General features: G+C 37.9%; 4 protein-coding genes, 1 long non-coding RNA gene and 1 pseudogene across 6 annotated transcripts; 1 reads left to right on the top strand and 5 right to left on the bottom strand.

Annotated features, from left to right (window-relative positions):
- Positions 1–12,462: 12,462 nt before the first annotated feature.
- Positions 12,463–13,429, bottom strand: LOC132178001 (mitochondrial uncoupling protein 5 pseudogene; annotated as a pseudogene).
- A 4,152-nt stretch (positions 13,430–17,581) lies between these two features.
- LOC132180002 (peptidyl-prolyl cis-trans isomerase FKBP12-like) lies at positions 17,582–29,311 on the bottom strand. The gene is made up of 5 exons (XM_059592838.2): positions 29,224–29,311; positions 28,124–28,157; positions 19,188–19,249; positions 18,304–18,356; positions 17,582–17,702 (listed from the first exon to the last, which is right to left on the bottom strand). Exons 1-5 carry the CDS (start codon positions 29,309–29,311, stop codon positions 17,601–17,603), a joined length of 339 nt encoding a protein of 112 aa, XP_059448821.2. The 3' UTR covers positions 17,582–17,600.
- An 11,676-nt stretch (positions 29,312–40,987) lies between these two features.
- LOC132177785 (uncharacterized) lies at positions 40,988–43,082 on the top strand. Its single transcript, XM_059590239.2, has one exon. It carries the CDS (start codon positions 41,592–41,594, stop codon positions 42,750–42,752), a length of 1,161 nt encoding a protein of 386 aa, XP_059446222.1. The 5' UTR covers positions 40,988–41,591; the 3' UTR covers positions 42,753–43,082.
- A 4,184-nt stretch (positions 43,083–47,266) lies between these two features.
- Positions 47,267–52,544, bottom strand: LOC148586245 (uncharacterized). Its single transcript, XR_015911972.1, has 3 exons — positions 51,208–52,544; positions 50,853–51,077; positions 47,267–47,607 (listed from the first exon to the last, which is right to left on the bottom strand). It is a non-coding gene; the product is annotated as an uncharacterized LOC148586245 (long non-coding RNA).
- Positions 52,545–52,980: 436 nt separating this feature from the next.
- On the bottom strand, positions 52,981–57,273 carry OXP1 (oxoprolinase 1). Its single transcript, XM_059590259.2, has one exon. It carries the CDS (start codon positions 57,115–57,117, stop codon positions 53,314–53,316), a length of 3,804 nt encoding a protein of 1,267 aa, XP_059446242.2. The 5' UTR covers positions 57,118–57,273; the 3' UTR covers positions 52,981–53,313.
- Positions 57,274–57,977: 704 nt separating this feature from the next.
- On the bottom strand, positions 57,978–121,287 carry HAF01 (HAC13 protein (HAC13)). Of its 2 annotated transcripts, none has more exons than XM_059589369.2 (22): positions 120,995–121,287; positions 120,353–120,414; positions 117,158–117,264; positions 111,997–112,059; positions 111,773–111,818; positions 102,145–102,393; positions 92,060–92,175; positions 91,653–91,824; positions 90,276–91,389; positions 83,082–83,284; positions 82,661–82,898; positions 80,017–80,353; positions 79,017–79,226; positions 78,746–78,838; positions 73,402–73,605; positions 71,747–71,953; positions 69,376–69,856; positions 68,443–68,627; positions 68,192–68,311; positions 66,963–67,019; positions 65,812–66,879; positions 57,978–58,570 (listed from the first exon to the last, which is right to left on the bottom strand). In XM_059589369.2, the coding sequence occupies exons 2-22, from the start codon at positions 120,396–120,398 to the stop codon at positions 58,220–58,222; spliced, it is 5,667 nt and encodes a 1,888-aa protein (XP_059445352.2). In that variant the 5' UTR covers positions 120,399–120,414; positions 120,995–121,287; the 3' UTR covers positions 57,978–58,219. The 2 variants fall into 2 exon arrangements, with proteins under 2 accessions (XP_059445352.2, XP_059445353.2); XM_059589370.2 differs by having other exon boundaries at positions 91,653–91,821.
- Positions 121,288–137,545: the final 16,258 nt, after the last annotated feature.

The raw sequence follows: 137,545 nt of genomic DNA, 5'->3' as shown, positions 1-137,545 counted from the left end.
TCTATTATGGGTTGGATCGTACAATCAAATTCTTGTCACATTTGGATTTTACTTTTACCCGTTTGTTTTATCATAAAATACATATATTTTTTACAGTTGTTGTGTATAAAAAATTAATAAATATTTTTTATATTTTTACATAATTTGAGAAGTTGCGAGAAAAAGGAGATTTAGAAAAAAAGTTGATGTGAGAATGAAAAGTTTTCGGTTGTGGAATTAAGATCCTATTACTTGTAATTTGGACAGATAATTATGAGAGGTTTCTTATAGAGTCCACATGTTCAGTCAAGTGTTTTAGCAGTATGAGATTTACTTATAAATAGCTTTTCACAAGAGAAATATTACATTTCTCTATTTTTTTTTAAAAAAAAAAAAAAATTGATTCTCAAATAATATGTCACAATTTCATGTGATGGTAACACATCATTTAAAAATCAACCTTGTTTTCCTTAGATTTTATGCATGCTAGAAGCGTAAACGTATCAGGAAAGTTATTTTCTTGTTAACTAAAAACGTTTTCAAGTTGATCAATAGTTTATACCAAAAAATCTAATATATATTATTCCGAAACAAATAGAGCTTAGACAATGGTAAAAAAATTACAAACCATAATCTAGTGGGGTTCTATTAGTAGGTATAAAAGTTATCATCGTCTTCAAAATGTATCTGAATTTTTCAGACATTTGATAAGATATGAGTAGACGTAACAATATGATAAGATCATTATGGTTCCCCAACTCCTTTTCGTACAAATATATTAGAAGCAAGGTTGGGAGATGCATTGTCAAGCATATAGGTCCTTTTCTTTTCTTTTTTCTTACCAAGTATTACATATTATTCCTTTTAAAGGATTTTTTTTTATTTTTTAAATCTCATAGTTTATTTTCTTTAAGGAAAAATTACACTTTATCCTCTAAAGTTTGGGGTGATTTGCAATTCGACTTCCAAAGTTTCAATTTTGACAATTCGACCAATATTATCACAAAATTCCTATATTGCCCATAATTTTTATTTTATATATATATATATATATATATATATATATAGAACAAATTTGGGGGTGCAAAAATGGCCATATGACCAAAGCCACCTTGAATTTTTTTTAAATTTTTTTTATAAAAAATTAAAAGATTAAAAATTAAGTGCAATATGGAAAGTTTTGGATACAATTGGTCAAATTGCAAAAAATTGAAACTTTAAGGGGTGGAATGCCAAAATTAAAACTTTAGAAGTTGAATTACAAATCGCCCCAAACTTTGAGGGAGTAAAATATAATTTTCCCTTTCTTTAAATTTCAAAGCTTTTTATTGGTCATGACTAGCATGGACGGATTTATGGGGGGACTAATAGTGGTCTTAGTCCCCCAAATTACAAGGAAAAAAAAATTAAGGCAAAAATAATAATAATAATAATAATTAAGGTATTTTTTGCCAATTAGACCTTCTCTAAAAAAATTTTGGCCCTTAATCCACCCAAAACTCAAAGCGACTCCGTCCCTAGTGACCGGTGAGTTCATATAGTTTTTTTTTATTTTTTGGTGTGTGTCCTAAGCTACTTGGAATACTACTTTTTTGTGTTTTGTTTCAAGGATAAGGTACTACATGGGAGAAAGCTATCCTGTCGACTGATGGAACTACATGGGAGACTAGGAGGGTCATGTCCCCTTTCCCCCTCCATCTCTTCCATCTTTTAATATACATATTATATAGTTAATATGTTTATAATTAAATATTTATATATAGTTTAAAAAAATTGCTTAAAAAATTTATTTATAGTTATTTTATATATATATATATATATATATATATTTGATATCTATTAAATAATGCTTTGATCCTACCAAATTCTGATTCTGTCCCTCTTATAATCAATCATACAAATGAGGTGTGAGGTGGGTAAAGGCCATCATAGGCACCCAACACATCCCACTTGGCCCAACCTAATTTCTATGAGATCTACCTTTCTCTTTCTCTCTCATTTTTTTTTTTTTTAACTAACAAATAGAATTTAAATCGATGGTTCTACATCGGCCTCCCATCCTTTACCCTCCATTTTAAAAAGTAGTAGAAGAATTTATTATTATTATTTTTTTTCTTACACTTGAGAATGTAACAATTTATAAGAAGTTTGATGAGCTTAAGGTTTGTAGCTACAAGAAATGCTATTTTTCTTTTTTTAATATTTTATTTATTTCTCATTCATCTTTATTTATATTTTTTAAAAATTTACAGTTGGATCTAGATGTAGGTCCTACAGATTTAATGACAAATTTGAAAAAGAAATAAATGAGAGATGGAGAAATAGCATGTCGCTTGTAGCTATTATTATTTCGCTCAAAGTGATCACTTTCGAACCATTCACCAATTGTTTGATTCATTGAACCCATGAGACGTATTGGTCTAGTCAATTGCTTCAATGCCACAAAATTAACAAGCTATTTCTTTTTCTTTCTTTTTTAGAAATACTACATACTACACTCATATCCCACCTTAATTTCTTTAGGTTGACGTTGTAATGCCCATTAGTCTTTGATTTTTGTTTTTATTTTTTAAATAAAAACAGATCCAAGAATTGATGATGGGTACTATCACATCAACTCAATAAAACATGATTGGGTGGGATAGTGGCGACATTTGAACCTCTATTAAAGATGTCAACTTATAAGAGTATAAGTAGGCTAACTTGTCACTTACCTATTGCTTATCTCTTGATGCCTAGGTATATGGAAAGTCCATAATTTCCATTTACACACTATTTTCTTTTTATAGTGGTGTCTCATACATAGCAGTCCAACAACTTGTGCCTTCCTTGATTATTCTTCCACAATTATCTTCTCTCAACTCTTTTCATCTCCATTGAAGCCATCATCTTCACTTTTCATCTTCTTCCATAATCCTTTCTCCTCCCCACCCCACCCACAAACCCCTATCTTAATCACCTCATAATCCATTGACTTCCATAAATGATAAGTCATTGGCTTTCGGCCACCTGCAAATTTTTGAAATTATCGGTGCATATTTTTGTAAATTTTTTACACTTGTAAGCGCCGATAAATCCATCTTTGCAACTAAAGTAAGCCGCCGCTAGATAATTACAAAATCGACGTTAAAACAGTGGTGTTTTTAACATTGTATATTGTCAATATAAGCTACCTAACATTGTGAAACTACTATTAAACAGAGAAATAAAACATAATATAAATTTGTGGACAGAGTTTTCATCCAAACTGGATTGGAGAAATTTTTCTCCAACCTATTCTATTAAAATGACATGTGTCCTCTACATGTGAGAATCACATGCTTGTCTCAATATTCAAATATTTGTTCAATACATTATGTCCAAAAATAGCTAAATAACAATCATCACTCAAAGAGCTCTTACACATCCTCGTCCTCAGAATCACCCGCATTCTCATTGTCGTCACGGTTGTTACCTGCCCAATCATATATAACATATTCAATAATAGAAAGAAAAAAAATAAAAAAATAAAATAAAATAAAAAATATATACAGATATGTTAATATATAAGGTACTTTAATCACCCGAGCAAATTTGAACTCTAGCCATTAGTTTCTGATTAACGGAGTCTCTTTATGTACACCTGTTAAAGTCTTATGTTTTACTTATTTTCTTATTTTCTTTCTTTTATTGTTCCATTCTCTTATTAGGAGTGATACTATGCCGGACTCAATTTACAAATATTGATTTTTTTTTTTTCATAAGTAATTGGAGAATAAAAGATTCGACTAAGTGATCTCTACTTTATTAAATGTACTCTTTAGCCAATTAAAATATTCCTTAAAAACTACGTATTGATGATGTTACACGCGTGTGGAATAGGGGCATAGGGGCATACTAGTATTCCTTACGGGCTACATACAACCATGATTGGTCCATATGTGTATATATATATATATTAAAAATTTATAAATGACTTCATCGTCCATGACTCCATCTTATAGTGGGTTTCCCTCTTTTTCTTCAGATCCATGCATGTAGCTCTCTCAATCTTGTTCCAATTACTTTATATATATATAAAACGGCAAGACACGCATCTCATTCTTGTGTATATCTAGGAAACAAGTGGCATGGCCTAAAACTTTGCTAAAACAAAGACCAAACAAACTGGCTATAAATATTTTCCAAGTAATTCTAACAATTTGTTGGGGGTGATTGTGGACTTTAACACATGCATGGTAGCTCTTCTGACTATTATCTTTTTAATAATTTATTGAGCCTACATTAAGGCTTATCATTTTCCGCCAAGAAATAGTAAGCAACACATTAGATTGAAGGATGATACCTACAACATTTTGGGATTAGTTTGTTAGGAGAATATCTTTAACACCTACGGCAATGAAGGTTCTCAGACAGAGAGAGAGAGAGAGAGAGAGAGAGAGAGAGTAATGAAGATAGCAATGGAAAAATACTATGTATATCATCTCTTTGTTTTGGTCGCAGGAAAAATTTGTGCCAGTAAAAGCCCTAGTTTTTAGTAGTGCTAGCCCTTTAAACCCACAAGTCTTGTAAAACCCTTGGCTAAGAGGCTAAAAATGGTTCTCCGCGAAATTCTCTTTCCCATAAGGAATTAATGCCGTCTCTCGTTGCTTCAGGGTTAGCAAGTATGCTGATGGTCTCTTACATCTTCATCCATCAATGAACTTGTAAAGAAAGAGCAATGTAAGCATTGGTGCCTACCGATGGATGCCGGCAGAGAATAATTCTGATACTTAAGCTAGAATCGTGTATGAGATTTAAGATGGTAGACAATAAGTGAGAGTTTTGAGTTAGGGGCCAAAAGTCCCTTTTACCCAGTTGGAGCTTTGCCTTTATAGTATGTCTCGTATAACCGTTTGAGCTTATTGATCAAATCGTATCATGGCATTACCCTTTCAATGTCCTAGCTAGGTATTAGGATTCTCATTCCTCTACATCTAGAACGGATTCAGAACCCTAGAATTTCTAGAATTAGGAATTTCAGTTTCTGAAATTTCAGATTCAAGCCATTCATTTTCATTTAAGAGCCAATACTCTGCACATGTCCCACTACTAATAAATAATAAAATAATGATGATTATTAATATCATTAATATCATTAAAAATTTATTATTATTTTATTAGTAGTGGAACACATGGCAAGATAATGACCCTTGGATAAAAATGAATGGCCTGAATCTAAAATTTCAAAAATTAGAATTCCCTTAGGAATTCTAGGGGATCCAGATCCATCTAGAACATAAATGATATTGTGGGATTTGAATTTTATTCCGTTGCCTTTATGGGTTCAATGGGCTGCACACCCTTATTGGCCAAATTCCCAACATACATATATGGATGTTAAGCAAATTACTATCAGACTCCTAAATCTGGAATTTCTCCTTGTTTTGGGGGTATAAAGGTAAAATGAAAAATAAAGCCTTGATAGTAAGGGTAGACTGCTTCCATGAGCTCTAGAAGCTTGAACAATTCTTGGCCAGTATTTTAAGAGAATTTTTTACCCAGATCCAATGAGATGGCAGCTCAGACATGACAACATTCCTAATTCTTGGCCATTATTTTCAGATAATTTTTACCCAAAACCAATGAGAGGGCAAAACTCAGCTCAGACATGACAACATTCCTAACTAAAAAAACAGTTGACAACTTCCTAAAGCGTGCAGCATTAATGTATTTTATGGACTTAGATGATGTTAATTAATTAATGATAATGACAATAATAGCATTAGAATATTAATTCCATGGACACATACATGTGATATTCACTAATTAATAATCTAATCCACTCATGAGTTATCTCTACTTTGGTCATTGGCCATTACCAAGGTTTATGGGCCTTGTTGGCATCACCAATGAATGCACATGTATGATTAAGGGGCCATGCATGAATTATGCAAGAGAACCACCCAAAAATAAAGAGAAATTATGCAAGAGACCCATCAAGTGCATGCTCCATATATTTTGTCCACTAACAACAATCATGGGTCTAATATATTGCCCCCGTGTATTAAAAGCCAAAAAGAAAAAGAAAAAATAAAAAATAAAACCCTAGAGAACATATTTAACAACCTCAATTATTTATCTATAAACCTATTGAATTACCAATATTTAAACACATTGTAAATACCATGTTGATTTGAGTGGAGGGAACAAGTATCAAATACCCAATTTAGTTTATTCTTCATATTATTATGAGGTCTGTCCTTTCGGAGGCACTAAGCTTCAAGCTTTTTTATAATTAAGGTGGCATGCAAGAATTTATACGGGATTCCTTTTTATAGTCCGTTTGAGTTTGTGATTTTAAAATGTACGATTTGAAAACGTGTTTTTTAAAAACTCAGTTAAGCGTTTGGTAAAGTCGCAGTTTGGCCTTTAAAATCGCAATTTAATATTTAAAATTATACATTTTCAAAACTTTTTAAAAAACACAATCCCATATGCTATTTTTTGCAATTTGGTTTAAAATCCCACTTGTTATTTATGAAATCGCAATGCCAAATGCAAGCATTTCATTGCTCTAACTATTCTTCTATCTTTAAGTGCATAGTATTGAAATAATATTGGCATATATATATATATATATATATATATATATATATACTTTTGGAAGTGATTTGAAATTATTAGTGGTAAGTGGGTCAACTTAATTACTAGGGTTTTACTTTATGTGCTAAAATAAAAGAGAAAACATGTTTTTGTTGACCACTCTTATGGTGTAATGCTATTTCCTACTTTCTATATCCAATAGAAATGAAAGATTGAAAGCCAACATAATAGTGTGGTTAAGAGCAATAACGGTTGTGGCATCGATAGTCATGAGTGGGAGCCACGGGTGTGAATAAAGTAAATTGGTCCATTATAGTTCTAAACCGGTTTTAAAATAAAATAAAATAATTATGTTTGAAATGAATCTTATTATTTTTATGCAGTACTTTTAGAATATAATTTAATTTTTAAACTGACTCTTTTTATTAGCTTAAACGTTTGAGATCAATAGTGGTTTAATATGGTATTAAAGCAAGTGTTTTGACTTCAAACTTTAACTTAGTTATTCACTCACATTTCAGTTAAATATTTCACGTGTTAGGCCTTTGTAAGACTCTGCTCTAAGTGCTGTGATATTGTTTGTTTAGGTCTCAGCCTGCACAGTTTTGTTATTGAGTTTATCTCCAAAATGCCTCATACCATTTAGAGTAAGCATATTTCATATAAATGTATCATCTTTTTCACATTTAGGCAATGTAGGATGTCACAATCACCCCTTCTTGGGATACAGTGTCCTTGCTGGCGACCCTCGTGAGCTTGTGCTTGCTCCCCCATCTCAAGTTAGGCTATGGGTCTGATACCATATGTAACACTCCACCCTAAATGATATGATATTGTCCGCTTTGGGTCTCAGCTCACAGTTTTTTTATTGGGTTTACCCCCAAAAGGTCTCATACCATTTAGAGTGCACATATTCTATGTAAATACATTATCTTTTTCACACCGTGCGAGCTTAGTATCTAGGGGTGAATAAAACTGCTATAACCGCTAACCGCTTTATATATATATATATATATTTCATATAATATATTTATTTGTATGTTGTGTACAAGACTACAAGTGAAGTGATGATTTACAAGAATTGTTGTAATTTTATTTGTATTATATGTTGTGTAGATTTGTAGAAGGTGACTAACAAGGATCTTGATATATAGCAATTTTTAATGCTAAAATGGCCATGAAAAGGAAAAAAGAAATTGTTTAAAGTGAGCAAAACACGTTTAAAGTGAGCCCAAAACCGGCAAAAAAAAAGCGGTTAGTAAAAAAATGGTTATTCGGATGCGGTTAACTGCTAACCAGGAGGCAGTTAACCACCTAGCGTTTAGTGGAGGCGGTTAGTAAAATTTACTAACCACCTAAGCAGTTGCGATTAGCAGTTTTAGCCACTAACCGCTAACCGCAACCGCATTTTCACCCATATTAGTATCCTCACTTATTAAGATGATATTGTTTGAGCTCACACGTGAGGGTGAGGGTTAGAATATAAATTAAAGGATTCAATTAATCATTTCTTATTAGTTTAATTTTTTTAAAAAAAAATAATGATTTAACATGCTATCAAACCAGGTTCTGAGTTTAAATCTTGACTCTATCATTCACCCCGATTTCAATTAAATATTTCACGTGTTTGACCTCACTTATTAAGAATGTGTTTAAGCTCACATATAAGAGGAAGTGTTAAAATATAATTTAAATGATTAAATTGACAATTTCATATTAGTTTAAGTTTTTGAAATAAATAGTTACTTAACATGAAGTTTATTTAAATTTGTATTTTAGTATATATATATATATATATATATGATTTGCCAAACACTTTATAAATTACCATCAAGTTAAAACACACCCGTGGCTAGTAAAGAGGTGGTTAATTAGTAAAAAAACAAAATGTCATGAAAAATATTTTAAAAATTTGAGAAAAAAAAAAAAGCTAATCATTAAGGAGACTAATGAGCATAATTATGATTATCATAGTGCTTTAAATCCATCTCTGTGTGCTTTTAATTTTCATTGTAACTTAAGCGTTAAGTGTGTAGTAGGCAATTAGAATTTGAGCATCTGGTGGTGGAAGCCTTTTTCCTTGCACGGGCCACTCGAGCTTAGGTAGAACCATTATTACCAAGAAAGCAGTGAAATAGGAGTGTGAACGGGTGGACTTTTCATGTTAAAATTAAAAGCTATAAAGTAATTAAAGGTGGAAATGACACTACCATATTAAATTGAAACCCAACGTTCCTTGGATGATCATCAAAAGTGATTGGAATTTTTTTTTTTTTTTTTTTTGGATGTACAAGAACATATGATGTTGGAACAATTTTTAGTACGGTTCAACCTGCGATATGCTACTTGCAAAATAAAGAAAGTTATCCGCAGATCTGTCGATCCCTTCTTTGAGGACCGGCCAGAAATAAGGGACGGTTTTTTGAGAGACTAAGCGTCATTCCTTTACTTAGTGCAATTTCATAATGTTTATAACTACTTTTACCTGTAGTACTTCAGGTTTCATGTGGTGGGAGAGAGAAAATCAAAGCTAGAATATCAAAATAGAGAGATCTTGAAAGTTTCTCTCTCTTTATAGGAGATTTTGGTTGGTGTAATATTTATTTATCAAAGTCATTGATGATATAAGTAGAACAAATGATGGATTTTACCCCCCAACATATGACAAATGCTTTTTGTGAAGCATGCGTCATAAAAAGTAAACGTTTGGATTCATGCAATCCATTTTCCCTCTACATTTCATGTTCAATGGCTCAACTGATCAAACAAGTCTTAATTGTTGGAACTCTAGAGGAAACTAATGGAAGTATGTGGAAAGATTATTCTCGTTAGGTTGGAAATTTAAGAGGAAAACAAAGAGAAAAAGTTAGAGATTAATTGTTATTTTTGTCCTCCAAACCCTACCAATATATAAACAACCATGCAATTCTTCATGAAAATTATTACTTTCTATGAAGATAATTAAGTGTGTGGATGCCCACACTTGTTATAGTGTGATCATCCCCTTAAAACACGTCATCATCTCCCACTTAATCACATTATAACATTAGGTGATAAATTTAGTTGAGCATGATTATCTTGGTATACCATCAACTCTTATATGCTAACTCTCATATGTGAGACTCCACTTATCGGCATTAGATCGTGACCGACTATGTCCAAACTTTGTCATTCTCTTATATAACTGCACCATTTACAATATGCTATTCCACCGATAGCATAATAAAAGTAACTTTGTTTCTTAATGGTTGGAAACATAGTCTACGCGCATACCACAATTGACGACTTCAACAGTAAATAAGTTCATGTGTACGCCGACTTGTGCCAAATATCAAATACTTCCTCTAAAGCCATTATTTTCTAGATTTTTTTTTTTTAATACAGCTTCTCAACGTCTTTTACACTCCCGGAGAATAGATATTACTTAATTTCAACATAATGTCATTTAGTGGACTTTACATTCATATGAGTTGTAATACCCATACTCGTCAATGTCATATGCCTTTAACCGACCAATTATGTCCCCATTAGGCAAAAGTGCATAGTATTGTTCATCCAGGCGTCTCCGAATCCTTCCAACTATGCACTAACCCATTTAGCTATTACCCTGTTTACATCTTTGAAACCTTTTTAAGTTATTTATTGTTATTTCTAAAAAAATATTTCTTTTCTTTGGAGCAAGTAGAGTTATCTAAAATTTCTTATTATCTATTTATTTATCTTGATATCACATGCTCAATAATCAACAAAAAGTCTCTAAGAATTCTAGGAGTGTACAAGCGGGACGGTTATTAACCGCTAAGACAGTGGCCTATGATATACCCTTACAATACTAAGAATGTTTGAAGCAGTGCCAAACAGGGTATTGATCATTATGATGGTGCTGCCTACAATGGGCAACATTCTTACTAGGATCTTCACTTCCTTCCACTTTTGTGTCATCGTGCAAATAGTACTCCATGCCGCAGGCCAGCTTTGAGGCTTCATAAAGAATAGCCGCCATGGTTCAATAAGTTGAGGATTGGTCAAATACAAACATTATCATGTCTTTATATGATTATGTAGCCTGCAATTTTCTTTATCATGACCAAGTTAAAATGGGCCTTAGGTTCCAGCATGCAATTCATTAAACTAAGTTAATTAAAAAAATAAGTAAAATAGTGCAATAATTTATGGCTAAAAAATGTATTTTTAATTTTTATGAAAAATGATTACCGGTTAATAATCGGTCTTCAATAACCGTGATACAAATATTGAATAGAATTCACCCTTGAAAACTGACTTATAGGAGATTGGTGCCCAATAGCTTATATACACTTGACATACCATCATGCTCGATAGTCGACATCCACGATGGTCCACTGACCTAATGGTAGCCATTTCTCTTTTTGGTGGCTCCACTCATCTATTAGTATTTAATGACTTAATATTATACATATATATAGTACCAAGACATTTTAATCCGGCCTATAGGTCGCCTCCTTTGTGACTCGACTATAAAACCGCAACTCATTCGATTTCATACTCAACGTAGTGGCTAGCTCTTATACTAAATGATATAAACTTTGGGTAGAACTCACTCTTAAAAACCGACTTACAAGAGAATTGTATCCAATAACTTATATATACATGACAAACCGCATAACCACCAGTTAGCAGTTAACTGCTAACCGACCTAACTGTTACGGCTGCCGTTATTTGATTGAACACCATATCTAAGACCCACCATGCATTTTTTTTAAAAAAAAACACCAGAAGGACAGGACATGGAGTGGCAGTAGGCCTAACCATCCCAAACCCCATAAGGCTGGAAACAAACTTCTCCATCTCAATTTTTTAATAATGGGAATATAGGGCCTTACATTAAAAGGCCGAGGCCTCATGACAATAAATGGATCAATTTTATGGCTATGTGGGCCAAGCCCTGTGTTCTCCAAAATAATCAAAGAATAACCTTCTAAAATGCAATATTAATTGTTTATCTTTGTTCCTGTAATTTGATTATAAATTTATAATCTCACTATAATTAATTGAGGATAACTTTTATAAGGAAGTGGTGTAAACCACATCCTTTGTGCCCACCAATGAGTATTTGACAACTAGGAAAATCACACACTTTCAAATGAGATGAGAAGCACTAGATTAAAATCCATTCTCCCATAATAAAAAAATAATAAAATAAAAATCTCAAACCCATCATTTTCTCTCTCTCTCTCTCCTCACTTCTCCGTACTCTCTCTTTCTCTCCCTCTCTGTCTCTCTCTCTCCGGCGGCAGCAGTGACCACTGCCAAGCCCAGCCCAGAGCTGCCGTTGAAGGTGCCGGAGTGCAGCCCAGAGCTGCCGGAGAAGACGCTGGAGCCCAGCCCAGAGTTGCCGGAGACCAGACCTCTCCGGTGCTCTCTCTTTCTCTCTCTCTCTCCGGTGCTCCATTTCTCTGATGCTCCATCTCTCTCTCCTCACCGACAAAGAAAACAAATCTAGTTTGGTTGAGGCAAAATTTTTGTTTTTGTAAAAGGAAATAAAAAAATAATAAAAAAAAAGAACCACAACAATCAGTATTAAGATCATGCAGGAAATTATAAGTTTCAGTGCATAAATTCATTCTTTTTGCATCTGGTTTTAGTGTCAAATAATTTGGGCTCTGGCGTCTGGTCTCCGGCTTCGGGCTGGGCTTCGGCGTATTGGACTCTGGCGTCTTCAACGGCAAGACCTCTGCTGCCGTCGGAGAGAGAGATATGGATGAGAGGGGGAGATCAGAGAGAGAAAGGGAGTGAGAGAGCTCGCCGCTGGAGAGAGAGAGAGAGAGAAAGAAAGAGAGGGAGGGAGAGAGAAAAATAAGGGTTTTTGTGATTTTGGGAGAAATAGTTTTTAATCAGGTGTTGTGCATCTTATTTTAGTTGGTGTAATAATCCTAGTTGTCAAATGCTCATTAATTTCATCACAACTTGTTCTAGTGTGACAAAGAGCACCACAGTGAACGGACCCTACCTTGAGATCGTAGGGATGAAACCCTTATACAAAGCCATCAATCCCTCCGCCTTCACCGTCTTCACCGTGCAATCCAATGCACAGGAGTAAGGCGGCGGCGGCGCCCCCGCCTCCATCTTCATGCTCATCACCCTTGTCTTTATCACATCGATCGGGTTCGACGCCACCGCCGCCACAAACCCGGCTGCAAAGCTTGCCGCCACGTGGGTTCCAATCCCGTCGCCCAACACGCCCTTCTCGAAGATCATCTCCTTCGCTTGATCGTACGACGCCAGCTGCGACGCCGTCACAATCATCGCCCGGTTTACCGTAAGCGCCGAGCCGCGCCACAGGCCGCCAATTCCCTCCTGCTTTGACATTCGAGCTATTGCGTCAATCACGCTCTTGTAGTTCCGGTGCTAGTCCTTGGGGAGGCGTCCGTCGGCCTGCATGCGGACCATTGCCACGTCAGCAGAGTTGCCTACGCGGCACCTACACCGCCGGCAATAAGGCCAGCGGAGATCTTGCGGGTGAGGGACAAATTATTACCCGAGTCCGAACCCGAATTATGACTCCATTTTCGCTTGAGAATGTCGTAGAGCCCCATGCGGGTGGTGGAGTATAGCGTTTGGCGGAGGACGGTGGCGGAGACTCCGGAAAAGAGAGCGGCCATGCCTTCGGCCTGGACGATTCTTGCGCCTATGGAGATAGGTCCAACGCGGGGTGGTGGTGGTGGAGCAACGTGTATAGACATGTTATATCCGGTGGAGCTTCCGGCGAGCGCAGTGTGATAGGCGGGATTTGGGAGGTGGGTTCGCCGTGAAGCTGCATGCGAACCTTGATAAGGTCGAGAGGGTGAGTGGAAGCGCCTGCGACTATGGAAGCAATGCCGCCTTCGACGAAGCCTTTCAAACCCATGTCTTCGAAGAAGAAGAAATGGAAATGGGGTTTGGAGGAGTGTGGTGAGAAATGAGAATGGCGAGCATATTTAAAGGAAGAAATTGAAGAGGAACGTATATATATATATATAGCAATACTTTTCTACATTCATTCACGTTAGGGGTGGAATTAGCATTTAAAGTTTAAAAATATAAAATTAAAAAATTTAGAAGTAATATTTTAATTTTTAAAATTTTTTTGGAGATTTCATATGGCCCAAGGGGCATGTCAACTATGTGAACATTACTCTTATTTAATATCACATGCTTCTTAGTTACCCTTTTTTTTTTAAAAAAAGAAGAAGTTATTTTCTCGTATGTTAAGAGTTAAGAGACAAATATATAGGTTCTAGAGACTGAATGGAAAAATAAATCACGAGTTGAATAATGCTGCAGTTGAAATGAGAGCTCAAATTCAATGATGGAGTACTTTGTGGTCCCTACTTACATTGGGAAGACTGGGTCCAATTGACAAGTCTAGCTGGGCTCTTTTTAACAAGCTCAACCTCAACTCTCTTCCTCTTATCTTAAGTCCTCCCGCCAGAATCTTGGGCCCTAATATCCGGCCAACATTTCAAAATTTTAAAAATTAAACATTAAGAAAAAAAATAAAAGTCCACCCAAAATAATGATTAGGCTAAGAGGAAGTGTAATGAAAAGAGTAATGCTACAAGTGCTTCTTGTATCATTTTTGTATTCCTCTAAAAATGATATGATTAGGGGTGTTCAAGCGGGTCGCTTATAACCGACTCGCCAACCCATAACCGTCTATAACTGATAACCGCTAACCGATTTTGTAGTCGGTTATTAAAAATCGCTAACTGACTAAGGTGGTTGCGGTTAGCAGTAGGAAAAGGCAGTTATAACCGATAACCGTCTTTATATATATATATAAACAATTAAAAAAAACATCCAAAACCACACCGTGCTTATTGTTTTGCTTCCATTTGGTTTGTATTTTGTAATATGTATCTAGATTTGGAATTTGTCTTTTTAATTTTTTTCATTTGTATTTGGATTAATGAATTTAGGGTGTGATTTTTAAGCCATGTTTTTGCCTTTTTGGGCTAGAATTTATTTGACCATTTTTTTTTTTTTTTTTGGGAAAAATGTAAAATTAGTCATTGTGGTTTACCTGATTTACAATTAACTCCATGAGGTATCAAAATGAACTCAAAGGTCCATGAGATATGCCAAAAATATAACTTAGTCTCTACAATCAAATTCCGTCCACTAATTTAACAAATTATCTTAGTATGACACTAACTTAAATAAGACAAGTATCACAATTATATTGGCTCTAATGTTTTACACTATTAGAATTTGTTAAGTCAGTTAATGAAATTTGACTGTAAGGATTAAATTATTTTTTTGGCATACTTTAGGGACCTTTAAGTTCATTTTGATACCACAATGAGTTAATTGCAAATCAGGTAAACCATAAGGACTGAGTTTACATTTTTCCCTTTTTTTTTTTCATCTTTTTTAGAACATCTTGACCTTAAACCCTTAAAATAAGACCAAAAATAACAAATTAAAAGTACAAAACACTTAAAAAGCCCAAAAGCTCATTTCAAAAAAAAAAAAAAAAAAAAAGTGGTTTATTAGATTGAATAACCGCTAACCGCTGGTTATAAAATAATCGATAACCTCCCAAGGCGGTTGCGGTTGTCGGTTATAGCCAATAACCGACGGTTATAACCGTTTGAACACCCTTACATATGTCTCTTAAAATTATCATTTGGCTTGTAATTGATCATATTATTGTATTTTGATCAAATAGTAATTTTAAGAGCCATATCATTCTTGGAAGGACACAAGAATGACTTCTATAATTACTTGTAATCAAAATCTAATATAAAGTCACATATGGCCACAAATGTTTGGACCCATATCTTTAAAATAGAGAAGGGTCGCTCCCTTCTTTTACAAGGGTAAAATAATTATTTTACATTTTTTTTTTAACCATTCTACTTTTGAAAAATAGAGATTCGGCTCTTCTCAATTTCCTTTTCCCAAATGTTTCTGGTTTTCCATGTTCAAAAACTTAATTATAGCCACTAACATCCAATTAGAATATCCAACATGCCCGCCCAATATAAGATACTTAGTGGTATTAACTGATTAAATAATAAATTTATCTAAAATAAATAAACAATATTAAAGACTTAATCGATAAAATTTGAAATTCAGGAATTAAAAAAGAAAAGTACACACCTTTTTCAAATTACTATTCTAAAACATTGTTAATATTCCTCCGACTATCAATTATGTTAACGTCTTCCTTAAACTATTCAAAAATGTTAATTTAACAAAATACCCTTTATTAATTTTTAAAAAAGAAAATCCTAAAATAAATAAATAACTTAAAAAGAGTTTTTTTTTAATAAAATTTTTTGGTTTTTTCTGTTTAGTTTTATTTTTTTTTTCCCAAATTTATAAAAATATTTTTACCTTATTGAAAATTTGTTAGGGTCATTTTTTTTTTTTGCTAGCCTTGGAGACATTGACAATTTTTTTAGGAAAAATTACACTTTACCCCCCCAAAGTTTGGATTCATTTTGAATTCGACTTCCAATATTTCAATTTTTGCAATCCACCCCCCTAAACTTGTCAAACTTTTGCAAATCGGCCATTCTGTCAGTCAAAGTCGCTTTGACTGACGGAACAGTGTTTACATGCAACACACGTGATCACTTATGGCTTTTTTATCCTTAAAATGCCCCCATCCCTTCCAAACACGCACGGTTGGACATTTCAAGTTAAATGTCCACACCATGACCACACCATGGCACCCCAGATGACCACACGATGGCAGCCCTAGATGAGCAAACAATGCCAACCCCAGATGAGCACATGAAGGCAACCCAAGATGAGCAGACGAAGGCAACCCCAAGTGAGCAAATGATGGCACCCAAAGATGAGCAAATGATGGTACCCCAAAATGAGCACACAATGGAAATCGCAAATGACCATGCATTGGTAATCTCAAATGACGACATGATGGCAATCTTCATTGACCACATGATGGCAATCTTAGAAGAGCACCCAATGGCAATCTCAAATGAGCACCCGATGGCAACGTCATATGAGCATACAATTGCAACCCCATATGAAAACAAGATGATGACAACAACTCCAGAAGTGAACAATGAGCTGCCAAATTCAGAGACAGCCTAACAAGCAAAGGAAGAAGTCCATTGTATGGGAGCACTTCACCATAGAAACTATTAGTTCTGGATGTAGACAGGCATGCTGTAAGCAATGCAAGCAAAAGTTTTACATATAGTACTGGTTCTAAAGTTGCTGGTACCAACTACTTTAAACGACACATTGCCAAGGGGACATGCCCAGCACTTCTACGAAACCAGGGGCAGAATACCCCGTACACCCCGCGGTCAAGGATGGCGAGAACTGGCACTGCCAGTGATCCACCAAAACGATGGTGGTGGTTTGGAAGGGATGGGGGCATTTTAGGGATAAAAAGGCCATAAGTGATCATGTGTGTTGCACGTGATCACTGTTCTGTCAGTCAAAGCGGCTTTGATTGACGGAATAGTCGAATTGCAAAAGTTTGGCAAGTTTAGGGGGGTGAATTGCAAAAATTAAAACATTTGAGGTCAAATTGAAAATGGTCCCAAACTTTGAGGGGGTAAAGGGTAATTTTCTCATTTTTTAAAGTAGATTATGAGAGATTGGTCGTCTCATTCACTCCACCACAGCGCTGACTTCGTTGCACCAAACATACCCAAATGAACCACTTCCATTAATCTCACCCTTTTTTTTTCTTCACAATCCATTCATATATCTCCACCTTTCCTCCCACATCACAATATCATATCGACACTTGATTTTCAAAATCAACGGTGAACATAATATATTATGATCGTTAAAAAACGCTTTGAGAAAATAGATTCATTGGAACATATATGAAGAACCCTAAGAGGAAATAAATATGTTCACAATAAGGACTTCAGTATTAACTCAAAATAAGCATCTAGAGCTCGAGAAATAACATTTATATCACACTCCACAAATCAAAATATAACATATATATGTCATAACATTCATACGTGCTAGTCTTTCAAAGCAAGTTATTCAGAATAAACCACATGGTTTTACTAATATTTACCCAATGGCCTTAAGACTCGTCACTCCGTGCTTAGGACTTCAATCTCGAAAACAAGGACGGAGTTAGGTTGAATACCCCAAGCAGGAAACCCACCAGAACCATAAGCATAATCCGGAGAGCACTGAAAAAATATTAAACAGGAACACAAGATGTTAGATACGTAATGTTTTAAGTTAACTCAAAATGCATGCCAAATGAATGGCAACAAGACATGGAAGGGACCTGGATTTCAAAAAATTAAAGCAATAATCTTGTGAGGCAGATCAGCGGCTTTTGAGGTAGTGTGATTCGCGAAGAGTTTAAGATATGGAGATTAGTTGGGGATGAGAGATTCAAAATTTGGGCATTAGTTAAGAAAAATTCAAGAACAGACGAATATTCCGACAAAGACACAAATCATACTGAGTTTTAAAGATATAAAACGAAAAGAAGGTTTGATTTAGGACTTCCCAGTTTGCAACAAATGAGTGTGGTGGTAACAATATGCTTCCAATCTATATGGATTTTATAACCTCAAAAACATCAAATAAATTGACAGTGACAAACAAGTGAAATATGCCAAAAGAGTCGGACTTCATAATGAAAGCTTTCCAAAAAATTTCCCCATATCTCTCAACCAAAGATGACATTATTGAACTTTGAAAAACTTCAGATCCTATTTGAAGTGCACAGAAATATTGAAGTCTGAAACAGAAAGTGTAGCGCAGAAGTTGAGGAATTACCCGCAAACGAGCAACTTCTCCCACTTGCATTCCCAGCACACCTTCATCCCATCCTGCAGATTGGTTCAAAAGGGTAAATTAATGACTTCAGAATCTGCATCTTATCAACAGATACAAAACAGTAGTCCCTAAAAGACAAACTCCTTAAGTTGAGATATTAAGGTAAAATAAAAATCAGGTTGTAGGTTCACAAGTTTCGCCAATGGCCTTTGGGACAAATGGCACTTCTACCCCCCATTATAGGGGCTTGGAGGTTTTTCCTATTCTTATTCCTCAGTGCAGTGAATTCTCTTTAAACAATCTATAAAGTAAAACCAGAACATGTTCTATATAGAAGCTTTATCTAAAAGATATATCCATTGAGACAGAAACTTTTCCATCCCCTGAAAGAGTAATGGATGAATGTTAAGTGGAAGCTTAAATAGAAATAAAGCATTTCATATCAACCATCTCAAGGAATATGTTGCCAACAAAAATAAAATATGTAACTTCAAACAATGTTTAAACATTAGTTTCTCATATAAACAGATTAACGTGGTTGCTCCTAAGGTTTAAGCCTTCAACCTAACCGGCACTAAAAAAATTATGAGATCTGCAATTATTATCAGAGAGCAATTAAAGAAGAGGAAAGGGATGATAAAGGTTGTTGGGACAGAACAAGGCAAAGCTTTTATCCACATTTGGGATTATCATGTTCATCTTTCCAACAAGCAACCAAGTACCTATAGGACTTTTAGGCTATAGAAAAGAAGAAAAGCATACAAGACAGCAATGGCAGCTGAATGGTCATACATTTAAACTTTGTCACTACTTTTGTTTTATTTAAGGAATATGTGAACATTAATCTCAACATAGTAGAACATAAAATATAATGGGGCAGCTACCTTTAATAACTGAACCTTGGCCGATTTTGAAGGTGAATGGCTTCTGTCCAGGATCCTTTCTGCTAAATGAGACAAATATGAACATATATACTGTTGTTCACAATTACCTACCTAAATTAATAGGCAAATAATTTGATGTTTTTCCCGCAAATGCATAAGGTCAACATAGTAGCATAGTGTGCAAATATGGGGTCATTCCCACGAGGATTGCTAAATTTTGCTTAAAATCAATTCCAAAAGTAAAATAAACAAAGATTGGTTTTGAGTTGCTAATGATAAAAATGTAGGGCTTTGATATACACCACTAATTATATTTAGCTAATTTATCAATATGCCAATGTTTTGATCATGTTATGAATATCAAATGTTTGTTAACTTAAGAGCATTGGTGTCTACTCCTTAAGCTATTGATTTCTCTAAGCAACGAATAAGGTATGGGTGTCTACTCTAATTCTTTTCTTTCTTAAAGGATTTAGCATGGATGTCTACTAAGTTGTTCTTTAATAAAGCATAAATTTGTGAAAATCGACAAACACATGAGGCCTAGGGCATGGGTGTCTACTCCCAGTTCCAAATGTTGATTAACCCAAGAATCCGATGTAGATATCTTTTGTTACTTATGTTAAACCCAGGACTCGGTCATCCAAATTGATTTAACTAACTAATCCATACCATGTGCATATGTTGATCAGTCAAACACATATGAGGAATTCACGAATGCAGGCATTAATCAATTTAGATATCACAACAAGATCATCACAAGGGTGCCAATATTGAATATCAACTAAACATAACTAGGGCTTTAATCTAACCCTATTAAATAAATTAGTTACACATAAAGTTGATGTTGAACATCTTCATAAAATAAAATAAAAGAAAGGAAAAGAATAAATCCAAAACTTGAATTTGAAGAGCTCCAATTCTTCTCATTGGAAAGTATATCTATTCTAGAGGCTTAAGGATCTATTTATATGCTTTTAGGAATACTCTAGAACCCCTAAAAATCGAAGGGTTTGACCCTAGAAACTGCCATTTCCTTATTAAGGTTGGCAGTTGTCTTAGCCATCACGCACGGGTGTGCTCGATCGCAGCCCCTGTCCAATCGATCGCAGGTCTGCGATCGATCCTCCTTGTGCTTGCGCTCGATCGTGGTTGCCTTGTAATATGCCATCCTCGCCTGTAGTGCGCTCGATCTCAGATCCCTTACGATCGATTGCTCTACTAGAGCCGTCCAAAATCCAAAATTACTCTTTTTAAGTCCAAAACTTCTAAAATTGCTTTTTTTTCTTTCAATGACCTACAAAATCAAAGAAAACTCATAAAAGAACTAAAATGACCTAATTAACTAAAACTAAAGAATTAAAACATGTAAGTTAAGGGCTAAAAATATGAATATTTTAGCACTTAACACACCCCCAAACTTACATATTGCTAGTCCCTTAGCAATGCAAAACTAAAAATGAAAATGAAAAACAGAGAACAAAAAGATAAATCCATCTTTCGTGGGATGTATGATTGCATTTAGCATATGCAACAAGCCTTTGAAAGCCCTAGAAATTCCCTAGAGGACGAGTGAAGTCTCGTGAGGGTTTTTCAGAAATGTTACCCATAAACATTATGCACAGTTCATGTTATCCCAAAAATTAAAGCATCACTTCAAGATCATTATTTTTATTTATTAGCAAGCTTAAAGAGATGAACTCCATCTTTACAATGAATTGGAATCTCAAAATTCAATTACTTACAAAGGACATGCTAAAACATCACAAGTTTGAAACAGTGTGAAGTGAACTAACACAAAATTATGAGTCTTCCAAATCTTTCCAACATGTAATGTCTCCATATCTCAAAATTCACTAGAATTTTTATTAGAATGAACAACAATGGCATATTTCCTTTTCTTTTTTTCTTCTCTCCTTTTTTTTTTTTTTTTTTTTTTTTTTTGTTTTGTTTTGTTTTGTCAGGTTGTACAATGTTTGGTTCCCTTAAGCTTTCTAATTTACCCATATAGCAAGTGTTAAGTTAATGACTCACAAACCAAATGGTTTTAGGGCATTAAGTGTAGAGACACCCTTAAGGACCTACTAACTCGAGTCAAAAAGGCTAAAAAACTAAACTAACCATGTCATTGATCAAATTCAAATTTTTCACCTTTTGACGTAAACACTTAATGCTCTGAGACAATAGGTCCAATTACTCAGTGAAAAGCCTATCGATGATCAAATTTTTTTTTTTTTTTTTTAAATGAACATATATATGCCAAAGTGTCCATCTAGTAAATCATCCAATTTCATCCAAGATACCGAAACATACATATCAGACCTCATGTCATACCTCACAAATTATGTGCTAATGTTCTTGTGTGATCAGATCAAACATGTGATTTTTCAACTGTCATAAACAATTAACCAAACTAACAAATTCACTCATCAGATCATGTGTTCAAAATTTCAAACTTACTAATGAATTCAAGCCACAATTCTTTTAAATTAACTAAAATTTTAGGGTAAACATGAACATATATATATATATATATATATATATATCACAAAAAAAGAAGAAAAAAAAAACACAAACACACAAAACAAATAACATGAAATTGGGACAAAGTGTGTGTGAACAACATGTGTGCCCATACCCCCAAACTTAAATGACACATTGTCTCCAATGTGTCTAAATTAAGGAAAGAGTGTACCCGGGAGTTGGACGACATAGTCTTGGAAAGCATCGCTCATAGCACACCTCCAAACTTAAATTGAATCACACTTGTCCCTGCAAAATAAGAAAACACAAAAGCAAGTAAAAAGAACAAAACTAAAGATAAATAAAAAGATTAACTGAAAATTCACTAAACAACACAAAAGAAAAAGATAAACTATGAGGTGCCTCTCATGAGCGCTAAGTTTAACATCTTCAACCAGACGGTGGTCCCTGCTCAATGCTTTCCAGAAGTAGATGCTCCAGATGGTGGTGTATATTGGACGGGCTGAAGTGTCAAATCTTGTGATGCCAAATCTTGATCTCTTGGTGCAAAGTTCGTTTCAATGTTGGGCTTCACTCTGTGTCCATTTACTTTGAATGACTGATTGGTCTGTGAGTTGTGGACTTCCAAAGCTCCATGAGGGAATACTTGTGTAACAAGGCAAGGTCCTGACCATCTTGACTTAGCTTCCCAAGGAAAAGTTTCAATCTTGAATTATAGATCAATACCTTCTGGCCTACTTGAAACTCCTTCCTGACCAGCTGCTTGTCATGGTATGCCTTTGTTCTATCCTTGTAGAGCTTGGCATTCTCATATGCATCACGCCTCAATTCCTCCAGTTCATTTAGTTGGAACTTCATTTTGTCACCAGCTTGTTTCATGTCAAAGTTAAACTTCTCGATGGCTCAGTACGCTTTGTGTTCCAATTCCACTGGTAGATAACATGCCTTTCCAAAAACCAAACGATATGGAGACATACCGATAGGTGTCTTGTAAGCAGTCCTATAAGCCCATAGTGCATCATTCAGGTGTAGTGACCAATCCTTCCTACTGGGGTTCACTGTCCTTTCAAGGACACCTTTGATCTCTCTGTTGCTAATCTCCACTTGACCACTGGTTTGGGGGTGGTATGGAGTGCCAACCTTATGAGTGATGCCATACTTCTTTATCACGGAGGTAAAGGCATAGTTGTTGAAGTGGCTCCCCCCATCACTAATGATTGCCCTTGGTGTCCCAAATCTAGCAAAGCTATTTTCCTACAAAAACTTCACAACCACTTTATGATCATTAGTTCTTGAGGGGACAGCCTTGACCCATTTAGACACATAATCCACACCCACAAGAATATATAAATAACCGAATGAATTAGGAAATGGTCCCATGAAGTCAATACCCCAAACATTGAAGAGCTCTACCACTTGAATATTTTGCAGTGGCATTTGATTTCTGGATGAGATGTTACCTGTCCTTTGGCATCTATCACACGAACTACAAAACAAGAAAGCATCTTTAAACACATTAGGCCAATAAAAACTAGATTGTAATACCTTAAGCGCTGTTCTTTTGGCCCCAAAGTGTCCACCACAAGCAAACTGATGACAGTGCTGCAAAATACTCAATGCTTTTCTTCTGGGACACACCTTTTAATGATTTGATCAGAGCAGAATTTGAACAAATAGGGGTCATCCTAATGGTATTGTCTAGATATAGATATTAACCTCTTCCTTTCTTGACTAGACATACCTGGAGGAAACACCAGGGCAGTTATATAATTCACTATATAAGCATACCATGGAAGTTGGATATCAGCTGCAAACAACTGCTCATCTGGAAAATTCTCATTCAATGGGAGCTCATCTCCTTCCTCCTCATGGAGTAATCTGGATAAGTGATCTGCCACCACATTCTCACTGCCCTTCTTGTCTCTAATCTCAAGGTCAAAATCTTGTAGTAGTAGTACCCATCTGATCAGTCTAGGTTTTGTATCTTTCTTAGCAAACAAATATCTCAAAGCAGCATGATTAGTAAATACAATAACCTTAGAACCAATTAGATATAACCTGAACTTCTCCAAAGCAAATATAACAGTAATAATTCTTTCTCTGTAGTAGAATAATTTAGCTGGGCATCATTCAATGTTCTAGAAACATAATAAATGGCATGAGGTACCTTATTAATTCTTTGACCAAGGTAGCTCCCAAGGAAAAGTCACTGGCATCACACATGAGCTCAAAGGGTAGACTCCAATCAGCTGCCCGCATTATTGGTGAAGATGTGAGCAGCTTTTTCAGTGTGTTGAAGGCAGTCATGCATTCTTCAGTCCATTCAAACTTGGCCTCCATCCCTAGCAATGCACAGAGGGGTCTAGAGATCTTGAAAAAATCTTTGATGAACCTTCTATAGAATCTGGCATGTCTAAGAAAACTCCTCACCCCCTTCATTGTTAGAGGTGGGGAAAGTTTGGAGATGATATCTATCTTAGCTTTATCCACCTCAATGTCCTTGCTTGAGATAGCATGACCCAATACAATGCCTTGTTGAACCATGAAATGACATTTTTTCCAATTGAGCTCTAGGTTGCATTCTTCACATCTCTTGAGAACATTCTTCAAATGGTTGACGCATTCATCGAAACTCAACCTAAAAACACTAAAGTCATCCATAAATACCTCAATGGTTTTCTCCACCATATCTGAAAAAATGCTCATCATGCATCTTTGGAATGTGGCTGGAGCATTGCATAATCCAAATGGCATCCTTCTATAGGCGAATATGCCAAAAGGACATGTGAAGGTGGTCTTCTCCTGATCCTCTAGTGCTACTGCAATCTGATTATAGCTACTAAACCCATCCAAGAAACAATAGTGGCTATAGCCAGCTAACCTCTCTAGCATTTGATCAATGAAGGGTAATGAAAAATGGTCTTTTCTTGTGACCTTGTTCAATTTTCTGTAATCAATGCATACTCTCCACCCAGTGGTTACTCTTGTAGGTATCAGCTCATCATCTTCATTCTTCACCACTGTGATCCCACTCTTTTTTGGCACTACTTGGATTGGACTAACCCATTTACTGTCTAAGATGGGATAGATGATGCCCACATCTAGCAGTTTTAATACCTCTGCCTTAACTACCTCCTTCATGTGAGGATTGAGTCTTCTCTGTGCATCCCTGGTTGTCTTTGCTTTGTCTTCAAGGAAGATCTGATGCATGCACTTGGCTAGACTTATTCCTTTGATGTCAGCAATGGTCCATCCTAAAGCAGTTTTATGTTCTCTAATAACTCTCAACGGCTTTTCTTCTTCCCCACAACTTAGATTTGCAGCAATAATGACCGGTAGTGTCTTGTTCTCTCCTAAGTAGGCATATGTTAGGTGTTCTGGCAATTGCTTCAATTTTAACTTTGGTGCCTGGACAATAGAAGGGACAAGAGTAGTATTAGTAGGCTCAAGAATTTCAAAGGGAGGAGTATACTTGAATATTTTGGAGAGGCTCAAGGTGATGCACTGTTTCAATGATGTCATTAGTAACATCTTCAGGTTCTGGCTCAATGTCCTTTCTTGTGAGACAATGGGTGAGGGTGGTCTCCAATGGATCTTTCGGTGGATCTTGAAAAACTGGCTCACTAACACCTTGGATCATGCAAACATCAAAGCATTCTTTAAAAAAAATGGTCTTTTCTTATGACCTTTATGAGAATTGCTGATACCACAATAGGTGTGAAAAATGGTACAGTAAGTATGAAGGAGTTCAAAATATTTGATGCAATGAAATTACCTGGATTGGTGTGTCCTGTTGCAGAGGTGAGATTTTCTGAGCAGTCATAGCCTTGACAATCATGCCTAACTTCTTTTCCACAGCAACCATCTGATTTGGAGATCCCCCATTGAAGTTTACTTCATACATGCCTTTGCTCTTTAATCCTTGCCTTCCTCTCGAGCAGGATTGTTAGGAATGCTCACTTAATGTTTCAAAAAGCTCCATTGCTTCCTCACTACTCTTTTCCATGAGTGCTTCTCCACAAGCTGAATCAACTATCCGTTTGTTAGTATCATTTAAACCTTCATAAAAAATTTGTACCTGATCATCTTGAGGGATGTTGTGATGTGGGCACTTTAGAAGCAATGAATTGAAGTGATCCCATGCCTCAAAGAAAAGATCTCCATCTCTTTGTTGGAACATTTGAAGTTCCCTTTTAAGTTCTCTTGTCTTTTGGGCTAGAAAAAACTTCTTCAGAAATTTGGTGGCTAATTCTTCCCAAGTATGGATAGAATCTGCAGGCAAAGAATTATACCACAGTTTAGCATTATCTTTCAAAGAGAAAGGAAAGAGACTAACCTAAGTCTCTTTGGAGTTAGGCCTTGGACGTGTTGCAACTTGCATAGATCAAAGAACTCTTTAAGATGCAAGTTTGGATCCTCAGTAACAGTGCCCCTGAAGTGAGTCAATGCATTGAAGATTTGAGAAGAAATATAATAGCTGCCTTCCACCTCCGGTTGATATGCTATGCTTGAGGGTTGATGGAGGTTTGCTGGAACGAATGCCTGCTTCATCGGTCTCCGCACCGATGGTGGATTTGCCTCTAGTGGTCTTGGCACTATTGGTGGATTTTCTTGCAAATCTTCCATTGTATTTTCAATTTCTTCCTCTTCTTCTGTGTCTCTAGGTCTTTGTCGAATTGTCCGCTCAATTTCAGGATCGAGTGGAATGAAGGTTGAATCTTGAGATCAACGACCTTGCATCAATTGAGTTGCTTCTTCAGTCAAAGCAGCTTCAGTGCTTTTGGTTCGGATGCTCCCTAGAATTGCGCTCGATCGCAATGTGCTCAATCGCACTCGGCTGACGTTCGATCGCAATAACAAAATGCTAGTCCACAAACCTGAAACAGAAAATAGAAAAAGTCAACAAAATATTTTTGATAAAAACAAAATTAAAAATTAAAATAACACAACTAAAGGAAAATAATTTTAAACAAAATTTGCCACAATCCCCGGCAACAGCGCCAAAAACTTGTTGTTCACAATTTCCTACCTAAATTAATAGGCAAATAATTTGATGTTTTACCCGCAAGTGCACGAGGTCAACATAGTAGCATAGTGTGCAAATACGGGGTCATTCCCATGAGGATTGGTAAATTTTGCTTAAAATAAATTTCAAAAGTAAAATAAACAAATATTGGTTTTGAGTTGATGATCAAAAGGTAGGGCTTTGATATCCACCACTAATTATATTTAGCTAATATGTCAATATGCCTATGTTTTGATCATGTTATGAATATCTAATGTTTGTCAACCTAAGGGCATTGATGTCTACTCATTAAGCTATTGATTTTACTAAGCAACGAATTAAGTATGAGTGTCTACTCTAATTCTTTTCTTTCTTAAAGCATTTAGCATGGGTGTCTACTAAGTTGTTTTTTAAGAAAGTATAAATATGTGAAAATCGACAAACACATAAGGCCTAGGGCATGGGTATCTACTCCCGGTTCCATATTTTGATTAACCCAAGAATCCAGTGTGGATATCCTTTGTTACTTATGTTAAACCCAGGACTCGGTCATCCAAATTGATTAAACTAACTAATCCATACCACATGCATATGTTGATCAAGCATACATATATGAGGAATTCATGAATGCAGGCATTAATCAATTTAGTTATCACAACAAGATCATCACAAGGGCGTCAATATTTCAACTAAACATAACTAGGGCTTCAATCTATCCTTACTCAATAAATTAGTTACATATAGAGTTGATGTTGAACATCTTCATAAAATAAAAGAAAGGAAAGGAAAAGAATAAACCCGAAACTTGAACTTGAAGAGTTCCAATTCTTTTCCTTGGAAAGTATATCTATTCTAGAGGCTTAAGGGTCTATTTATAGGCTTTTAGGAATACTCTAGAACTCCTAAAAATTGAAGGGTTTGAGTCCTAGTTCGCACTAAGCTGCAAAACCCTAGAAACTGCTCTTTCCTTATTAAGGCTGGCGACTGTCTCGGCCATCACGCACAGGTGCGCTCAATCACAGCTCGTGTGCGATTGATCGAAGGTCTGCGATCGATCCTCCTTGTATTTGCGCTCGATCGTGGTTGCCTTGTAATGTGCTATCCTTACCTGTAGGGCGCTCGATCGCAGCTCCCCTGCGATCGATCTCTCTACCAGAGCCTTCCAAAATCCGAAAGTGCTATTTTTAAGTCCAAAACTTCTGAAATTGCTTCTTTTTCTTTCAATGACCTACAAAATCAAAGAAAACTTATAAAAGAACTAAAATGGCCTAATTAACTAAAACTAAAGGATTAAAACATGTAAGTTAGGGGCTAAAAATATGAATATTTTTGCACTTAACATATACTCCCCATTAAAAATAGAAATAAATGCATAGAAAAAGCACAATATAATACCTAGTTGATAATAATAAAAATAGGCTACCAAAAATAAAAGCACAATCCTTACCTCCCAAACTTTTGAGAGAGATTGTTATTTTTCCCTGCAACAAAGAGAACATTAAAGGGCAGGAGAAACAGCAAAACTACAAATAGACCTCTCATCATCCTATTCTACAAATTAGTTGGTGTTTTTCTTACAGAAAAGAGAACCCTAATTCACATACCAAAATAAACAACAATAATAATTAAACACAAAATGTCTCGGAATGGCATCAAGTAGCTTAATTTCTTTTGAAACAAACATATGGCAGAACCAACAATGACGAAATAGGGGAACCCAAAGGAGGTGATGGAGGATGTGCTTCTATTCGAATGAAAAAGTAAAAAATTACCAAATGAATTGAGAAAAACAAATTATGGTAGAGAGACTTAACTCATACAACTTAGTTGAAGAATCCCACCTACATAATAAAAATAAAGGCTGAAATACATATTTAGTCCTTGAGATCAGGCCCAACATCCATTTTCGTCCTCGAAATTTAAAAAGTTCCAATTTGTCAATGTTGTCCTTTTGTCCATCAATCATGAATGTCACAGTCGATTATAATCTTACCACGTTATCCTCCCACTAACTACATGAGTAATTCAATTAATTTGTTGATGGATTAAAAAAAAAAAATGATCCTTCATAATTTTATGAAAAAAAAAAAAGGAACAAAAATTTAGCCTATTGAAAAAGAACAAATGATGATACCTCTCGGATTTGAAAAATCCCACAAAATATTCTCACACCGCTAACTTCCAAAACACATACTCCAACTTAGTAATTAATTACAAATCTTACACCACGAAAACCCACCAGAAAAATCCAATCCAAGAAATCAATCCCATAGTCAATACAAACCCAAATTTGAGCTCGGTTGCCAACAAAAATGACTAAAATTAGTCAAACTAAATTAAATTAAATATAAAGCTGAATCAAAAACGGAAACCTCCAAGGACTTTGGTCTTTACAAAAGATCTTATCAAATGGAACCTAAAATGTTGGCTCTTCTCTTTCCCTACATTTTCTCAGCAACCAAACAGAAAGAGGATTTCCCAAAAAAAAAAACAATTATGTAAACATTACGTGATTAGGGCTTTTGACGCAGAGAGAGGGATACTAACCGAAACCAGTGCAGTGAATTGTGATGTTCCGACCAGCTACAGGTTTGGGACCGGTTCTAAGCCTCAAAACTTCCTTCTCCACTCCCATCTTTTTGACTGGTGCCGCTGCTGTTCTTTACTTAACAAGGTCTTCTTCAGTATTTAATCCAAGTTGCCAAGCCCCTGAGACTATTTGAAGCAATTACATGCCCTTCGGCCACGTGGTTGGGCAGCCTAAATTTTTTTTTTTTAGTGCCCCTACTATGCAATCCATCTGCAAACAATGCCATTTGCAGCATCCAATAGTTGACTGACAAATCACCTTATTACACAAGTACACAATAAAACTAAAACACCTAATAAATTCCTCTTCTCTTTAATAAATCAAATGGGTTCCGATTTCTCTTCTTCTTCTTTTCTCTGAAGTCTGAAACACTCTTCTCTTCTCTTCTTTTTCCATGTTAGTCGATTTTTTCATGTACAGAATGGGTTGCGGCACGATGGGTCTGGCGAACGCCCAACAGCGATCTGGGCAGCATTGTGTGCAACCGGCAGCGTTCTGAGGGGGATGCTGGCCAATTTGGGCGGGCATTCTGGGCGGTAGCATTCCAGAACCACGCCGGGATGCTGGCTGGCAGCGTTCTGGGCGTTCTGGGTTGGGCAGCAAACCCAAAGGAATTTTCTTAAAATTTTGTTGCTCCTTAACTTCATACATTCTTCAGATTTCAACAAACCCAAAGGAATTTCCTTAAAATTTTGAATAACAACACTGAGTGAGCAAAGATCCTTTCATTGAATCCAAAAATGACTATTGTTGAGATAGTTATCAACCCTGGTAGCAACTTGATTCAAGAGCCTGCTAAGAAAGAAAAAGGATCAGCAGTGACAGAACGCGAGGTGGGTGGTGTGGCGATCGTGCCCCCTTCGATGCTTGAGTGAGAATTTGCTTATAATAAGAGTAACAAATAATTAACAATAATTGAGAATAGTAAAATAAGAGTAGAGAGTACGTATCTCCATAGGTGGCTCCTCCTTTTATAGAGGCTGTAGGTAGGCGGATTACATTGAAACTCCCTTGATTTGTAGGAGTGTTCATAACTGTGGATTTATCCCATGAGATAGCATCAGTGATTCAGATGGATAGGCTCTTAGGTATCTAGACTCCTTTTGGGATACATTCGGGTGGTTACTCTGTGATTTGGGTTGTAACTCCCAGATTGAGTTTGTTTGATGAGTGATCATATCCTTGATTACAGGGACACGTGATACTAATGCTTTTGTTGACATAATTGTGCACTTACTTGTATATTAATATAATCGAGTGACTATACTTTGGACCTTCTGAGCTTTGGGTCCTAGAGCCCAATTACTTGGCGAGCCTTAGGTCTTTCCTTTAGAGTGGGCTTTTTAGTTTTGGCTTTAGGGATATATTTGGTATCAACAACTATCACTACAAAGGTAAAAAATGACCCATTAAATTTAATCTCTCAATATCAAATAGAGGCAAGTCCAAGCAATAATCATTCAACAAAATTGAAAAAACAGAGCTTGGGCAGTGGAACAAAAAATTGAAAAAAAATAAAATAAAATAATTGCAACAACTCACCTTGTTGGAAGGAACAAACCAACAAAAAAATCTGCCGAATACGATTGAGCGTTGGGTAGGGGCGGCCGCGATTGGGCGAGGCTTTGAGCAGGGTGGCAGTGATTGGGCGAGGCTTTGAGCAGGGGTGGCAAAGGCTTGTGCATTGGCTTGGGCAAGGGCACATCTTTAGTTTGTTAGGGATGAATAAGATAAACAATGGGTATATTAAGTGTTTTTATTCTAGTGTTGGAGGTCCTATTCTATTAATTGTATCTAGCTTAGGTGTACATCTTCTATTGGTTGCTACAATACTTAGCTTTTGGTATCACTTACCCACTGAGAACCGCACAGTAAAGGCCTAGACGGTGGAAACCGTAGGCGCTAGCATAACCCAGCCCCATCAAGACACCAATGATAATCCAAGGTGACTAACACAAATGAGGCATATGTGGGGGTTCTCCATTGCGGAGATTCGAACACACATCTTAATACATGCCCAGACCACTTGAGAACTTCGTTTGGTCATTGAACCACCACCCTTGATGATTGCCTAAATTTATTTGTTAGGGAAATTTCATATGGGCTGCCCAAATTGGGCAATTAACAATTTTTTTTTTTTTTTTTCAAATAATTCATGATCACTTATATTAATAGAAAAAATATAAAAAAGCCTTCCAAACTAACAATTGTTTGCAATAGAGCCTCACAATGTTCAAAAAGTATTAAAGTAGCCAATCAAACTACTAAAATGTATCAAAAATGCCACTTATTTTTTTATATTCCTATAATACCCCTATTCTTTTAACAAATAAAATAATAAAATAATTGTAAAAAAAATAAATAAAAAAATCAATGGCAAATAAAAACAATTTTTTAACGGAATTTGACTCCAGGGACTAAATTGTTTTTTTTTTTTTTTTTTTTTTTGAATATCTCAAGAACCTTTAATTTTACTTTCATACGACATGAAACAATTTGTAATTTATGCCAACTCCAGTGACCAAGTATTTATTTATTCCAAAAAACTTTTCTTTTATTCGTCTTTTTTTGTATTTTTTAAAAAAATTATTTGATTTTTTTACAATTATTTTATTATTTTATTTGTTAAAATAATATGGGTACCTTTTTGATATATTTTGAAAGTTTGATGAGCTACTTTAATATATTTTAAACATTATGAAGCTCTATCATAAACGGTTATTAGTTTGGGAGCTTTTTTATATATTTTTTTTCAATATTAATCAATCAAGAAGAAATGGCAGATTGCTCTGCCAAAATAATCTCCCTAATACAACCATGGATGACTCCCATCCATGACCTATCCGGTCCCTGTCTAGCATCCACCTCACCTGGGCTAGGCCATGCGTCGCACTATTTGCCTCATGTCCTACATGAACAACTTTCCATAGAGAGAAGGTTTCTAGCAAAATGCGCATATCCTCTGGTAACAGTTCACGAAAGCATATTTTTGCTCTAAATAAATAAACGTGAAATAAGTCCTTGTGGTTGCTGTAAATTATAAACTCTTCCTTGTAATATCAAAGTGAACTAGTGGTTCATTTGATATGCTAAAAAAAAAAAAAAAAAATAGCCTTAAAATCAAATTCTGTTAAAACATTTGACAGATTCCGTTAGGTGCCACGCTAGTAGCAGTAAAATGACGACACATGTCACTCTTAATAAAAATATATAAATATATAAAAAAAATTTTGATTTTTTTAATAGTCAAATTGCAACAATTTGAAAGTTTTTTTTTTTTTTGGGGGGGGGGTCAAGTATCACTTTTTAAACATTGGAAATCAAAGTCTAGATGGGTGGATAGTTCTTTTACCTTATGTTTTACCAAAATTTGACTCAAATGACTAAATTATTTTTTTTGCATCTTTCAGAAACTTCTAAGTTATCTTTAATACAACATGGAGAGATTTGTAATTTAGGTCAATCACAAGACTAGTTTTACATTTATCTCAAAAGTAAAAAATGAATTTGCCAAAGTTTCAATGCTGTGAAAATTGAAAGTCTACCTCTTACATTTATGGGTTCAATAGAGAATGATTCTCTCATTTAAAGTGCAAATGTGAGAATTCATTTAGGGGAAAAATAAACTTTATTCTCCGAACTATCCATCAATTTATACTTTTAATTCCAATGTTTAAAGAGTAACACTTTACAACCCAAACTTTCAAATTATTGCAATTCGACCATTCTGACTTTTTTTTTTCTTTCCCTAAAATGCCCCCATCCCAGGTTTAAAAAACAAAAAAAATTAAAATTAAAATTAAGAGGTGGCCAAAGCCAAACTAATGCCCAACTGGGGTGGTTGGTCACCCCTTAATTTTTTATTTTTTATTTTTTATTTTTTAATTTATTTTTTAATTTATTTATTTTTTTTTAACTTGAGATTGGGGCATTTTAGGAAGAAAAAAAAAAAAAGAAGTTAGAATGATCGAATTGCAACAATTTGGAGGTAAGGAGGAAAGTGTCACTTTTTAAACATTAGAGTTAAAAGTGCAAATGAATGGATGTTGGGAGTAAAATATATTTTCCCCATTCATTTAAAAACATATGGCTCTTGTGATGTGATCAATGGCTATGGATAATTAAGGTAAATATAAATTTACACTTTATGTAATTTTGTTATTTCAATTTACTGTCTTTCACATTTTTCATTTGTCCTTCATTTTGCCACCTCATTTAAACAAATTAAATAATATTTCACCATATGTATTATGCATTTTGGGTTTTAAGCATTTTTCAGATTTTGATCGACATTATTTGTTTTAGGCTAAGAATGTATATGATTTTTTTTTGAGGTGTCAATGCGGGCAGTTAACTGCTATAACCGCTAACCACTTAACTGTATTAACCGCTAACCGTCTAACCGTATTAACCGCTAATCGCTAGGTAGTTATAGCGGTTAGCGGTTAAAGGTTATTGGGTTTACTAGCCGTAACCACTAACCGCCTTTTATATAATATATTTTTATAATTATAATTATAATAATATTTATACATATAACATAAAATCATTAATTACAATTTTTTTTTTAGATAGTTAAATCACAATTTGAGACTTTGTTCCAATGTATGTTATAAACTGATAAGTCAATAAATGTTATAAATTATAGTTATACATATATGCATATGAATAATATAAATATATAAGATCAATACTTAATCATATAATTCAATGACAATTCAAATATTTTATTCAAGTTAATCATATTATTAATGTACAATAATAATGCGATTCGTATAATATCATATTAAGTAATTGGCATTAGATTCAATAATGTGTTGCTTATTGAAATATTAATGTATTATTATACGATTATCATTCTAATTTATATGATTATATAATAACAAATTATACATATATAATATGACATAAGTCATAAGTATATCAATTCATACTAATACAACAATTAAGTACCTAGAGACTTGTTTCAATGTATGTTATAAACTTATAAGTCTATATATGTTATAAATTATAATTATATATATATGCATATGAATAATATAAATGTATAAGATCAATACTTAATCATATAATTCAATGACAATTCAAATATTTTATTCAAGTTAATCATATTATTAATGTACAATAATAATGCGATTCGTATAATATCATATTAAGTAATTGACATTAGATTCAATAATGTGTTGCTTATTGAAATATTAATGTATTATTATACGATTATCATTCTAATTTATATGATTATATAATAACAAATTATACATATATAATATGACATAAGTCATAAGTATATCAATTCATACTAATACAACAATTAAGTACCTAGAGACTTGTTTCAATGTATGTTATAAACTTATAAGTCTATATATGTTATAAATTATAATTATACATATATGCATATGAATAATATAAATGTATAAGATCAATACTTAATCATATAATTCAATGACAATTCAAATATTTTATTCAAGTTAATCATATTATTAATGTACAATGATAATGTGATTCGTATAATATCATATTAAGTAATTGGCATTAGATTCAATAATGTGTTGCTTATTGAAATATTAATGTATTATTATATGATTATCACTCTAATTTATATGATTATATAATAACAAATTATACATATATAATATGACATAAGTCATAAGTATATCAATTCATACTAATACAACAATTAAGTACCTAGAGACTTGTTTCAATGTATGTTATAAACTTCTAAGTCTATATATGTTATAAATTATAATTATACATATATGCATATGAATAACACAAATGTATAATATCAATACTTAATCATATGATTCAATGACAATTCAAATATTTTATTCAAGTGAATCATATTATTAATGTACAATGATAATGTGATTCGTATAATATCAAATTAAGTAATTGACATTGGATTAAACAATGTGTTACTTATAAACACAATTGAAGTATTAATGTATTATCATTCTAATTTTAGTAATATTATCACTATAATTGATATGATTATATCACATAATGAATTGATCATTAAATCATATGATTATATAATAACAAATAATCATATATAATATGCCATATAATCATATATATCATATGTTTTATTTGAACTTCTTTAATATATTGTGTTGAACTTTTTTTATATTTTTTTTATATGTTATGACAGTTGTGTTGAACATTTTTTATACGTTGTGTTGAATTTTTTTTTTTAAAAAAAAAAGTTAACCGGTTATGATTTAATGTTAAAGGAATTTTTTTTTTTTTTTAAAAAAAAAGTACAAGTAAATGTAAATTTGGGGTCAAATATTTTTGATTTTTCAATATGAGCTCTTTTTGTAGCAATTGGGCTTAAGAAGACACTAAAAATACAAAAAACAAATGAGGTTAAAAAATAATACAGTAATAAAAAAGCCTAAAAACGCTCAAAAAAAGTCAAAAGACCCAAAAAAAAGCTCAATTTTGAAAAAGCGGTTAGTGGGCAGTTACTTATTTCATTAACCGCTAACCAGCAGTTAGTAGCTAACTGCTAACTATAACCGTATTGACACCTCTAATTCTTTTTCCACGAACTGGATAATAAAATTATTGATCTTCCTTTTGAGGAAAAACATCAAACTTTCATGCTATAAAACCGCGAGTTAGTTTTAGACTTTCGTTAAGGCTCGATTTGTTTTGGCATAAATTTTATTTTTTTGTCGAGAAAAAGTAATTTCAACAAAAGTATTTATATTTTTCGGTGCTTTAGCTTGTACGAAAAATGAAGAGTAATTCTAGATGGCCTACTTGTGTTCTACTTATGTCATACTAAGAATGATGTGGCTATTAAAATTACTATTGAACTTGTGATTGATCATTATTGAATTTTGATCGAATGATGATTTTAATAGCCACATCATTCTTAGTAGGACATAAGTAGGCCTTCTAGAATTACTAAAAAATGAGTAACAACAGACAATGGATGGTAACTTCTGACAACCTTCGAATGTGGTTTGTTGGAGGTCTAGCTGTGGTCGACGAAGGTTCGGCGAACTCTAGCCATTTGAGAATGAAAAGTTCAAACTTAAAAAATTGTCTACGGTCGTTTTTTTTTTTTTTTTTTTTTTCTAAAAAAAAAAAAAAAAAAAAAAAAAAAAGAGAAACCATTTCATAGTAATAAAAAAGACAGTTTTCTTGATCAACCAAATATGTTTTCAGTTTGACCACAATTTTTCAATTGCACAAACTACGGGGTTACAACATCATAGATATATACATAACAATCTTACATTCAAGACCAATCTATGACATCAATATCTGCTAACCTATGACTAATCTTTAGTTATAAAAAAAGGTCTGCTCTAGACAGACAAACCGATACATAGGTAGCAACATCCATCATCATTGACTCGCAAGCTAGAAAATTATTCACATCCTCAACCCAAAAGGCCAGAACCACAAAATACATCGAAAAAATATGAAAAATAAAGCAAAGGCACAAAAGCCCACAAAACACTGCTAGAGGATTCTGGCCAAAACACAAAAAAACCACGTGCAGACGCGTGCTTGTCACAATCTGTCGCAAGTTGCTGGAATTAGAAGCGATAGGAGTCGTTGGAAGCAAGCGGGCCGGAGCACGCAATGTAGGGGCGCGTGTTGAGGTGGGTCTGACGGAGGGACGTAGATCGGGTTTTGAACAGTCCAATCCAAAGAGCCCCATCAACCTCAGAAAAAGATACGGCGGAAATGGTGGACGGCACACCCTACGCAGTGAAGCTTGAGCATGTAAAACAAAAGAAAAGTAAACAAAAAGAAATGGGGGAAAAGAGGCCGGGGGGGGGAGAGGGGATGGGGGAGAACTTTTCTGCCCCTTCCCCAGCTGTGCTGTCTTTCTTTATATTGTATTGTATGCTAAGAGAACAATATATTGTAGCAGTGGCGAATCAAAATTTTGACTTATTAAATAATATAATCAACGAAATTAATTAGACAAATATTTCAACAAAATTTAACTATTATATAAATTTTAATTTATTTTTGCATGCCTAGAGTTAATTTATTCAACCATTCTCAACAAGTTTTCATATTTTGAAATTATTGCATAATTTTTTCATTGTTGATAATCTTAAATATATCATTCTCAATATGTGTTACCAAACAATCATTTATCCACTAATCTCCTAATTGGTTTCTATATAATTTTCTTAGGTTTTATTTTCTTCGTACTGTCATTGTCTTGATTTTGAGAGAATGAAGTAGGAGAGGTAAACTTGGAGGAGAGTGCAATGAGAAAAAAATTTGAGAAGATGTGGGCAGCTATGGGCAGTGGTGAGCGGTGTAAGGTGAAAGACATGGCGGAGATTCAAGAATAGAAAAAGAGAAAGGGGAGAGCATTGGGTTTGTTTGTTTGTTTGTTTTTTTTTTTTTTTTTTTTGGGTGAACTTCCATTTGATCCCTAAATTACCACCCCTTTTGACATGCCTCCCAAACTAACTTTAAAACATTTCACTTTGGACCCCTGAACTTTCAATTTCTAATATTTCGAACCAATCTGTTAGATTTTAAACGTTCAAAGTTAGACAATAACGTTTTTACCGCTAACTTTTCTTTATAAAATTTCAAATTTATCCTTAATTTTTTTTTTTTTTAAAAAAAAAACAAATTTATTATAAAAATAAATAAAATCACAAGGTGACCCACGGTTGGGCCACTTTGTGACCCTTTTTAAATTTTTTTTTTTTTTTTTAATTTTTCATTTTTAATAAAAAGAAAATTGAAGGTTAATTTTGTATTTTAAAGGATTTTAAAGGCAAAAATTGACGGAGACACGAAACGGTTCAAATTGACTGCAATTAAAAATTCAGAGGATCCAAATTGAAAAGTTTTGAAGTTTGGGGAGGGCTTGTCAAAATAAGTGGCAATTTTAGGGTCCAAAGTGAAGTTTTCTCTTTCTTTCTTCTTCTTCTTCTTCTTCTTCTTTTTTTTTTTTTTTTTTTTTTTTTTAATTTATTTATTTTTTTAATTTTTACATTTTGAAAAAAGTCGATAATATGCATTAGAGAATAACTTCTATAGGGTCGTGGCACAAACTAAGGCCTTTGTGCCCTTCAATAAGAAGACGACACATCAGCGTGGAACACTGTAACAAAAATATGGTGTTCCACCTAATCTTTTTTCTAGAATACCTAAAACAAAACACCTTTTAGAATAACCTTTTCATATTTTTGTCCAAAACCGCTCCAGCCACCAACCTGCCACCGGAGACGCCGCTGGAGACGACGCCGGCCGGTACAGAAAAAGTCGGAGATGACGGATATAACCCCTACAGAAAACGCCGGGTAAAAACCAAGCTCCTCCTCCCTCTCTCCGGTGCCCCTCTCTTTCACCGGTGGCAGTAGAGAAAAAAAATTTTCTCTGCTGCTGGGCAACAAAATTTTTTTTTTTTTTTATCTGTTGCCCGGCAGCAGAGAACAGAGAAAAAAAAAATTTTCCCACGAGAAAATATTTTTTCTTTGCTGCCGGGGAACAGAGAAAAATATTTTTCTCTGTTCTCTGTTGCCCGACAGCGGAGAAAAAATATTTTCTCTGTTGCCCGGCGGCAGAGAACAAAATTTTTCTCTGCTGCCAGGAAACAGAGAAAATTTTTTTTCTCTGTTCTCTGCTGTCGGGCAACAGAGAATAGAGAAAAAAAAAAAAATTTCTGTTGCCCGACAGCAGTGAAAAAAGGCAGCAGAGAAAAAAAATTTTCTCTACTGCCGCCGGTGAGAGAGAGGGGCACCGGAGAGAGGGAGGAGGAGCTTGGTTCTTACCCGGTGTTTTCTGTAAGGGTTATTTTCATCATCTCCGGCTTTTTTTGTACCGGCCGGCGTTGTCTCCGGCGGCGTCTCCAGTGGCAGGTTGGTGGCTGGAGCGATTTTAAAGAAAAATATGAAAAGGTTATTCTAGAAGGTGTTTTGTTTTAAGTATTATAAAAAAAAGATTAGGTAGAACACCATATTTTTGTTACAGTGTTCCATGCTGATGTGTCGCCTTCTTATTAGAGGGCACAAAGGCCTTGGTTTGTGCCATGATCCTATAGAAATTATTCTCTATGCGCTATTGTGGTCATTCATTTTAATTAAACCCTAAGATACATCAAACGTGGCAACATATGCCAACTTCCACATTATATTTAGTTGAGGCAATAGATTTCTGAAATTTCATTATATTTTTTAAATGTAACAAAAACTCCTAAAAATCTATTAGAATTTTTGGTGTTCCCTAAACCAAGGAAAAGTCAAGGGAAGGTAAAGTGTTTAGTTTCCATTATCTTTACTTTATTAAAAAAAAAAAAAAAAAAAAAATCTTCTCTTATCTTTCTCTTTATTGATTTGAAAGAATATTTAAATAATATTTAAATGGTATAAAAAAAAATGATAAATAAAACTATTGTGAAGTTTATTTCAAAAAGTAGCTTAAATCCCTAATTTTTTTTTAAAAAATTCAAGAAAATATGCTGTTAATTCTTCTTTTGACCATTTCTCAAAATAATATTATTTATACATTTTCATATAAGTAATGTTAGGAACCATATTTTATTCTTTTTTTATCTTCTTAAAGTTAATGTAACTTTCAAAATTATTATTTGATCAAAATTTAAGTATGTTTTATCGAAAATTTAATGGTGATTTTAAAAGACACATCAACTTTAGGTGAATAAAAAGAGGATAGAAAGATGGTCCCTATCATTATTCTTTTCTTATAGCACATTTTCATCTCTACTGTGAACTATATTTAAAAGGAACAATATTATGGATGATAAATGAGTAAATAAAAATAAAACAAAAAAAGGCAAAAGTCATCATACTTCTTCAAAATTATCATCAAATTAACAATATCTTTCTAAACAATGTCGACCAAAACTATTAAAAAATTGACAACCACCTAAACTATTAAAAATTTGATAAGGTTCCTTCAACGCCAGCAAAAAGATAAAAATAATCATTTTTTGTTTTTCAATAAAACAAAAGTACTCTAATAATTTTTTTTTAAAAAAAAGTACAATTTTTCTCTTTTTTAAGAAAAAAGAAAGAAAAAAATTCAAATTTCCATGCACTAGCTTTTTATTTTTTTATTTTTAATTTAATATTTTAAAGGTATTTTTGTCATTGGAAAACCTTGATAACTTTTAGGATAAACTTCACTTAACCCCCTTGAATTATCACCAATTTTACAATATCCCATAAAGTTTAATTTTTTTCAATTTAGTGTATTCATATTTCAATTGTTTTTAATGTCACTCATCCGTTAAGATTTTTCATTAACTACCAACATAGGAGTGTTAAAATTTTCAAAACACCCTCATTTGTTTTAGGAGCAAAATTATAAAGTTTAAGGCGTTGGTTTGAATTTAACGGTATTTGCAAAAATATTTATACCTCAATCTTTGCAAACAATTTTTTTTATATATATATATATATTTTTAAAAAAGGTATTTTGAGAATTTTGTCAGAATTTAATAGAAAATCTTAACAAAAATGACACATTGAAAAAAAATAAAAATTTAAATACACTATATTGAGATTTTGAATTTTAAAAAATACATTGCAAAGAGTGATAATAGTTGGAAATAAATTATCTTTTATCTTTTAATAATTAAAAGTGTAGAAAGAAATTCTTAATTGAGTGATAATGAGTAAACGACAAAAAGATATTGAGGATGATCGGAACTGAAACACTGCTCCCACACGGCACACACTCCTAAAATTCTAGAAAAGCGGAAGACCTCCCTTTTTCACGACTCGTCTCCTTCTTCTTTGCCATCCTTCTCTCCATCCATATATATATATATATATACTCCTGTGCTCTTTCCTCTCTACTCCACCCATCAAAATAATTCTCGCCACTTTCCACAACCCAAGCGTCTCTCTCTCTCGTTCATTTCTTTGCCAACTCTGGTCCGATCCGGCGGTGGTTGGGTTGGGTTTCAGACTTTCGAATGGTTCGTTTCAAGAAATCTGGGTGAAACCTGAAACGGGTCTGGGTTGGTGAAGAAGAACCGAAGCTTATGAAAAAAGCCATGGAGGTTGAGAGGACGAGGCAGTTGCTGCTCCTTTGTTGTGGAATCCAAAGCACCCGTGTGGCCCTCGTGGGTGGCAACCACACCGCCTCCAGATTTTGCACCCGTTAGATTCCATTCTTGCTTTCTTCTGTATTTTCAAGTTTTTGCATCTGGGTATTCTCCCAATCTGCAAATCAAGCTCTTCTCACATAGATCTCGGATCTCGTGGTTTCTAAGAACCCCCTTTTGTTTATAGAATTAAGCACAAAGGCCAACAAATTCGTGGGATTTTCTCGGTTTGGAGCCAAGAATTACGCAAACAAGATGAAGCACATGCGTAGTGGAAGAATGGGTTCGAATCCTAATACCCGTTTGGTGATTCAGCTTCCTGATTCACGGGTTTTGCGTGTTCTGTCTCGGTCAGTATTTGTGGTTTTGGTTATTCTCGCATTGCCTTGTATTCTAACCATTCTTAGAGGTTCACCTTCTGAATCTTACAATGGATCTGATTCTATGGTCGATTATTCCAAGCTCTTGAATTCGCTTTTCCGGCATTTCGCCGGCAAGGGCCTTTTGAGAAACGGCGTCAAAGCTCTCATTATCAGTCCTGGCGGCGGCGGCATTGTGGGAATAATTCAGAATCTGCAGCATTGGCACAACAATGTGATCGATGTGGTAATGGATTATGATTTGAAAGGACAAAGCTCGATCCCGGATGAAACATTTGATTTCGTTTTCACGCCCAGTTTTTCCGACACTAATAAATTTGTTAACCGTGTTCTGAAGATTGGAGGGATTGTGGCTGTTCCGTTGAGCGAAGACCCATCAAATATTTTTCCAAAACATTCTAATTATAGGATTGTTTATCTTTGTCACTATGAAACCACCATTATGGCAATGAGGAAAGTGATGTCAAGGATGTCCTTGACAAAGCGGCCGCACGTTTGCCAAATGGCGTCGGAGGCCAAGAAGGCAATGTTAGAGAACCTTGAAGATGTCTTGCTAGAGCCACCGAGAACCAAGCATTTGAAGAAATTCAACTTCCTTCCTGACTTGTTGGGTGATAATCTAGAAGGCTATAATCGGAGGGTTTTCATTGATGTGGGATTGGCTGATGAGGAGAATACAGGCGTGACTGAATGGTTTCATCACAATTATCCCAAGAGGAACCAAGAATTTGAGGTTTACAATCTTGTAACAGAACCAGAGGAAGGATCATCTGGTGTTGATGCCTCGGATTGGTTGGTGAAGAATGTGAAAGAAGAGGAGTATGTTGTGATGAAGGCAGAAGCAGAAGTGGTGGAAGAGATGATGAAGAGGAGGACAATCTGTTTGGTTGATGAAGTTTTTTTGGAGTGCAGGAACAATTGGTGGCAGGGTGTTGGGGGGAAGTATTACAAGAGCAAGAGGGCTTATTGGGAGTGCTTGGCTTTGTATGGAAGGCTGAGGGATGAGGGAGTTGCTGTGCACCAATGGTGGGGTTGAAGCAGTGTGAGAGATTGACTCTTGTCAGTGAATATGGTGCAACAATTCCGATTGCTAACAACAATTCAGGCAGTAAACGTTGGAATATATCTCGAGCAGCCTTTCATTTGGAGGACTCATATCTGAATCAAAAGAACATACAAGTACTATCAACTATCAAGTATGGATGGCTTTGGTGCTTGGTCTTTGATGCTCTTATCTTATTTAGTATTAGTGTGACTGTGTGTGAGGTTTCTGTGAAGTGGGACTAAGTCCCTGTTTGTCTCTTCATAAAAAAAAGTTCAAAAAAAGTAATAAAAAATTCAAGAATATACTTTATGGATTATGTTATTTTTAATGGCAGATTTGTTCTATTCTTGTTTAAACGTTTAATCAGTTTAGGCCCACTCTTTGGCTACTACTTTTTCCTCAATTTCTCCTTTATATTCTGTGTGAAAATCGGTTCATTGCTAGTATTTTGTTTATTAAATTGTTTACTTTAGCCCTAAAAAGCATCAGCAAACGAATCATCACATTTGTAGATAAATAATAATGCTTTATTTATGCAATTGGCTTTCTTATCTATCAAATTGATGGAATATTAATATTAATGGTTGGATGGGACTAGCAATAATGATGATAACCTTAATACATAATAATATTCTCATACTCGAACACAATGAGTTGGAGAGCCTCTCCACTCAATAGAGATGAATTATATTTTCCTGCCAAATGATGATCTTTAGGAAGTAGGCCACCCACCTTCATATGTTCATTATTGTCAATTGTTACCTGATCTCCCTTCAATTCTTAGGAGTACCACTCTTTTACTAAGATATGAATACTAACATGATGTTAAGCTTATTTATTGGAGAGGATCAAAACAATTAATAAAAAAATAATACGAATACTAATAAATAAGTTCCACATCATGTTAGTACTCCTATTTTTAGTAAAAGAGTTACTACTTCTAGCATTTGTAAAAAATTAATTGGTCTTTTTATAATTTTGCTTCTTGTATTAAAAAATAAACCGACTACTCCCAAGCCAATGCCTTGGTTCGCTAACTCATTCATTTATTATGTATAATAAATATCATGAGTGTTTATTTTTATTTTTTGTAAATTTATACTAATTATTAATTAATTAAGTATTGTTAAGATTTTATCATTGGATAGAGTTTTTTTTTCTCTAAACTGGGTTGAAAGAATTTTCTTTAACTTAATCTATAATAATAGCATGTGTCTCTTAACATGTGAGAAATACATAATTTTTAAGGAAAATGCTAGGTGTTCTTCTAGTATTCTCCTGGTGTCCTTCCAACTGTGATGTGACTTTTAAAATCACTAATAGATTAAAAATCAATAATGATAATCTCAAATTTAACGATTATTTTAAAGGGCACATCACAGTTGACACCAAGAGAACACTTAACATTTTTCCTAAAAAAATGGACAATACTAGGTGTTTTCCTAGTGTTTTTCAAATGTTCTCCTAGTCCTAGGTGAATATGGTACAACGTCTACTATTGTCCTTCTAGGATGAATAGAGTTTTATGCTATTAGAAATTGGTTATCATTTTTAATTAACTAATTTGCCTGTGAAAAAAGGATACTGATACTCTCTCTTTTTTTTTTTTTTGGAATTACTGTTCGTTTGTGCTGAATGTATATTGTGAAAGCATAGTGTCAACATGGAGGAAGAGAGGTTTGAATTTTTCGGAGATTTTGGGTTATAGAGGAAGAGAGAGATCTGCTTAAAAGAAAGCTGCGTTTTTTGAGGAAGAGAGATGAGAGAGAAAAAAGGAATCTGGGAGAGAGAAAGGACCGGTTTTTTGGGTTTAATTTTTTTTTTAAACAACTCTGGCATTTTCAGGATATATAAAATTTAATAATAATCAATCACAAATTTAATGGTAATTTTAATAGCCACATTATTTTTAATAGGACACAAGTAGGCTACTATATATATAAAAGTCGAGTTTTGACGTAAGGAGTGCTCAGAATTGTGATACGTGTCTATGTTTTTTAATATTTAATAGTGCTTAGAATTACAACACGTGTCCATGCATTTAATATCTGAACCCCTTTTTTTTTTTTAATTTTACCTCCAGTGATTAAGTAGCGTAATTAATTGTATTGATTATATTTCAAGAGTTTTTCATACATAAATTATTCAATAAATTAAGTATTATTAATGTCCGAATCAAATAAGGAAACAAATAATATAAATGAAATTATAACTTTTTTTTTTTTTTTTTTTGGTACCACCAACAATATTTTGTTTAAATTTTAAATTTTTTTTACTCATAATTTTTAATAATTGAACCGTGCAAATATTGAAAAAGTTTTTCCTTTTTCAAAATTTTTTTTAATGAATTATGTGTACGATTTTTCCTTAATTACTTCATTTTGACCTTTCTTTTTATTAACACACGTGTCCATTTTTTTTTAAAAAAAAAATTTTTACTCATAATTTTTAATAATTGAACCGTGCAAATATTGAAAGGGATTTTTCCTTTTTCTATTTTTTTAATGAATTAAGTATACGATTTTTCATTAATTAATTCCTTTTTACCTTTTTTTCTTTATTAACTCACGTTTATCTCTTTCACCCTAAATCACAATTTTTTTTAAAAAATAAATTAAGTGTCTCAATGCATTAATATCTCTCACTTTATTAAAACACAATTTTTCCTTAATTAATCCCTTTTGACCATTCGTTTAATTAACTCACCGAAAAAATATAAAATCAGTCCTTGTGGTTTACTTGATTTGCAATTAACTTCTTGTAGTATCAAAATAAACTCAAAGGTCCCTAAGGTGTGCCAAAAAAATAATTTAGTCCCTACTGTCAAATTCTGTTCAATAACTTAACAGATTATGATAACATGAAACGTTAGAACCAATAAAATTGTGATACTTGTCATATTTAAATCAGTGTTACACTAACGGAATTTGTTAAATTAGTGGACGGAATTTGACTGTAGGGACTAAATTATTTTTTTGGCATACTTCAAGGACCTTTAAGTTTATTTTGATACCACAAGGAGTTAATTGTAAATCAGGTAAACCATAAGGACTAATTTTTCATTTTTCCCTTAACTCACATTTATCTCTCTCACCCTAAATCACGTCGGTCTCTCTCACTCTAAACTCACCATCTCCTTCTACAGTTTCAAAACACTTTCCTATAGAAGTTGACGGTTGCACAAAGTTTATTTGATCAGTTTCATGGAAATATATGTGACTCTGAACTATGATTTAAGATATGAAATATTCGAAATGAATGTATCTTTGTGCTTTTATGTATAAATTTTTAGCAATTGTGAATTGATGATCTTTAATTTGCTTCTTGAGAATTTTTTTTGTACCAAATACCATTTTAAATTAGAGATTAGGTAGAGATGAATATGTTTCCGTTTTGTTTTGTGAAATTTTTTGTTCAGCCTTTTTTTTTTTTTTTTTTTTTTTTGTGGGTATTCAGCTATTCTTCATTTGAATGTTTTTTTTTTTTTTTTTTTTTTTTTTTTTTTTTTTTCATTTGCTTTTTTGAATGTTCAGAATTATGAGTTTTATTTGTATTAAAATATAATAGGTATTACACCAAAAATATTAAAATTTTATGCTAATTTTATATTAATACTTTGATAATCAAAATTCATGTTTTCTTGCTTTTTATTATTTTTTTTTTCTTTATGCTTTTCATTTCTTTATGCTTTGTATTGAATTATCACTGATTGGATTAATAGAAAGAAGAAAAAAAAAGGGTAGTAGATTTCTAAATTTATAAATTTCAGCACACTGGAGATCCCTGAAAAGATGATTTGAACATTCATATCTTGTCATAATGGAGAGATATTGAGGAATTACTGGACACTAGCTGCCTCTGATATAATTCCAAATGATCACTGTGTGAGCAACAAATATAACCATGCTTTGCTTTTTGGTCCCTGTTTTCTCTTGAGCCTAAATCAAGTTCTTCACTTTGGTAGTCTGGCTTCCTTCTAAACAAATTTGTCACCTAGATACTTTAAATTCATGAGAACATTGTTAGAAAAAGCTGCTACTAGATACTTTTTCTGTCCTAAGATGGGAAGCTTGGGGCATGCCTTTTCTCTTATCTTTTTATCCTCACTATCTTCAAGTTATTGTTCATTAACAACTGTTGCCATGTGATAACTGAATTTGTTCAGTTACTACCTCAGCCAATATATTAATGCAGAATATTGCAATGGATATGATCACTTAGCTGTAAAAATCACCAGATTATTAGACTAGATCATACTTTCTGTCACAATTTCTAAGAGTCATTAAAAATATGAACAAACAGTGTGTATGGGTAAGAGTTTATGTGACACCAAGTTTTGTGTAGTGGAACGATGGTTATGAAGGGATCAGAACATTAGGGAATCCATACAAGGTCGGGTAGAAACAGAAGTATCACGAAAATATGGAGCAGATGTAAGAGATATCAATGAGACAACCTCAAAAATTAAACTGAAAAACACAATCAATGATACAAAACCCAGTTAAGTTACAATGATTATACTTTACAACAATCCCAAAGAAACAAAAAGCACATAATTCTCAGGATTTTGTCCTTGAACAAGGTTGGCATGCAAGGTGGTCGGTCCGGGACCTCTTGCTTGATCTCTGTCGGGTTCTTCCTCTACTTAATGGATTTCCTGGACTTTTCTTCTTCTTCTTCTTCTTCTTCTTCTTCTTCTTCTTCCTTTTCTTGATTCTTGTTGATGTTTCTAGAGTTGTTGGGTGCCAAAACCAGTGGCTTCTTGGTTGATATAGTTCTTAGGACCACCCTCTTCTTCTTCTTCTTCTTTTTCTCAAAAAGCTTCTTTCTCTGCCTCTTGAGTTTCCTGGGCACACACAAGATAACGTGAGTCTTATATGTACTGCTGCTACTGTATTCGTAGTAGGATTGAGACTCCAATTCTAGTAGTAATATTTTTAATTAACTAGCATGTTTATTAAATCTGTAACTATGATTGATGCTGCTGTTTTTACATTCACTATTGAAGCTATTGATTGATTTACTTCTCACCGATTGATTCTGCTACTGTTAAGAATATTACTTGTTATTTACTTCTTTAGGTATTATTAGTCTACGAGGTTTACCTTTTCTTATTCTACTAGGTTTACCTTTCCTTATTCTACTAGGTTTACCTTTCCTTAATCTATTAGGTTACTTGCCTCTCTATAAATAGAGGCCTCTGTATTCATTATTATTATCAGAGTCAATACAATGTAGTCCATTGTGTGCTTTCGCTCTCTCTCTCTCTTCTCTCTCTTTCTTCCGCTTCTAATATATTATCCAATATATTTAACATGGTATCAGAACCACTTTTCTGTGGCCTTCAATAAACGTCTTTTCTTGTGTTTTTTTTCTTTTAAAGAATTTCAGTCTCGTCGCCCTACATCACGCGCCGCCAAATTTTCTGCTGCCTATAGTCTCAAAATTGTGCCAGCCAATAAATCCGGAGCCGCTCAGTCTATAGTCGCCACACACAGCCTCATCGCCGCCCAAAGGTGCTTTCGATTTGTTCACGTGCCACCACGTTCGGTGGATCAGCCAGGTTGTGGTGCCGTTCCATAGATCTTCCGCCGGTAGTCTCAATTCAGTCCAGAACGCTGCCAAAGGTTATGAGTCGCGCCTCCACGCGCCGCCTCAAGTTTTGGTTGCTCCACCACAGCCGTTCCGCCACGGACCTCTACAAAGCTCCGAATACAACAACGGTACCGTCAATCACCAGATCAAGACCAGACGAGTCCAGATCTGTCGAGATATCTGCCAAAGACACTCTGACGCGCCAACACGCGCTGCCATAAGGTGCTGCTCTCAGTCCACGCGCCGCTGCAGTGCCTCCACGCGCCGCTAGGTGAGGTGGATCAGCTTGGTTTCGCCCACCGCTCCATAGATCCGTCGACGACGGTCACATCGCCACCAAGAACGCCGCCATACCACGTTGGACGCGCCTCCACGCGCCAGTAGAAGCTTCTGCGCGTGGGATTCACGCGCCATAGCTCCGCCGCCAGTGAAGCGCGTGTATCACATGCGCCAGTGAATTTCTTCTATTTTCTGCAGCCACGTGTCATCCTTTTAGAGAGCCACGTCAGCCCTAATTGCCACGTTAGCATAGCCACGCCAGCCCTACGCGCCACGTCATCAGTGCCACGTCAGCCTGTGTGCCACGTCATCAGTATCAAGTCAGACCTTGCCACGTCATTAGTGCCACGTCAGCGTTGACTTTTTCCATCGTTGACCGTTGACTTTGACTTTGACCACTGAAAAAGTTGACCAGGTGTTTCCTACTCAATTTTTCGTCCTGATTTCAAATTTGTGGTCTATTTTTGCTTTTGGCATCTCTATATGGCAGAAAACAAGACTCTTCTTCAAATTTAGGTGTTTGTTTTATGCGGTTCATGTTGGTTTATGCTTGTTCAATTCGGTTTTATAGCCTGTTCTTTGGCGCAATTCAATCCGGTTCATTCTTCTTGCGGATGGCACTCTCGGGTCAGACCAATCTTTCCTTAGGTCCATGGGTTTTCGGGCCAAAGAAGCCCCTTTCAACCGGCCCACTTATGCCTTGTCAAATGCCGCCATCACCGGTCACTGAATAGCCTCTTCAACCGGCCATTTTTCTCCTTACTTAGCTTAGCCGGATAGGCGAGACGGTCTACTAGTTAGATGGGCCAGACTTTAGTTCAGCCGACAAGGCGAGACGGTCCAAGGGTTTCAGGCATGATTAGCCTCTTCAACCGGCCCTGCTTATCTCAGCCGACTAGGCGAGACGGTCTACTAGTCAGACTTTAGTTCAGCCGACAAGGCGAGACGGTCCAAGGGTTTCAGACATGATTAGCCTCTTCAATCGGGCCTACTTATCTCAGCCGACTAGGCGAGACGGTCCAAGGGTTTCAGACATGATTAGCCTCTTCAACCGGCCTTACTTATCTCAGCCGACCAGGCGAGACGGTCTACTAGCTAGAATTTTTGGGTCAGACTTTAGCTCAGCCGATCAGGTGAGACAGTCCAAGGGTTACGGGCCAAACAAGCCCCTTTTAACTGAACCTACTTTTCTCAGCCGACCAGGTGTGCTACTTCATTACTAGTATATGGTTTTCAAGTCAAATTATAACCAAGTGAACCAAACTCCAGCTTAAATGCATTGCTCAAATTCAGGCAGAATCCACGGGTCTCTAACAACTTTTATGGTGTTACTTCGGCAATTGTTTCGGCACAAGCAGCTTTTTCGGCGAATTCCTTTTTCTTTCCCTTTTCGTTTATCCAAATTCAAGTTTACACATTGAGTTTGAGGGGGGATGTTAAGAATATTACTTGTTATTTACTTCTTTAGGTATTATTAGTCTACGAGGTTTACCTTTTCTTATTCTACTAGGTTTACCTTTCCTTATTCTACTAGGTTTACCTTTCCTTAATCTATTAGGTTACTTGCCTCTCTATAAATAGAGGCCTCTGTATTCATTATTATTATCAGAGTCAATACAATGTAGTCCATTGTGTGCTTTCGCTCTCTCTCTCTCTTCTCTCTCTTTCTTCCGCTTCTAATATATTATCCAATATATTTAACAGCTACTATTGAAGCCATTATTGCTGCTGCTTTCACTATTGACCCTTTTATCTACCGACACTACAGTGTTGTCATTATTTTTCTACTTTTCACTGTTGACTCAGCTGTTGCTACTATTGAAGCCATTATTGCTGTACTTTCACTATTGACTATTTTGTCTACTGACGCCACAATGCTGAGAAGAATCTACTTTTACTATTAAATTTTACTGATGTAATTCTATTTTACCTATTGGAATTCACCTATATAAGGACGAACTCCCTCATTGTTGATGCAGAAGCTTTTAGCCAAACACTGAACTCATTCTGCAACTACCCTGTTCTCTGTTTTTGTATCTTGCTTTGATGTTAGTTCATTTCCTTGTATTCCTTCCAGTTATTGCTTCTGTAAGTGTTATTTTCTAAGTTATTAATACATTTGCAATTATTAAATTTTGTTGTTATTACTTCGTTATCTACTCCAATATATATATATATATATATATATATATATATATATATAATGGAGAGGTCTACCAATTGAGTAAGACTATACACATCAGACTCCAATGGCTTCCTCTTCTTCTTCTCCACATGTTTCTCCAGGTACTGCTTTCTTTTTTTCATGTGGAATTCAACAAATTCCATCAAGACCTTCTGGGTTAGCATTCGTTCTACCTTGTTTTGATCCTCACCCGCATCTCTGATCACCTCCTCTCTGATTTTATTGAAGCCCCCACAAATGCCGAGTAAGCTCGATGTCTTCACACATAGGACATGACATCGTAAGTATATTAAGCAAATTTCTAAGAACAGTAAACAAAAGCCATTAAAAAGCTGTTAAAAACTGAACAAACACAGCACATAACCACTCCAAAAGAGAAATGACAACCTAGCTTTTTCCAAGCTTTTACTTTAACAGAAGAAACAGTTTCCTCAGCATCAACATGAAGTTTGATTCCCTTGCATGCCTCTCAAGCTCTTCACTATAACTTTCGTGGGTCCTCAGATAGGTAACTTCCATTGTTCTTTGACAGCCACCTCATTGTCGTGGGGGTACCACAAAGCTTTTGGCCGATGAAAATTAGTTAGCTCTTTGCTGCAAAACAACAGTAAGACTCCAGAAAATGCATGGAAGATAAAGAACATAAAATATTAAAGTTAAATCCACATGAAAAACACCATTGTGGATCACAAGCAAGGATAAGAAATATAAACCTGGAAAATCATGACAATCTGCAAGACTTCCTGGTAATCATGAGTAAAAGAATTATCATCATAACTCTGACACTGACACCTCTTAACCCTTTGCCCCTGATAGCAATAAAAGCTCTTAGGCTTAGGACCATCCACATGAAAAACACCATTGTGGATCACAGGTAGGCAGGATAAGAAAATCCAATTTGGGGAAAGAAACTAGGTTGTCTTCTACTCATAAAATTGACACTCCAGAGAATAACTGTTTCAGGTTTTCAGGCAGTTCAGCTGAGTGCATGTACAACATGAAGTACATGCAAGTTATTTTTACATCCATAGAAGATGGGATTGGAAAGGATCAGCTCCCAGTACTATGCTTGATTCTCTAGGCAACACGTGCAGTAAAGATAAACCTCTTCCCTCATTATTGGTGGATGGTGATGTGATTTATTTTTTGTCATCCTATTGACTGTTGAATTAACTTTTGTTAAACTAACTCCAACACAACACTCACATTGTTTTGGAGGGGAAAGAAATCTGATACTTTGCACTTTCCTGTGGAATCTGCCACAATTGAAACTTCTTACACTAATTTACTATTTTAAACTAACAACAACGCAGGACGTCTTGTAACAGTTACTAACACAACATAGCACGAGCAAGGCATCTTAAACAATGGGAAAACTCTCCCACTTTATTACTTTCTAAACAAGGTGGAACACCAGTCCTCCTAACTTCTTTCCAGCACTTCCATTCCAGCAAACAGTTGTTATTTGGACAAAAATAAAACCATTTACCTCATTCTATAAATGCTATATATTTTTGCCACGTATTATATATACAACACCAAGATAATGACTAGAACATTTACACATTAGTGAGGTTGGTAATTCAATCAAACTTTCAATTATAATAAATAAAAACATGTAATTGCAACAGTTGTTTTTCATGTAAATGAAACAATTAACACATATTTGGAGTTGGTGTCTTCAAACCCCATCCTTCCTTCCGATCAAGGTTATCAGTCCCAAACCCATTAGGGACAGGGAGAGCGGGACTAGAATGAGATGAACCATTCCCCAACCCCAACCCAGAAGTCTCCCTCCCAAACAAAAGAAAAAAAAAAAGCATAATTATCATCACTAAATCTGCAAAACAAAAACCATACCTCAGGTAGTGTAGCTTAACTATGAAATCATGGACTGTGAACATGAAAAATCGGCAATTTCAAGCACCAAAGTGATGGAGGCATCTGTTGGAAGCCCAAACTGAAAATATGGGGTGATTTTGAAAAACTGAATTGACCTCAATTATTGCAACTAGAACTTGCCTTTATTAGAAAATGACACCAACAAGAAAAGAAGGCATCTACTATCACACAAAACAATAGGGTGAGTAATGCTATTTAGCAGACTGTTATATGATTGTTATACAATTAGAATAACGTGACAAAAAAAATCAGTTTACAAGTGCTGAAAATCTATCTAGTATGATTTGTTTGAGTAAAATTATCAAACATAAATAGGTTCCAAAACATTGGAGCAAATGAAAAGAAATCTAAAGCATAAAAGAGCAGCAAAAACTGTACACCTAATCAGAAAAAAAACAAATGATGAACTAACTAGGAAAAATGGCGAGAAGTGCTCAATCTACAGAAGAAAGAAAACCCCCCAATTAGATTTCAATAAAACTCGTAAATTTCTTATTCATTCAAAAAACATGAAGTTCAATAGGTAATGGACCAGATTTCCGAAATGTTGACCAACACCATTTACAAAAAGGAATTTGCGGCAGAGAAGAATCAAAGAGAACCCCATCCACCACCACCAGGAGTTAAAATTTGAAGAATTTCCCCTGCCTCCACCTCAACTGTGTTTTTACCTCCAAGGTAAACTATCCGCTTATCTTTGGTGATAAGGTAGTTAGCCCCACGAGCCCCATCTTTTCCACCTTTTAACCCTCTTGGCGCATGAACACGCCTCTCTGATAGAATGCTGACTACAACAGGGTGCCTAAACTCAATCTCCCTCACAAGCCCATCACCTCCTCTGTGAATTCCAGTTCCCCCACTGTTCTCTCTAAGTCCAAATTTATGCAAAAGAACTGGATATCTCTGCTCGAAAATCTCTGGATCAGTCATTCTGGTGTTGGTCATGTGGCATTGGACTCCACTGGTCCCGTCCCAGCTCGGACCTGCGCCACTCCCGCCTCCGATTGTTTCGTAATAGCCAAAAGTATCATCCCCAAATGTGAGGTTATTCATACAACCCTGTGAACATGCACAAGCCTGAAATGCAGTAAGCACTACATCAGTAATTCTCTGTGACGTTAGAACATTACCTCCTACCACGGCAGCCTTATCACTTGGAGAAAGGAATGAGCCAGCAGGAATATGGATTTTAACAGGAGCCAGACAACCTTGGTTTAGAGGAATATCGACATCCACCAAACAGCGAAGGCAGTAAATGACTGCTGCTGCTGTTACTGCTTCTGGTGCATTCCAATTCCCATAAACTTCAGGGCTGGTGCCACTAAAATCAAAAATCGCTTCACCTTTGCCAGAATCAATTGTCAGTTTCAAATGAATAACGGACCCATCATCCATGTAATCCTCTTCTTCAATGGACACTGAATTTCCATCTCCAAGCTTAGATGACTGAGATGAAACTCTAGTAGCAACCGACTTAAGCATTTCTCTCACTGCTTCTTCTGCATTCTGCTGCACATACGTCATGTATGCCTGAACAGTTTCCAAACCATATTGCTCAATAAGCTCTTTGATAAGGGAAATTCCTCTCCGGTTCGCAGCTACTTGCGCTCGAAGATCCGATAGATTATCTTGAAGCCTGCGTGTTCCTGGGATCTTATGCACCGCTTCAGCAGAACAGGGGAACTGGAGAAGTTTTACAATTCCTTCTTCTTGAAAAATCCCCCTTTTCACGAGCTTAAATGCTTTTATGGCAGCCCCTTCTTCCCATATGGACTTTGAAAAAGGTGGCATGCTTCCGGGAGTTATACCTCCAATCTCTGCATGATGCCCTCTGCTTGCCACAAAGAATACCAGCCTCCCATTATCAAAAACAGGTGTTATAACAGTTATATCAGGAAGATGGCTACCTCCAGCACAAGGATGATTAGTAACCAAAACATCACCCTCATTCAAATTGTCACCCCAGTAGTTGAGCTGCCACTGAACTGTGCTCGACATAGCCCCTAGGTGCACGGGGACATGAGGGGCATTGGCGACAAGTCCCCCATCAGGACCAAAGAGAGCACATGAGAAATCTAGCCGTTCCTTGATATTTGTTGATATTGAAGTCCTCTGTAGGGTCCTTCCCATCTGTTCAGCTATACCCATAAACCTGTGATTGAAGATTGAAAGCTGGACAACATCTGCAACTTTTTCCTCTACCTTCATGGTTTTTGAAGTAGACTCAAGTTCAATTTTAATATTGCCATATTTGGTTATAATAGCTCTACAATTGGGTTCTACTATAACAGTACTATTCCCGTTCATGATGATTGAAGGACCAGACAAGACATGCCCATGACCCAAATTCTCAAGCTTGAATAGAGGTGTATCATGCCACCCATTCCCAAAGTACACCTTGTAGTGGCCTTCAACTTTAGGAACACCAGAAATAGGTTCAAGGTCCAGTGGCTTCAATATATTTGTGACTCCTATACCACGAACTCTCACATCACATATTAAGATATTCCTGTTTTGTAGTTTAAATCCATACTCCTGCTGAAATAGCTTCACAAATTCCAAAGCATAGTCGCTTGCCGATCCGTCTTCAGCGATTTGCTTCTTAACCATGATGGCAGTGTCTGTACCTTCATACCTCAAATTCAAATATGTCTCAGTAGTAATGTTTTCCTCTCTGAACCCTTGCTCCTGCAACTTCAGTTTTACTTGCTTTAGCAACACACTTTCTCTGCGAGAAGCTTCCAGGACAGATTCCGGACCATAAACAGCAGAATATGGCTCCTGTGCCTCTTCAACAACATCTGCCAATCCCATCCCGTAGGCACTTAAGATCCCACAGAACCTGTGAATGAGTACTTCTTTCATACCCAAAGACCTAGCAATAGCACAGGCATGCTGAGGCCCAGCACCTCCAAAGCAAGCAAGAGCATGGTTCCTTGTTTCATGGCCCTTCATCTCTGTTAATTGCCGTATTGGACGACACATTGTCTCATTAGCAACATTAACAAATCCCATTGCAATCTCCTCCACTGTCATGCCCTTTGCAGATGGATCCTGACTCTTTCTGTAAGAGTTTACTTCCCTCGCAAGCTTCTCAAATTCTTCTCTGGTTGCCTTGATATCTAGAGGCAGATCCTCGTTAGGGCCAAAGATTGATGGGAAATAATCAGGAATTACAAGTCCTAGAACCAAGTTAGCGTCTGTAACTGCCAGCTCCCCACCTTTCCGGTAACAGACAGGACCAGGGTGTGCACCCACTGATTCTGGTCCCACTCGGAAAGCTCCAAATTTGAACTTCAACTTTGATCCACCACCAGCAGCAACAGTGTTTATGTCAAGCTGCGGTGCTTGTATTATGGCACCAGCAATCTGGGTTTCCAGAACTTGTTCATAACTTCCAGCATAGCGGCTCACATCAGTAGACGTACCACCCATGTCAAACCCAATAAGGGGCTTGTCTGTTTCAAGACTAAAAAGAGTCTGTGAGTAACCAACAACCCCACCAGCAGGACCAGACAAGACAGCCTTGTGCCCTGAAAATCTACTTTCTGGTGCAAGTCCTCCATCTGATTGCATAAACAGAACATTCACCTTCCCCAATCCTTCATCAAATTTGGATATGAAACCTGATAAGTACTCTTTAATAACTGGGGTCAAGTATGCATCAACACTAGCTGTTAGACCCCTAGGAACAGCTCGAACCATGGGAGTCAAAGCTGAAGATAAAGAAACATGTCTGAAACCCAAACTTGTAGCTAACTTCTCCAAAGCTAATTCATGCTGTGGATAAGTATAGGAATGCATCAACACAACAGCCAAACACCTAATTCCTTTCTCCAACAACCCTTTCAGTAAAGGCTTTAGAGCATCTTCATTCAGAGGCTTCACAACCCTGACAAGCTCACCTGAAACACCCCTAGTAACTAACGATGCAGATGCAGATGATTCCTCCTCATCACGAACAAGCTCAATTCTCTCATCCACCTCTATGACCTCCTCATACAGATTTGATGGTTTTGATACAGTGAGGTCAAAGATGCTGGGTCGAGCCTGGTTACCAATCTGGAGCAGATCTCGGAAGCCTCGAGTCACACACAGAGCAATCCTTTCTCCTTTTCTTTCTAAAAGTGCATTTGTTGCCACAGTTGTACCCATCCTAATCCACTCTATCCTATCAGTGGGTATTTTCGAACTCCGTGGGATTCTCTCCCCCGTAAATTCCTCAAGAATCCTCCGAATACCTTCAATCGGAGCATCGTCATAGTTTGATGGATCAACAGACAAAAGTTTTAAAACTCGACCATCATGCTGACCCGGGATTTCCGCATAAACATCGGTGAAGGTTCCCCCTCTGTCAATGCAAAACCTGAGTTTCCCTTCATTGAAACTCCCCATTCCTATGCTCAAAGCTCAGAAAACAGATAACCCAGATATGGCAATCTATAATTCAATGGAAAAAAGAAAAAAACAAAAACAAAAACAAATTATAAGCAATCAATTACCAAAGAAGTACTTCATGGAGGAAGAAGGTGAAGAGTGATGGATCCTCCTTAAGGACTGGAGAAGAAGCTCACGGCACGGGTGCGGCTGGCTTGACTATTATTGCAACTTTAGCTTAAACTATGTCGTTTTGCTTTTCTTTTACTGTTGCGTTTTATGTTGCTTGTTTATGCGTTTTGTAAGGTTCTTTCAGCTTGCATTTAGCATGTTTTTTATGCGTTTTGGGTAGTCCCCAAGCCAATACCTCGGCCTGCTAACTCATTTTTATTTTATTTTTATAAACTAATTATTAATTAATTATTAATTGTTGAGATTTTATCATTTGAGTTAATTATATAAATGAATTCAAATCTTACGCAATCCAATCTCAAGTCTCTGTAACTTCTATCGAGACTCGGTACTTACAATAATTAGAGCTATATCTATTATTACACAAGGAAAAAAAATAAAAAATTTGTCCATCTTTTTAAAAACATAAAATGCTCTCATTAAAAAGTTAAAATAATACTGTTGAAATGAAATAATATGAGTTTATACAAGCTCAATCGACCTGAGCTAAGTTTATATGAGTTCGGCTTATTTAATAAACGAACCTAAATTTGTTTAATAAACAAACCGAACTCAAATTATACAAGTTTAACCCAAGCCAGTGTTAACAATTTGCTGAAATCTCAGATGAGTTGAGAGTCCTTTGATGAAAACCAGAAACCAAAGGCCTGGGTGATTTGGTGGATGCTACATACAATTTCATGTCGTTGATTAACAAATTGAACTTTTATATATACAAATATGTACAAGGGAAGCAAGTGTTTTTTTCTTGTTCATTTTTTTTTTTTTTTTTTTTTCCAAAATATTTTCCCTATGATGGATGCAATTAAGGCATATCCACTAACTATGAAAACCCCCAAACAATTGAAAAAAATTGCTCCACCAAAGCCGGGGGGGCCTTCGGGCGAAATAATTGATCTAACCTAGCATCAGTGTGTGCCAAATCCATTCAATCTATACCAGCTTCGGCTTCGGTTAAACTTTCATCATTCTCCATTAACAAATAATCACAAAGCTCCAAAAGCTGATCAGCAAGAGGGGGAATTCCGGGATTGCGGCCGTCGTTGTATATGTGGGCATTATATGTGATCTGCCAAACATCGTGCCGGAAATCCTCTCGGCTCCGGTAATGCAACTTCCTGACCTTCTCCTTGACTGTGGACAGATCCATGGGGTGTTGTATGATGTCGTAGTAGTCAGGAGCTTCCTTTTTGGATACTGGTTTTAAGAAAAGATATGACACCTCGTACCTGTCTTTCAGGGCCTCCACTATGCGCTCCAAGATGTTTGCCAAACCAACCTGTGGGATAATTAACCAAGATTTTCACATAAATAGAAGTTCTATGCAAAATAATTCCAACATCATTTTATTGAATATTTGGGTTCACCATTCTATATAATCAGCAAGAAACAAAACTAGAGGGATCAGCAAAAACAAAGAAAGAAAGAAAGAATAGAAGAAAAACGAAAATGCAAAGATACGACGTCAAATTCTTCTTTTCTTCTTGTTTTGGATATAGCCAACAAGGATGGGTTATATATCTAAAGCAACTAATATTCCAACCTTCCCTATACCTTGACAAAATTCTCTCCTATTTTTCTAAACTACGCAAATCTCAGTTTCACATGATACATGTCATTCTAATTCGTCCCAGATAGAACTGGAACCCTCTAGTGGCACAACCAAAATAATGAGAAATAACAAAATCAAACATTTGAATATACATAAATAGCTTTATGATAAGGCCCATTAGTTTCAGGCCGCTCTTCACCAACCTTTCTTGCTGTCACTCACCGCTCATAATTGTGGTTTTCTTATACTTGTAGATATTCCAACCCTTCTTGCTGTCACTCACCGCTCATAATTGTGGTTTTCTTATACTTGTAGATATTATTTTGATTTGCAGGTTATCATGGGGCTATGGCATTTTTTTTTTCCAAGAGGAAAATCTCTCGCATAACCCACAAAATACCAAGAAAATTTTCAAGGAAATCAAAAGATTTTTTTATATTAATATATAATCAAAATTCATTAAAAACCAAAGGGTGCATCTAGGTATACAGGAAATATAAACACACACAAAAATAAATAAAAAAATAAAAACCTAACCAAAAAAAAGAAAAAAGATTTAAAAGTCATAAAAGCTACAAATATGAAAACAATCATAGGCAGCTATCCAAATGGAAAAAGGTGTAAAAAAAGAAACCTTTTGACTCCATCATTGTCCTCACACTGTCTTCAAAGCTTCGATCATTTCTCTTTCTCCAAATACCCAACATCAAGTGGGTAGAATCATCTTCCAAATAACTGCACTTTGAGGACTATCAAAGTGCCATCCAACAAGCAAAGAGATCTCTCACTCAACAAGACATGACCCACGCTAAATCGAACAAACTGAATATCAAGTTCCATAAGTCACTAGTTGTCTCACAATAGAGTAAAAGATTGTTAAAAGTTTCCCAACTCATCTTACAGAAACAACACCAATCTACCACAATGATACACCACTTTCTTAAATTATCCAAAGCAAGGATTTTACCTTAAGGGGACAATAAAGGAAAGAAAGCTACTCTCGATCTGAAGAAATACTATTAATTGAAAAACGAGGAAAAGAATTCTAACTCCCAATCATGCGCCGCTGTAATGTTCCACTAAGGGGAGCCATTAGAGAACTGAAGATGATCTACCACAGATGCATCCCTAAGGCAAGCAATGCTAAAGAACTCTAGAAATGCTACCTTAAGGGGCTGCTACCCAGATCACACGTCATGCCAAAAACTAATATTGGAGTCGTCACGTACCTCAAATCTAGTATATATAGAAAACTCCTCCCAACCCCTCCTATTGAACTTCCAGAGACCCATCCCATATGACCCATTGACTATGTTAGAGCACCACTCACCCCACTGACTACCATATTTAATGTTCACTACCAATTTCCACAGAGCTTCTCTCTCATAAGCGTAACACCATAACCACTTCCCTAGAAGAGCTCGGTTGAACATGAGCAAATTTCAAATCCCCAAACCCCCCTTAGAGATTAGAGAACACACCTTGGACCAATTTACCAAGTGAAATTTGAGCTCTTCACCTATACCTCCCCACAAGAAATCCTATTGTAACTTCTCAATTCGAATGGAAACGCTAGCTGGGAGGGCAAACAAAGACATGTAGGTAGGCAAAGGCAGGAAAGCGTGGAGTTGTTTTGTCTCTGTGATCTATGGGGACAATTGCCAGGGAAAGAGGGAAAGTTTATGGGCTGATTTAATTTCTTGTTCTTCCCTTTTCAGAGGCAGCCCTCGGCTGGTGCTAGGTTATTTTAATGCCATCAGAAACCAGAATTCAAGGGTGGGGGGGGTTCTCGGGAATGACTGAGTTGGATGGACTCCCTTGATGAGTGCATCAATGAAGCAAAGCTTGATGACTTAAAGTTCAGGGGTAATTTCTTTACATGGTCTAATAGGAGGGAGGATGGCCCCATTATGAGGAAACTGGATAGGGTATTGGCTAATGATGATTGGGAAAAACTGATTTTCAGGTCCCTTTGCCTTTATCACCATTAAAACTGACCTCATCAAATACCTAGAAGATGAGCAAGAAGGATCAAAGTCCAGTAAAAGGATAAGTTCCCCATTTTAACAACTAAGGCCCACGTAATAGACCTAGGGTCTGCTTCTACAACAACCGGCCTAGAGACGAGAGCAACAAACCCCAAGCCATCTACTTGGCTGGCGAAATAAGCCACTTCTCCAAAACCCATAGCATCAATAGTATCACCAACACCATAGGGCCCATTCTTCAAAGCAACCATCATTGTCTCCTTGCTGGCGGTTTTACAAAAAACGAGAGAAAACAGCTACGAAAGTGGATCCGGGAGCAGTACCTTAGATACAGAAACATCGGCGAAAAACCCCTCTAGGACTATGGCCCCTAAAACATCTATTCAGAGCCAATTGAAGACATTGAGCCACTCCTAGCAAGATCAGAAGCCCTCACAATTCTCCCCTCCATGAGGGGCTGCAGCCGCAAGACAGAACATTGATCTATAGGTATGGAAGCCTTGCTGAGAAAACTCTCCCTAACTGCTCACAACAAAGGTTTAAGATCAACAGCAGAGACAGCAGCGCTGTGAGGCCTGCTAGGTCCTCTGGGCTAACTCAATCAAGAACTTGGGCCCTTCACCTCCCAAAATAGAAGGACTTGGGCCCGATGGCTAAAATCCCACTGTCACTCTGCTTGAGTGAAAGTTTAGCATTGGGCTTGAAAAAGACTTGGCCCAAGTACCACTAGAGACCATCAGGGCCTTGCCATTAGAGTCTAGAACATAGTGCGCCACTGAAAGCAAGCCTAAAATGCTCGCTACAATGGGAGCCTTAGAAGGAATAATGCCTACTGGGTTGGGCTTTGGCTCAGCTACCACTACACTCACTAAGTTTGGTTTGCTTCCTAGACCACCTGGGCCCAGACCCAAATCAATCCACTCAATACATCAAGACACAACCGTTTTCAAGTGAACCAACTTCTCTCTAAGGATATGAAAATCAAAAATTGCACCCAAAAGTCCCATGTCCTCCCTCAAGTAGACACCACCAGTAGAAGATCGGGAATCCTCCAAACCTCCAGACATTGCCTGCCCAATCACAATCTGTCCTTTAGGAGCAAACACATCAGAATTCCAACTATACCCTTCCTCGATGAGGATGACGCCGGAAACTTCCTCGGTCCCGCAAGTACCTCCGCAAACAACCCATTCCCACCCCCCTCGGCTGAAGATTTCAACACCAGCACTGACCGACTTTTGCCCAAGCCCAGCGACAAATGGCTACCATTACTAACCCTGGCAGACCCACCACCATATAACAATTGGAGGAATTGCACAACCGAACGCAACTCGGAGGCGAAGACCCCTGATCCTTTGTCACCTCTACCTTCCAACACTAGGATAAATCCAGTCCATCTACCTCCATCGTACTCCACCACAACTAAGAAAATCCCATGCTTATTAGAGCAGCACTGGGCGAGGAGAGCTGGGAAACAAACTTCGGAGCATCTCCAAAACTCCTTTGTCCCCTCCTCTAGAACCAACTCCTCTACAATGGCCAACAACCAAGAAATATTCACTCAACCCAAGCAAATGGAGTGAATGTTACCTTCAAGAATCCGTAACACTGAAGACCTACCCTCCACCTCCAACTCAAATCACTTGGATTCAATAAAACACCACCTTGACAAACCCATAAAAGACAGTAAAAAAAGGGAAAAAAATCTCAAAATCATACCATCAAGTTATATACTGTTAGAAATGAGTTTTGGGCCTAACTCAACCCTAAAGTTAGCTCAAGAGTTGAGGTTTCCCCTCACCTATATAAATGGCACATCTCCTTAATACCCAGGCAATGTGGGACTTCCAACACGCCCCCTCACGTGTGGCGGAAGGACATCCAAGCCAACACGTGCGACAATGGGTGACAGTTGGCCACAGCCGATTGGACTAGGCTCTGATACCATGTTAGAAATGGGTCTTGGGCCTAACTCAACCCTAAAGCTAGCTCAAGAGTTGAGGTTCCCCCTCACCTTTATAAATGGCACATCTCCTTAATACCCAGGCAATGTGGGACTTCCAACATATACCCTTCTTGTTTTCAAGAAAATAACAGAAAATTTATTTTTACGAAAAGCCCCAAAATACTTCAACTCAAAATCAGATTAAGGATCAAAACAAAAAACTAGAAATGAAAAAGGGTTTAACAGGGATTAACAAGATAACAAAATGGCACAAACCACTTAGGCCTTAAACACATCGAAATAGACCCAAAACAGCCGGCCCTCCTTCTCGCTCTCCCTTTCACTATCCCTCTAGCTCTACTTTTCTCTCTATTACTATGGATTCAAAACTGTCACAACCAACCTTGCTGCTGTTGAGTCAACCCACCAGTGTTACTTGCTCAACGGACAACTTCCCTAACCCAACTTCCAAACCCCCCATCCCCTCAATTTTTTTCCACAAAATTTTAAAGCCTGTGACTCATACCCAGTCCCAGCAGCGTTCAAGTCTTCTGGCTAATTACAACAACTCTTGACCAAACTATTGACATACAAGGCAAATGAGGAACGGAGTGGGCTGGGGGGATCGAAGTGGATTCCTTGATTCCATCCCACTAACTAAATTACAGCCTTACAACCCTATTTAACAGATATTATTAATGTATTACTGTTATTATCATCAGCAATTTAAAGGATATTGTTATTGGTGTTATCATGCTTATTATTATCATCATAATTATTAGTATTATCTACATTTATTTTTCACTAGAAAGCATTTGGAGAAAGTGCTTGGCATACTACTACTACAACTATTATTATTACAATAATATTTGATTATTATTAATACTGATACATACTACCACTACTACCATTACAATACTTTTTTTTTTTTTTTTTTTTTTGACAAGTAATAACCAGTCTTACTTTTTACAATACTTACTTTTTATTATCATTACCATTAATGTTATTATTATTGTTGTTGTTGTTTTTGTTGTTAGGGGTGGGCACGGGTCGGGGCGGGGCGGGTATCCGGATTTTTCTCACCCGCCCCGCACAGTGCGGGTTCTGGAAATCCCAACCCGCCACCCGAGCACAATGAAGAATATCCGCGCGGGTTCGGGTGTTGCGGGGCGGGGTAGATCGGGTCGGGTTGTGCGGGTTTGGCGGGTTGTGCGGGTTGGGTTCTCTCTTCCTCAGATCGATCCTCTCCTTTCTTTCCTCTGCAGGTTTCTTCTCCTCCTAAACAAACACAAGTTACACAACCCCTACATCAAAACCCTTGAATCAAACCTAAACCAAAGAACTTGAAATTAAATCTGGATGAGGGAGAAAAAAACTTGAAATCTGGACCAAGAACTTGAGATCTCTTGAGAGAGAGAAAAAGACTGGATTGTGGTCTAGAGGTGGGAGCGGCGCAGTAGACGGTGGCCTGAGGATGTCGAGCGGCGGCGTAGACGAAGAGAGAAGCAGACGAGAGATGGAGAGAGAGTCGCTGATGAGAAAGAGAGAACAGACCATAGAGAGTAGGAGATGGAGAAACGGCGCAGGAGTAAAGAGAGGAGAAAGGAGAAACGGCGCAGACGTGAGAGAAGAGAGAGAGGAGAAACGGCGCAGGAGAAAAATGATGTAGGGTTAGGGTTTTTTTCTTTTATACTTAAGTGGGCCTGGGCGGGGCGGGGCGGGGCGGGGCGGGGCGGGTACCCGCAAGGAAAAAATTTCAAAACCCGCAACCCGCCCCGCCCCGCGCGGGTTGGGAAAAATCCACCCGTACCCGCAAAAAAACACTTAAAATCCGCGCGGGGCGGGGCGGATCGGGGCGGGGCGGGGCGGGTTTGCGGGTTGGGCGGGTTTTTGCCCACCCCTAGTTGTTGTTGTTGTTGTTGTTGTTACTGTTGTCATTGTTATTATTGTATAATTTCCCACCAGAAAGGGTTGGGAGAAGTATCTAATCTTGATTTCACCATTAACCATTCAACTCATAAAAAAATAAAAAAATAAAAAAAATAAAAAATAAATAAATAAAAAAAGAACAACAGTTTGATAGCATTAAACCATAAGTATCCATTTTCTTTTTTCTACTGTTTCTATTTTTTATTTTTTAATGAGAACTTCCAATCATCAAGATGCATACCTAATCAAGTGATAAGACTGAAAAAAATCGGCTCTTATCAAAGCTTGAGTTAGAAAGAAATAGAAGAGGTAATGTGAAGAAACATTGATGAAGAATTAGAAGAGGTAATGTTGAAGATTGTGACACAAGTTTGGAGCTCTTGTCATAGTTATTTTGCGGTGCAATGAGAGAGATGAGACCTAGAAAGGTATCTTACAAAGAATGAAAGGAAATCCTAATAATAAGAATGGGCTCGTTTGGCAATTCCTTTTAGGATTGCTTTTTGCTGTTTATCAAAAAAGTAAAAGCATTACCAAATAACTAAACACACAAAACACTCAAAAATACTTTTACCTTTATGTCACATCACCAAAAATAAATAAAAAACACCTAAAAAGCATTGTCAAACGAACCCAATATTTTGTAATGTTTTCGAGTTGGAAGGAGAGGGGATCGCTAAACCTGCTCCATTCCGTGACCCAATTGAGGATTAAAATCAAAAGCACCAGACTCCCCCCATCATTTCATTGGCATCCTAGCTCATTCCATAAGGGTGGACCACCCTTTTACCAGCCATATTGGCACTGTTAATAATATCTTATAATTTATTTATTATCAAAGAAATAATTCCAGCAAACCAACTGCTAAAAGTGTTGGTCCTGAAGCTATGTAGGTCTCCATAAGGCAAGATGGATGACAATTTCATCCACACTCAATTGAATAGAATTGACCCTTGCAATTGTGACCCGTACCTATTGTTTATCAAGGAGGTGAGAAATCATATTATATATGAAAAGACCACTATCATTGGTGATAATAAAGCAGCATACACGGGGGAGAACAGTGCAGAAGAAAATAATAGCGCAAGCAGGAATGAGCACAGTACCTCTCCTCCTCTACGACGCTTTGTTGGTGGGGCATACTCTGCACCATACCTTCCCAACTCAACAACAGGCCTCCTTTTTGTACTCCGGTCTCTCTCTGGCTTCCTTTTATCACTTCTTGTTCTGGGGTCCTCTATATACTCCTCTTTTATTTCAGACCTTTTCTTCTTCTTTTTCTTCTTCTTTGCTTTCTGTCTTTCTTCTTCCTCCCTCTCTCGTCTAATTGCTGCTTCATATCTCTTGATCTCAGCTAACTTTTCTTGCTCTTCTAGCATCCTCATTTCATCCTCGTAAAGCCTTCTTTCCCTCTCTTCTCTCTGTCTCTCTTCATTTCTCTGCTTCTCTTGCTCTTCCCACCATCTTCTATCCTCTCTAGCCTTCCTTTTTGCTGATTCCTGAGCCAAATACTTATTATCCTGCTTCCTATGCTTCTCAATGTTGGACAATTCAACTATTCTTTTAGTTTTCCTATACTCAACGCCAGTGCTTCCATCCTGACTGACCTGGTCCACATCAATAATCTCTTTTGGCCGTTTGATTATGATTTTCTTCTGAGGCTGCTCTCTATCTGTTTCAGTTTGTGGCCGTATCACGATAGAGCGTTTATGAGATTCTGGCTGATCTTTCGCTGTATTTGTTGGCGGTCGTATTACAATAGAGGGTTTAGGGGTCTCTGCATCTTCAGGTTTTGTCTTGTTGGGAATTACTATTTTATTAACCTTGACAATGGACTTCCCAGTATCAGAATTGGAAGTGATTGGCTGGTCTGAACTCGGTGCCACTTCAACCGAAACATTATCAGATACCTTGTCAACTGAGCCACATTTAAACTTCACTGGAAGAACTTTTGCCTTCAAACTAGATTTTTCACCCTCAGAAGCTTCAACAACAGCAATTTTGGTCGCACTTTTTGGAATGAGCTTCTTTGTCTGAGTTTTCTGCTGGGATTGACTAGAGGGATCCAGGGATTTCAACTTTATAGATGCCTTTTCCAGATCAGCAGTTTCAAGGTGTGCTTCCAGATCTTCTCCATATTTGGGGCAGTTCTTGTTTGTCCTCATATGTCCAAGCTGGACATCAAAAAGTGACCAATCATACTTTATTGCTTTTTCCAAACATCATAAAAACTCTGAAGCAACTTGATATTACATACCTGACCACACGCCCCACAGACAAAGCTTTCTCTTGCTGACTTCTTCTCTTTAAAAACCTGGTTTCACTCGGGGAGTAAATTAAATTGGATTTGGGCACGAGATGGAAACACTGAAGAAAATCTATGACAACCACCCAGAAAGAAGCATGTAATTTTCACATTACAACCATATATCAGATTTTCCATTAGAACAGATATGTACTACAATTAAGTAATATGTCATATGCTCCTGCAAAATGAAAAGCAGTTTCGTATACATATGAAATGGCATCCACTCAGAGGACAGGATATTTTTAAAGGGAACCACTGACAGTTCAAACACCAGATCTACGGAAAAACTCGTAAATCCATAATTTGCCTCTCTTTTCATGATAAGTTAAATGGATAATAACAGAGTGCAACCCCAAAATTCAGGTATTCTCAATAAATGTTTATAAAGTAATTCTTGGCATTCTTATTAATAAGTGTCTTCAACTTATTTTTTGGGCATAATTTCAAGTGGAAATAAAGATACAAAGAATTATAACAAAAGTATACTAGTTTCAGCCTTTGAGTGAACCTAAGATCCATTGGTCTCAGTATGGCACTTTATATATTATGCTGGGTCGTTTGATAGTTACTGCTAGTGGAAAGTAGGGGCCTCCTACCAAACTGATGTACATACAGTAACAACAAATCACATCAACTAACTTTTAAGAAAGTGGACAACTGAAATATACGTTAACTGCATGATATTTTTCCATCAAGAAATATCAAGAAAATAAGTAAAAGAAATCTAATTCATTCCTATTAAAATTCAAATGCTTTCAAGCAAAACTTAACTTAACTAAGCCTGAATCCTAATTAAAATGGGATTGCCTCCATGGATTCTCATCAGCTAATCAAGATCAACTACGTGTATACTTTTCCATCATTTTAGTCATAAATCATACTCTGTATTGCCTCCCTGTTTGTTAAAATGTTACTAACAAAACCTAATACAAAACCCATAGTTTCCCAACATTATTACTTCTCTTATCAACTGGACCTACCGATCATATTTTCCACACTTTTAAAGTAAGAAAAGCACAAATGAGAAACTACAAAATGCAAGTTGGCGAGATGAGGATCCTCATGCAGCATTTGTAGTAGTTGATACTTTAAAGATTTTCTAATGACAAGAATTTCAGTAAGGCAAAACTTCTTAATGCCATCAAAGACGAAAAAATGAAGATGAATGAGGTCACTACCTTTACTTTATCTCCTGATATTTTGAGTTTCTTACTGACTAGACCTATATTTGCGATGTCATTCTTTTTAATTGCATTCACCTTTCCATACTTGCTTCTTTTCATGAGAACATTTTCAACCTGCCACCAAAACATACAGCAATTTCTATTATCCTCAAATCAACCTTCATACGCACCTCCATATGAAGGTAAAACAGGTGATCTAAAACCAATATGCACGAAAGTGTAACATAAATGTAAATCAATCATACCTCCTTCACGTCATTATTGAAATTCTCTTTTGAAGTATAGGAACCATCAGGTTGGGCAATACCAGCAATTTGCTTCATCCGATCTGTATTCTCGAAAGCAAAATTTGGTTGCGAGCCCAGAGGCAGCCCTGCTTCCTCCCTCACAACTCTCATCTTTTTCTTCTTCCTCCTCTCAGCATCAGCATCTGCAGAAATTTTTGAGGTAAACATATATCAGAAGTAGAAGTTTTTATGCCATTACAAAATCCACCAGAGACATGCCAAAAAGTTACACAATCAGAATGGATTTTGAGTGCTATCTGTTTCATTCATTGACAAAAAGAAATTATCCAGAATTATAGAGAGATGATTGATGCATGCAAAAAAGGCCTAACCAATTCCACAGGTTTCGCAAAATTTTGATTTATCCCACTCAAATAAATAAAAGAAATCAATTCCACAGGTTTTGCAAACATTTAGAATGCTCCATAAACTATGATGCTAAGGGAGCATCCTCTAGGCGAGGGAAAGGCAAGACTCACGCTTTCTAGCGTTGAGTGCCTCGAGGGGTTTTGGGTTTGAGGGCTTGTCGGGGTTTGGATTTGAGGACTTTGGGTTCCTTGCTCATTTGGAGCCTCTTGTGTATACTGCATGTGTACTTAGGAGCGTCTTACGCTTTTTAATACTTATCAAAAAAAATAAATAAATAATCACAATTCAGACAAGAAGACATTTCCTCCATTTGATCTTCTCTCAGTGTAGCAGATATATAATGATTGCTAAAACCCAGAAAGGCAAAAGAGTTTGACCAGAGAGATGTTTCCAAAGTAAAATAAAGAGACATCAAATCACTGTTACTCCTACAGTGTGACTAAAATATCCATACCATCCATGAGTAAAATAAAGAAAAAACAAATCACGGTTACCCCTATAGTGTGACTAATATATGCATACCGTCCATGAGTAACTTGCACAATTCAGCTGCTTCAGCTGCGTCATCTTCCTTCTCCTCTTCTGCCTGAGCTGAGGATGGGCGTCTTCTCATTTTAAGGCCCTTAACACCATCTACTTTGTCATAGTTGGATTCATAGTTCCCCACTTCTTCTTCACATTCCTCTGCATCAAGAAGATTCTCTAAATCCCCAGCAAAGGAATCCAGATCACTGTTTCCCTCAGAGTCGCTCTCATTTTCACGATCTAACACAGAAAGACTCTGAACTTGTCGCTCCCAAATTTCCTGACACTTCTCTCTTGTCTGCTGCTGCAGTTGAAGAAAGGACATTCGCTGGCCACGTGCATATTTGCTGATAGTAGTGGGATCAATCTGTACCCCAGATGCAGCTTGCTCACTTGAAAGCTTGCGTATCATAGCAATCCGATGCCACCTAGTCAATTTTGCAATCTCTTCCTCAGAAACATCGAACTTTAGAAGAACCTGGAGATTGATATACACTAGGATATTAAAAATACGAACTACTACAATAGAACACAAGTTTTAGATTGCAAAAAGAGAAACAAAAAATGTTGTGTAAAACTAGGACATACCAGAATGCTACTTATCAGAACAAGAGCAACAAAAACTATTGTTCTTTACCAGTACTTGGGATAAAAAAGAAAAGAAAAAAAAAAGAAGAAAAAGTGAGACGTTCACAGTTCTGTGCTTTGCCCAAGGATGGCAAGTACAGTGGTAACAGGAAACCATATGACATGATTTCGTGAGGAAAAAAGCAGTCCAACTAGAGATAATAAGAAAAACTAGCAATAACAACTTGACCAACTATTAACTTCCAGGCATATCACCAATACATGCATAGATAGCAACCCCTGCATCATACAGTTTCTTTAAAGCAAACAAGTATCCAGATTACTCTTGATATAAAAACCCAAACAGTAAATAAAAAATGCAAAGTATAATGTTATCTCTTCCAAGAAGAGTGTTAGACTTAATTAACAAAAGCTACAACAATGCAGTCACTATTCAGCGGTGGAGTTCTGCAAGCACAACACTTTAGTACAAGGTTCAGAGGCTGGGCTCAATACTGTATTTTAAGTATACATAATTTTGCTAACTTTTAAGTGATTTTTTAGATCTTTTATTGGCATACCAGTGTTTTTCCTCAGTTGAATGTTTTATCCATTTCGATGTGTGAAGTAGATAATGAAGAAATTACCCTATGACCTAAATTTCCTCCAAATTGGGTTGGATGAATTTCCTTTAACCCAGTCTATAAATTTGACATTTGTCCCTTAGCATGTAAGAAGCACAAAATTTTTTAATTAGCAAGTGAAAAGCACATTACTTTTTAATAGAACTATTAAAAAACATGTGCTTTTGACATGCTCAAGAGACACATGACGATTTTATAAATTGAGTTGGAGAAATAGTTTTATAGATTGGGATTGAGAAATTTGGAGGAAGTTTTTGTCCCTAACGTAAACCTTAATTTAGATTCTAAAAAAAAATACAACATTAGGCTATTACCTAAATCTAGTACAACTTTGTACTAAATTGTATATGACATGTCCGCATACTTCATACTTGTACCCAATTTTGAATCATTGTCCCAATGTCCCATGTTTTCAACGTTAAGCCAGTAAAGACTTAGACACATACCCATATGTGACTCCAATACCCAAGTCCATGTAACATAGAACACTACCATTACACCGCTTTATTCAATTACAAACTATTGTTTCAGAGAGAATATTTCATTAAGCCTACGAATTCAACAATGCATTAAAGCAGATGCTTCACCTTGGTTCTAAGTTTTTTCTTGCTTCAACAGAAATAGTTAAAAAAACAGGGGAGTTTTCAACACACTCGTGTGAAACAATCCTTGTTCTTTTTGAACAATTTCAAGTGAAACAAACCTTTAATTTTGCAATAGTTATAAGAATAGGGTTGATTAGAAGGCTATTAGTACATTGCCTGCTATGTTTTGTGTGATTTTACTATAATGTAGCAATCAAAATTGAATGATATTTTGGTAACTTTCACGTGGACTGCAGTGGACCTCTAGTAGTCCACCAGTTTGTGTTACTGGCCCAAAACAATCTAAAGTTTTACTAGTCAAAATTTCAGGATTATGTAATTTCTACGTCAGAATTTTGAGCACAATAAACCTATATATGTCCTTTGTGTTACACTTTTACCTCGATTGAGATCAGCATTTCTTTTTTTTCTTTTTTTTTCTTCAGTTCTATATCTATCTTAAAGTTTAGCAAATTTGGAAAGAAAAAGACGCCCGTCATCAAAAGCTTAATGAGCTGAGAGGCAAAATGAATTCGACCAAGCCAAATTGAAATTTTCCTGTAAATGACATACCTCACGTGCAGCCTCCATGCTCAATCTACGAAGATCAGCATCTGTTCCGGTAACTGTGGGCCCTCCTCGTCCAGCAGTTATTTTCTTCTTCATCATTGCACTTGACATTGGTGCCTTTGGAACAGTCCGGACATAGCTGAAACCTAGGCCCCGACCAGACGGATCACCGACACCAGTAATTTCCAAACGCTCAATATTTTCTTTGCCCTGCAAGAGAGTGAAAAAAAAAAAAAAAAAAAAAAAAAAAAAAAACACCTCAGTTAGACAGTGCATGAGTTTCCAAAAACAGAAAACCATAAAATCTCCATATAAAATTAAGACATGACGTTTTCCACAGGCTGAGAAAAGTTTCATGCAATAAAAACATCATCATCGCAAGTCTGATAAAAATGCGCAAATTGCCTTTGACACTCCTATCTTTTAGTTCAGAACGAATAAAGTGAAAGGAGCAAGCACTAAGTACACCCCCACATTCTCCAACTTTTTTTTTTTTTGATAAATAATGTATATTCATTCGAAGTGCAAATTAAAATGGCAAATTAAATGTATATTCATTATCCAACCTTAGTAAATGTTTTTGAATCCAAAGCAATATATAATGTTAAGTTTAACATTCTGTGCCACAACTTTAAGCAGATCAATTCTCCCCCATCATCAGATCAAACTGCTATAGTTTGGCTAGGAAAAAGTGGTTGCCTTGCCCACCTTAAAAAAACATTCTTACATTTTTACAATGCAAAACTGAGTATTGTCAACAAAATAAGTGTAGCAAGTTGCAAAACTGAGAAGCATCATTCTTGTATAAATTACTTCAAAAGCTATGTAGCTGCCGCAGATGAAATAACTTATTTCTTGGCAGGCAGGAGTAAGAGTCAAATCACTGTGAAACTTTTCCCAAAAAGAACAAAAAGAACAAAAAAAGGAAAAAAGAAAAGTCCCCCAGAAAGTGGCCAAACATGAAGAATTCAACTCTCAAGCAATGTAATAAGCACCAGCCAACCTAAAAATTGGAGAAAGTGAACCTCAATATATAACTCAACCCAACGATAAGGGCCCTGATGTACACATGGTCTTAATTTAGAACCCATTTCATTTACTGCAGGCAAAAGGAATCACTGTGGCAGTCAATTTTCAAATACCAAGATGGGTTATAAGGGCAGTGTCAGTCCCGGGAGCCGTCTGGATCAGGTGATCAGGTAATTAATCTACTTACACTCTTCTAATTTTTAAATTTTCAAGTGATACATCCCAATGTCTATTAGCAGCACATTTGACATCAGGTCAACTTCAACTAGACAAAATTTTGAAATAATTGCCCATTGTGGTAAAGTTTCTTGAGAGTTAAAAAAGCCGATAGTCATATACTATCAACAAAGAAGCATAACAAGTAGCACTGCCTACTTCAACACACAATCACCAAGATGGCATACAAATTTCACAAACGGACACAAATTTTCTACAAACTACCCTCTAAAAGTCACATATGTCCCTTAGAATGTGAGAAAAACAAGTTTTTTAATAGCATGTGCTTCTCACATGCTTTTTTAATAGCTTAAGGACACATGTCGCATTCGAAGCTGGATTTTAAGGAGTTTCCTACAAACCAGTTAGTAGGAAATTTTTGTCCTTTCATAAAATCAGATAACATCTTTTACCTGAATAACACAGGTAAAAAAATTGCTACTCAAGTTCCATGGAGTTATCTGCAGCTCCCTCTCAATGTGTGATGCAGCAGCCAGAACTATAGCTTCATCAGGGAGCCGACTCATTGCAGATGAAATAGAATTAGGCAATGTCGCAGAAATACCCAAATGTTTGAGCCGGTAGATACCAGCTTGCATGCTTTCGTAGGCACAAACCTAAGCCCAAAAAAGTTCAAAAACAAATGTCAGAAGCTTTATGTGAAGAGACGAAATAAGCAATTATAGGGCACAAGCTATTCCAGTGTAAAATGTAGTGGATGAAATAAATGTAGCAACATGGGTGAAAATTGGAGGAATGCATCACACCATTTGTAGGAATTATTTAGAACTCATAGACCCAATACTGTTACTAGAACAATCACATGACATGCACACAGATGAACACAGTGCGCCCACAAATCTACAATAGAACCCACATGAAATCTATAGGTCCCTCTTTCATTTATTTTAGAATGAATTTTAACCCCCCAAGGGGTTGGCCCAAGTGGTGGAGGCCTTGGTCTTGAGGTATCATCCCTTCAAGGTCCAAGGTTCAACAACTCATGGCTGCAAACAATTCCTTGGGGCCACAATCCCGAGTGAAAAACTAGCGATTTAACCAGTTCCGTGTAGAAAAATTTTCGAGGGTGCGGTGCACGGGACCAAGGTTTACTTTGCAGGGGTGGACTCAAAGGGCCCTGCCTTGGAGAGGTTCCCCAACATAATAAAATAAAAAAATATAAAATATAACAAAAATAAAAAAGAAGAAAGAAAGAAAAGATTTATGAAGGGTAGAGGAGCATAAACCAAGTCCAGAGACATTATATGAGGTAACTATTAAGACAAACTGAAACTAGGTTAAGAAGATGAAAAGAAACTAGCTTCAATCATCTTCTGACTCTTAGTTTTCCTCCATTCCATCTCAACATCATCTATGCCTCTGACCTTAACATTCTAAAGCTTATGAAATAGGGGCCCATAAACTCCACCTCAAAAAATTATGCACCACCAATATATAAAGCCTAGGACACCCATATTGCCAATCACCATCCCAAACTACATGAAAAATGCTTCCTCATTTTAGTTTTTTTGATAAGTAAAATGCTTCCTCATTTTAGTAGAACATTATAGAACTTGTTTGGCGTTCAAAACACAAAACACTTCTTAAGGAACTTTTCACACCTACTTATAGGAATATTTTGATAAAATAGGTGCTTAATTTTTTAGATATAAGGGCTAACTTATTATTCAAAAAATAAATAAGGTTGGAGAGAGGTGGCCGCAAGGCTAGCTCCAACAAAGGAGAGGGGAGCCTATGTGGTCACCCAACATGTCAAAGGTGGATGTGCAGGTGCAGGGTGGCGACAACAGGCCAGGGGCACCCCTTTCCTCAATTGAGGGTGGCCACACGGCCACTCTTTTTTTAAAAGAGAATTTCTTAATTTTTATTTTTTAACAAGTAAGAAGTTAGCTCTACATCTACTTGTGCTTTCAAAAAATAAGCATGTTTAGTAATTGTTTCTTTGAAAAAACAACCCAACAAATTTCTTATAAGACCCCAGAAAAATCCTTTTTTTTTATTTTATAAGTAATCAAAATATCATTAAAAGTGCAACCCTGATACACAGGAAGTATACAAGAGAAACGTCTATCTAAAAGGAGAAAAAAAGAACAAAAAAATCATTAAAACTAATCATGAACGGAGCTAAAAATGCATATATTTAAGTATAAAGAGCATAATTTTTTTTAAAGAAAAATACTTCAGCTCCTTTAACGTCCTCTCTGAGTCCTCAAAATTTCAATGATTTCATTCCCTCCAAAGGCACCACAAAAGGAAAGAGGGCAACATCTTCCTCACGATAGCACTCTAAGAGCTACCACTCGCCTACTAGCAAGCAAACAAATCATCGACACGGCTAGGCATAACCCATGACAGCCCAAAGCGATTGAAGAAAGCATTCCATATGGCACAAGCAACCTCGTAATGGAAAAGAAGATGGTCTACGAACTCCACATTGCTCTTGCACATGCAACACCTATTGACCACAATGACATATCTCTTCCTAAGATTATCCATGGTAAGAATCTTTCTTAGGGCTGCCAACCAAGTGAAAAAAAAGCCACTCTCAAAGGAACCTTTATCCTCCAAATATTCTTTCAAAGAAAAGGAATGTCATCATTACATGTTAGGACCCTGTAAAAGGAGCTAGCATCGAATATCCCTTTGTTTGAAGGGGCCCACCAAAGCTTGTCTTCCCCTTCTTGTCTCACTCTATAGAAATATAAGATTTGACACCAAGACACTCATCTCCCAATCATGAGCTACTCTAATAAAGCTTACATTCCACTAGAAAGATCCAAATCAATTGCAACAAAAGCATCCTTCACACAAGCAATGCTATATAACTCCGGGAAAGCTTCCTTAAGGGCCATCTTCCCACACCACAAATCATCTTAGAATCTGATCTTGGAGCCATCTCCCAACTCAAAAAATAGTATGACTAGAAAACATCATCCACCCCCTCCTAATATTCTTCCCTAGCCCCACCCTATACGGCCAAGGAGATCAATATAATACAACCCACCCCAAGAACTTCCAAATTTATAATCCACAACTCTCCACCATGCCTCTCTCTTATACACAGTGCTACAACCATTTCCCTAAAAGTGCAGGATTGAACAACCTCAAGTTCCAAACCCCCAACCCTCCCTCAGAAATTCGAGAGCAAACCTTGGATCAACTAACAAGATGATTTTTGAACTCCTCAGCTATTCCACACCATAAGAAATTTCGATGCAGCTTCTCTATGTGATTTGCTACACCAACAAGAAGTGGGGAAAAGAGATATGAAGCACGTAGGTAAATTGGAAAGGGTGCTCTTTATAAGGGTAACCCCTCCACCTTAGACAAATACATAATTTTCCAACTAGACAACTGACGCTCAATCTTTTCAACTACACCATCCCAAATAGACTTGGCCTTATAAGAGGTCCTCAGTAGAACACTAAGATACTTCAAGGGCAAAGAGGAGACCTCACAACCCAAAATGCCAACCAACCCATCTACATTATCCACATTACACATAGGAAGCAATTCTGACTTAGCCATGTCAACCTTCAACCCGAAGACAGCTACAAAACATAATAATAAAGCACGCAAATAGCAAAGTCGATCACGATTGGCCCCACAAAAAACCAAGGTATCATCTGGGAATAAACAGTGTGATATATTAACCACACCAAAAACATATTCTCTAATGTGGACAAAAAAAAAACACTTCTCAACTTTATATCACATGAAACCATTTTTTCAAACCAAAAAATAAAACACTTTTCAAACATACCCTATCTCATTCTCTTATACACCTTGGCTAAGGGTTTTTCCCAATTTGCTACTACTTTATATATTCTGCAATTTTCTATTTTAACTTTCAATTACTATGCTTAACATTAAAAATAAAAATAAAAAACAACAAAATGGTATGAAATATAACCTGTAGAGAATGACTTACATATAGAGATTACGTAGGCTATTCTGAAATTTGTCTAATCACATCAACTCCAGCATTCAAGTAATGAAAAAGAAACAGCAATGGACTATGTACATGGCTCCAACAGAACTTTTCTGTTCTATAATCTTGATTGATATTTATTTATTTCTTTTCTTTATTCTTAGTTTTAATTTTGTTCTACAATTAAAATTTTGTTCTACAATTTTTCCTGGGCTAGCAGAAATACATGTCCACAGAAAATATGTTTGATCTACACAACACAAATCCAAGGGGCTACATGATATCTTTTCTTTTTCTTTTTTTGATGACGTTGAACCCCTCCAAGGTAAGGCCACTTCGTGTACCCACCCTTGTTGGGTAAACTTCGGAGCCGTGTAAAGCGCCCCCTCCACACGAATCAAGTAATACTCCGGCTTCGCCGGCGGGATGGCCCCAAGAAATTGTTTGTACCCAAGGGAATTCAAACCTTGGACTTGATGGAATGCCACCAAGACCAAGGCCCTTACTAGTTGAGCCAACCCCTTGGGGTTTTATCTTTAGAAGCCTTTCATCTTTTTATCTTATTCAAATGACATTTTGATACAATATTTACTATTTTTCGCTATGTATCTTGTTATATTAAGTTATCTTGCTCAATAGATAATGCACAATTCTTGCAAATGCTTGGGCGAAATTCAATTATAAGCGTAGCTTTTTGAACTTTCAGTAAATTGAACTTTAACAAACTATTTACAGTTCCAAAATATAACAGCCTTTTAACTTATTTCAGATTATGCAAAAGTTGTTGTCTTGACTACAGGGAATATTGTATTGTTGGAGAGGAAAGCAAGCAAAGTCTTTTCCATGATAGTCTGCCAATTATAAGTGCTAACATCAGCCAAATAAATTGTAACAGAGGACCAAAATATGCGTGCTTTGAAGTAGCCAGACCTGAAAGAAGACTTGTCTAATAATCAGTTCAGAAAGCAAAGGAGAAAATATCATATCATAACATTCAGATGTAAGCATCACAACACATAGCAACAGACAACAATCATTTTACTTTTGCTTTCCAAGATTGGGTATGTAGAATGGCCAAGATTATAACCTTATATATAACCCAAATAAAGAGCCAAGTCACATGAACAAGGTACAGACTCAAAACCTCCCATTTTGACCAATGCATCCTCAGACTAGCCTATCCTGTCTATTTCTAGATATGTGGTCAAACTCTTTTTGGGAAACAATAATAAATATTTACAGGTTGTCCCTTGTCTACCACTAGCGAGCTCTTCTCTGAACGACAAAATATGGAAGTCAAACCTATCAGTGTAGTGGTAAGATTGGGGGTTTTGGAGGGACTGATGCAACACAACTACAGTACTGTGCAGAACAACAAAAGCTGGTCAACATAAGTCTTGAGTTAAGAATCAGGGCTAGGCCCAGTCATAGAGGGCGTTCGAGGACTGGAATGATGGGTGGATGATATACCTAGCATCAAAATGAATGAAAGTAGCTCTCCATCTTGGGAAGATTGTGCCTGAGACTTGCTCACCTAAGACACAAAGCTTTGCTGCTATGACTACATAAACAGCAAATAAGTAAATTCTAACAGATATAAAAATGTGAGGAGGGCGTAAAGGGGCCAACAAACACCATGAACATTTGTTTCCCTTTCCTTTCGAGACTCAAACATTGATTCACATGTGCTTATAAGCCTTTCGGTCTGAATATATTTTAAGAAATGCAACACACATTCCATTAATCAGAAAGGCTTTTGTTCTTTAACAAAGAAACAAATGCAAATGGACAACAGTATAACTTACATCTTCCGGTTTCACCTTTTCTCTCAATTCATCCTCTGACCAAATGCGGAAATTGCGCTTCTTAACCCAAATCCACTGACCATTTGGTCCTTTCTGGAACAGTACATAAGCATTTGAAGCAATTAGGTGAGTAGAGGATACAATAGAACAGATATCATAAGGAGCATTAAGCCAAAAAAACAGAGCAGAACAATGTATCTAACACGAAGCAGCACATGGATATTAGTGCCACAGCCTACTAAAAACGTAATAAAAACTTTCTTATAATTACCTGCAAATTAGCATGTTCCCTCAATTTCTTCCGGATAATGGCTTCAGATAGGTAAGGAAACTGTCCAGGCAACTCATCTGCACGAATGCGAGGGAGCAAATGACGCTTTTCGAAATTACGGAACTCACGGGCCATGTATACCAGTAGCCTGTTTCCCATATAAGTCTGAAGGGCCTTTGATCCAGGAGACATCACCTCCATGAGAGGCTCCTGCAAAGAAAAATCAAGTTAACCAGATCAGGTAATGTTGACACTACAAAAAACTTTCCTATATATATATATATATATATATATATATATATGAAGCTTCAATAGAATGAAAGTGCTAGGCAGCACACTGTCCAAACAATATATAACTACCAAAAGTATATCTTGAGTTCTTGACCATAAATGGCAATGGAGCAGTCAAGGATAACATTTTACTTAACCTGCCCCACCAAACAAAATAGCCACCTGCCCCCACTCAACACCCTAGTGGGGCAGAAACATTGCCCCAGAACCTGTCAGTGAAACAAAATCCCTTTCCTGCCTGGCCCCACCCTGAGAAACAAATGTTCTTCACTATATATATATATATAAACTAGAAGGGTTTGGAAAGCATTTGGACATGGAATCACCATTAATGATTCAACCCACCTGCAATCCACTTCTCCATCTCTCCCTATTTCAGGTTCATACCCCCCTTTCAGGATATTTCCCTGGGTTTGCTTATTATTATTTTTTTGCATGTCCCTTATGTTCCACCTCGAAATATTATTTTATTTTTGGGAATTCGTTAATACCATTTTCTTTGCAGAATGCATCTGTAACTACAGTTAGTAATAATGATTTCTGTAGGAAACTTGCCAAGAGCCAGAAGTGATATGATCAGCACCATTAGCAGCAATAATGGCTTCAATTACTAGTAAATAGTAAGGACATATCACTAATAATCTTAAGAGAAAAAGCCTAATATAAAATATTGGAGAGATACAGCCAGGAAGGCTACTGCAGAGGCAACCTGTTGTCCGACAACGTCAATCCTGTCAATGCGCCTAATGGAAAGCTTTCCCTTCGCAGAACGAACCAATAAATAGTCAGTTGACGCCACCTTATGGTTAAATATGGGTGCTCTATACATGTTTGTTTCAAGAGATGACTGACTACAACCAGCTTTTATGTCTCCAAGGAAAGGGGATTTATCAGCAGGGTCTAGCACAATGACATGCCCCAAGCTACTGTTTCCATTCCGCAACAAGGAGCCACTTAGATCATCTGGGGCAGATTTTTGATAATAAGTGCAAAGTCTTGCACCCATCCCAGCGTTGCCCAACAGTAAAGGTCTTTCCTCACAATACCTACAGATGTGTAATAAAACCAATCATTTTGTGGAATCTCCAAAGCAATAAACTTCAGAAAGGGAAATTAATCTTGGTATTAAAAGAAAAACTAAGCTCAACGATATGCACAACACAGAGCTACCAAAAATTAATTGCTGCTAATAGCAGAGTAGTATATGGTATCTATATAATGCAAAATACAGTATAATAAAAGGTGGCTCATACAATATGATTACCGTACGTGAAAATTAAATGCATGAGAAGTTAAATTTCTCATTTAACAAAAAGTATGACGATTCACAATACGGTGCTATGTCAGGTACCATGAATTGTGTTCAAAATTAAAAAAAAAAAAAAAAAAAAAAAAAAAAAAAAGAAAGGTTTGACGTGATTCTTACAATGCATGAGAACAGAAAGTTTTGCTAAATTTAAAAAAAATAAAAAAATAAAAAGAAGAGCATTGCTATTTCATATTGAAGTACAATTTAAAATTCAACATTAAGCATATGTTGCAGACTTTGAATTACAAATAAATAGAGTACAGTGGTTATGTCGTGACAATAGTTGTTTATCAGAATAAGAGACAACAAACCCAAGCCTCCTAGATTTTCTCTCATGGGAACAAATATAACATTCATGTCAATAAGGCAACGAAGCTACATAAGCAAGACAGACAAAGAAACTTCAAAAAAGCTAGCTGAAGGGAATGGCTACATGTGTGTGTTAAACCATTGCTTATATAAAATCCCTGTTCATTTACACAGATCCACAGTGTCTTTGAATTTGTTAAAAACGCTAAATTCCAAGAGACAACCATCAATAATCCAAACGTTAGAATAAAACCACGCAACCACCATTTCTTCAATGACTTTTTATTTGGGTTCATGTGTATACATACTTCCACGGTCCAATAATAAACCTGCAGGATTAATATATCCATCACATAAGAATACTGAGACACCACGCAAGTGGTAGGACTATATTAACCAAGATATGACCATCCTGTCTCTCCATGATAGTGGTCCCTTTCGCCACTATCACCTATCCACAACTGCCACCAACCTAGACATTCTCAATGCCACTTCCACAACTATGCCATCACTGCTGCCACCAAGTCATTGCCGTTGCCATCGTAGCCACTATCGCTACCTCCCCCCAGTGTTGCACCATCACCACTTTTGCCACCACTTCTATAACCATGTGAATGCAAATTTACACAAGAACATCAACCATAAACAATAAAACTCCATTCAAGGCCAGTCTTACAATATCCCAGTATTAATTTGCGTGGTGTCGGAATATTCTCATGTGATGGATATGTTAATCCATTATTGAACATTATCATGCCCCACTGAAATTGTCCATGTCTATAAAGATCAGTTCACTATATCAATGTTCAGATGAGCAACAAAAATCTGCCCACCAGTTGTTCCTTATTGAAACTATTCCACTCAAGTCTTCATGACACTATTTCCCACCAAACAGTGCTCATACTCAAAAAAATGGAAGTGCGTCGAACTAAGGGCTTCACCAAACCAGCATCTCGCATCAACTATACTATTCCTGTCCCCTTGAAGCCACGCTAGTAACAAACAAGGTACTAAGAGCTATCACTAGCCCGCAAACAAATTCAGACAATCTCCAAGCAGAGACACATGCATAATGCTTGTACCCATAGTGAAGCAACAAATCAGTCATGTCCCACAAATAGCAAATAGTCCAGCTGCAAGTCTGGCCAAATCCAGCACGTACAACATTCATCATAATAGCATACCCTTTCTAACATGCATTGCAAATCTCACAACCACAGTCGAACCCCAGCATCTTACCATATTTGGTATAATCTGGCCTTTGGTGGTACCACAAACCCCAATGAGATAAAAGGAAGTCCCACAAGGTATCGTCCCATGCATTTTAAAGCCTCAAACATCTAAAAGCAAAAGTATAGATGGAAGCACAATTCTAACTAGAGCACAAGCATATACAGATAAACCAATAAACGTGAAAAAAAAAAAAAAAAAAAAAAAAAAAAAAAAAAGAAGCAAGAAAGAATGATTCAGAAAAGACTAAATATCAATATAAGCTCCTATAACACAGTTCAATGGCAAAACAGAAAAGCACAGCATTAATCAGAACTGGCCATGGCCCCCATTTTATATATACCACATCACAAAAGCCAATCAAGAAGTATGAGAAGAATACTAATAAATGATAACACAACCATCTACCAAATAAACCCTCCTCATAGGGTGGTGGTTGCGGAATGAGAATGGAGCTATGATTAAGGTTGGAAAAAAAAGAAAAAAGAAAAACCAACTCACGTACTCCATTAGGAAGACATGACCGTCTTTCACTGAAAGATCCGATTTCTTCTTGAATGCCCCAGGAGGGCGCAAAGATTTATTCTCACCAGGAAGCTTTTGTGCCCTCGGCAGCAAATATATTTTTGTACGAACAAGATGAAGCAAGGAATTTGGTAGAACATTTTGCGAAGTAAGAGATCCATGGTCTTCAAGCGCCTTCCCCAAGTAATATAACTTTACCGTTTCAGAGAGCTTGAAATCTATAGAAGAACAGTATGCCAAGTTAAGCTTAGCTGCCGAGTAAGCTCGATGTCTTCATACATAGGAGATGACATCGTAATTATATTAAGCAAATTTCTAAGAACAGTAAACAACAGCCATTAAAAAGCTGTTAAAAACTGAACAAACAGAGCACATAACCACTCCAAAAGAGAAATGTCAACCTAGCTTTTTGGAAGCTTTTGCTTTAACAGAAGAAACAGTTTCCTCAGCATCAACATGAAGTTTGCTTCCTTTGCCTCCCAAGCTCTTCACTATAATTTTCATAGGTCCTCGGACAGGCAACTTCCGTTGTTCTTTGACAGCCACCTCATTGTCGTGGGGATACCACAGAGCTTTTGGTCGATGAAAATTGGCTAGTTCTTTGCTGCAAAACAACAGTAAGACACCAGAAAATGCATGGAAGATAAAGAACATAAAATAATACAGTTAAATCCAAATGAAAAACACCATTGTGGATGACAAGCAAGCATAAGAAATATAAACCAGGAAAATCATGACAATCTGCAAGACTTCCTGGTAATCATAATTAAAAGAATTATCATCATAACTCTGACACTGACACCTCTAACCCTTTGCCCCTGATAACAATAAAAGCTCTTAGGCTTAGGACAATTCCCTTGGCCCGTCCAGAACTTAAAAGTTAGTTTTGGGCTATCAAGGCTGGAAGCAACCTGGGTTCATAAAGACATGTCATCAACATGAACTGCAAACTCTAAGCTCTGCCAATCCACAACAAACCAAAATTTAGGCTCTTCGATAAACTTTTCAGCCCATCATCCCTAGTAGGACCATTCCATGAGTCCAGTTAATGGAACAGACACAAATAATTGATTAGAGGGAGAAATTCATAAATCAACAACAGAATGCTAGAATTTTAAACAGTTAAGCCATGGTAAAGTTGGTACAGAGTCAGCATCAGGTAGGCAGGGTAAGAAAATCCAATTTGCGGAAAGAAACTAGGTTGTCTTCTACACATAAAATTGACACTCCAGAGCATAACTGTTTTATGTTTTCCGGCAAAGGTTGCAACAGGCAGTTCAGCTGAGTGCGTGTACGACATGAAGTATATGCAAGTTATTTTTACATCCACAGAAGATCAGGTTGGAAAGGATTGCTTTCTGTCACAGGGATCAGCTCCCAGTACTCAGCTTAATTCTCTAGGCAACACATGCAGTAAAGATCGTGTCAGGTCTTATGAGGAGTTTAGAGGACAGACAGAAATCAGATTATATTGTTCGCAAACAAAATGTCTGAGTACAGTTGGGACAAGATAAACCTCTTCCCTTATTATTGGTGGATGGTGATGTGATTTATTTTTTGTTATCCTATTGACTGTTGAATTAACTTTTGTTCAACTAACTCCCCATTAGAAACCTTCCAACACAACACTCACATTGTTTTTGAGGGGAAAGAAATCTGATAAAGCACTAGATACCTTACACTTTCTTGTGGAATCTGCCACAATTGAAACTTCTTACACTAATTTACTATTTTAAATTAACAACACACAACGCAGGACGTCTTGTAACATTTACTAACACAACATAGCACGAGCAAGGCATCTTAAACAAAGGCCAAACTCTCCCACTTTATTACTTTCTAAACAAGGTGGAACTCCAATGCTATATATTTATGCCACATATAATATCCAACACCAAGATACTGACTAGAACATTTACACATTAGCGAGGTTGGTAATTCAACCAAACTTTCAATTATAATAAATATAAGGGGAAAATTCACTTTACCCCCCTAAAGTTTCAGGATTTTTCAATTCGAGCCCCAATGTTTAAAAATTGGCAATGAACCCCCCTAATGTTTCAAAAAATTTCAATTCAGACCCTCCGTTACTAATTTCTGTCTAATTAGACGGAAATCATCCCACGTGCGTCTCACGTGGGATTTTGATGCCCTCTATTCCAATTTTGTCTTCATTAAAACCTATGAAATTACGTAATGACCCTTATTAAAACATATGAAATTGAGGGTAATTATGTAATTTCATAGGTTTTAATGAGGAAAAAATTGGAATAGAGGACATCAAAATCCCACGCGAGACACACGTGGGATGATTTCCGTCCAAGTAGGCGAAAATTAGTAACGGAGGGTCTGAATTGAAAATTTTTGAAACATTAGAGGGTACATTGCCAATTTTTAAACATTAGGGTTCGAATTGAAAAACTTCTAAAACTTCAGGGGGTAAAGTGAATTTAACCCTAAATAAAAATATGTAATTGCAACATTTTTTTTCATGTAAATGAAACAATTAACACAAATTTGGAGTTGATTGACTTCAAACCCCATCCTTCCTTCCGATCAAGGTTATCATTCCCAAACCCATTAGGGACAGGGAGAGCGAGACTACAATGAGATCAACTGCTCATCGCTGGGAAAGAGGAAGCCTCTATTGACGACGACACCTCTGGCGGAGGGGGGAAAAGGACATTTGTAGAGGTCCTTTCAGTCTAGAGTAAGCTCTTCCTTGTTGATGGGCAGTGCTAGGAAGGACGGTTTGGGTGCCCTAAGGGGATTGGCAATGATTCTGCAGGAACATCAGGGTATGGAAGGTATGGTGGAAATCCTGGCTTCTACGTTAGTGGAGCTTGCCCAAGGTTGGAAGGAAACTTTGGTGAAAATCTTGATTTCTGTACGCTAAAGGAAACCTTGGTGCGTATCAATATAGACATTGATCAATGTTTAGCTTGGGTGGACCAGGATCCTAAAATTGGTTTCGCAGGTACTGGGCCCTAGCCCATAGATGGGTCTAAGAAGCCCAGTGCTGAGCTAAAGCCCAATGCTAGTTTGACCAAGCCCAAGACATAGACGCCCCATCGAGAATTAAATGGTAAGGCCCAGTCGCGCTTGGGGACAGCTCGGGCTAAGTTTCCCCTAAAGCCCAAGGCACACTTGTTGAAACGGAAAAATACAAAGGGTGTTGAGCCTTTGAGAATGGGGTGACCCGAGTTGGGCTCCAGCACGTCTCACCTAGGTCAACCCAAAGGCAACTGGGCTCTGAGTGGTCCAGCCAGCATAGGCACGGGTTCTCTACCACTGGTGGGGGAGGCTCGTGCTAGCGGCTCTAGGTTGTCTTTGGGTTAGTGTTGGGTCCTTCTAGTGTTGTTCCATGGCTGCCATTTGGCGTGAAGGGGAGTAAGACACGTGGTGCAAAACCTACCGGAGGTGGTGCAAGGCCGGCGGGGTGCTCTCAAAATGATGGCAATGGGTCGACTGTGATGGAGGCATCTGGTAGTGCCATGGTCAGTCCTAAACTCAGTTCAGGGCCTTTGAGTAATCGATCTTGCGGTCCCAGTGGGTGGAGGAAAGTAAGGCAAGCTTTGCAAAGATTGCTGGAAGTGCTCAAAATCATCCTGATGTTGCCGATACTACTGTTCCACAGCTGCCAGTTTGAATGGAGAAGAGTAAGGAACCTGCTGGAGGTGGCGCAAAGTCTTTAGGGTGCTCTCAAAATGACGCAGAACATGTCAATTGTGATCGATCAACAGTGATGGGGGCATTTGGTGGTGCCATGGTCAATCTTGCTACCAGCTCTGGGCTTTAGGGTGTTTGTTTGGTTGGACCTCAGCCTGCATGCCTATGCTTCTGCCTTGGGGTTTGTTGGGGGTTGCCTTCCTAGACAGGTTGAGGCTGGGTGGGCACTTGCTCCCTCTGTTTTTAATTTTTCTATGGGTGTCATGGGGCTATTATTACTGGGGAGACGAGAAAATGAACGGATATGTCTGCCTTGGTTTGGATGGATAAGAGTTGTGGTGGAAGGAGTAGGTAGCATGTGTGTAACCACCTCTTTGTGGGGATGTGGATCTTTTCAATGGGTAGGAAGCCTCTCTTTGCACTCTCTTAAGTTCCTATCTCCCTGCAATGGTGGGAAATTCTGGTAACTCATGTTTTGAGTACTCAGATTGGGTATTGCAAAGAGTGAAGGACATCCATCGGATTGTGGGGGTGTCGTGTGTGGGTTTTGAATAGCAGTTTATGGTAGTTCTAACAACTATTGAAGCTAGCCGAAGTCATACAGGTTTCAGCCTCCAGTTCTAAACTTGTGAACAAAGGCAATAGGGACTTAATAAGGTTGGAATGCTCCATAAATTATGATTCAAAAGGCGAGGGATCAAGCTGTGGAAAAGGAAAGGAAAAAGGGTCTTCAGTTCTTAATGATGCCTAAATTGCTATCCTGGATCGTGATAGGGTTGAATGAGGGAGACAACTGTCTGAGGGTGAGGAAGTTACTAGGACAGCGGAAGGTTGATATTGTCTGTTTCCAAGAAACAAGGCTTGAAGCTATGTCTAAGACTATAATTCTAATGGATTGCCCATGAAAGTGGGATCCCACCCCCCCACCATTGCGTATGTAACGTTGTATGTAGTTTGTAAGGTTGCCATCATGTGGATTGGTGCTTTTTGAATGCCCGAGGAGCTTCAGGTGGTGTTCAAGTATGTGGGATACAGGTTGGTGGAGAAGATCAACGAGTGTGAGGGAGACTTCACATTGGCTGTCACTTTTCGAAATGTTAAAGATCAGCTTACAAGGGCTTTTGCAGGCATATATGGACCTAATTCGGATAGAGATAGAAGGTTTCTTTAGGATGAGTAGGCTGGTATGCTCAACTGGTGGAGTTTATCATGGTGCATTGGGGGTGACTTTAAAGTTACCCAATTTCCTAGTGAGAGATCAGGGGAAGCTCGCTTATGCCCAACTATGGTGGAGTTCCCTAACTTCATTTTTTATCAGGGTATAATGGACCTTCCTCGTGTTGGCTGAACTTTTACTTGGTTGAATTATTAAGAATCACCCTTTTGGTCCAGAATTGATAGATCCTTGTCCCTCCGGCGTGGGAAGCCCAATTTCTTGCTGTGTCCCGGAGGAGACTTTCTAACCTTTGCTCGGATCATTTCCCGACCATCCTTGACTGTAGTGATTCTCGAAGGGGTAGTAGATCCTTTAAATTTGAAAACATGTGGCTAAAGTCTGAGGTTTTGTCGATAGGATGAAACAGTGGTGGGATTCTTAACATTTCCAAGGTTCCCCGAGCTTCATTTTAGCTAGTAAGCTAAAGGCTTAAGTTGACTTAAAGAGATGGAATAAGGAGGTGTTTGACAACATAGAGAGGAAGAAGAACATCCTCTTGGAAGAGCTACATGTTTTTGATATCATTGAACGGGAGAGGACCTTAGGTGTTGAGGAGAGTATGAAACAGGCAGAAGTTATCAGCAAGTTAGAAAGACCCACTCTTATCGAGGAGGTGAGTTGGAGGCAGACATCTAAGATCTTGTGGTTAAGGGAGGGTGACAAATGCATGAAGTTAATTCACAAAATGGCTAACTCCAACAAAAGGAGGAACTCCATTAACTCATTGTTGATTGATGGTACAATTTCTACCAACCGGTTGGAAATCAGCAAGCACATTGTTCAATTTTACAATAAATTGTATGCTGAGCAATTCAGTTGGAGGCCTTTGCTGGACAGTCTTTTCTTTGATTCTATTGATGAGGCTAAGGCTAGTTGGTTAGAGAGGGATTTTGAGGAAGGAGAGGTGTTGAAGGTTGTAAAAGCAATGACTGGGAAATAAGGCGCCGGGCCTTGACAGTTTCTCTATAATATTCTTCCAAGCTTGCTGGGTTGTTTTAAAAGAGGACATAATGAAGGTCGTTTGTAACTTCCATGCCAGTGATAAGTTTGAGAGAAGCCTTAATGCGACATTCATCGCTCTCATACTGAAGGTTCCATAAATTATTGACCCTAAGGACTTTCATCTGATCAGTCTAGTGGGTGGCATTTTCAAAATTATTGCGAAGATTCCAGCAAATAGGAAGATTATTTCTAAGTCACAGAATGCATTCAGCCGAGGTAGGCAAATCCTAGATCTTGCTCTTATTGTCAATGAATGCCTTGATAGTAGAATAAGATCTGGTAAACCAGATGTCATCTGCAAATGGACTTAGAAAAGTTTTACGATCATGTTAACTGGGATTTTCGGTTGTACATGCTAAGGAGGTGCAGTTTTGGGGAGAAATAGTGCTCTTGGATAGCTCATTGTATTTCCTTGGTGCATTTCTCAGTTTTGGTGATTGGCACTCCCACAAATTTTTTTAGTAGCTCTCATGACTTGAGATAAGGAGACGTCCATCTCCATTGCTATTTGTTATTGTAATGGAAGAGTTAGGTAGGATAATTTTTGTTGTAGTAAGTAGGGGTTTGTTGCCTGGCTTCTCTATGGGTGGGATTGATATCTCAACAACTCTCACCTTTTGTTTGTTGATAATACTTTGATCTTCTATGGAGCTAACCCAGATCATGAACGTCATCTGTGGTGCTTATTCTTATGTTTTGAAGCTATTTTGGGCTTGAGGATAAACTTGGCTATATCACAACTGGGTCTTGTGGGAAATGTTAATAATGTGGATGGGTTGCTAGTCTTCTGGGCTATCGGGTTTCTTCCCTGCCTTTGAAGTAACCTGGCCTACCGTTAGGGCCTCTTATGGCCAAGCATATTTGGGACGGTGTTATTGATAAGATACAGCGTAGTTTGGCCAGTTGGAAAATGGTGAGTCTATCAAAGGGTGGTAGGGTTACCCTTATAAAGAGCACATTTTACAATTTACCTACGTACTTCATGTCACGCTTTCCTCTCCTTGCATGTGTTGCCTACCGTATTGAGAAGTTTCAACATGATTTCTTATAGGGTGGACTAGGCAAAAGCTCTCAAAGTGCTACTTTATAGAAGATGATGTCTTCGTGCCTTTTATGGTGTCTATAAAGGAAAAGGAACGACAGAAGTTTTGAGGACTGCGAAAGAACTTTTAAGGAGATTCAATCTTTATTCTTCCATTCTCTATATCTTTGGACAGCTGCTTTTGTTCATCCTTTAGTGATTAGTTATCATGATTTCCTTATTTTTGCTTCTAATTAGGTGTTTTCTCTTGTATACTTTCTATGCACTGAGGGGTGGGTGCCTTACACTTTTAATGATATTTCGATTACTTAAAAAATTAAAAATTAAAAAAATAAAAAATACAAAAAGGTATTTAAAGCCCACTCAGTGTTGGCAAATAGGCTAAAACTACAAAAACACAAGTTTAAAATACATCACGAACAAGATGTTCTAATACAAAAATCCTACCAATTATTGCTTGGTTCACACTTAATGCAAATACTAAACAGGTTTCTAGCAGCATCAAGGAGTCGATTATTTTAGCAAGTAGGGACTTATTTTATAAATAAAGTAGATCTCAACTTTAAACTAGATGACAAACAGATGAGTCAAGAAAACAAAACCAAGAGTAGTAAAAACACACAAGAAGATGAAATAACAGCTATGAAGTTATGGCATCTTTCTTACTTGCTCAACTTTAGCTTCATCGTCTGCAGCATAAGTGCAGTTTGTGAATGAAAAACTTTGACACCATGAGCCATTCGTTTTTCGGAATTTGATTTGATTTTCTGAGAAGTTTTCCTGTTTGAATAGTGTTTGTCATTAGCAACATATCGCCAACCAGATTGGCCTCCATGACCAGGTTGCTCACAAGAATCCCCATTCCTCGACTTTATGGAATGAGTTATTATCATAGCCCCTGCATGAAGCCCAACATGTTTATCATCCTTGCAATCAAAAATTTCGAAAAGCATTTGCTCATCTTGAAGATCAAGGATTAGCTTTGGTTTCTCAATGGGCCTATCTGTCTCCCATATTATTTTGTCTAACCAAGATTCTTCCAACATATCTCTGTATTGAGATGTGAGTTTCCTAAAACGCCATAAATCATCACTTTGGTGAAGCACCTCGCCAGCATTCTCCTTTCTACCATCTGCATTGTTAGGAACATCCACTTCTAGGCGGGATTCTAACCTCAACAGTTGAGGATGATAACTGCTTGATGAGAATGGAAGGTCTGTATGTCCTGAAGAATTCCTTGAACCCATCGGCTCCAATAAATTAGGAGAGCTACAAAGTAAATGGCGATGATCATTCTCATCTGGGTCCACTTGGGGCTCTGACAAAGAATTTTGTGGCCCTGTCTGTAGTTCCGTTTCACTAACAACTGAAGCTTCCAAATCAGGTCCAGAAATTTCACAACTCTCAACAGAATTATCACTCGCAACAGGAGAACTATCCCAGAGAATTCCCTCTTCCCAGTCTTGCTGATCAAGAGGGTAAAATCCAAGACATTGTGGTGACTGCACCCCAGCGGAAACATTTCCCACTACACCCTTTTTCATTGGTTCTGCACTGAGACAGGAGTCCTTTTTTTGCCCATCAGCTCCTGAGGCCAATGAGGCATCCCCTTGGTGAACACCAAATGTTGCCTCCTCTCGATCATCATCATAAAGAACTGAAGCATCATGTCCAATTACATGTGCCTGTTTCATAAATGAATAACCTTGACCAGCATCCTTTAGAAATGCCTCCTCATCCTCTTCAACAATATAAGAAACGTCCATAGATTTATGCCTATCTGGAAGGATGACAAGGGGAGAGGAACAGAAAATGAAACAAGACAGTAGCAAATACAAAGAATATGAGTAAATTTTTTTTTTTTTTTTTTTCTCACTCTAACAATGCAGGGAGGTTGATCAACTCAAAATTTCTATGACAGCACTAAACACACATTTGCACAAATGCACAAGTTCCAAATCTAATTTCAATCATACTAATGCTATATGAAATTAACAGATTATGCAGCTTTGAGAGGAAGATATCTTATTCCACGGCCAATACCTTTGGGAATGGAATACCTATGGTCTCTCTTCTCCCCCTTCTTCAAGGGCTCATGAATACCAAAAATTTCAGAGAACCGTAAGATCACCATTCCATTCTCGATACACAAAACAGGCAGTGGTGCTGAGCCTTTCTCATCTAAAGTCTCTTCTTGATTCTGAGGTGCTTCCTGCTGGATCTCATAAAATAAAAAGTCAGTAAATTAAAACTGAAAGATTAAAAGAAGTGAAAAATCAAAGAAATAGCATTAAAAAAAAGCGCCAGGCACCCCTCAGCATACAGGAGTATACAACAAGGACACAAAAACAGAAAGGAAAACAGAAACAAAAATTATAATGATAATTATAATAATAACAATATAATTATAATTTATGGCAGAAAGTTTAAAAAAATATCACAAATCTGACCTGAAATTCTTCTACATCGACATCCAAATTTTCATCATCTAGAGAGCCAACTTGTAGATCATTCTCAAGAGATTTCTCACTTTCAGAAACCACCATAGGATATTCAGCCTGCTCACCTGAAATAGGCAAGCTTAAATAAGTCAAACGTCAAAATGAAAAGCTAGGAAAGGAAGAGTTTATGAAGTGAGAAACTACAAACACACATTAAAGCAAAAAAAAAAAAAAAAAAAGAGAGAAGATCAGGACAAATATAATAATCTCTTTGTTTTTATAAGTTAAACAATCAGCACAACCCAATTATACAGGAAGCATACAAGAGAAAACACCTGCTTAGGGAGAGGAAAAAGAAAAATATCCATAAACTCTACAAAATTAGCAAAGCGAGAACCACTGATAGCAACAATCCATCCATAGAGCGTCTTGAACAATATATCTTTTAATGCGACCATCATTCTCTCACAATCTTCAAAAATACGGGAATTATGTTCTCTCCAGATGCATCACATCAAGCAAAGGGGAGCCATCTTCCAAGCTTCTAAGTAACGATGACGACCAAATTGGCCACTCCAACTAGCCAATAACACCACCACTCGATTCGACATTACCCACTCTACTCCAAAATGACGAAAAACTGATACACACAATTCTCTAGCAACTCTGCAATAGAGCCAAAGATGATCGATGGACTCCCAATTGTTCCTGCACATGCAACACCAATCCATCCCTTTTAAGTGCCTCTTTTCTAGATTTCTTAGATTATACAAGGTCAGGATACTTCCTAACACTGCTGTCCAAACAAAGAATCACTAATTTCTTCATGCTCGTTCCAAGTTTGAAGTACCATTTGTACAAATAAGAATCCCCTTCGTTAGATGATTTCTTCTTCATTAGATAGATATAGGATCTATGGAGCAATTACTTAGAAGTACATTTTGTGCAACAGCCCTTCCTATTTGATAGAAAATGATCCCATGATCATGAACCGATCTTACCCGGGATCCCAAATCCCAAGTTTGTCTATGAAGAGCATATCTAATTATATTAGTGTCTATAATTAATTTATTCTTTGTAATACTAATCGATAGGGCCTCATTGGTAAGTCCTACAAGATATCGTACATTGGAACCCATGGTTATGAACATAATCTATTAGTATGGAACATTTTCTTTTCCAAGTGAAATCCCCTAGTATATGAAAGATCCAACTCTCAAATGTGCCTTAGTTGGAAAGAAAACTAGAAGGCGGACTAAGAGCATGATAAAAAGATCGGACCTCAAATGTCAACCTTTTGGAGGGGAGCCAATCGATTCTATCAATCACCCCTCTTTGTTCAATATGATAGAGTACATGAGGTTGAAGAAAGAGGTGACCATCTCTAACTCCCAATCATGTACAGGTATGATAAAGGTGATATTCCACTGACATATGTTGTTCACCACCACCATATGGTCTACCATTGAGGCCTCCTTAAAATAGGCAATACCATATAAAATTAGGAAAGCTTCCATTAAGGTCTGATCTCCACACCAGATGTCGTGCCCATAACAAATCTTAAGCCCATCTCCCACCACATATCTCACAAATCTGGAAAAATCACCTATCCCTTTCAACTGATTTTCAACACCCCCACCCCATAGGACCTGTGCACCGCACCACATTGGAGCACCACCCTCCCCACATGCTCTCATACTTAGCTTCCACCACTAATCTCTACAAAGCGTCCCTCTCTGTGCAGTAATGCCATAGTCATTTCCCTAAGAAAGCTCAATTAAACAAAATCAGGCTGCTAACCCCTAACCCTCCTAAGGAAATAGGAGAACAAATGTTGGACCAACTAACAAGATGGAATTTAAACTCATCTCCCACTTCATATCTCAAGAAATCCTGCTGAATTTTCTCGATACAGTTAGCAACACAAACTAGGATACAAAAAAGAAATAGAAAATATGTAGGCAAATTAGAGAGTGCTTTAAATCAGAGTAATCCTACCACCCTTTGGTAGATAAAGCTACTTCCATCTTGCCAAACGAATGTCCATCATTTCAATAAATATATCCTTAAACTAAGCTCCCAGTGGTAGGCCCAGGTACTTCATAGGCAAAGAGGATACCCTGTAACCAAGGATATCGGCCAAGCCTCCGACATCTTCCACAGTGCCAACTAGGACTAATTCTAATTTAGCCAGGTTAATTTTCAACCCCGAAACAGCTTCAAAGCATAAGAAAAGGCAGCGCAAAATATGGAGATCATCAAGATTAGCCTCACAAAAAATCAGTGTATCATCTATAAATAAGAGATGAGACACGAGCAACTCAGCACATCCCTAGATCCCACCAAAAAGTTTAATAAAAGCCCCATATCCACAGAGGCAGACAACATTCTACTCAACGCTTCCATAACAACAACAAACAATAGAGGGGATAAAGGATCCCATGTCTCAAGCCTCGCGAACAAACAAAGAAGCTGGAAGGAGTTCCGTTAACCAAATCAGAGAATCACACAATAAAGACACAATGAGTTATGCAACCACGCCATCTCTTCCTGAAACCACATCTACTCGACAGATACAACAAAAATCCCCAATTAACATGGTCATAAGCTTTCTCTACGTCCAGTTTACAGAGCACACAAGGACCCCTTATCTAATTCTACTAACGAGACATTCATTTGCGAGAAGGACTGAGTCTAAAATCTGTAAATTTGTCTACCCCTGATAAAAGCATTCTGAGACTTGGATATAACCTTATCCAACACCGCTTTCAGCCTATTCGAAAGGACTTTAGAGATAATTTTACAAATGATGCTCACAAGACCAATAGGGCTAAAGTCCTTATCCGCCACCGCCAATGCTTTCTTGGGAGGGGCAGAGGGAGGGGGGGTCGAGAGGGGGGCATATGCCCCTTCTCAACCCCTAATTTTTTTTTGTTTAATATCCTAAATGCCCACCCTCAACTACTCATTAGGGGCATGAGGGCATCAACATTATCTGCGTCCGCAACCAGCAAACGATCTCAAATTCTCAAAATTTTAGTTTTATTGTTTCAGATTGTTTCAGAGTTTTAGAAATTAGGTCAGTCACGAAGAAGACAATACTCTATTGCAAACGGTGTTGTTTAAACAAGTCTTTAATATATATACAAAACACTCCGTTTCAATTATACCCATGAGTTGCCTTTTGTTTTTTAATGACAAAATGCTTCATAATCCGTACTTGAGAGTTGAGTTGCGTCATGCGTGAAGTGCTAGTTCAGAGTTCTAAAGAACGCACAGTTTCATTTCGGTTTAGCCATAAGTGTGAGTCTTCAAAAAGTGAGAAGGGCTCAAAAAAAAAAATGAAACCTAAACTTTTTTCCTGTTGCTATTTTTTTTTTTTTTTTTTTTCTAATTTGCTTGCTATTTTAATTTCAGAAAGTTTGAAAAACCCAAAACAGCGTATCTAACCTTAAAATTAAACCTGTAAATATTGTTAAAATTTTCCACTCACGGGTTTAATTTTAATGGTAGATATGTTCTTTTGGGTTCTTTCAATTTTAACGGCAGAGCCTTTTCAACAATGAATACTGTGAAAAATTGTTTACTTAACAAAATAGCAGATCAGTGGATGAATGAATGTATGATTATGTATATTGAGAATTATATATTCAAGGCTATCAGCAATGGCATAATATATTCAAGAATTATATATAATTTTCTTTTTTTTTGATAAGTAATGATGCATTAAAGAGCGCAAAGGGGCGCAACCCAAGTACACAGGAAGTATACAAGAGAGCAACTAAGTAGAAGAGAAAGAAGAAGAAAACATAAAGAGAAAATCAGGAAAATTGATCTCTACGGGGGCAAGCCAGCCTGCCATCCAAGTAAAGAGCGTGTACAAAAAGAAATGAACAAAGTCCTCAAGGTTCCTCGACAAATCCTCGAAACATCTAGCGTTCCTTTCCTTCCATAAGCACCACATAAGACACAAGGGAGCCATCTTCCACACTACTGCACTTCGGGATTTGCCACCCAACTACCAACTAGCAAATATCTCCTTGACACTTCTAGGCATAACCCAACACATGTTGAAACGAGAGAAGATAACATCCCACAAAAAGCGCGCAACCTCACAGTGAAGAAAGAGATGATCCACAGACTCCCATTCCGATTCACATATACAACATCGATTAATCACAACAATACCTCTCTTCCGAACATTATCCAAGGTAAGAGATTTCCCAAGGGCGGCCGACCAAGCGAAAAACGCCACTCTCGAAGGAACCTTCGTGCGCCAAATACTTTTCCAAGGGAAATGGTTGGACTCTTTAAGGATAAGCTTACTATAAAAGGAGCGAACCTCAAACTTCCCTTTTTTAGATGGGATCCACCACATCTGGTCCTCCCCTTCCCCACGCAACGAGAGCGAATACAAGAGCGAGAAAAGGGAGGCTAAGGCCATCTCCTCCCAATCCTGAATACTTCGAATAAAGGTAACATTCCAATGAACCATACCATTTATGCTCTCCCTGATATCCGCAATTGAAGCGGCCTTATTGCTAGTAATATTGAAAAGGCCGGGAAAAGCATCCTTGAGGGACATCTAACCGCACCAAATATCCTCCCAAAATCTGACTTTCAGCCCCAAACCAGGATCAAATCTAAAGTGACAGTGAAACGACCTCCAACCCCTACAAATGTGTTTCCATAACCCCACCCCATGCGAACCACGAGGAACTTTAGTGCGCCAACCACCCCAACACACCCCATACTTTGCCACTAAAATCCTTCTCCACCAAGCCTCTTCCTCATTGGCAAATCTCCACAACCATTTCCCCAAAAGAGATTGATTAAACAACCGCAAACTCCGAATCCCTAGACCACCCTCAGAAATCGGAGTACAAACCTCGTGCCAACTGACCAAATGAATCTTAGGCTCGTCATTGAGCCCCCTTCATAAAAAATCCCGTTAAATCTTATCAATGCGATTCGCCACAAAGGCGGGGATTGGGAAGAGAAACAAAAAATATGTAGGAAGGTTGGATAAGTGCTCTTAATGAGGGTGAGCCTAGCCCCCTTGGACAAATACAAACGTTTCCAAGGGGCCAACCTTCTCGCAATCTTCTCCAACATATCTTCCCAAATAGCCAAAAGCTTGAAAGAAGCCCCTAGAGGAAGGCCCAGATGCTTCAAAGGCAAAGAGCTGGTGCCACATCCCAGAATGCCAGCCAACTCACCCTCCTCACCCGTGCCTCCGACAGGGACCAAAACAGATTTAGCCCGATTAACTTTCAGCCCAGAGACAGCCTCAAAGCCAATAAGAAGGGCTTTAATAAATCTAATTTGGTCAGGGGCAGCCCCACAAAAGACCAACGTATCATCAACAAACAGGAGGTGGGAAACAACAACCTGATTAGACTCACCGGCTCCCACATAAAAACCATTGATGAAACCCCTGTTGATAGAAACATTAATCATCCTGCTGAACGCCTCCATAACCAAGATGAACAAAAAAGGCGAGAGAGGATCGCCTTGTCTCACCCCGCGCGAACTCTCAAAGAAACCGGATGGAGAACCATTGATCAAAACCGAGAACCGCGCAGACGAGATACAATGCTCAATCCATAAGCACAATTTCTCACCAAACCCACACCTTCTTAGCAAGTAGAGTAAAAACTTCCAATTCATGTGGTCATCAGCCTTTTCCATGTCCAACTTGCACAAGAGACCGGGATCCCCAAATCTGATTTGGCTGTCAAGGCATTCGTTGGCAATAAGAACCGAATCCAAAATATGTCTGCCTTTGACGAAAGCATTTTACGGATTGGAGATGACCCGATCCATAACTCTCCTCATTCTATTGGCTAAGACTTTAGCAATGATCTTATAGGTCCCCCCCCCCCCCCCCCCACAAGGCTAATTTGAAGAAAGTCCTTCAGATCGGAAGCCCCATGAGTCTTCGGAATAAGAGCCAGAAACATGGCGTTAAGACTTTTTTCAAATTTACCTCTATCATGGAACTCCGCAAAAACAGCCATAATGTCCAATTTGATCACATCCCAACAATCCTGGAAGAAAGCCATAGAAAAACCATCCAGGCCTGGTGCCTTGTCCCTATCCATATTTTTAACCACCTCCCACACCTCCCTTTCCTCGAAAGGAACTTCCAAACTAGAGGACTCGTCAACATCCAACATGTCGAATTGGAGGTTATCCAACCTCAGTCTCCAACTAAGAGTCTCCGAGAAGAGCGACTCATAAAAATGAGTAATGTGATTACTAATAGCCTCTTGATCAGAAGAAATGGTGCCATTAATATTCAATGACTCAATGCAATTCTGTCTGCGGTTGGCGTTAGAAATCCGATGGAAGAATTTCGTACACTTATCCCCCTCTTTCAACCAACGGATCCTAGATTTTTTGCCTCCAGCTGATTTCTTCTTGAAGGAAGGAGGATTCTAACTCCCTAGCAAGCACCCTTTTCCTCTCAATCTCCTCAGAAGATAAACCCCTCCCTTCATCCGCCCTCTCAAGGGCTTTAAGATCATCCATGCTAGCCTTAATACAAGCCCCCACATTGCCAAAATCTTGAGCATTCCATCTTTTAATGTCCCATTTTAGAGCTTGTAGCTTCTTAGAAAGGATGAAACTCGGGGTACCATGAAAATGATACGAGACCCACCAGCTGCGAACTTTATTCACAAAGCCCTCCACTTTTAGCCACATATTCTCAAATTTGAAGGGACTTTTGCCTGCTGAGAAAGGATTGCAATCCAGAATAATAGGGGCATGGTCGGAGCAAACCCGGAGCATCCTCTTTTGCCGCATATTTGGATGACGAACCTCCCAATCCGTAGAGACTAAAAACCGGTCAAGCCTAGACCAAGAGCAATTATTGGACCAGGTGGAGATCCCCCCAACTAAGGGAAGGTCCATGAGACCCTGCTCCGAAATGAACTCACCAAAATCCCTCATTGCAGCCCGAGAAAAAGCTCCCCTCGACCTTTCACTTGGATAAAGAGTAACATTGAAGTCCTCACCAATGCACTACGGCATATCCCAGCAGCTCATAACCCTTGCCAGCTCCTCCCAAAGAAGACGTCTAGGGTTGACTCTATTAGGTCCATACACCCCCGCAAACGCCCAAACAAGACCATCCGCAACATTTTTGAAGGAGCGTGCCGCCACATAACTACCCAAAACAGCATCAATCTTCTCAACAACCCTCTTGTCCCACATGAGCAAAATGCCCCCCGAAGCCCCGATATAGGGAACATAGCACCACTCCACATATGGGCAGCCCCATAAACTCCTCACTAAACTGAAAGATATAAATTCCAACTTAGTCTCTTGAAAACAAATCAAATCTGCCTTCCAACTTCTGAGAAGATTTCTAACCCTCAACCTCTTAGCCCTCTCATTCAAACCTCTCACATTCCAAGAAAGAATCTTGAGCTTCATGATTTAACTCTGCTGACCCTCCCCTTACTCCTTTCCTTCCCAGCAAACTCCACAAAATTAACAGAGGTCTGCAAATTAATAAGCTCTCTCTTACCTTTTTTGACTGCAGGCGTGACCTCTTCCCTATCCAGATCATTACCCTTGTTGTCAGCGATAAGTATCCCTATGGTCCCCTTGAGCTTCCTTTCGTCTCCATCACAAGAGATGCCAACTTCTTTACAAACCTGGGTGATGAAAACCCTCTCCTGACCCGCCAACGGTTCCTCATCCAGAGAATTTGGGACGAAAGACTCCTGAGACAACGAACCCTGTACTGCAGGGGAATCTCTGCCCACATTATCAACCGACATCGCACACGTGCCCGACTCCCTGTCCAGATTACCCAGCTCATGACCACCCAGAGGCTTACCCCCAAAACCATCCCCCTGTCGTTCTTCCTTCCCAGCCTCCTCACAAGCACCGGCAACAACCCCATAGTGATCTGATGACGCCCAATTAGCAGGCTTCTCCCCCAGGATCCCTAAAACAAAAACTCTCGAGCCACTCTTTGGAGAGCTCTGATCAACTAGACCGATAACCGGAGAAGGAGAATCTTCATATTCGAGAGGGACAACCTACGACTTATCCAAAAGATCCGAGCCAATACCCATCGTCGAATTTGCCTGAACAATGTCAGAACCGAGGCAAAACCCACCGAGAGGAGCAACCTACAACCTACCCAGAATTCCCGAGACAGTACCCACAGTGGCAGCAGTGCCGGAGCCGAGGCAGAACCCACCGAGAGGGACAATCTGCGACTTACCCAAAAGTCCCGAGGCAGTACCCACCGAGGCAATATCGCCCAAACCTCCAACCCTCACCAGTAGCTTCCTCACCGGCCCCTTACCAGGCAAAACTAACTTCATCGGCTTCTCTGCCGTAGCGTTGGGATCACTCGTCGTACGGGAGTCAGCGTGAATATCCCTGGCAGAGTGTAACGGCCTGGAATCAAAACACCCAGAAGCACCGTTGACGCCCACCGGAGCTATGGGACCGCCAGCCGAAGTCTTCACAATACTCTCCCGTTCCCAAAAGACCTCAACCTTATTTTATAGTTCAGGGGGGTCAGAATTATATATAATTTTCAATGCTTTGAGTCTTCATATTTCAAAATATGAAGACTTGTCAAGGACAGCTGAGTAAATTAACGCTAGGGGTGGTGAAAAAAATTGTAAGTTACATTTATATGTTTTAAACAATAATTAAATTTTGTTGAATTATTTTTTTATTCGATTCCTTATTTCTTTAAATTTTTTTAATCAATTTTTGTTCAACTTTATTTTTTAATCTTGACCCCCCTAAACTAAAATCCTAGCTCTGCCACTGTGAATAAGAGCAATAAAAGAGGCATTCAAAGTCTTGAGACTCCTTCAAACTTACCCCAAGTGTGGAACACATGAAAATATTAATTACATCTTCCTTTAAGACTTCCCACTAAAGGAAAAAAAAAAAAAAAAAAAAAAAAAAAATCCAACTAAAAACCATTAGGACTTGGCCTTATGCCATTCAGCGCTTTCACCACCTCCAGGACCTCATTCTCCTCGAAAGCTCTTTCCAACCACAAAGCCTCGTCATCATCAACAAAGTTAAAGGAAAGACCGTCCAGGTTCGACCTCCAGCTGAATTGTTCTACATAAAGACTAGTGTAAAACTGTAATATATGCTCACTTATCTCTATAACATTTGAAGAAACAGAGTCTTTGATTACTAAGGATTCCACAATGGTGTTCCTTCTATAGGAATTAGCCACACGGTGGAAAAACTTGGTATTTCTATCTCCCTCTCTCAGCCAAAGAGCCCTCGATTTCTGTCTCCAACTTAATTCCTCCAAAAGAGGAGTTCCTTCCAATAGAAATAATTTCATAGAAAATAGAAAAGCAGGGAGAGGGGGTGGGGGTTGGGGTGGGGGTGGGGGTGGGGGTGGGGATCCAAAGCAACCACAATTTTGAAGAACTAAGCAACCTTCACACCCTCACGGTTAACAGCACAACTACCTTCTTAAGAACTCAAAGACCTCTCGTTACAAAGATACTTTCGAGAACAAAAGATGAGACCAAATATGGTCACTCCCTTTACACAGTGGCATGTATGTGTGTGAATACATATAGGTGTCAAGTTGACCGGAAAATATATATGAGTCAAGTTTAAGTTACACCTGATATACATTTTTGTTAATGTTCCACCACCCAATAACTTCTAACAGAACATTTAACAATCTCACCATTAAATTACATTTTGTGTCTATATACGCATGCCAAATTTCATGACAATCAGATATGATGACTATCAAATCCATAAAGTCAAATATTTTCTTTATTTTTAAGATGTATAAAAAAACTAATGTTTTGCAGATGAAATAATTCTTAATGCCTCATCATGATATTTAGGAAGAATAAACTTAATGGGAGGGTATATAATAATGGTAGATTTGTCAAAATACTCTACCTAATCAAAAATTATATATATATATATATATATATATATATATATATATATATATTTGTTCGTACACATATATACGTCTAAATGTGAATGTGAATGTACCTATAATGAAAAAAGTAACTAGTAAATGATGCAAAAATTGGAAACTAACAGATGACCAGATACTAAACCTGTTAAAGATATTGTTTGAACTTGAAGATTATTATCCACCCTCTCATCTTCTTGTTCAAGTTCCTCATCATAATTTTCATCATCAAACACAGACGTGGGCTTCAAAGTGCCAAAAGAAACTTCAGCGGAAAAGTACTCCTTTTTGGACAACAAATGGTCCTCCTCAGTAGCAGCTTGAATCTCTGGACCCTCATATTGCTCATCAATATCTTCATAATCAACTGCATCTTCAGCCTTCTCATCATAATCTAACATCAGAGAAACCCAAACATAAAAACATAAAATATCAAATGTCATAGACGCTGGAATGTAGGTACACACATACTGATAACTTGCAAACCTTATTGGTGACCACGATTAAGAGAAATAATTCAATGTTAATGATCTAATCTCCAGCTCAAAAACATATTCTCATGCACAGGATGAAGAGCCATTGTCCGCGCTAAGTGCATATAAAACAAATGGTACTTCAAATAAACGCCTATGTAAATCCAACCATATACATTTTCAAGGGCACCAAGCTTTTAGACAAGTTCAAAACTGTACTGCTCTGAGTTTTTGATAGGTAACAAATTTATCAAAAAACTATGCTGCTCTTGCTCTTGGCTTTTTTTTTTTTTGATAAGTAAAAATTTTATATATCAAAAGCGCAGAGGGGCGCAACCCATATACACGGGAAATATAAATAGAGAGTGCCTAAAAGGGAGAGAAATGAAAGAGGAAGTCAGAAAAACTAATTACTAAAGGAGCTAGCCAAGCGGCCGTCCAAGAGTAAAGAGTAAAGAAGAAAAGATGAGTCAGTTCCTCTATAGTCCTATATAGTCCTAGTAGAGTTCTCAAAACATCTTGCCTTTGCTCAATCATAATGACTTATTGTGCATGGACCTCAACATTTGTTTGTGTACATACGTTCTACACCATAAAGTTCTATCTATTCAAGAGACAATTTACAAAGCTATACATATTGATGTACAGTACTGACCACGTTAATGAGGCACACAAGGTTAAAAAGTTATTTGATAGAGAATGTTCATACCAAATCTTTAGAACCAAAATCTACTTGACGTGTTAGAAAATAACAAATAAAACATACAGAACTCAGTAGATCATTACAACCACACTTCAATTATGTAGTAAGTCCAGACTATTACAATAATCCATCAAGTAAATGCCAACCTTTTTTTTATCTCAAGTACACAGGAAGTATACAAAATGAAATACCTAACTAGAAGTAGGAAATAGAACAAGTATATCACTGTAAATAATAGTTAGAGGAGACACATAAGCAGTTGTCCACATATACAAAGTTTTGAAGAATAAAGATTTAATCCCTCCAAAGTCCTCCCCCAGTCCTCAAAACTTTTGTTATTCATTTCCCTCCATAAACACCATAAAAGGCACATATGCACCATATTCCATGCAACAACACTTTGAGGACTGCCAGAGGTCCACCAACAAGCATACAAATCAACTACACGTCTAGGCATAACCGAAGACAATCCACAACAACTAAAAAATGCAATCCAAATGGCAAAAGCCATGTCGCAATAAAGAAGAAGATGGTCCACGGACTCCCCATACCTTTTACACATGCAACATCTGTCCACCACAACGACATTCCGCTTCCTAAGGTTTCCATGGTAAGGATCTTACTTAGAGCCGCTGGCCACACGAAAAAGGCTGCCCTCAAAGAAGCCTTAATCCGCCACACACTCTTCCAAGGGAAACAACAACCTTTGCTACAACCCAGGGTGCAATAGAAGGATTTAACCTTAACAACCATCTTTTGGAGGGGATCCACCATAACTTTTTTTTTTTGATAAGTAAAGATATATTATCAAGGCGCAAAGGGGCGCAACCCTAGTACACAGGGAGTATACAAGAGAGCGACTAAGAGGAAGAAAAAGAAGAAGAGAACATAAAAAGGAAATCAGGGAAGCTAATCACTAAGGGCGCTAGCCATCCAGCGGTCCAAGTGAAAAGGGTATACAAGAAAAAGTGTAGAAGATCCTCAATATTTCTAGACGAATCCTCGAAACATCTAGCATTTCTCTCGATCCAGATGCACCACATAAGGCACAGAGGAACCATCTTCCACACAATAGCGCTACGGGACTTGCCACCCGCCCACCAGGAAGCATACAAACCCCTGACGCTCCCAGGCATCACCCAACACAAACCGAACCGCGAGAAAACAGCATTCCACAAGGTACTCGCAACCCCACAATGAAGAAAGAGATGGTCAACTGACTCCCCATCCGATTCACACATGCAACAACGGTTAATCACAATAATACCTCTCTTCCGAACATTATCCAGGGTTAGAGTCTTCCCGAGCGCGGCCGTCCACGCAAAAAAAGCCACTCTCGAAGGAGCCTTGGTACGCCATATGCTCTTCCAAGGGAAAGGGGGATGGTCTTTGGAAGCAAGGATTCTGAAATAAGATCTGACCTCAAATTTTCCTTTTCTTGAAGCGTTCCACCACATCCTATCCTCCCCTACTCCTCGCATCAAGTGCGAATACAAGAGAGAATAAAAAGAGGCCAAGACCTCCACTTCCCAATCATGAACCCTGCGAATAAAGGAAATATTCCATTGGGCAGAGCCATTTAAACACTCCCTATTATCCGCAATAGACGCCTCCTTATTGGTGGCAATATTGAAAAGTCCAGGAAAAGCATCCTTGAGAGACCTGTCACCACACCAGATATCCTCCCAAAACCTGATATTGGACCCAGACCCAGGAACCAATCTAATCTGGCAATGAAACGACCTCCACCCCTTGCTAATGTTCTTCCATAACCCCACCCCGTGTGAACCACTAGGCTCCCTGGATCGCCAACCACCCCAAACCTCGCCGTACTTTGCCACTATAATCTTCCTCCACCAAGCCTCTTTCTCAAGAGCAAATCTCCACAGCCATTTCCCCAACAACGCCTTGTTCATCAGACGCAAATTCCGAATCCCTAAGCCTCCCTCTGAGATCGGAGAACATACCTTGTTCCAACTAATAAGATGGAACTTAAACTCATCATTAATCCCACCCCATAAGAAGTCCCGTTGAATTTTCTCCATATGATTCGCCACAGATGCAGGGATAGGAAATAGAGACAAAAAATAGGTGGGAAGATTGGATAAGGTGCTCTTGATGAGAGTAACCCTCCCCCCTTTAGACAGATATAGCCGTTTCCATGGGGCCAGCCTTCTAGCATACTTCTCCAACATGTCCTCCCAACTGGCCTTAACCATAAACGGGGCCCCCAACGGGAGACCCAAATACTTCAAAGGCATTGAAGCTGAGCCGCAACCAAGAATGCCTGCCAAAGTACCTGTATTGTTCATACTACCAACAGGGACCAACACAGATTTAGCCAGATTCACCTTTAACCCTGAAACAGCTTCAAAACAAACGAGTAATGCACCAATGTTTCTAACTTGATTAGGGTCTGCTCCACAAAAAACCAAAGTGTCATCTGCAAAAAGAAGGTGAGAAACAATAACCCGATCCGACTCTCTTCTTCCCACAGAAAAACCCGAGATGAGACCCCTGTTTATCGAGGCATTGATCATCCTGCTAAACGCCTCCATGACTAGAACAAACAAGAAAGGAGAGAGAGGGTCTCCTTGCCTCACGCCCCGCGAGCTATCAAAGAAACCGGAAGAGGATCCATTGATCAAAATCGAGAAGCGCACAGTCGAAATGCAATGTTCAACCCACGAACACCATTTCTCTCCAAACCCGCATCTTCTTAAAACATAAAGAAGAAACTTCCAATTCATATGATCATAGGCCTTTTCCATATCCAACTTGCACACCAAGCCAGGTTCCCCTGATCTGATTCGGCTGTCCAAGCATTCATTGGCAATAAGAACTGAGTCCAAAATTTGCCTACCTTTAACAAAGGCATTCTGCGGCTTAGAGATGACCCTATCCATCACTTCCTTCAATCTGTTGGCTAAGACCTTTGCAACAATCTTGTATGTCCCTCCCACAAGACTAATCGGACGAAAGTCCTTAATATCGGAAGCTCCATTGGTCTTCGGAATAAGGGAGATAAACGTAGCATTGAGGCTTTTTTCAAATTTACCTCGCTCATGGAACTCTGCAAAAACCGCCATAATGTCCTCCTTAATCACCCCCCAACAATCCTGGAAAAACGCCATAGAAAAGCCATCCGGGCCCGGCGCCTTGTCCCTATCCATACCTTTCACCACCTCCCACACCTCCCTTTCCTCAAAAGGAGCTTCCAACCTAGAGGCCTCTCCGGCATTCAACATATCAAAATCAAGCTCATCTAGCCTCGGTCTCCAGCTGAGACTCTCAGAGAAAAGGGACTCATAAAAGGTGGTAATGTGATTGCTAATGACCCCTTGATCTGAAGTTGTGGAGCCCCCCACAGACAGAGACTCAATAGCATTATGTCTTCTGTTTGCATTAGCAATCTGGTGGAAAAATTTCGTACATTTATCTCCCTCTTTCAACCAACGAATTCTAGATTTTTGCCTCCAACTAATCTCCTCCTGTAAGAGAAGAGCCTCCAAATCTCTGGCCAACAACCTCTTCCTCTCAATTTCATCCTCCGATAACCCTCTCTCTTCCTCCACCCTATCAAGAGCCTTTATATCTTCCATGCACGCCTTAATGCGCCCTCCCACATTGCCAAATTCCTGGTCATTCCAACTCTTAATGTCCCCCTTAAGAGCTTGCAACTTCTTAGCCAAAATAAAACTCGGAGTGCCATGGAAAATGTAAGACTCCCACCAGCTCCTTACTTTGTCCACAAAACCCTCCACTTTAAGCCACATATTCTCAAACTTGAAGGGTCTCTTACCTCCCAAGAAGCAACTACAATCAAGAATAATGGGAGCGTGATCCGAACAAACCCGAAGCAATCTCTTTTGACGCATACTTGGGTAACGAGCTTCCCATTCCGGAGAGACTAGGAAGCGATCTAGCCTTGACCAAGAGTGGTTATTGGACCAAGTAGATACCCCCCCGACTAACGGGAAATCCATAAGGCCTTGATCTGAAATGAAATCTGCAAAATCTCTCATTGCGGATCGAGAATATACCCCCCCCGACCTTTCACTAGGAAACAGAGTGGCATTGAAATCCCCACCAATACACCAAGGCAAATCCCACCAACTCATAAGACCCACCAACTCCTCCCAAAGGAGACACCTGATGTTGTCTCTGTTGGGACCATAAACCCCCGCAAAGGCCCACATGAACCCGTCATCAACGTTTCTGAAAGAGCATGCCGCCACAAATCTGCCCAAAGCAACCTCAACCTTCGTAACTACTCTTCTATCCCACATCAACAAGATGCCGCCCGAAGCCCCTCTCGAAGGAACATGACACCACTCTACATAAGGACACCCCCACAAACTCCTCACAAAATTGTTGGTGATGAACTCCACCTTCGTTTCTTGAAAACACACTATGTCCACCTTCCAATTTCTAAGAAGATTTCTGACCCTCATCCTTTTATCCCTATCATTCAAACCCCTCACATTCCAAGAAATGATCTTCGGCTTCATTAAAAAGTCCGAACAGCCCTCCCCTTTTTACTATCCCTCAGAGAGCTTCCACTGTGCACCTCATAATTAACAGAGGAGAGAAGATTATTGAGCTCTCTCTTACCTTTTTTTCCCGTATGTGCTTCCATGGCCTTTCCCGCATCTCCCACATCTCCCACTTCCTCATCAATGATCTCATTATCAGCCATTATACACCCAAAAGTCTCAGCCAATTTCCCAGCTTCTCCATCACAAGAGACACCCACAAGCTTGCTAAAATGAGTAACGAACTCCACTGTAAGAGGCTCCTGATCTTCAACTGACACCAAGGCTAAGGAATCGGGAGCAAACGACTCACCCTGCGAGCTACAATCCCTAACTCCTGACCTGACTTCACCCAAAGAGCATAAACTCTCATCACAGACACTGACCATAGCTCCCTGCCTCCACAAAAGATCCTCCGAACCTGGCAGATCCCACTTCTCCAGACCCGGTGGGATCTCCCCCTGCCAATCGAACTGCAACTGGCCAGCACTAAGCCCCTCCCCCATGTTGCCCATCTTGACACTCAACGAATGGCCTGAGCCTCCTCCCTCCCCCTTGTCGAAATTCCCCCCTGCCTTCAGAACTTCTGGCTGCCCCATCATTGCTGACTTCTTCAATATCGCAGAAGCACCGGCAGCAGACCCTGAGAATGTCGATAGGATGGAACAGGTCGGAAACTCCCTACGAGCATCTGCCGGAAGAATCGCCAGCTCCCTACCCACTATCGCGCGAGCACCGGCAACAGACCCAGAGGGTGTCGACAGGACAGAACTGGTCAGAAATTCACTTCGCACTCCTACCGGAAGAATCGCCGGCTCCTTACCCAGAATACCCGAGGCTGGGTCGCACACCCGCGTCGACGCCGAGACTTGAGCAACAGTGCCTGTCGTCGAGGTTGACACCGTAGCATTACCGGCGTCCATGTCGCAGTCCGTAGCCGCAATCTCCTCCTTCGACCCCTCCACTAGCGGCAGAACCTTCAACGGCGCCTCTGTCGGCGACACAGATAGGATCGGCACCCCTGGTACCTTCATCGGCGCCTCTGCCGGCGACACAGAAAGGACCTGCGCCCCTGGTACCTTCATCGGCGCCTCTGCCGGCGACACAGAAGGGACCAGCGCCCCTGGGACCTTCATCGGCGCCTCTGCCGGTGACACAGAAAGGACCGGCACCCCTGAACTCGTGAAATTCGAGATGGGACGCAGTCCTGTGTTGGGCTCAAACGCACCCAATTCCCCCTCCTTACCCGCAACCTTCCTTCTATAATAGCTTAGAGCCTTGTTGGGTCCAGCTCCCACAACAACGGCCTTCCCCTTCATCTGTCCAGTCGGAGGATTGGGATGGGCCTTGGCCTGAATTATCAACTGACCACTCGACTGGACTTGGGCCGCCTGGGTCTTAGGCCCAGATAATCCAAACCCACAACTACAAGAGCAGCGTGCGTCGCAACCTTCAAGACAGATCCTGATTTCCTCCTGAATCTTCAACAGTGATCTCTTCAACTTTTCCTTCTCCCCTGCGCACACGCAACCCTGCCCAGACGATCCTGAAGTATGGTCTTCGCAGATTTGCTCCTCGTAACTTGCATGTTTCTTCTGCTGTACCCCACAGCTAGCACGACTGTTCACCTTGTACCATGTCGCCGGAACCTTCGCCGGAACAGCCTCCTGAACTTCATGACCATCTTTAGCATGGCAGTCAGCATGCAAGGATTTCCCAAACGAATTACTGGTCCCAGCTCCTAACAGCCATTTAGGAACTCTTGCAATCGGCTCAGCGAAGGACCCAAACGGCTCCTCTACCTGTTTCGATGACGAGAGCAATACCTCTGAAAAGCTTCTCCTTTGTTTCCCTGTCGCTGCCTTCCTTGCGTCCCCAACAAAAGGTTGAACAAAATCAATGGCAATGCACAGTTCCGACTGAAACTGATCCCAACCCTTCCTATGCCTGCCCTCTGGCACCATGACTCTTCCTCTCCTATCTCTACCATCATACTCCTCTAAAACCAGAAAACTCCCATGCCTATTGAAGCATTTCTGGGCTATAGTACGTGGGAAACTACGACTAGATTCATCCCTAAAGACCCTTGAATCCTCCACCATCTCCAGCTCATTGAAGATGTTTGCTAGCCAAACCGCATCTTTCCATTCCAACCGTATCCAATGCGTCTTGCCCCTGCATCGCTCTTGTAGCTTCAGCACCGTGTCTCCATCCTTTACCATCATCCTAAATTCCTTAGACTCCACCGTCCAAGCCCTTGACAACCCCATTGGAACTCAGAACTAGCTTTGACAACCCTAGTATCAATTTGAACTACCTCCAATACAGAATACTAACATCAGCACTCAACAATTGCTCTCACTAACTGGAGCATCAAGAGAGTGAACCAGCTTTATGTTGTAGAACAACAGAATTTTTCAGGATATGATACCCAGCCTACATGTATGGAATTCAGCTTCTTTTGTCCCTTCAAAAACCGCAAAACCTCATGGTCATATCCACCATAACTTATCTTCACTTCCTCGTCTCACTCTAGCTAAGTACAACACCTGAAAAAAAATAAGGCAAAGGCATCCACCTTCCAATCATGAGCCACTCTAGCAAAGCTCACATTCCATTGGTTGGAGCCACCATAAAACTCCAAGTGAAAAACTCCAAGTGAGTCGCAACAGAAGCATCCTTTGCACAAGCAATACCAAATAAATAGGGGAAATGCTCCTTTAGAGTCACATACCCACACCTTTGATCATGCCAAAATCTAATATTGGAGCCATCCCCCACCTCAAATCTGATATGACACGAAACTTTCTCCCATCCTTTCCTACTATTCTTCCATAAACCCACACCAAAAGCTCCATAAGGCTTAAGAGAACACCACCCACCCCATGAACTGCCAAATTTAGAGTCCACCGCTACTCTCCATCAAGCCTCTCTCTCAATCCCATAGTGCCACAACCATTTACCTAAGAGATCACAATTGAACACCAGAAAGTTCTAAATTCCGAACCCTCCCTCAGAGAGCAGCGATCACACCTTGAACCAGCTAACCAAATGATATTTGAACTATTCACCTAGCCCACCCTAGAAAAAATCACATTGGAGCTTCTCAGTACAATTAGCAACACTTGCGGGAGAGGAAAGAGGGATATGAAATATGTAGACAAATTGGCAAGGGTGCTCTTAATAAGGGTAATCCTACCACCCTTGGACAAATACATCATTTTCCAACTATCCAACTGACACTCTATCTTCACAATAACACCGTCCCAAATATGCTTGGCCTCGTAGGAAGGCCCCAAAGGTAGGCCGAGATACTTTACCAACAAAGAGGAAATCCCACAACTTAGAACTCCAACCAACCTACCCACATGTGCAACACGAACCGATTCTAACTTAGCCAAGTTAATGTTTAAGCCCAAGGCAGCTTCAAAACAACGGAATAAGCATCACAAATGACAAAGATGAGTTGGATAAGCACCACAACAAATCAAGGTATCATCAACAAATAGAAAGTGGGAGAAAACAAACCCACCAACATTACCCACAAAGAAACCAACCAACAGCCCCCCACTAACAACAACATAAATAATTCTACCCAAAGCCTCCATCACTAGGACAAACTACAAGGGGAACAAGGGATCCCCTTGTCTCAAATCATGAGAGCTACTGAAAAAGCATGTTGGAGTGCCATTCACCAAAACCGAGAAACGCATCGAAATAATGCAATGAGATATCCAAGAGCACCATTTCTCCCCAAAACCACACCTCCTCAGCATATACAACAAAAAGTCCCAATTGACTTGATCATAAGCTTTTTCAAGATCCATTTTGCAAATAACATCCGACTCACCAGATCTTAATCTACTATCAAGGCATTCATTGGCTATAAGAATAGGATCTAGAATTTCACCAAATCTCGTGTGCCTCAACATACTAATACTTGACCACAACAGACTAGTCAAAAAGTCACTCAAAATAAATTTTACTCAGTTGAAGAAAAATAAATACTAACAGAACATCAAAAATTTCATGAGAAAGTTTTGCTAGGCATAGAAACATCACCTTCTTCAGCAGCATCAGCTGGTGTTCGTGGTGATTTTACTGACAACTGGAAATTGGATAACATTATTAGCGTCATAAATAATGAAGAGATGAAACTACAAATATATTCCCCTCAAAAAACAAAGATACAAAATGTGATAACCATAGGTCACAAATAACCAAAATAAAGATCCTATATTGCCATTTTGGCCTACATCCAAAAATCAGGAATGAGATTTACATACATCAATATCAGTCAGGGAGGGACCAAGCTTGTCAGCTAGTGCAGCAAGATGCTCCTTCGCATCCTGAAAAGCATAATTGTTTAATTAGCATCAATGTTACAATAGAAAGATAACTAATAAAACCAATCTGCAAAGCATGATAGATGAAAAAAAATATATCACACACAAGTAAAGATTTTCGAGAAAGTGAATAAATGGACAAGTGAGGTGTATACTTTAGGAATTGTAGAATACTCATGGTTTGATATGGGTGGTTTAATTTACAAAGAAAGCTTCAAAATATGGACAAACAGTAGCTACTAGGTTTATTGCCTATAGGTGTCCCTATTCTAGTAGTGGTTTCTTGCTTAGACATGAAATATAATCCTAATCATCTTCACACAAAGCAAGAAACATTTCAGCACAAAGAATACGTGTTTGCCGTAGCTAATAGGTTCTTAGTATTTTATTTTATTTTATTTGATATTTGGACTTTATGGAGTCAAAGGTATTCTCATAATTTCTTGATTGTGGGCCATAATTGTGAATGCAAGGCTTATTCTACTAGCATATGGATCTTACTTAAATTTACTGATAAGTAAAGTATATGGATCTACTTGAATAACAGGCATGTATATGTGGATTATAGCTAGTTAGGTTTTTTGAAGTTTGTTGCTTCCTAATTGGAGTCCTAGTCCTTTAGGGACAAGGTAGGCTAAAGAATCTCAACGTAGATAATGTCACAGTCCAACTAGGACAAGGAAGGTTAAGGGATTCTATGAATATGACATTGTAAGCCAAGGAAATAACTATAAGAGAACATTAATAACAACTGAAAGTGTTGGATTACAAAAGGCTTGAGTGCATATCATGCGTGTTTTCTCTTCCTGTTCATGTCCATCCACAGCCCCTGGACAACATCAATTTTAGCGCTCTTCTCAACTCTTCTGCAACCTAATTTAAATCTTTTCATTACCGTATCAAAACCCTAAAATAAGACTCTTTAACCTAGCCATTAGCCACCAAGCAATCAGTCAAATCCTACCCTATATAGCTGCTCCCACCAAATTCTTGCAACCTGTGTCCTCTACTTGGGCACATCTTCACCCTTTAAATCCTATCTTTTCCAAACTATAAGCAATCTACAAATGATAAATACATTCTTCTACAATCCTAAGCCCTGAAACCCCAATTTCCAAACCTTAACCCACTACCTAAGCACATGTAAACGGGTTTCCTAATCTGTCCTATGTCAGTCCAGTATAAGAGCAAAGATCCCAAGAGAAGATTCTTGAAAAATAACTCCTTTTCCTAGTCCAAGATGGTGACTAACATTGATTTGGGTTCCAAGTTAAAAGCTTTTTTGCGAGACTATGGTAGAGGAGATATTGGATAGCCTCAACATGAGATACGGTCTATTGGCATTGGTATGGGAGAGATGAAACAAAGATAGGATCAATCTATCTTCGTAAAGGATTTTGAGGGGCCTGCAGGCCTGCCTTCTTTCTAGTTCGTGATCTCCACTTTAGAAGAGAAATTGTCCAATTAAGAAGAGACAAAAAAGAGGGTGAAGGTCTTCTTTGGTGGGGCTTTGGGTTTGTTTTGTGGGTTCTTGGAGAGTTCTTTGGGTTTTTGGGTTGTTGGGTTTTGAGTTCCGTGTCAGTTTGGGGTTGCTTTGTGGGTTTTGGGTCTTCTTTTGTCTTTCTTGCTTTTGATCTTTTGCTTAGTGTCCTTGTGTATACTTCCGGTGTACTTATGGGCGCCTTATACTTTTTTATAAAATGTGCATGATTACCTATCAAAAAAAGAGAGGAGATAAAAGATGGACAAGTTAGTTGCTCGTTTCAGGCAAAAAGCCAGCTGGAACAAAAGTTAATCTATAGTAAGAGTCCTCTGAATCAGGTCCACCTTCAACCCCCGTGTTTCAATCAAGTGCAGCAAAAGGTTTTTTTCTCTGCTAGAGTGCAAGATAGTGTTACAATGTGCCATCACAATCTGCTTCTTGCTTTCTCATGTGACTAATTACCCCCTAATAATATACAAAAGCATGTGGTAGATCTTCTATATGAGGGAAAACTTACCCAATTTGCATCAGTGAAAACTTCTACTCTAAGATGTCCATTTCGCTTACGTAGTATACCTAGTCCAAGAGCTCGCTTAAAATAACGAACAATATGGGTAACATCTCAAAGTGGGACTCTAGGAGTCTTCAAGAATTGAGTCACTACACTCGCTACATAAGAAATATTTGATCAGATAATTCACTACAAGTGTACTGTGGACTGCATCATTTGATAGCAGAGCTAGTGGGATTGATAATGGTGTGTTTTCTAAGGTTAGGGCTGGTTGAGGACATGGTAGACAGCCTGTAGGACAGCCGGATGATCCCAATTCCGATACCTCTGATGTTGAGCAATGGAAGAGACAGATTGAGTTTCTTACTCAGCAGGCAGCAAAACTAGAAGCTTACAGATCCATGGAAGAAGATGAAGGGTTAAATAATGACAGTGAGAACCCATTCTATGGTCACGCTCCGCATACGCAGCCACCAGTTTGGGATGACAGAAGATGGGAGATGAATATAAAACTTGAAATACCAGAACTCAACGGCAGTTTACAGGCTGAGGAATTCATTGATTAGTTGAATATCGTTGAAAAAACTTCAAGAATATTCCAAATGAGAAAAAGGTCAAATTGGTTGCAATTAGATTAACTGGAAGAGTTTCTGCATGGTGGAGAAAGATTAGAAAAGGGAAAAATTACAAGTTGGGCGAAAATGAAGAAGAAACTGAGGAAGAAATTTCGACCATTTAATTATGTCCGCACACTTTATTACCATTTTCATAATTTACAACAAGGTAACAGATCTGTTGATGAATATATCAAATAATTCTATCAACTCATGGCTAGAAATGAATTATCGAAGCATGAAGAACAAGTTGCAAGGTTTGTTGGGGGCATAAGGGAAAGCCTACAAGATGCTCTCAATCTACATGCTTCTTTGGTATGTATCAGAAGCCTATCAGGCGTGCTTTGATCATAGAAAAACAACAAAACAGAACCAGCTAGGGGGCTGGAAATTTCTTTTAACAGCAGATGAGGAATTGGTCCTATGACCCACAAGGCAGCACAGGGTGTTCAAATGCATGGGAAAGTTATTGACCAACATAATTCAGGATGTGGGGGCGCCTGTGGTTCAACTACAACATCAGGTAGAGTGTCAATGCTTCAGGTTCAGTCAAACAAAACCAGAGCAATCGTTCTAGATTTCGTTGCTTCAAGTGTGGAGATCCAAATCATAAATCTTCAGACTGTAACCGAGCCTCTAGTAGCCATTTGGACAGTGGAAAACAACTTATGACTGAAGGAGAGCTTCTTAAAGATATTGGAGAACCTGTTTTTGATGAAGAAGTCAATATGATGGAATTGATGAGGATCTTGTTCTTGGAGATACAGGAGAAGCATTGGTTATTCATAAAAGCCTACTAAAGCGGAAGCAAGAAGTTGAGGAGGATTAGCTACAAAGAAACATTTTCCATACCACATGCACCATTGGTGGGGAAATGTGCAAATTAATTATAGATGGTGATAGCTGTGAGAATATTCTTTGTACTAAAGCTGTTCAGAAACTGCAGCTGAAACAAGAGAAGCACCCAAAGCCTTATAAGCTTTCTTGGTTCAAGAAAGGAAATGAGGTAACTGTTGATACTCGCTGTCTGGTTTCATTTTCAATTGGAAAATATATTTTGATGAGGTTTGGTGTGATATATTTGGAATGGATGCTTGTCACATCCTCTTAGGAAACCAAGGCAGTATGATTGTGGTGCAATTCCTGACAGTAGAAAGAGTACTTATACTTTATGGAAGGATAATATGAAGATAAAGCTAGCACCAATGAAGGAAAACGGTTTCCCTAAGCTGAAAGGGAAAAGGAAGCAATTTTGTCTCAGTTACTAGTTTCTTGAAGGAAGCTGAAAAAACTGAAGTTAATAACTGCAGTTTGAGAAATGTGTTACGCTGTCTTGTTGGGGACAAGCCTAAAGAATGTGTATAAATTACAGAGACATTATCAAATCTTATATTTCTCATTGAAAAGAGCCCTGATTAACTATTATCATCGCAAGTAACTATGCAGCCTCAGACACTAAACAGGTTGTGTTACACCATAAGCATCCTCAACACTTTAACTAAGAGAACTAGTTGCCCCTCAACATACCCCTCTTGGCCATTACAGCATCAGACACCCTTTTAGTGTTCTCAAGAACTTCTTCAATCAGAAGGGAAGAGGTGTTCTTTTCAGGGAACTATAACTTTTAAGCCAAATAAACCATACCACCATGCAGTACCTCATACATCCATGCACCATGCTGGTAAATCCAAAGACAACTATCATATCAGAGATCCCAAGCCAGCAGAAAATGCAATAGGAGGTACGTCACACCCTCCTCCCGAACACATAATGCTAGGTTATTCAAAAGGTCCATATGATAGGACAAAACAGACCATAGAACTGATATGTACAGGTAACACAAATGTATGAATATGTGGTAACAAATTTTACATGTACTACATAATGTATAGCACATGTATATTACATTTTTTGATAAGTAGCACATGTATACTACATAAGTTGCTGGAGAGATGAAGGATGGGGTTTATTGCTGCGACGCATGCTACTTTCCAATTTTAAGAACTTCATGGTTTATTTTTTGAGACCCAATGCGACATTAAATTGAGCGGAGTCTTATATGGTTTTAAAGATCTAGTCAAAAGGTGAGAAAAGTAAAGATTCTATATAAATTTACTTCACTGTACTTAAAAGAGATCACACATTGACAATGGACTATTGAGTGCTTAAGTTACAGAAGATATGAGTGCTTCTTCTTCCTATATTTTCTAAGATGTAACCAACCTAGAAACCCTAACCCCTAACATTTAACCAACCTACAAATCCTAGCCCCTTGGTCCACAATCCTAAGCCCCAAAACCAAAAGTGTCAAACCCTAAAGCTCATAACATAACTGATTATAGATAGGTTCCAAAATCTGTTCTACATCATATGTATATACGAATGGTTTCGTGCATTTGCAAAAGTACATCTATATGGGTGTACACATGTTGTTTGTTTGTTTGTTTGTATTACTACAAATGATAGATTACGTCCTGGGAAGAAAAAGGTTACCTCATCAAGGTAATCAACATCAAGATCACCGGAGTTATCAACGTTTCCAAACATAAATCCCAAAAATCGATTACCTCCGCCACCCTCCTCGTATTCTTCTTCATCATCTGGCAAATCAAACATTCAAAACATTTATTAACAAAAGTAGACCAATTTTTTTTTTTTATATAAGTAGAAGTAGACTTTAAAAACCACCAATGGGTGTGAGGAAATAAGAGTGTGTGTATAGCATTACTCAATTACAAATTGCATATTACATGACAAGTGAACACAAAACAAAACTAATAAAAATTACACGTGCATGAATATCTATAAATATTGTATACGCTAGGCAGATTCTAAATGCCAAGACAAAAATTCCTGCACCTCTTGACAACAAGAAGGAACATAATAAAACTTATGCAAAAGGGAAAAGTAAGGAAGAATAACTAGTGTAGAAATTAGATGTTTAGAGCTTAAAAAAGGAGATATAGTTAGCATTGCACTAATGCACATATGCATGCTTCTTCCTAGACACTTTTTTTGGTGCATTAAGTGAATTATGATATTAAGGGAGGTCACTCAAATAGAGTGAAAGGGAAGAGAAGAGGTGTCAATTGTTCTTTACGATACCTAAGATAGTATCATGGAATGTGAAAGGCCGGAATGGAAATGAGAAAAGATTGAGGATTAGAGGCCTTCTCAAAGATTGGAAGGCAAATATGGTTTGTTTACAAGAGACACAAATGGAGTATATTTCTAAAGAGGTGATACGCGGTTTATGGCAATAACAACATGCAGATTAGTCATATTTGGGTTCAAGACGGGCACCAGGATGTATTTTGTTAATGTGGGATAGGCATGAGGTGGAGAAGGTTGAGGAGCGTGTGGGAAGCTTTATGGTAGTGTTTTCTTTTAGAAGTTTTTTAGAGAATTTTGAATGGGTGTTGCAAGTGTGTATGGCCCTAATGATGATGTGGAAAGAAAATATCTTTGGGATGAGTTGGTGGGAGGTATTGTGGTCTATTGAGGGTGATTTTAATGTAGTCTAGTACCCTTGTGAAAGATCAGGCGATCCCTGACACTCACAAGCGATGTTGCATTTTCTGGGATGCATTTTTGCTCAGGTCCTCTGGGACATTCCGCTGGTAGGGTGAATTTTACTTGGTCTAATAATCATGATTCTCAAGATGGTCTAGAATTGATAGGATCCTTCTATCTCTGAATTCGGAAGAACATTTTTCAGATGTATCTCAGCGACGTCTTCCTAGAATTATGTTGGATCACTTTCCTTTGATGTTGGAATGTGATGTGGTGAGCAGGGATAGTGGGTATTTTAAGTTAGAGAATATGTGGTTGAAGTCATAAGGTTTTGTGGAGCAGGTCAAATTATGGTGGGTGTTCCTATATTTTTCAGAATTCTCCTAGTTATGTGTTGGCATATAAATTGAAATCATTGAAATCGGATTTGAAAAAATGGAAAGAGGAGATTTTTGGTAATGTAGGGCAGCGAAAGGAGATGATGGATGGCATTCATGAGCTTGGATATAATTGCATAAGGAAGATCTTTAACTGAAAAATGAAAGGTTGAGGAAAGAAGATATTTCTAAAGATATTTCTGATTCTACGACGCTTCTCCCCATCATTCAAGCCACTTACATTCCATGATAAAATTTCAGGCTTCATAAATGAACTGCGGAGCCCTTCCCCTTAACTCTGCTATGGGTGGTTGTTCCATCCACCCCTAGTCATAATTGATAAAGCAAGATAATCTTTTCAACTCTCTAAGACTTCTTACGACTAATTTGGAATTGGAATTCCATTCCTCCTGGTTATGACTCTCTTCAATCGCTATGAGCAACGCCATAAATTGTCCTTCAAACCCATCACATGAAGGCTCAACTAAATGTCGAATGTTTACCTTCTGCAAAACTCAAATAGAAGAGAAAGGAGAACAGCAGCTGAGAGGTTCACACACAAGAGGCTCATCCCTGGTAAAAAGAGCCAAATCCAAAACTACCACACCAATATTATTTGTACCACACACAAAAGGCACATCCAGTAGAGAAGAATCTACATCACTCAAGCAGGTAGCTTCACCCACCATGGACTGTGACTTAAATGATTGCCTCATCTCATTGCCAAGGTGAGGTGGATCCTTGTCAAAAACACAACCACCCAAATCCAAAAAACTACCATTGACAGGAGTCTCAACTCTAGCAATGACAGAGGATTCAATAGGACTCACCCTTGATGACCAGGACATGAAAAGAATCCCCAGTACCTAACCACCAATGGTTTCACCGATTCATTTTTTATTTCTTTCATTTGGGTTGATGTTGCAGCTGAGTATCCTCCGGCGAGGTTGACAGAGCACCACCATTGGCCATGCCATCATTGACGATCTCCATGATCCCTTTCCCCTTATTGCAAGGCTCTACGGCCATATCTCCAAAAACCACCAGCAAGCCGTTGTGAAGTCTTTATCATATGTTATCTATACATGTAAGTTCCCCTTTTTCCTTCGAAGAGTATTTGTAAAGTTAAGGATCATTCAAGAGTGGCGTTCTTTAGGTGGACAACGACTTCAGGAAAAATATTAACTTTGGATAATTTGAAGAAGAGGCGTCATTGTGGTGGATTGGTATTTTATGTGCAAGAACAGTGGGGAATCTATTGATCGTCTCTTTCATTGTGCAATTTCAAGAGAATTATGGAGTTTGCTTTTCCATTTGTTTGGTGTTGTTGGGGTTATGCCTAGAAACGTGAGAGAGATGTTGGAGAGGACAAATGGGAAATTGAAATGCTCTGAAAGTTTGGAGGTTGGCTCCTTTGTGTGTAATGTGGTGTATTTGGAGAGAGCAAAATGTAAGGATCTTTGAAGATCAAGAGGCTTCGATTTTAGCTTCAATCACTCTAGACATAGATAGCAGCATTCAATAGTTTGCCCATTTCTGGCTTTTCTGAGTTCTTGGACTTTTGTTCTACTTTCCTCTATGGTAGGGGATTTCTCTTAAATACTTCTTCTGTACTAGGGCTTTTAATGAAATTGAATTACTTATAAAAATAAAAATAAAAAGATATTTAGCCTTATAATTCACACAAATTATAGTATCGTATGGCTTTTTGTCATCATATAAAGAAGTAACAACAAACAAACCAATTTATCTGCATAATAAAACTATACTGTATCGGTGACTTAAGCAAACAACTAACCTTCATCCCTTCCATCTTGGGAAGGGCTACCTGACTCATAGCCCATCTTGTATTAAGAGCCCCTGCAATTACAACCAAAATGTGAAGTTGGATACATAAGTATCACTTGGGGGGGGGGGGGGGGGGGGGGGGGGGGGGGGTGGGGGGGAATCAACCAACAAAACAACGAAAAGTAACCATTGGTCACTGAGAAAATCGGGGAAAGGATAGAGTAAAAACAACAGAAAACAGAAAATATTAAATTTCCAGCTTCGTTGTTCTTAAGAATTAAATGAAGTGATTTAAATTAACCAAGCCAACCAACTGGACAAGATTTACTTGAGTTTATCTTTCCATTTTCTAAAGAAAAAAAACATAAGCTCTCACATTTCTTTTCTATTGCCCTTTTTCCAGCCAACCAAACATGGAGAAAGTAAAATCACAATTTTTAAAAAAAAAGAAGAAAAGGTTGAATTCTAAATATTTCTTTTTCTTTTTGTTTGAGAAAACAAAATTAAGCCATACGCTTTGAAGGATTCACTTCCTCAGTCCCAATCAAAACGGGAACAAAGTGCAATGAGAATGAATTAAGTAATAATCAAAGAATGAAAAATCTTTAGGTGTTTTCTATTCGGGCGGTGAGCCGTCGTGCGAGTGGGTTACCTGTGCTAAATGGTGATCGAAAACGAAGTGGGCGCTCGTGGTAACGCTGTGAGGAGGTGCTGTACGATCCTCCGTGGGCTGGCGCGGTGGCTGACGGAGGACCCGAGCTGCTTTGAGTGCTGAGCGGTGGGTTGAGCGGTGCAGCAACGTCGGAGAAGTGTGGCTGGGCTGAGTGCCGGAACGGAATTCGGTGGCTGACGTTCTCTCCGGTAATGGCGAAGGCTTGAGGCGGCGTCGTGCAGCCGTGCGAAGCAGCCTTTGGCGCTGCAATTCTGTTTTGCGATTTGAGAATCCTGCGTTGGGTTATTATAATTATTTGGTGGAAGAACAAGGCTGTTTGGCTGCAGCGTTTGGTGGGAGTTCTTTATTCCAGTGTTTGGTGCGATTTGTGAATCCTGCTTTGAGTTCTTACCCCAGCTCGGGTACTCTCTTATTCCCTTTGGTTTTAAAATCTACAAAGTTTGGTTACAAGGTTATTGTCACCCTTATTCCAGTTTTACTGTAGCTCTGGTATAGCTTACTCTGTGTAAGGGCAAAAAAAAATTAAAATTAAAATTAAAAATTACGGGTAAAGTCCACATACCTCCTCAAACTACCACTTAATTGATAATGTCCCCAAAAACTTTCAATTGTGACAATGTCCCCCTCAAACTACCAAAACATTGTCAATGTCCCTCCCAAGACTAGCAATAAGACAAAAATGCTCATATAGATTTCTCAATAAGACAAAAATACTCCTATAAATTTTTTTAAAAAAAATTAATTTTTTTAAAAAACGAAAAATTTTAATTTAAAGATAATATTTTTTAAACAAAATTTTTTAATTTTTTTTTAAAACAGAAATTTTTATTTAAAAAAAAAAACTATTTTTTTATTTAGTTTTAAAAAAAAAAACATAAAATTTCATTTTATTAAACGAAAATTTTATTTTTTAAAATGTAAATTTTTATTTAAATAAAATTAAAAAACAAAAATTTAAAAAAAAAAAAAAAAAAAATCGAAAATTTTAAATTTTTTTCTTATAAAATTGATTCAAAAAAAAAAAAAGGCCATCGTTTGGCTTTTTTTTTCTCTTTCTTTTTTGTTAGTTTTAGGTTTTTTCTAGAAGTTTTATTTTATTTTTTTAAGCGTAATTTCGTCATTGGGGGAATATTAACAATTTTTGGTAGTTTGGGAGGACATTGTCACAATTGAAAGTTTGGAGAAATATTGTCAATTGAGTGGTAGTTTGATAGGGTTATGTGGACTTTGCCCTAAAATTATTATTCCTTTCACATGTGTTCAGGTGGGCAGTTAAAAACTGATCCGCAATTGCTATATGTCCACCCACTTAGGTTATGAGCAGATTTTCAATTTCTAATATCAGACAGGAAAACCATATTAATTTTTCGCACATACGTGATACGTGGGCGGATAGCAGAATAGGGGTAGGCAGAACAATATCCGCTATTTGCACATAGAATAGTCGATAGCAAAGTATGGGTAGGCGGAACGCCACCTACCTATATATATAATTTTGTATTGTAAAGTGTTGTTTCGAGATTAAAATTCAGTTTATAAATATTTTGTATTGCCCAGTATCTACAATTCAATTTGTATTTTCATATTACAATGTACAAGTTTATTTAGTTTAAAATTTGGATTACACCCATTTAAAAAATACTTATAAAAAGCTTTAAAAAAAAAAAACAACATGCCCATGTAAATTAAGTTTATAGTTAAAAAAATAAATAAATAATAAATAATAAAAAAAAATGCATACAAACAAAAAAGCTCAAAATGCAAAGCAGATATGGCAACTAGTACATAAAAAACTATATGCTTGTGTGCAGTTATGGGTAGATTCCGTAAACCCTTTACGGGTGGGCAGTTACTAAAATTCAACATCTACAGAATATGGATGCAGATGCGAATGCAGAAAATTGGTATTATCCACCCATATAGTGTGGTTTATATACGTCATGGCATCTAGTAGAAATGTACCACTAAACATGGCGTGTTGAAATCAAGAATTGATTCGAAATTCACTGAACAATTAAGGGAATTAATAGAAGATGGGCAATAAGTTAGGTCAAACAAAAATCGAGAGTCACCGAAAATTCAATTTCAAATAGAACAATAATATGAAGCTCCACATATGAAATTGGAGTTCCCACTCTAGGATGATGGAGATCCCTCAAGATGGGTATTCAGAGCGGAACAATTCTTCAAATATTACTATAGGCTTAATAATCAAAAGTGGAGATAGCATCAATTAGTCTAAAAGGATATGCTATACGTTGGTTTAATTGGTTGGTAGCTTGCTGTTGAAAGCCAACATGGGATGAATTTGTGGAATAACTCATCCAATTTGGTCGCGCCTCTACAACCAAACTTAAGGGTGGTTCGAAAATTAGTTTGTGAAAACTTTCATTGAAGGACTTTGGTCAAAAATCTGACGAGAAGTCAAGGACCTACACTCGAAAACAGTCACAGCTGCTTTTTCAATTGTAGGGGTTTAGGAAGAAAGCCTTGGTGAGGAAAACCGCATAACAACTAAATTGGTAAACAAGGTGGCTGAAGCAAGTACCAATGCTCCAAATCGAACTCATAAACCCTCATCTTACCCAATTGATACAAGAAGAGCCCAAGCAACAGTCGATTAAGGAACTTTGTTGGTGTAACGTTCCAAAAATTGAACCAATTAATTCGATCCATCTTAAAAGGGTTATTGGGAATACCTTCAGACCAATTAACTAGTAATTGACTATTGGTATCACCCATTAACCAAAACAGAGTGAAAATATGTGGAAATGAAAACACATTGTCTGGGATTACTACAATCATAACTAACCATAATTATTATCAATTAGAGACCCTGAAGCCCAAATTGAAAAAAGGGAGTGGTTTAGAAAAACTAAATTTACCTCAATTATTGCAACTAGAAAATGACACCAACAAAAAAAGAAGGCATCTACTATCACACAAAACAATAGGGTGAGTAATGCAATTTAGTGCACTGCAATACAATTGTTATATAATTAAATTAATGTGACAGTAAAAATCAATTTTTTTTTTTTCTTTTTTTTAACAAGTGCCGAAAATCTATCTAGTATGATTTATTTGAGTAAAATCATCAAACATAAAAATAGGTTCCAAAACATTGGAGCAAATGAAAAGAAATCTAAAGCATAAAAGAGTAGCAAAAACTGTACATCTAAGTAGGGGAAAAAAAAAATGATAAACTAACTAGGGAAAATGGAGAAAAGTGTTCAATCTACAAGAGAAAGAAAACTCCTTAATTAGATTTCGATAAAACTCGTAAGTGGTATTACAAAAAGGAATTTACTATTAGAGGAAACTTTGACAACGAATGGATTTCCATCACCATCAATGAAAAAAAAAAAAAAAATTATAATTATCATTCTAATAATTTCCAAATTGCTAGTGGGACATAAATCTTGACTATAACATGGTCAGACCAAGAAATCCAAAAATAAAAATAAAAATAAGAAACAAAAAGGAAAAAAGAGGCAGCATTTAACTACTCATAAGTGGTCCTCAAGAGGTAGCTCAATCAGCAGGGACCACGCTTAATGAAGTGAAGGTCACTAGTTCGAATCTCCCTCTCCCCTCTTATGTGGACATGTCAAAAAAAAAAAAATACTCATAAGTGGTATTAACTAAGGATATATAAATTCAACCATATATAATATAGTATACAGATTTATTTTTGGTTTATTGTTAGGGAGCCCACCCTTTTTTCGTTTTCAGGATCTCTCACTTCTTCTTCCGTTTGGATCAAAAGTGAAAAAAAATTTCCCTGTAGCCCTTTCCTTATTCAATTAGAAAAAAAAAAAAAAAAAAAAAAAAAAAGGAAACGTATTACTGTCTTTTTTTTTTTTGAGTTATTTATAAACTCATAGTTTATAATTGGTAAAATAATTAAACAAAAAATTTGGTTGATCATTTTCTATTAATTTTTTTTTAATAAGTACATTTTGCTAATTATGAGGTTCGTAAATAATTTTACCGTAAAAATTATAGTACTCTAAACATTTTTCAATTAGACCCGGTCATAGGCCTTACTCATATCGAGTTTTAAGGCCATAAACCCCTCTCGTCCTCCCATCCGTGTGTCCATGGTGTGTAGGGCCTCAAAAGCAATAAGGACATTATCCGTAATAAGCCGCCTAGGGAGAATGCACTTTGATTTGGGGATATAATATCCCCCAGCACCCTCTTCAATCTGTTGGCCAAAACCTTTTAGATTAATTTGTAAATGACATTACAAAGACTGATGAGTCGAAAATCCGTAATTCGGGTAGGGTGTTTAACCATTGGAATGAGAGCTATGTGAGTGACATTTATAGCTGCATCAAATAAGCCATTATTTAAAAAATGAAGGACAACTTAACATACATCATTGCGTACCGTACTCCATGAGTGCTGATAAAAACAAGCAGAGAAACCATCCGGGCCCGGCGATTTAAGTGGGTGCATTTGTGCCAATGCTTGATCCACCTCGACCGCCTCAAAATTGCTCAACAACCGCCGATTCATGCTATCTGTGACCGAGGCTTGAAAACCTGCTAGAAACGCCTCTTTTCCGTCCATCCCTTCAGAGGTGAATAATTTCTCATCGTAGGCCACAAAAGCATTGCTAATCTCCTCCACCTTAGACCATTCACGCCCCTTGACATCCACAACTTTCTTGATAGTATTAATCCTACGCCTGTGACTTCCCCAAGCATGAAAGAATGGTGTGTTTCTATCCCCCTCTCGATACCAATTTTGCTTTGCGCGTTGTTTCCATCTCATGTCTTCAAATTCCAGCAAGGTTTCTATTTCCGCTTGCAGCCTTTTAATGGCCTCATGGTGTTCGGGACCTTCTAAGGTTTGTAGATTGGCTAGCACTTCGGTCTTTTCTTTAATCAAATTTTCGTTCTTCCCAAATTTTTTCCGGCTCCACCATTTTAATCGGGACTTACATCGTTCCAATCCTCTTCGGACTTTCTTCATCACCTCCCCATCCGTTTCGCCCCCCTCCCAAGATTCATTGATGATAGCCCCACATTCCTCGTCAGGGATCCAACTTGCCTCAAATTTGAAGCCTCTTCTACCCTTTGTACACCATGGTTGTTTGTTAGAAAAAGAAACAAAAATTGGATTGTGGTCTGACGCTCTTGCTGCCATGACAAGAACCCCAGCCGAATTGTACATATCACACCACCCCCTATTCCCAACAGCCCGATCGAGCCGTTCTTGGGAATAGGTGTCATCTTGGCGTTTATTAGACCACATGAATTTGGGACCTGAGTACCCCAAGTCCCCCAAATTACACTCCTCAAGAGCTGTTCGGAATGCCTCCATCTTCGCTTCTTGTCGTCGACTTGCACCCACTTTCTCGGATTGGTGAAGAATTTCGTTGAAGTCTCCAACACATAGCCAAGGTTCCGGACCATAAATTTTTAAATGTGTCAAGAGAGACCATGATTCCTTTCGTTTCGTAGAGTCGGGATGCCCATAAAATCCCGTAAGCTTCCATGGTAGCCCATTATCCGACACCTTCATAATAGCATTGATATGACGCCGGGAGTAGTTTTGGATTTCTAATTCCCCCGCCACCTTCCATAGGAGAGCTAGACCGCCACTCCTCCCCACCGGCTCCACCACAAATAGACCTTTGCAGCCAAGTTTCACACGGAGCCACTCCATACGCTTCTTGTTACTAATAGTTTCCATTAGAAATAGTAAGCTGGGTTTCTTTTCCTTAACCAATTGGCTAAGGTTTTGAACTGTCCGAGGGTTCCCAAGCCCTCGGCAGTTCCAACTTATGAGATTCATTGGGATTGGCGGGGCTGCAAAGCAACCGCCGCCTTCACCGTAGCTACATTCGATTCCTCCAGGACTCCTTTACAATTTTTCTTCATTCTCCCGGACCCTGTTTTCCCAATGTCCTGATTCATGGCCTTTCTTTTGTGTGCACCAGTACAGGGTGCGCTCTCCCTGTCCTCCTCCGTCACCCGAGCTCTTCATTTCCACTTCCTCAGGTTGGGTCATGCCCGTTCATCCCCAACGTTATTTTCTTCCTCTGTAACGTCCATAACTGCATGAGCCTCGTGGTGTTCTTCATTCGGCACTAGAGATTCGACTCTACCAGGACGTTATAATCGCCCACGTCAGCAACCTCCATCCGTACAGGCCCACACTTCAGACTGGCCAAAAGGTTCGGTCCAGTGATGGGCTCCTCCACAGTATTAGAATGTGCCCCTCCATTCTTTCCATTCCAAGCATTCGTTCCCTCCACGTCAGCGTCCAATTTTGCATGGTAACCCAGACAATTATCAATTCCTGAATCGCCCATATCTGAAGCCTGCTGTAACGGCTCATTCCCCTGCGTAAACATCCAGGATCTTCCTCCCACCAATCCCGCATGCTCATTATGGAACGAATAGGAGCGTTGCGTGCTCGTCCCCTCCAATTCATTGCTGTTACGACTAGGGTTCCCGTAATTATCGCTTGTTTCCTTTTTTCCCCACCCCTTGAACGTGGAGCATCCGTCACTGCCTATGTCTGCTGAGAAAGTAGCTCCACCGCCCTTCTCGCCACCATTGGTCCTCCTTGGATCATCCGCCCTCAACCATACGCCCCACTCCTTGACCCTGCCATCCGAATTCCTCCTTTGAGAACCCCTCACTGGACACCATTTATTCCCATGCAAAATTTTGCCACAATCAAAACATAACGTGGAGAGCTTCTCATACTTGAAAAACACCCAATATGATTTCCCTCCCACCTGCAGTGCCCGTCCTCTCTCCAATGGTTCTCGAATGTTTATATTAACGCAAATGCGAAGGCAACATCCCCACCCCGCCCCATCTCCAGCAACATCCACATCTTCAACCGAACCCAATGATGCACCAATTTTGTACCCCACTTCTCTATTCATGCACAATAAAGGCATCTCATGAACCTAAATCCAGAACGGTGAGTAAGAAAATTCCATTTTCGACGGCGGAGTACTCCCATCAAACTCCTGGAGAACCAGAATCTGCCTGTCGAATGACCAAGACCTGCCCTCTAACACACGTCTCTTATCGTCTATCACTTCGAATTCAAAAAGCCAGACATTGTCTTGCACTTCCTTGAACACCACTGAGCCAGATAGCCGCCATATCCGAGACAAAACATATTTGAACGCCTCCTTGTTAACCCGGCGCTCCCCACCAATCCTGCCCACCAAACACCTCTCCCCTTTTCACGTCCCTCCGCAATCTCCCCTTCACTGATTATGAGTCCCACCTTCTCACCCTCCGTCAAAGCTATTTTCCCACATAGCTTTTCCAACTCCTCTGCCATCATCGAAAAGCTACTTGTTTGAAAGAGAACTGTTAACAGTCTAGAACCCTATACCTTCTCTCCCGCAAGAGCGGTAGAAGACTCTCCCTCCAACCTAGCAGTTCCTAGAGAAACCCTATTGGAGACTTAATTAAATTTAACTTTTAAAATATACTCAATCACTTTCTAGAATTTGTCATGCAAAGAATAGGGTTTGCTAATCGTTGGATCAATTTGGTCATGATATGTGTACGCATAGTCAAGTATTTGGTCCTCATCAATGGGCAGGCCTATGGGGAAATTACACCATCAAGAGGTCTAAGGCAAGGTGATCCGCTTTCGCCTTATTTTTTCATAATGTGTGCGGAAGGGCACAACTACGCTTTGCATAGTAGGGAAGGGGCGGGGTATTTTACGGGTTTGCCTATTACCCAGGGGGGATCAGACTAAATCATATTTTCTTTGCGGACAACAGCCTTTTGTTTTGTAAAGCAAAGGAGTCTGAATTACGGTGCCTCCAACAAGTCCTTGAAGATTATGAAAAAGCTTCGGGGCAAAAGCTCAACAAAGAGAAGACCTCCATTTATTTTAGTCGCAATACTCCGATTGAGACACGTGGGCTGTTATCACAATTGATTGGAGTACCGATGACACAGAGATATGAAAAGTATTTGGGTTTGCCGGCCCTTGTTGGGAGATCTCGCCATTGATCCTTTGACGAGATTAAAGGGCGAATATGGGATAAAATGAACGGGTGGAAGGAGAAATTTTTATCATAGGCTGGAAAGGAGGTGCTACTGAAGGCGGTGGTACAGGCGATCCCGACTTACTCTGTGAGCGTGTTTAAGCTGCCAAAAACGTTATGCCGGGAGATTAATTCCATGATGTTGAAATTTTGGTGGGGACATAAGGAGAATGGAAACAAAATTGCCTGGATGAGTTGGGAGAAGTGGGGACGCTCAAAGGAATCAGGTGGGTTAGGTTATCGTGATTTGGAATGTTTCAACATGGCTTTGCTTGCAAAACAAGGTTGGAGATTGATGCACCACCCAGACTCGTTAGTGGCAAAAAATTTTAAGGAAAAGTACTACCCGAATAGTACTTTTTTAGATGCTCCGGTGGGTAAGAAGCCTTCTTATGCGTGGTGTAGCCTATGGGGTGCTAAGTCGCTATTACGGGAAGGGATGGTATGGCGGGTTGGTGATGGGCATTCTATCTCAATTTGGGGTGATCGCTGGTTGCCGATTCAAAATACGCACATGGTACAGTCCCCCATTAGGCTCCTAGAAGGGACTGCAAAAGTGAATGAGCTTATTGACAATAATACCAATTGGTAGAATATCCCGTTGGTGGAAGCTATTTTCAACCAGGATGAGGCAAGCATCATTTGTGGTCTTCCCATCTGCCCAACTTCACAAGCAGACCAAATGATATGGGGACCTACTAACACTACAAGCAATATGGTCTTTAGCGACCAAACAAATAGCGGCGACCAAAAAGTCGCCGCTATTGAGGGGTAATTTGCGGTGACTTTTTAAGTCGCCGCTAATGACCCATTTTTAGCGGCGATTTTTGAGTCGCCACTAATAGTGGACGCTTAAAACAAAAAAAAATATATTATTTAGCAGCCACAACAATAGCGGCGACTAAAAGTCGCCGCAATTAAGCATCATTAGTGGCGACTCCAAGGGGTCGCTGCTATTAAACATCAATAGCGGCGACACGGGTCACCGCTAATAATTCCCCAAACAGCGGCGAACCTGAAGTCGCTGCTAATGATGGTCAACAGCGGCGACCCCTAGAAGTCGCCGCTGATGAGTGGTCAATAGCAGTGACGTTAGGGTTGCCGCTATTGACATGAGAAAGAATTTTAAAAAAAAATTAGAAAACTCATTAGCGGAGACGATAACGTCGCCGCTACTGATGGTCAACAACGGCGACCCCTAGAAGTCGCCGCTAATGAGTGGTCAATAGCGGCGACTTTAGGGTTGCCGCTATTGACATGAGAAAAAATTAAAAAAAAATTAGAAAACTCATTAGCGGCAACGATAAAGTCGCCGCTACTAATGGTCAACAGCGGCGACCCCTAGAAGTTGCCGCTAATGAGTGTCAACAACGACGACTTTAGGGTTGCCGCTATTGACATGAGAAAAAATTGAAAAAAAAAAAAAATTAGAAAACTCATTAGTGGCGACGATAACGTCGCCGCTACTGATGGTCAAAAGAGGCGACCCCTAGAAGTCGCAGCTAATGAGTGGTCAATAGCGGCGACCTTAAAGTCGCCGCTATTGACCCTTGAAAAATAAAACAAAAAAAAAATTAATAAATAAATATTGGGGCGATGTTATTGACCCTACATATATAATAGAAAAAAATTATTTCCCAAAAATTCACCTCCATAATATGTCATTATTTCTTTTATATTAATTATTGCAGAATTTTTTCTATTTTCTATTCTTATTTTATATAAAAAATAAATATTTATTTTTTTTCTTTTAAATAGAACAAATTTTCCTATTAAATTAAAATGCTTAGAAAAATACATTTTTTTTATATTATTATTGAAGTTTTCTATTTCTTATTCTTATTTAAATGTTTGATTGATCGTGATAGGGTCAAATGTTCAATCAAACATTTGATCGATCCTAGTGAATTAGTTCAATTGATCGTTATAGGATCAAATATTCGATCAATCCTAATGAATTAGTTCGATTGAACGTGATAGGATCAAACATCTGATCGATCTTAATGAAATAAGTTCGATTGATCGAGATAGAATCAAACATCTGATCTATCATGATAGATCAAACATGCGATCGATCCTGGTGAATTAGTTCGATTGATCGAGATAGGATCAAATAATCGATCAAACATTCAATGGATCTTACTGAATTAATTCAATTGATCGTAATAGGATCAAATTATCGATCAAACATTCGATCGATCCTACTGAATTAATTTGATTGATTGTAATAGGATCAAATGATCGATCAAACATTTGATCGATCCTAATGAATTAGTTCGATTGAGATCGATCCTAATGAATTAGTTCGATTAATCGTGATAGAATTAAATGATCGATCAAACATCCGATCAATCCTAATGAATTAGTTCGATTGATCGTGATACGATCAGATGTTCGATCGATCCTAGTGAATTAGTTCGATTGATCGTGATAGGATTAAATGATCGATCAAACATCCGATCAATCCTAATGAATTAGTTCGATTGATCGTGATACAATCAGATGTTCGATCAATCCTAGTGAATTAGTTCGATTGATCGTGATATGATTAAATGATCGATCAAACATCCGATCAATCCTAATGAATTAGTTCAATTGATCGTGATAGGATCATATGTTCGATTAAACATCTGATCGATCCTAATGAATTAGTTCGATTGATCGTGATAGAATCAAATGTCCAATCGATCCTACTAAATTAATTCGATTGATTGTGATAGGATCAAATTATCGATCAAACATCCGATCGATCCTATTGAATTAATTCGATTGATCGTGATAGGATCAAATGATCGATCAAATATCCGATCAAATCCTCCGATTGATCATAGTGAATTAGTTCGATTGATGGTGATAGGATCAAACGATCGATCGAACATTTGATCAATCCTAATGAATTAGTTCGATTGATCGTGATAAGATCAAATGATCGGTCAAACATCTGATCGATCCTTTGATCGATACTAGTGAATTGGTTCGATTGATCATGATAGGATCAAATGATCGATTAAACATCCGATCGATCTTAGTGAATTAGTTCGTTTGATCGTAATATGATCAAATGTTCGATCAATTTTTTTGAAAATATTTTTAAAACTTGCACTAAAGTACTAGTGTGTTTGCTTCCAGAAAGTTGTTATAAAAAAGTTTAAAAAAAAATATTCGTAAATTTGATCAAATTATATATATATATATATATATTTCCGGATCAGAAGGCCAATTTATTGGGCCAAATTATATACAAGCCGCCACCCATCAGCTTTAACTTCTCCTGAAAGTCTGGAGCTGAAGCAAGAAATGGAATATATATATTCAGATATTAGGTACGTAATTATTCTAAAAATATTGTAAGTATAAATTTTTTTTTTTTTTTTAAAAAAAATTATTCTAAATAGCGGCGACCATTTTTGTCCTCGCTAATTATGCTCAATTTTAATTTTTTTGAGCCAATAAGTGGCGTAGTGTCTGAAAAATTTCAGCCACCCCAAGCCGTGTTTTTTTCCCCAAACTCTCCAAACACCCCCTCTCACTCACCTCCCTCATCACTCTCACTCTCTCTCTCTCTCTCTCTCCCTCCCTCACTCCGGCGCACTAAGCTCTCTCCGACAGCTCTCTCTCCGGCCCACCTTTTGAGTCTTTAAGACACACACTGACAGACTCAGAGAGAGCTGCGAATCGATCGCTACAATCACAAATCAAATTACTTCCCCGCAGGTACATCTCCGTTTCTCTCTAAGCTTTCTTTCTTTCTTCCTTTTCTCTGCATTTCGTTCCTATTTTCTAGGGTTTCTGATACTGCAATCCGGCTTAATTTTCTTAATTTTGTGTATTATAAAGAAATAATATCAGACAAGAAGGTGCTCTAGGGCCCAAACTCAAACGGACCTGAATGTTGTTCTATTGTGTTTGATTCAATGGAGTTTTGAATGTTTAGAGAGATTGTTCTGTTCAGATTGTTTTGTTTTTGGGGTATGTGGGGTGAGGGGTTTGTATTGGATTGCTTCTCTTGTCCCTGAATGTTGTTCCATTGGGTTTTGACCTTTTTTTTTTTTTTTTTTTATTTTTCGTTCAAATGGTTGAGATATATAATGAACAAGTTTGTGATCTTCTTTCAAGTGATGGTTCTAAAAAAAGATATCCTTTTTTTTTTTTCTTTTTTCCTTTCTGTCTTTCATTTTTACTTTTCGATTTCATTCTTGATTGTAAGTTGAACTCCATCTGATCATTTAATTACGAGCAGTACTCGTCTTTTAGTGGAAAAGTTTTGTTTGACTTGCACACACTTGGGATTTGGAACACCACCAAAACGAATGGGTTAGACTCAAACCCTTCAATATATGTAAGGTTTGTTGCTCTTAGGGTTCACAATTCAAAGGCAAGCCTTAGATTGGGTGGTTTAGTTTGATTGACATGGCATGAGTTTACTTTTGATTATAACCTTATTGTCCGGACGTCTCCAACATGTCATTATTTTGTGTTATTGTTTCCCTCTTTCACTTTTTGTTCCATGATAAGAAGTGAATCATTGAATCCACTTGTCCTTCCATATGCAATGCTTGCACCAACTTGTTTTAATGGTTTAGCTATTTCTAGCGATATGACTATAAATAGGCTTGATGTAATTCCCATAATTGCTATATAATAACATCTATTATAAGACCCTCTTCTTTTTTCTTTTTCTTTTTTTTCTTTTTTTTTAATCATTAGCGAGGTCGCCGCTAATGATTCTTTTTTTATTGTTTTAGGTCAGTAGCGGCGACCCAGAGGTCGCCGCTACTGACCATCAATAGCGGCGACCTTGAGGTCGCCGCTAATGATTTTTTTTTTTTTTTTATTGTTTTAGGTCAATAGCGGCGACCCAAAAGTCGCCGCTACTGACCATCAATAGCGGCGACATTTTGGTCGCCGCTACTAAACATCAATAGCGGCAACCAAAAAGTCGCCGCTATTGATGGTCAATAGCAGCGACTTCTTTGTCGCCGATATTTAAAAACATCAGTAGCGGCAACATTTTTGTCGCCGCTATTGATGGTCAGTAGCAGTTACCCTCGGCCCATTTCAACCTGTTAGTTCTTGTGTTGGCTTAATTCAGTTCTAAAATACAGATGTTACTGTTCACAAGCTCAAACATTGATATAGAATGCTCAGAATCCAATCTCCACCATTCATAATGTAGATTCATGTGTTATGAACGTCCCTACAAAATTTCAGCTCAATCGGACTACAAACGCCCATCGATCGGAGCTGTTGATCAAGACTGGACAGGTCGGGTCCGGACCGCAAATCCCCGGGTCCGGACCTCATTTCTAGAAACTAAAATCTTGCTCCGCAAAGCCGTCTCCGGACAGCCCATTAACATGTCCAGACACCCCGTAAGTTTTAGGCCCAAAAACGTGATTTTAAGTGGGTTAGGTCTAGGGTTTTGTCGGGGGTATATATACATCATTATAGAAGAGAGAAGTACGAATTTTCACCCCCAGAGAGTTCGTGTGAGGCTGTGCTTGAGTGATTATTTTGTTGTAAGCCAAATTGATTCCTCTTAGAGGATTTTTGTTAGTATTGATTGTGTGCTTAATTAAAGTCTATCAGAAGGGTCCGATAAAGGAGAATCACGTTGAAGAAGATTGTGAGCGAGGAGACAAGTTGGAGGCTTGTCGATCTTACAGAGTCAAGGTCTTGCAAAGGGTTGTAAGTGTTCCTAGCGTCTGTAATCTCTGGATAATCTTTTGATAGTGATTTCCTGGGTTTGGCTGCCCCGGAGAGGTTTTACTTTTAGAATGTTTTCTAAAAGGTTTCCTCTTCGTCACCAAAATCTTTGTGTGTGATTGTTCATATTTTGGTGAATGTTTGTTTTGATAAATATCTGTTAATTCCGCATAAAATTGTGATATTTATCTGTTTAAAATTTTTCAATTGGTATCAGAGCGGGTTCACTCCGTGAAGGATTAAATTCATGAGTGTGATCTTTGTTTCTTGTTTAAGATGTCTCAAACCCTTAACACTGTGCCTAATTTTGATGGATCAAATTATGGCTATTGGAAATCCCGTATGAGATTTTTCTTAAAATTTATAGACGTTTGGCATGTCATTGAATCTGGATTTAAAGCTCCAGATAAGTTGACAGTTGAATGGTCTAATGTGGAAAAACAAACTCGTATGGCAAATGACAAAGCTATGAATGCTCTATGCTTGGCAATTTCACAAACTGAGTTATCCAGAATTTCAAATTGTGATAGTGCCAAGGATGCATGGGAGATCCTAGAAACTATGTATGAAGGAACTAATCTTGTTAAAGCTTCAAAACTTCAAATGTTAGTTTCTCAGTTTGAGGATATTAAAATGTTAGAGGATGAGACATTCAATGAATTTTTTGGTAAACTTAGTGAAATTAGAAATTCCATGATAAATCTAGGAAAGAAAGTTTCTGACATTAAGCTTATTAGAAAAGTTATGAGATCACTCCCTGAAAGATTCAGAATGAAGGTAACTGCTATTGAGTCATGCACTGATCTTAAAACCATGAGGATAGAAGAGTTAGTTGGTGCTCTTCAAACTTATGAGTTTTCCTTGCCTCAACCTAGGAAAAATAAGGATATTGCCCTTAGAACTCTTAGGAAGAACTCTGATGAGTTATCTGATGAGGATTCACCAGATGATGAGGAACTTGCATTGATAGCTAGAAGGTATTTTAGGAATGAACATAGAATTTCCAAGAAATTTGGAAAACAAAAAGAGAGTACTCAGGGTAGAAATGAAAGAGACCCACGTGGTCCAAAATGTTATGAGTGTTCTGGCTATGGTCATGTGCAAAAGGATTGTGCTAACCTCAAGAGTAATAAGCCAAAAGGTCAAAAAGCCATTGAGTGACACTGATGAGGAAGAAACTCCTAATTATATGGTTTTTGGTGCTTCTTATGATTATGATGATTCTAATCAATCAGATGTTCAGTTTGCCCCTGATAATGAATCAAATAGGGTTAATGATCTTCAAAACTCCTTTAACAATTTAATGGAAAAGTTTTCTATGCTTAGAAATACTAACTTCAAAATTGTTAAGGATTTTAAGAATCTTGAGCTTGAAAGGGATAATTTGTTGAAATCTTTGAGTGATTCACATGTTGTTTGCAATACTCTCAAATCTGAAAATCATGTGTTAATTGCTAAAAATAAATCCCTTCAAAATGATCTGATTGCATCTAGAAATCACTTGAGTAAATTCTCTAGTGAAAAGCTTGATAAAATGTTGCATATTCAAAAGCAATCTAGCGACAGATCTGGCTTAGGATTTGATAAAACTGCTTCTTTGTCTTCTAACCGTGCTTCTACTTCAAAGACTATTTTTGTTAAACCAGTGAAAGTAGAAGAATCTTCAAGTGAAGAAAAGCAAGTAGTTGCTCCGACTCCTCAAGGTAATAAAGGTAAGAAAATCTACATTGAGCCTCATGCATCTTGCCCTACACCTAGAGTCGTGCATCCTCCTAGGAAATTACCTTCACAAAGGTTTGTCCCTACATGTCATCACTGTGGCAAAGTGGGTCACATTCGACCTCACTATTTTAATTTGAAACCTCATGTGCATGTAAATAAAAATTCCTATTCTAGGAAAGAAAGTGAGGGTTTGGTCATAATGATGAGAGAAGTGCTATCTAGGCTAGATAAGTTTGAGCAAAGTCATAAGTCTAGACCTAAGATTTCTCAAGTTTGGGTTAGGAAGGATGATACCATTCACCCCTAGAGGGGGAGTGGTGATGATCTCACGTTATGTTAGGTGAGTCACCCACATGTCTAGGATTGTTTTTCTTGCATATCTTTGCATATCCTAGAGCATGTTGTTTTTCGTTTTTCATTGCATTTTTGTTTTATTTTGTTTTGAAATTGTATTTTGTTTGTGTGCATTTCTTTTGTGAAAAATAACAAAAAGACAAAAATATTTTATTTTGGTTGTTTTTTTTTTTTCTTTTCTTTATTTTGTCTTATGCACCTATATAGTTTATTAATTTCTCATGTTGCTTTTTATGCATTTAATTCTTTGCGTCTTTGAATGTTCTTAATATGCTTGAGATGAAAATTTGTGTCAATGGACTTGTTTTTGTGGTTACCAAAAGCCTGAGCTTATGTGGTACTTTTTGCCTATGCTTTATTTCTTGTGCACAGTTAAGCTTAAATTGAGGTTTTATTTTATTTTATTTTATTTGTGAGGTCTGTTAGGTAACCATATGAGGTTTTTGACTAGTCATATTTTTCAAATTGACCATATGCTAGTTGAACATAGGGCTTAAAAATTCCTGCTTTCTTTTTTGTGATAAGCACCAAAAGTTTAAGGACACTTTCTCAAAGAGAGAAATAAACAAAATAGTGAAACAAATAAAATCAAAAGATCATATTCCAAAAGGAATTTATTTCACTGTGTCAAACTTGTGCAAAATATTTTACAAAGAGAATTGTATAGGATGAGAGTGGCTAGGCCCTAGTATGATAATGTTTGA

This window comes from Corylus avellana, chromosome 4 (assembly GCF_965113065.1).
Source record: "Corylus avellana chromosome 4, dhCorAvel1.hap1.2, whole genome shotgun sequence".
Classification (NCBI taxonomy): Eukaryota; Viridiplantae; Streptophyta; class Magnoliopsida; order Fagales; family Betulaceae; genus Corylus; species Corylus avellana.
This window is presented reverse-complemented; position numbering and strand designations above follow the sequence as displayed.

Coding starts and splice junctions, on each gene's coding strand:
- LOC132177785 (XM_059590239.2), top strand. CDS start 41,592: ATGAAGCACATGCGTAGTGGAAGAATGGGTTCGAATCCTAATACCCGT.
- OXP1 (XM_059590259.2), bottom strand. CDS start 57,117: ATGGGGAGTTTCAATGAAGGGAAACTCAGGTTTTGCATTGACAGAGGG.
- LOC132180002 (XM_059592838.2), bottom strand. CDS start 29,311: ATGGGAGTGGAGAAGGAAGTTTTGAGGCTTAGAACCGGTCCCAAACCT. Junction 28,158..29,223: donor AATTCACTGCACTGGTTTCG/GTTAGTATCCCT, acceptor TCTTTGTTGCAG/GGAAAAATAACAATCTCTCT. Junction 17,703..18,303: donor GAGAAGTTGCTCGTTTGCGG/GTAATTCCTCAA, acceptor ATATTTTTTCAG/TGCTCTCCGGATTATGCTTA.
- HAF01 (XM_059589369.2), bottom strand. CDS start 120,398: ATGGGCTATGAGTCAGGTAGCCCTTCCCAAGATGGAAGGGATGAAG. Junction 111,819..111,996: donor CCTCCCTGACTGATATTGAT/GTATGTAAATCT, acceptor TCCAATTTCCAG/TTGTCAGTAAAATCACCACG. Junction 83,285..90,275: donor ATGAAGCTAAAGTTGAGCAA/GTAAGAAAGATG, acceptor GTTGTTTTGCAG/CAAAGAACTAGCCAATTTTC.